At 36.7% G+C, this 144,179-nt stretch overlaps 3 protein-coding genes and 1 pseudogene across 6 annotated transcripts in view; 2 read left to right on the top strand and 2 right to left on the bottom strand.

Moving 5' to 3' along the window:
- The window catches only part of smad6 (SMAD family member 6), a 16,301-nt gene extending 3,567 nt beyond the window's left edge, over nucleotides 1-12,734 (top strand). Inside the window, 1 exon segment of the mRNA NM_001164977.1 lies at nucleotides 11,517-12,734. Within this exon segment, the coding sequence (NP_001158449.1) occupies nucleotides 11,517-12,058 (542 nt within the window). The 3' untranslated portion in view covers nucleotides 12,059-12,734.
- Nucleotides 12,735-82,004: 69,270 nt separating this feature from the next.
- On the bottom strand, nucleotides 82,005-115,475 carry LOC100374358 (dymeclin-like). 3 transcript variants are annotated; one of them, XM_085495227.1, is made up of 15 exons: nucleotides 115,384-115,475; nucleotides 110,263-110,465; nucleotides 107,801-107,894; nucleotides 106,062-106,304; nucleotides 105,074-105,199; nucleotides 104,154-104,284; nucleotides 100,780-100,965; nucleotides 98,127-98,308; nucleotides 95,863-95,988; nucleotides 94,973-95,086; nucleotides 93,874-93,968; nucleotides 92,494-92,605; nucleotides 91,402-91,584; nucleotides 86,670-86,786; nucleotides 82,005-85,401 (listed from the first exon to the last, which is right to left on the bottom strand). In XM_085495227.1, the coding sequence occupies exons 2-15, from the start codon at nucleotides 110,453-110,455 to the stop codon at nucleotides 85,258-85,260; spliced, it is 2,046 nt and encodes a 681-aa protein (XP_085351353.1). In that variant the 5' UTR covers nucleotides 110,456-110,465; nucleotides 115,384-115,475; the 3' UTR covers nucleotides 82,005-85,257. The 3 variants fall into 3 exon arrangements, with proteins under 3 accessions (XP_085351353.1, XP_002731175.1, XP_085351354.1); XM_002731129.4 differs by having other exon boundaries at nucleotides 106,062-106,262; XM_085495228.1 differs by having other exon boundaries at nucleotides 115,397-115,475.
- A 203-nt stretch (nucleotides 115,476-115,678) lies between these two features.
- Nucleotides 115,679-143,530, top strand: LOC102802873 (CBP80/20-dependent translation initiation factor-like). 2 transcript variants are annotated; one of them, XM_006811979.3, is made up of 4 exons: nucleotides 115,679-115,827; nucleotides 122,690-123,121; nucleotides 131,368-131,421; nucleotides 140,905-143,530. In XM_006811979.3, exons 1-4 carry the CDS (start codon nucleotides 115,690-115,692, stop codon nucleotides 141,109-141,111), a joined length of 831 nt encoding a protein of 276 aa, XP_006812042.1. In that variant the 5' UTR covers nucleotides 115,679-115,689; the 3' UTR covers nucleotides 141,112-143,530. The 2 variants fall into 2 exon arrangements, with proteins under 2 accessions (XP_006812042.1, XP_077867475.1); XM_078011349.2 differs by lacking the exon at nucleotides 140,905-143,530 and adding an exon at nucleotides 131,588-131,704.
- LOC144357781 (uncharacterized) lies at nucleotides 117,101-120,441 on the bottom strand (annotated as a pseudogene).
- Nucleotides 143,531-144,179: the final 649 nt, after the last annotated feature.

Below are 144,179 nucleotides of genomic sequence, written 5' to 3'. Positions count from 1 at the left end.
AATTTCAATGCTTAGAGTGAGTTGGTCATTGTATAATGTGTATTACCTTTTCAGTTTGTGTGTTTCCAGGCCACTTAGCTGTACTTAGTGCATTTGTACCTTTTTTATGCTAAAATGTGTGTGCCGCAGTGAAAACTGACAGAGTTAGCCTGTGTCAATAGTGAAGGGTTGAGTACAAGTCAAACCATATAGTGATCAGGCATGACCCAGTTTGACCACTGACAAATTTTACCAGATCTTTTGACATGACTATGGTTTGGGTAATTTATCATTAACTTAGGTAAGGTCAGTGTTTCTGTTAAATGTCAAAGCTGTGATGTATATCTTTTTCAGAGAAAAATCAGAAACATGTTTAAAAACACTATTTATAAATGAGAAGGCGACAGGTCAGGTTTACAACTGTTTATTATCTAATGAGTTCATTAAAAATAACTATTTTTCCTAGTTCACGATTGCTTCTTTTTCCTCTTCATTTGTATAACATTTTTAAAAATTCCAGGATAAAAATATTATGGTATTCAATAATACTAAAATAAAACTGTGACCTCATTAATGCTAAGTATTATTATCATTTAAATTAACACTGCTTCTGCAGGATGTCCGCATTATATGTTAACATTTTCACCACCAGACTCTCTCACCTAAATTATTCTGCATTTTTTTCTTATATTCTTCAATATTTCTGAAAATGAACCCTAATTTTGGAGCCAACAGACAAATTCTCATCAATTTTAATATTTGACTCAACAAATTTGGCTAATTTTGGCCCAATTTATAAATAGGACTATTTTGTGAATTTGTAATAAATAGAGGGAACTGGTGGTGAAAAAGTAGATAATTGCAACCTTTATGGAAACCAGACTGTATTTTCAAATTTAATTTAAGAAAAAAAAGGGGGGGGGCCTGTCTTTCAGATGTTATTTTTCTCTGTGGTAAAACTAACTTGCTTTTATGTCAACACTATAATATTCTGCTTGGAGCTATGTCCAAATTGACCCAGTAAACGAATTTGTGTATGGTAAATCACTTAATGTCGACATACTTTTTTTTTTCTCTCCCATCTCAGAGTGATTCGATCAAGCTCCGTCCCAGTTTTCGGTTCAATTTTATAATCAAGTTTAAAAAGAAACTCCAACTGATCGCATTTTTTGTTAAGCTCCTCTGGGGTTGAATGTCGTCTCCACAAAGGGAATCGTAAATGGTTGGGGGAGGGTGAATACCGTACACAGCGTGGGCTTGGCGAGTGGTTTGTAGATTAAGAATCTCAGCACACAGTCGTTGTGAAAAGCCATGTTGGCAAGACAGTGAATTGCTATTATATCCTATTCATACATACTTCACAACCCCTTTTCCCATTTACACATTTTCTAAATGGTGTCCAATCAGTTATTTGTTTTGAGGTCAAGGCATTCACAATGTTTCGCCAGATGACTACATACATATACCTGTAGTGTGGTTTAGAGGTGTTGCCCAATCGTGAGTGTCAATTTAACTCATATAAAACAGGAAATTTTAAACCATGCGTATTTACTTTAGGTATACAGGTTGCTGATCTTGATGGGCTGTGTAGTAACTTGTTTGTTTTTGTAACTGGTAAACCTTGCTTCATGGGAATATTAACTGTATACTGTAATGGCGTTGTGAAGACAATTTTTTTTTCATTTTTTAGGATCCTGTCCACAATGATTTCAGTGACTTGTCTCGCTAAAATTAAAGAATTCGTTTTGTACACAAAAAATGGTTGATATTTCGCCACTAAAAATCATTAATTTATTGAATTCTCGGGGCATTCAATCAGATGAAAATTTCACAAAAGTTAGAGCGACTTCCCAGCCAAATTTTCACTATGATTTTTCTAAATTTTGAAAATATGTCACTTGCCATATTAAATCGGCATTATTTTCCCAAAGCTCATAATTTCCTATAAAAATAATAACTCTTGTAGCTTAATAATCTGAATTGTTAGATTGTGTTCAATATTACAAGTCCCTGTTATTTCTGTGCAGAGATGAACAATCTGTATCTGTTGTGACAGCTTTTAGTGGTGCCGGTCTGTCTGTATCCACTGTCTCTCTGCTTCCACTATGGTGCCTGCTGCCTCATGTATATCAGTGGGTTGTATTTGCATAGTGTATAATGGTAGTCCATTATATGATATTAGCATTCTTAGAATCAACCTGTCAGTAGCTAGGAGTTAAATCCCTTCAAGGCTTTAGCATTGCACCTTATTTACTACTAGCTACATGCTTACCTAATTCTGTGTTTGGGTATTGCATATTCTTTAAAACTGTTTTAATTCCAGATTTTAATTTTAACGTATTTTAAAGTGTATGGCAGCGTAAATTTCACTGAGGCCTCTAAGACGTGAAAAACTTGCATGACTATTTGACTGTACTAACGCTATTAATTTCCTATTAAATTAAAACAACAATTTTTCACGATACTCTCTCTAAACCACAAATGCATGACCCAGTTTTTTTTTAAAACTTGCGTAATAATCACGTAATTCATGTAAATTTATGAATTGCACTGCTTTCGTAATTTTATTGCAGTTTTCACAACATTAAAGTCATTTCCCTCCAAAATCGCAAGGGAGCAATTTGTTCATGCGTCCAGGTAGAACGCTTCAAAATTTACATTTATTATATACCAGAATTGCAAAATATATATTTTGACTATAGGCACACCTCTGTCATGTATGTTAGAGCATGGGCTACTATTTTATCGCAAGGACGATACAAGTAAAACATTATGAAACTTTATTATCTATGTATAAATGATATGATGATCTCATTTCGTGTGAGTTGAATGAACTTGTTCTGACCGCAAAACTGTTGGCGCTTGCAAACGTTGGATTGTGGAATAAGCGATGTTATCGCTCTTTTTCAAAAACGGGTAAACACTGGTAATACATACACACACAGAGGACACTAAGACAAATGTCACTACCATTTCTAGAAATAAACATCTGTCTTGCAATGTGATTATTTCACGTGATTTCAGTTGGAATCTTCATCTGCATATCACACCTTAATCTGATCTTCTATATCTATGATACCGATAGTATATAAAGTACTTTTGAACTATTTACTTGAAGTTATACAGGAATGATAATAGCTGACATGTCATTATCTGTTGCATTAACGAGTGTAATTAGTTGACCTTGTGTGACCTCTCACCACTAATTGACCAGTCACACAACTGTGATTCCGGATATTGCTTGACTGGATTGTATTATTGAGTTATAGTAAAACTGAAAACCTGTGATCCAGGATTCCGAAATGTGCCATCCATCTGCCAATAGATCAATTTATTAATAAATAAATCTGGTTAAGTAGTTTATTGTATTACTTGTATATGTTAGGCCTGAATATCACCTAAATAGTGCCTTGATGACCAGTTTCCATAAAAGTTTCCATGTTTAGTGTTTTATAGAATTTTGAAGTATCAATATCAATCCATTGTACACGTGATCGCTCAAGATCATTAACAGTTTTACAAGTGCAGATGTAGTCGTACTTAAATTTAGCATTTAAACTTAATTGCTCGATTTCTTAGAATGATTGAAAGTAGCATTTACCAGCTGATTAATTAGTTGACTGTTTAAGGACTGAAATATTAGCTATGGACAGATACTGAAACTTGAAACCTGTAAACTATATTTTTTTTATCCAAAGCCGAGCTTATATGCAAGACTTCCATAGACTTAAATTACATCAAATAATTTTCCTTTTCCCCTTTGTGAAACTAATAATTGCAACACTAAACATTATCACAGTGACTATTTAAAATATTAATAATATCTTTCAGTTATCGTATATATATATTTGCAGCATATAGGTCAGATGCATGACCCTTAAAGGTCACACATCCTGGTACTTTTGGGGGTACATATTCACAATCAATAATAGTTTCTGGGTTATTTTTTTTTTAAATGCCTGTAATTGTCGAAAAAACTTAATACTTTTAGGTTTTCACATATTTCTTATTTTTGTGACAATTTTTAAATTCAATTTACGGTTAAGTTCGTGGATACAATCTGCATGCGTTTTACCACTTCCGCCTCGGTTTCACAGAAATTCATCTGTACTTTTGAGATACTGTCGTTAATGTATATTTGCATGATATATCTAACTGCTTTAAGTAAAAATCATGTAAATTTTGTAGCACCTAAATTTTCTCTCGGATACTGCAACATGAAACATCAGCGCGTTTGTGGAATATGGTTTTCAGTAATGCCATAATTCCTAGTAGTGGAAATTAAATAGATTCACAATAATATTGAACATTTAATTTGTTTGGTTTTCAGCATATGGGCGAGAAATATTCATTTGAGATATTTAAATTCGGGCAATTTTTCAGTCTTTCAAGGTTACTGGCAGGCTACCAACAAAGTAATGTCTGCATGGCTGAGTTGAATGTATTCTACATGCGTATGTATACATATACTATTTGGCAAATAAATAAACCTTATCCGTAGTCGTCACTACTACTCATAACCTGTTGTGTTATACAAAGTATTTTTTTCGGTGTTTTTTTTTTTTTGTCCATTTATGCCGGAAATGTGTAATAACACTTCAGGGATCCGCCGTTGAATTTTTCATGAAATGATGTGTAATTTTTCTGCTTGACAAACCACATTGTCATGAAAAATCAATAGTGAGGCCGCTGACAAAAAGTTCAGTGTCATGGCATTATGCTTATCCAGCTGGCTATATTGTAAAACATACAAATACTCAAACTAGTGTTCTGAGAGGGAAAAAAGCACTTTCCAGTGTACAGTTCAATTACCAGGCCAGTGACCTTATTTGCTGACAATCCCATAAAAACAACATTAAAAATTCCTTAATCTAAAAAAGTGTAAAATCGTAAAAAAATTAAATCGATGTCATGTAACATTCACATTATATATACATGTATATTACATTTTTGTACTGTGTATTTTGTGTGTGTGTGTGTCGTTAATTTTTTGAGAGTTCAGATTTTACTGCAATGTGATTGTAAATTATTTACAGTTGAAAATAGGCAATGGACAAACAAACATTGACGTTGCAGATAATTAGTCAGCGACAAACGTACAACAAAAATATGCCATAAACAGCCCTCTCACAGGTCTAATAATTTTTTTCATTTTTAAGGTCATTCTCCTCATTAAAATGCCTAAGTTGTAAAATATGAGATATTATTAATAACTGTCTGATGATGACTTCATATTTTGATGTGTTGTACTGTACTACTGTGTTAAAAATAGAAATTAATATAAAAGGGTTTAAAATTGTTTATGATCTCTCCAATATTGCCGAAGTTTTATTTATACTCAGTACGAAATGCCTTGCAAATATTTATCTGTTTTTGCTTGTCACAGTTCTCAAATTATTGACTTAAATTTACACAAAGTGGACCAAATTGTTGTCAGTGAATATGCCTGCAATCTTGAGAACTAAATTTGACCTGTTTGCCTATCTGCATTGACAAGATATAGCTGTCCTCAATACATACACACCATGTTTTGAATAATGTTTAAATAAACTGTAAAATTTTTACATAGTGCCATGGAAAATGCAAGTTTTTTTGTGTATAATCCACATTAGTTTATTATTAGAATTATAGTTGTGACTCGTGAATCATTCAAATTATCTACCATCTTTTGGAATTAAAATACAGATTTTTGTCTAGTTGACTGTGAGGTGTTCTCTTAACCAATCTGTTACACAGGCATGCTTTCATATGTGGCTTAGGAGGTTAAACTTTCAAGTCGTATCAGAAAAGCTTTCAAGTGCCAGGAATGTGTTCTGAAACATTTGCATTTTAAGTTTACCATGAATTTGAGTAATGTCCCAGATGTTTGTGTGATTTCATAGATGTTTGAGTGGGACATGCTATCACGTTTTCCCCTCTTCATGGGAAATAACGGCCTAGAGAGGGGGGTGAGGATAGGAGCCCTCAAAGATTTGTGTCTCAGTTTGCGTTTTGCGTAATTGAGTAGTTTGGAAGGCTCTGAACGACAATGTCCGAAGACCATATGCAGTTTTTTTCCAAACCACGCTGTTTACAACATAAATTTGTTAGGGTAGCACAAAGAACTTTCAGGGTTGAAAACTTGACCTTGATAGGGTTTCCCAGGCAACCACAATGATCCATCGACCTAGTTTTGTGAACAAAAGTTGGTAAATACCCTGTTAAAATAAAAAGTGTATGTATTTTTTTTTTTGGCAGAGCTAAGGAATGTCCTGTAATTGTGTTAGTGTTTATGGAATGATGTGCTAGATAGTGGCATGGGGCTCTGATGCACACATTAAACAAATGTTATGACATGCCACATAGCTTCTCTGTATTAATGACGACAGTGATACTCTGACTATTTTGGGGGCAAGGTTCAATTGTGTTTTTAAATCACATTTTGATTTTCTGACCACTTTTTTGTTCACTTGCTGTTTTTCTCAGTCTGATGTATTCTTAATAGGGTTTGGAAATGTACGAATGTCGAAATAATGGCTTGAAAGTCGGGCCACACATGGTCTGTTGATTCATATATAAGTTAGCTTGCAGGGCTGTGGTGACTCAGTGGTTGACAGATTAGTTCCAGTTATTTCAAAATTTTTTTTCTGTAATCAATTAGTATTGAAATGTAATATTAATGTAATTCACCCCTTTTTGGGGTACATGATCTCTTTCTCATCTCTGCAATACAGTTTGAGATGTTATGTTCATGGTGTCACACTTTCCCTGCTTTTATGTATATCAGTTCCATTTCTTCATACTTAGAAATAAATAAATAAAATAATGATAAATTATCTATTTCTTGGCATAAATAATGGTTTATCCTCTTGATTTCCGGTGAAATTCTAGGCAGGGCTACGTGACCCCATTTCTCATCACCATCTCATTCCCCGGTTTATGCTTATTAATACTAATTGAGGGTTTACATACGATACCCTTCACTTCAGCTCTCAGTAATATCAAGTGCACAATGTCCAATACTGAGGGTGGGAAGGGACCACCTTCAATTTGGTAGGGGTAATGCTGTACACCTACAATACTAGGGTAATACCATCTACAATACTGGGTTTGGGACAGACCACCCACAATTCTGGGTTTGGGGCAGACCACCCACAATTCGGGGTAGGGGCAGACCACCTAGAAATCTGGGATAGGGGCAGACTGCTATCTACAATACTGGAGTAGGGATGGACCACCTCCACTACTGGGCTTGGGGCAAACTACCTCCAAAATTGGGGTAGGGACTCTCCAATTCCGAGGTAGGAGCGGACCACTTATAATACTGAGGTAGGACCATCACCAATACTGGTTTTAGGGCAGACTACCTTTAATACTGGCGTAAGGGCCCTCCAATACTCACGTGGATTGGATCACCTCTATTACTGGGTTTGAGCAGACCACCTCTAAAACTGCAATAGGGGGCGGACCACCTCTAATACTAAGGTAGGGGCAGACCATCTCAAATACTGGGGGCAGACCATCTCCAATACTTGGGGCAGACTTTCTCCAATACTTGGGCAAACCTTCTCCAATACTAGGGCTTACCTTCTCCAATACTTGGGCAAACCTTTTCCAATACTTGGGCAAACCTTCTCCAATACTAGGGGTGCTAATCCGAGCTGCATTTGTCAAAGTAAGCTATTTAGTTTATTTACAAGTTACATTCCTTTACTACACATATAGTATACCCGGTGGTTATTCTAAACATTGCTGATCTTGTTAACAGAAAAGTCATCACATTAGTCCTCGACCTCAAAATGGTTACTTACTATAAACTTATGACTCTGTTGATTCATAAATATTACTGTTTGTGTATTTAAATCTGTGATTTATTCTTTGTTGTTTTTTGCTAAGAATGTTAAGTTGGTAATCAAGGCTGCTTTAAAGCATATGGTTAATTCCACAATTTAGAATTAGAAATTTCGAATTTGGCTAAAACGTTGCCTACATTTCTTACTGTTATTGAAAAGATTTTTGACCTTTTTTGGCTTAAAATGACAAGTTATTTGTTTGTATTTCATCTAGAGTGTGGCTAATGGAAGAATCATGTCAAAGCGTTTGAAGTATTTTGTTTGACTTGGCATTAAGGAACACTTTTAGACAATGCATCGTGGGTAAAAAGTTCATCCACCTTAATCTAGGTCAGATAATTCTGTGGAAAAATAGTAAAAAGTACAAAAAGATAATTTTTTTAAAAATCTGACGAACTGCAAAATTGTATGTTTTCTTGCCGTGATAATCTGTAGGAAATATGTTTTTGGGTATCGTCCAAAACTGGTGGTGCAGTTATTCCATATCACACAGAGACTCTATGTTTATAAACTTATAGATTATTTTGGTGTCTAGTGGTGACTTCTGCATATTCCAAGTACATGCAGCTGAAAAAAGTATTAACTTGTTCAGAACGAGGAATATGGGGCAGCCTATTTAAAAAACACTGAGAAAATTACTACTGTGATCGAAAAGTCTAGTTCCTTTTTCTGCATCGACAGTTTTGGATTTACTTAGGAGAGCCTGACTACTTAATACTACCAGTGCTTTCAACATTCCCCTTTTTGTGCCCCCTGTGCGTTAAGTGTTGATAGGTACAAGACACACTATATGCCAGTATAACCTTTGTATACTCAACGTTAGTACATTAAAGTGGGTAAGTTCTGTGGGACATGGTTCATAACTCCTTTTAACCGACTACACATACACTCCGTTTGGGTTAACCTTTTTCCCCTCCCCTAAAACCAAAGTTTGTATTCGAGCAACTTCTCTGATTGCAGCGTTACGTAAAAGTGTGTGAATACAAACACCTACCTACGTAGTACACTCAAGTCTAAATTAGGTTCGGCTAATATATTTTGGTTAATATTTAAACCAAAGTAGATAAGGTCAAATGTGATAGTTATTTTATAACTTTATTACTGAGCAGTCTGTAAACATATATCATCAATTTTACTCTATATTTTGATCGAAAACTATTGATAAAAAGTTTTTTATATGTTTAAACTAAAGTGGAAATGATTGAAAACAATTTGACAGATGTTTTAGTTGGCATGATTGTGTAGGCAAAGGACATACCAGTGTTCTATGATTAATATACTGTTAGATTTTCTTGTCATAAGCAAAGCTTTTGTGATGGAATTTCCCAGTGATTAGGGTCAGGGGATTGTTGGTTTAAGTCGGGTGTTTTATTGGTGTTTCTTCACTCTGTCTAAAAGGCTGTCAGTTCTCTGTGTTGACCTTAAAACAACAACAAGAAGCCTCCTGTGTTCATTTGCAATTATGTTAATATGTACCCGGTGACCCAGATTTAAATTTGTGAATTGAATTGTTAATTGTATTTGCTTGTAAAAGTTATTTTTAGCATTTATGCAAATTTATTTTACATTATAGCTTTGCTACTTAATCATATTATATTGTTGGTATGTTCTGATTAGTAGTTGTTTGGAAATGTTTGTCACCAAATACAAATATAAAAATGAAAAAAAATGACCTTCAATGAATGTGGTTGTACCATGATTTTTTTTAATGATTTATTTATTTATTAATTATGTTTATTTGTTTGAGAATGGTCAATGTGAGGTGATGAGTTTAGATTAATATTTGAAAAGAAAGGAACTTGAATTTATTTCGTCTCTCAGTTGAATTCTAATAACGTCTTTGGAGTCCACGGGGACACCAAGCAAAGTATACCCGTAATGGGTGAACTGTTGTGTGTGGGTTTTTATCAACCACCTGAATTCAACGACAACATAATTCATTTGTTTTATGCCACTTTGTTGAAAATTATAGAAAAAAAAAAAAAAAAATAGTTCCCTTCAGTTAATATATTTTTGCTTTGCTTTTGATCCACCAAACCCACCATGCAATTTTTAGATAATTATGCGATTTTTTTTAAATTTCAACTAAAGGTGAAAACTACCTGTCAAAATAGCCATTGAGGTGAAATGTTTACTGTAATTTTGTAAATATCTCTCTAAATATATATTAGGTGACATTAAAACATTATCAGTTTGGTGTGTTTGTATGCAAATGAGTAAACATATAACATGTAAAATACTAGTATTTATGAAAAACACTGATTTTTGACAAATTGAATGTAAAATGGATCATTCCTTCAGCGATAATAGCGAAAATTAATTCCAAGCAAAAACAAAGTTATTTTACAGTAATTATTTTGTAATGTGTCAAAAAAATGTAATGTGTTCATTTCTGTTATTTTTAAGTACAATTTAACTGACCTTACACATTCAAGTAAAAACTTTAAACTTGAAATACTGATTTCTGAGTTCAATGTAAAATATAGGAAAAATGTGTAATCGCTGGATTTTATTTACAATGAATCATTCCTTTAGCGAAAATAGCGAAAATTAGTTCCAAGCGAAAACAAAGTATTTTACCGTATATGATACATGCTTGATTAATAGCTATAAAAGGTTGCACTGTGTGTGAAACAGTTGATATCCGACTGTGCAATTTAAGATTACCTGAAGCAATTCACGCTGCAAGTGTGATGCTGCGAAATTTATGAGAGACAAATACTTGCAAATTTGATGAAAATTGTGCTGTCTTGTAGTTTTGCTAGTTTCACTCAGGGTCCTGAAGATGCAAATATGGTTTATTTTGTCTATAGACAATTTTTTTTACTATTACGCAACCACATGCATATACTAATAGAACAAATACTGTTTACTGTAAAATACTTAATTTTCACTATTTTCATTGAAGGGATGATCAATTGAAAATAAATTCCATACAAAACACCCCAAATGATCTTTTCAGCGAAAATTAATTCCAGCTAAAATAAAGTATTTCACAGTATTACAGACTGAACTAAAATAGGAGGAACGAAGCAAAAAACAAACATCCCTTTTTAATAATAATAAATTATTAATATAGCTTTTCATTTGTTTATGATGTTCTTTGAACCAAAATATTATGCATATTAATTTTCATATTTTGTCTATAAATGTTTTTGTCATTTGTGGATGTAATTATATCAACAAATTAGGATGTATTAGTATTTTTGTGTTCCAATCCTGAATCAAATTTATTGTTTGTGTCTTCATAATAACACAACTTTCACAATGTTATCATGTGTTTTTTCACAACATTCTAGTGGGTTTTTCACAACATTCTAGTGGGTTTTTCACAACATTCTAGTGGGTTTTTCACAACATTCTAGTGGGTTTTTCACAACATTCTAGTGGGTTTTTTCACAACATTCTAGTGGGTTTTTCACAACATTCTAGTGGGTTTTTCACAACATTCTAGTGGGTTTTTCACAACATTCTAGTGGGTTTTTCACAACATTCTAGTGGGTTTTTCACAACATTCTAGTGGGTTTTTCACAACATTCTAGTGTGGTTTTTCACAACATTCTAGTGGGTTTTTCTCAACATTCTAGTGGGTTTTTCACAACATTCTAGTGGGTTTTTCACAATGTTCTTGTATGTTGTTTCATGATGTTCTTGTGTGTAGCACTGTTTATGATTAACGTTCTTTTTGTCTCTTTGTGCTTATAGACCTCAAGGATTCACACTGTGCCTCCCAACCTATACATTGGTGCAACGTGGCATATTGGGAATTACGCTCACGGGTTGGACGGTTGTATCAAGTTAACCACCAGTCTGCAAACATTTTTCAGGAACTACCTCACGGCGATGGATTGTGCCTCGGACTTTTAGATCGTGAATGTCGGACAGAGTCTGTCATTAGAACTAGAACTAAAATAGGGTACGGAGTGACTATAAGCCGAGAACAAGACGGTGTTTGGGCGTATAACAGAAGCAACCACGCTATGTTTGTGAATTCACCGACACTGGACACGCCAAACTCTAGAACATTGTCCGTCTGGAAAGTCTCTCCTGGTTACTCGATCAGGATCTTTGATTATGAAAAATCTGAACTTCTACGAAGGACTAGAAACCCTGAACTTATGGACGGCCCGTACGATCCAAACTCTGTGAGGATCAGCTTTGTCAAAGGCTGGGGGCCGTGCTATTCTCGGCAGTTTGTTACCTCCTGTCCTTGTTGGATTGAAATTATTTTCAACTTGCCCCGATGACACCTCCAGAAACCTAGATTTAATATAATATTTTATTTTATATATATATTATATCATGTAAATAAGTCTCATTTTTACATCATAATAATTTATGGCGCCCTCTTTGCTAACCAACGAAACGATCCTCCTCAAAAAGTTTGACCTGTTTCCTACCGATAACTTTCTGGCAATTATAAATATACTGTATTTACTCTATTAGTAGCACATTTGCTTATGTAAATGACAGCTTTGTGTCTATGGTAAAACTAAGTCATATTAGCATATGTGCATTTCTATTGGAGATGTGCTACAAATAGAGAAAATATGATATATATAAAAAAAAAAGGAGTTTGAGCATATGTGAGAAATTCTCAAGTTATATTGACTGAGCCAATGTTAATAATTTATAGACAAGGATTCATATATATATCCGAGTCATTTGTAGACAAGGATTCATATATATCATCATCCTTTTGTTTAGATATCAAGAAGATATTCTATGTGAAGTTATACGATCTTTTTTTTCCAAATTTGGCAGAAAGTATTTGGTACAGAACAGCGTTGAATGTACGATATTACCCTGTACTGTACAGCTATATATTGCTCTGTACAAACTGAACTAAAAAAAGAGGAATGAAGCGAAAGACGAACAAACATCCTTATTGAATAAAATCGTTAATATCAATTTAAAAACTAACTATTTCTTCATTTGATTTTATTCGTTGAGCATGTGAAATGCATGCTGGGAGTTAATGCATGAAGGATGGGGTAAAAGCAGGCTGGGTAGTGAGGTTCATTTCATGAATGTGGTATGGTTTTCACTTAACCTATAAGGCAAGCACACTGTTCTGTCTTGCAAATTTGTTTTCAAACAAATGGTGATCAAGAGATCTAGCCAATGATAAATTATTTGCATTTGACTCAAGATTATTAGGATTTCTGCATTTTAGAAAAAAAACACATTAACGTGCAAGATGCTGTACCAAACTTTTGGTAGGAATCATGGGTTTGGAAGAGTTACAAATATCCAAAAATACAGTATCCCAAGATGCAATGCCAAATTAAGAAGATACTGAAGATGGATTTTTTGTTTGTTTGTTTGTTTTTTAGGGGGTTTTCAGTTTTATTTTTGGATGCTGGGTCCTCCATTTTTGTAAGTTCTAAGTCCTTGTAATTGGCACATTGAATTAATATGCAAATTGTCCGTGGAACTTAAAAGAACATGAAGTTATCTCTCTCCAAAGTAAACATTCCCTGAGGCATGCAAGTATTTTATGTGTATGTTATGAATGTAGTGTGTTTTTATAGTGTTGATGTTCCTCCGTTGTGTAAAACAGATTTGGGTTGAATTGGGGTCAGGGCCAAAATACAAAAAAGGTGGCTAAATCAATTGAGTTTTGCTAAATCCTGCCAGAAACTAACCACATTTACAAAAAAACAGCTTTCCTCAATATTCTGTAATTTACAGCTCTCGATATTCAATATTACACGTAGTGATCGTATCACTGCCCTTGTTAACTTTTCATGCTTTTTCGATTATTGGTGTTTGCATTTTAAAAACATAGTTAATCTGACGTCTGTAACGAACACAAAATTGGTACAGTGTCTTCAATACTGTAATTCTATTGAATTTTGAATTTAATACGGTACGGCAAATCAAAAAAACTTCATAGCATTGAAAATTTCAATACGTCCACAAATTCCATTAAATCATCAATTTGAAAAAATTATTCTGAAAATTAAACTATTTACAAATTGCATTTTTTCGCCATGAATGATAGTAAATTGTGAAATAGTAAAAACTCTCGGCAGCTGAAATTCAGCGTGTACAGATTGCGTTTTTTCTCTATTAATGATGAAATCATGTTTTTTTTTTATTTTGGTTTTTACCTCATTGGGTGGCTCGCTGATGGCCCAATTAGGGACTGTAAATGTCATGAGTGTATATTTTCCTCATTTCAAGTTTGCCAGTTTTAACACTATGTCAATTTGTTATTGTCACGTTTTGCATTCACAAAGCTCTAATACTATTTACAAGTTTTTCATTTTGGAAACTTTCAAATATTAATGAATTCAAGATATTATCTAAAACGAATATTACCATTTTGCGTTGAAATGACTAAAAAATCCTATTTTTTGGAAGTGTCGCGTACATCTACATCAAGCCGACGTATTCTCCAGTACTAATCGAATATCAAACCGAATATCTGTTTCTTACTCCCAGTGCAGTTGCTGTATTATTCCCAGAAGCCAGTACATGAACGACATTTGATCGATGTTTTGGCATCTTTTTAACCATTTACCTACTGTGTTGCGTCACACATTATGATATAGTTTAGAAACAAATATTAATAGAACAGATAGTTACGTTTAATCAGTCATTAGTTCATTCATGCAACTACAAGAAGATTTGGTCCATTCAATCTTAACGTGCGACCAAAGCAATGTCCGTTCGTAAACACCGAAAACAACTGTCTTTAACTGTATATTTAAAAATGCTCATAAAAATCTCCTCCGATGAATGGGCAAAAAGAGCGGCTTTTTATAAGCCGAGTTTTATGGAGTCAAATACAACACCGCAGCGATTACAGATTCTTCTGTTGTGAAGTAGGCTACGTGATCTATGACCCCCTAACCCCGTGTTTTATGACAACGTTTTATCTTTCTTCTACATGTAATAGAAGGGAGGGAACGACCACCGTGACCGAAGAGGATAACACGTTGTGCATACAATAGCTGTCCTGTTACCGACTCGCTCCCCGGTGTCGACTGTATTTGAATTTTAAAAAACTAAAACATATCTACTAGTCTGCTTTAAAAAAAAGCTTTAAACATCTAAAGAGCGATTATATTGATATTTAAGATTCAGAACACTAGCTCTGTAACTTTATTAAAAAATAATTATCTACAGTTGGGTCTACTATGGAACTATGGGTTTATAGTTCCATGGGTCTACTTTGGTCGTACGTATACGTAAAACTCGCTACTGCTCAAGATGACCGAGTAAGGCTTCGCCAACCATCTTCCACATGAGTGGACAATTTTGACTTTGACCTCAGATGTTGTGAGATCCAGTCAGCCATTTTGTGTGTATTCATTACACTCTGTTCTGTTCATAGCCTGGCTGACTATTTGCCTCGGGGATGCACTTCTGTTGTTTGTGCTTTGCCCTCTGATAACAATCAGCATACCATTCGGTCACGTGGTACCTGGCAATTATGTTGTCAGCGCTCTGATAATGGCCTCGGTAACGACCAATTTCAAGGGGGAGGGTGGCGCAATATCGTCGGATGGAGAGTTCTCATTGGGAATCTCAACTGTAAGTTGCTCTCTGTGAATTATATTATTTCCCCAAGTGAACCCCTATGTGCGCACGTGTCATCGAAGAACCAATCATTTTGTATCTCTCCGCCAGTTATCGTCTGCGTATTACCCCACATTTTGCAATCTTTTTCAAGTTGCCCCTGGCAGCTGCAGTGAAGGTTCTGAGGTATTGCTTCTCTGTGTCGTTTATCGTGGGATGGTCGCCAAACACTAATTGGCTGTCTGACAGTCGCCCTTTTCTCAACGAACCAAACTCACAGCCAACAGAAGTAGCCGTCCCCTTATGTTCCCACACATTTATATACCCTGTTTGAGATAACTCTCCCGCCAACGTTTCCGGTGCGTTTACCCCTGTATTACGAGTTCAGGGGCTGACCATTTACAAATCTGTGGGGGTAGCGGAAATAATTAAAATGATTTGAATCTTTTCCGTAATTTTCTGGAATTTTCTCTGCGAGAGTTTTATTCCCAGATTAGTTTCCAGTGGTCAACCGGGAACCACGTCGAGGAAATGACGGCCTTCATAATCGGCACGTAATTAGTGTTTGGGAACGCCCCTCCCCCCCCCCCCCGTAATCCAATATGCACATACCCCGTATTAACACGTGAAACCTTACAATCATTTTTCATTCCACGATATTTTGACTTTTAATAAATTGATGACAGTTATTAATTAAATAACGTCATAGTCAGAACATTTTGTTAAGGTCGTCTCAGCTATATGCTAGAACATTTAGCCTCGCTGCAAACCACGTCTTTAAAGTGCAAGTCCTCTGTAAACAAAACTGATATTGACTCGATGTTTGCACATTGTTAGTACAATACTTTCGGATCTTGTCAACTCTTTATCAGAATTTTAGCGGAAAGCCCTCCTTGTATCTAATTGTTAAATATGTAGTCTCTTACAATATTTTCGAACCATGTCAGCTCAAAATCTGATGTTTTAGATGAAAGTTCCCGTCAAGTCAAATTGCTGAATATATATCTTACAATAATTTCGGACCATGTCAGCTCAAAATTAGATGTTTTAGCTGAAAGTCTTTTGCAAGTGGAACAAGACGTGGAGTGTATAGTATCATATAATATATTTGGATCATCTCAGCTCGATGTCAGAACTTTTAGTTCGTCAAGTCAACTGTTGATTATATCCACTATGTTAAACTCGTTGGGTTACATGAGTAAGCCGATTTTATTGCGTACTAAATTCACGAGAAAAACCGGACAAGTTATATTTCTGGTCGGGTTACGAATGATTATTTATCTCTCTATTGGTTTATATTCAGTCGTGACATTGACCAATCAAAGAATCGAAAGAAATGAGACTCATGCAGACTATGAGTGCCGACGCCGATCAAGGGCTGCGACGTAGCCACGGCTAAAACCTGTCGGTGTCCAGCGAGGCCGAAACAGTTGTAATCACTGTCTGATGTTCAGTGTTGTATTACACGAAGTTGGAACAAAAAGTGGCATTTCTATGGTCAGCCATGCATGAATTCTGGTTAAGATGGTCGGTAAAATCAACACACATTGAAAATACAATGGTACTCAACGAATCGGGAGTGCTTAACCACCCTGACATTTGACCCGAAGGGTTGACGCCACACCGGTGGCGACGAAGCGATAATGACGTATGAATTACCCCTAATGGCCGCATAACGTTAGCATAAATAAACAAAACATTATGAGCAAAGACATTTGGGTAGGGCGACGAATCTCCCCCTTGTCAGTATAATATACCGACTCCAGGCACGAGTCATTCTAGTGCAATTTTGTTGTTTGTTCAAGTATGTATTACTTAAGTAAACATACACTGTTGCCATAGAAACCGCACTGAGCAGTTACCGTAGTAGACGTAATTGTGGCACACCGCCGATTGAACGAGAAGAGACATAGCAACATCATGTATAGACTTAGCAACATACTAGTAGTATGTTCAGCAGTTGGAGTTGCAGGGGACCGTAACCTTAATGTTCCACTGCAGAGCCGAGCTAGTTAAAAATAACAGCGATGCAGTCTCGTTGTGGCGAGAAAGTGCCACATATTCTCGTTACAAAACGTTATTATTCAGATAATTCTACTTCCGCGTTGATTGATGGGTTACCTGTTTGTAGAATATATTTCCCGCTAGCAATATATAATGTACTAGAAAAGTTTCAAACTAAAAATTATAATCATGTGCCGCCGAAAAATAAAAATACAGTCACGAACAGCTGTGTCATGTTGTTGTTAGCCGCCCTTTTCTACCTGGCATTGCCACCAATTTATATATTAGATTGTGTCGACGGCGTACCTTTTCACTTTCATTACTTCAAAACACGTAACTGCATTTCACATAATATGTGCATGTCTTCAACGCGCAGTGTGTACGTAGAGCGGATTCTCGGGTCCTTTTAAGTGGGAATTAGTCAGAACTACGAAAGTTCACATATTAACAATTGCGAATGGCATTTTTAAAAACTATTTAGTCGAACAACCCAAAATGGTCGACTCGACCTATCCACTGAACAACACATTTGTGCATATACAATCAAGGTTACAATTGGTCAGAGTATCTTCTTTGGCCATTTCACGGTTCACCTTCGTTCCGTGTCTTGTTATGATGACTGTACCACACGATATATCTAACATATGTAAAATACACTGTTTATTTAGCGTTGAACGACGATTATGGAGATGTAAGTTTTTGGAAAATATTTCCCAGGGATGGATGGAGGGAGGGAGGGACGGACTAAAGACTTTTTTCAGAAAACAGTTGTTACGCTTGTCAGTCCAAAATATTGGGCAACAATGATACAACTGTTTTGTACTGGTCTGTCAATTTATGATTTATTTTGCCAAGAACATCCGAATTGGGTTGTTTGATCAACAAGTGTTGTAATCCTATATTAGGATACTAGTATGTCAAATGTGGGACATTTTGGTTCATTTTACGTATCGTGTACACAGGATTGGTCAGGATATGTCAAAGGTGGCACATTTTGGTTCATTTTGCGCATCGTGTTCACAGGATTGGCCAGGATATGTCAAAGGTGGGACATTTTGGTTCATTTTGCGCATTGTGTACACAGGGTTGGTCAGACTATGTCAAAGGTGGGACATTTTGGTTCATTTTGCGCATCGTGTACACAGGATTGGTCAGGACATGTCAAAGGTGGGACATTTTGGTTCATTTTGCGCATCGTGTACACAGGATTGGTCAGGACATATCAAAGGTGGGACATTTTGGTTCTTTTTGCGCATCGTGTACACAGGATTGGTCAGGACATGTCAAAGGTGGGACATTTTGGTTCATTTTGCGTATCGTGTTCACAGGATTGGTCAGGACATGTCAAAGTTGGGACATTTTGGTTCATTTTGCGTATCGTGTTCACAGGCAATGATTGATGCAATTGGTATTTTAAATAGCTTGTATGATTACATCGGCTGGGCGTATCCAGTGTTTACAATAGATTGGATCATCTATTTTACCTCAATGACTGTCAGGTTTGACGCATGCGTACAAAGCGTATTCCCTAGTTGAAGTTTTAAAAAAAAGACTAAAATTCAGCCAAATTGTAGTATGTTGTTATAAGACGTTGGCGTAAAAAACGTTGGTTCATCACATTTTTCAAGAGAAAATTGTGGATAAAGACAGTTCCTTCAATATCAAAATTGTGTGACATAGTAGCTTATATATATATATTGAAATTGGCATTTTTTTTGTCTCCAATTATGTTGGGTATGTGAAAGTTCATTGTCACAAGAATACAACGTTTTTCATGAAATTTGTCATACGTCATTTATTGAATATCAATTCAAAATACATTCATGTTGAATTACTGGTACGTACTATTAATTCAAAATACATGCGCGTTGAATCACTGGTACGTACTAATTATCAAAATTACACGTTTGTTGAATTACTGGTACGTACTATTAATTCAAAATACATTCTTGTTGAATCACTGGTACGTACTAATTATCCAAAGTACACGTTTGTTGAATTACTGGTACTTACTATTAATTCAAAATACATGCTTGTTGAATCACTGGTACGTACTAATTATCCAAAGTACACGTTTGTTGAATTACTGGTACTTACTATTAATTCAAAATACATGCATGTTGAATCACTGATACGTACTGATTAGCCAAAGTACACGTTTGTTGAATTACTGGTACGTACTATTAATTCAAAATACATTCTTGTTGAATCACTGGTACATACTAATTGTCCAAATTATACGTTTGTTGAATTACTGGTACTTACTATTAATTCAAAATACATGCTTGTTGAATCACTGGTACCTACTAATTATCCAAAGTACACGTTTGTTGAATTACTGGTACGTACTATTAATTCAAAATACATTCTTGTTGAATCACTGGTACATACTAATTGTCCAAATTATACGTTTGTTGAATTACTGGTACTTACTATTAATTCAAAATACATGCTTGTTGAATCACTGGTACGTACTAATTATCCAAAGTACACGTTTGTTGAATTACTGGTACGTACTATTAATTCAAAATACATTCTTGTTGAATCACTGGTACGTACTAATTATCCAAAGTACACGTTTGTTGAATTACTGGTACTTACTATTAATTCAAAATACGTGCGCGTTGAATCACTGGTACGTACTAATTATCCAAAGTACACGTTTGTTGAATTACTGGTACGTACTATTAATTCAAAATACATTCTTGTTGAATCACTGATACGTACTGATTAGCCAAAGTACACGTTTGTTGAATTACTGGTACGTACTATTAATTCAAAATACATTCTTGTTGAATCACTGGTACATACTAATTGTCCAAATTATACGTTTGTTGAATTACTGGTACTTACTATTAATTCAAAATACATGCTTGTTGAATCACTGGTACGTACTAATTATCCAAAGTACACGTTTGTTGAATTACAGGTACGTACTATTAATTGAAATTACATGCTTGTGGAATCACTGATACGTACTAATTATCCAAATTACACGTTTGTTGATTTACTGGTACGTACTAATTATCCAAAGTACACGTTTGTTGAATTACTGGTACGTACTATTAATTCAAAATACATTCTTGTTGAATCACTGGTACGTACTAATTATCCAAAGTACACGTTTGTTGAATTACTGGTACTTACTATTAATTCAAAATACATGCTTGTTGAATCACTGGTACGTACTAATTATCCAAAGTACACGTTTGTTGAATTACTGGTACGTACTATTAATTCAAAATACATGCTTGTTGAATCACTGGTACGTACTAATTATCCAAAGTACACGTTTGTTGAATTACAGGTACGTACTATTAATTGAAATTACATGCTTGTGGAATCACTGATACGTACTAATTATCCAAATTACACGTTTGTTGATTTACTGGTACGTACTAATTATCCAAAGTACACGTTTGTTGAATTACTGGTACGTATTATTAATTCAAAATGCATGGGCATTTCCGTTGTTCATTATTATCTTAATTTACAAGAATCACAGTCTATAGTGTGCATGTACAACTTGCAGTATTAGACATGTATTTAAAATCACTCAAAGTTGTTTTTGGGTTGTCTCTTTAGGGTTTCATAATGTGTATTTTAAAAGCACACGCACCTTGTATGCTTATAACGCGAACAGCGTTTCTAATAATGTATAAACCATCAAATATTGCATTAATATCTGTCACGACAATGCTTTAGTAATGTATAATGTATCTGAGTATCATACATCGTTCAATACTTTCAATGAACTATAACATTTGCATTGAGCAGGTCACCGCCATTATCACCTACTACAAAGTACTAGTAATTATAATGCTTATTTCACCCCGTGTGCGTGTGTGGGGGGGGGGGGTCTATGGTAAGGGTGTTCGACCGGGAAGTAAAACCCCAGACCCCATCATAGACCATTTTCACCTCGAAAAACCATACCCCATTATGGATCAAATAGTGATCTTTTATATGCCATCAGAGACCATATTGCACACCTGATATTGGACCTAAAGGCAAGCATATCTATACCCCATTCTAGGCCAAACAGCTAACAAATTACGACCCTAAAGGGCGGCATTCATGAGCGGATTTAGAGGGGGCCGAGGGGGCCCCCTATTTTTAACAACCAACAGGGCTTCGCGCCATTGGCGCTCGCGAACTTGGCCATCGGCCAGCTTATCTCCCCCTCCCCCATTCCAGAATCCTAGATCCGCCCCTGGCAAGTCCCCATAATGTGATTTGTATTAAGTGCCCCCCCCCCCACATTTCACCCAACAATCGCGTTATCTTAATCAAAATATTCAAATAATTTCAAAACGACTTCCTTTACTTTGGTTTGATGGAAGTACCACAAGCATTCACTTTTTGCAACCATGCAATTCTGGCTTGAATTCACTGGGAGCGTCTCAATAATGACTTGTTTGTTACTTGTTGTTCAGTGAAGAAACTTTAAAGCGCGGTGGTCGTCGCGCAGCGCGTGTTCGAATTTCATGTAAATAAACAATGTATTTTACACGCGTTGTATACGTCGCTATGAGTCCCATATCGAACAGGACGCGGCACGACGACTGCCGCCCTTTAATCTATATATTCGTTTTACATTTCTCCCGATAAGAGTTGCGAATAAGAGTACATTTTATTGTAAAATTGTAGCACATGCTTCGTTCAAACCATGGAAGGTACCTTCCATGTTCAAACCGATTAGTCATGAGTCACGTGACAGCATTAAACAATACCAAGACCGGTTTTCGGCAGATTAGACCAGAAACATAGAACATCCTGATTCAGGAAAAGATTATTTTCAGTGGGACTTAGAGATGTAAGAAAGAACAATTTTATCACAGTCTACACACCTGGACGACTTACGTTGGAAAAAAGTGACAAAATGTGAATAATTCATTAGTTTTTAAAAAGCATTTGAGATCGTTTGAGACATAAACAAGAGTGAAACACGAGAACCCTCTTTCGACTTGTGGGCTTGTAGAGGCGTTAATATGACGTCATTGTAGTCTACTTCAAAGGCGGCGGCAAGACAGCGGAAACAGTCAGTCCCCCTAGTTTTGAATTCAGAAATCAGATATGGAAAACACTGAGAAAGATTTACAAATAACGCAGCTAGTCACGAATCTATTGGTGTTTTACCTTTTGCTGAAACATGAATATTAATTTAATAGAAATATTATACTTCCATTATCAGTGAACGACGTTTTAGAACATTGCTCCGCCCGTGGCGACGTCGCAGACAGGAATTATGATATTATCCAGTCGAAAAAAAATAATCGCCATTCTCGTTCAATAAATACTCACAAACAGCGAACAAACACACTTTACATGGTTTTCAAAGGACACGACTTGGATACACTCTCGCATCCTAGCTGATCCAACAAATTCTTCCCCGGGGGATTTCGTCAAAGTCGACACATCGTCGCGGTACTTAACAGGACACCAGATCAAACTACCCACGGATTAAAGATCAGAACCACATTAAACGACTTGTGGTAATTAATGATGGAGGTTTTTAATCCTAATCGTCCAATCGTTTTGGCGCCATATATACGAAGAAGATTGGCGGATAGTGATTCACGAGGACGGATTTCGTCGGGTTTCTCAGCTCACACCCGTGCAGCGTAGATTTCCGGATTACCTTTGTGGTGATTTGATATTCGCGCTCGTCGATTCTTTTGTTGAGATGCAACATGTATGTGTTTTATTTTTATTTTCATTGTGATAGACCTAACTGAAAACGAGAATACTGTAAAAGGGTTAATTATTCACTGGGTTTTAATTTTGCTCATTTCGCTGACTGGAAGATACGCTAAATTAAAACCCAGTGAATATGTGAAATTTAGCATAGAACACATTATCTAAATGATAAAACCGTGAATTTAAAACCCACTGAATATGCCTGAAATGATAAATCAGTGAAATTTAAACCCACTGAAAATTAGTCATTTTACAATATACGGAATGCATGGACATGTAATAAGTTGTGTGACTTCCGTGTGTAGTCGAAAAGAGTGTTACATTTTGAGTACTATTATTTCAGTTTGTCAACATCTTTTATAGCGTATTGAGAAATGGTTGCAACCTTGATAAGTAAAAATACACATATATATATATGTCAACGCGCGCGGGAATTGAGTCCAAGCGACGATAACAACACACGCTAAAAACGCAAAGGCTCATGGGTAGACGCTTGTTTGTAAACAATGACACGCTATGGCCATCTGACGCAAGCGCAGGTGACGACTCCTCCGCTTTAAGTAAAATAATACTCCTAAAGTTCAGTTTTGTAAATTTGATCTTGCATTCACGAATCGCCTTGATAATCATACTCAGAGAACAAAATATTAATGTTCCTTTCCACAGTTGGAAGTATCCTCGGGGGCAGAGCTACGTCACAGACGTTCTACGTTGCTAAGACGCGCACCACTGTACCACGCATTTTTATGGGCTCTGTGTGCGCTGCTGTGGAACGCCGGTCGAGCCGGTGAAAATTCGAGAAAACAACACAAACTCAACTTTGAAGTAATCCTGAACAGAATTTATATAATTACACAAGTAGGGTAATCTAGTTACACTGTTTAGGGGAGTCTCAACAACCATCCCAAAGTACCGTTTTCTGCGAGTTTTCTGCCTTTGTTTTCACCGCGATGGTTGCCAGGCGATGAAAATGCCCGGATGTCCGCCCGAGCATATGTGACGTTTTCACACGCGGACCTGCACAACTTGAATGTGACGTAATACACAATAGATAAAAATTGTATATTTCATTCATATTTCAAGGTAACCAAGAACTTTTTGTGATATATGTTTTTTTTTATATTTACCATCATTTAAAAAAAAAAAATAGAAAAAAGTACCAAAAAATACACAATGCCCAATGTCAAATATCAAACGGTGTTCCCAAGTACGTGTTATACTAGTGGCTTTTATTATGCTCGTGTTCTGCCAGTGGGATACTACAAAATTATAATATTGTCAGTACTTAAGTCATGAGAAATAGTACAACTGAGAGTAATTTACAAAAGGTCGTACGAATGAATGTAAATACAAACTCAACTACCGTATCACTCTTTGTCATAGTGTTCAAAGTAGAGTTTAGAACAATCGGTAAAAATCAAAATAAATCCTAGGGACTTGAGGTGGCTAGTTCATGTTTCACCACTCCGTCGTTTCACTTGTTTGGGCTGTGAAAATATGCATGCGATAAACATATAATCCTACAATATTTTCTCTCAGGTTGACGTCGGCAGACTTGAGTGATTACCTGGGGCTCGGACTAATGAATATTATAGAATCACATATGTCTGCCGTTTTCAACCGAAAGACAAAATATCGTGGGATTTTATACAAAAATCGCACTGCTTGCAGTGTATATTTCTGAATCACCGGATATTTCACAAGTTTAACTTAATATCTAAAAAACATGGCCTCCCTGCTCAACACCATGTGTTTGTTAAAGGGCGGTGGTCGTCGCGCAGCGCATGATCGAATTTCATGTAAATAAACAATGTATTTTACACGCGTTGTATACGTCGCTATGAGTCCCATATCGAACAAGACGCGGCGCGATGACAACCGCCCTTTAACTGCCAACATATGATTTTCTTTCAGTAATGTCCATAAGATATTTGTGCTGGATATTATTGATATTATGATCTATCACGATTTTTGTAACCGTGCCTCTATGTACAATATTTGTATTCATCATCATCGCATAAAGGATTGACCAACATGACTTATATGTCCAACATTATGAAATGCATGATGAACACCATGACCTCGTAGTACAACCCCCCTTCCCTCTACATGTATTTCCAGAATTGTGGCCTATATGCCCAACGCCATGACCTATATGTCAAACACCATGGCCTATATGTCCAACACCATGGCCTATATGTCCAACACCATAGCCTATATGCCCAAAACCATGACCTATAAGTCCAACAACATGACCTTTATGCCTAAGTCCAGTATGTCCAACTCTATGACCTATATGTCCTACATTATTTCATGTGTGTCCAAATCACGACCTGTATGTGCAGTATCATGGTAATTGCACTCACCACTATGACTTTTGTTTTGAACAGTATTACCTGTTCAAAAATGCAAAGTTTTTGTTGTTAGCCAAACACAGTATTGTATTTAGCCTAGCTTATTGTCGCCTAGCTCAACGCCATATCTTCTAAACTTAACCATCTCCACAAAAATAAAGCACCAAACACCATAACCATCTCCCATAACCAAACAGTTTCTCCTCCATGTAAAATACCAAGCCATATACCCTCTTTGATCCTCCTTGGATTAAAGTTATTATAAACACCAATCACCATCTTCTCTAAGCCTAACACCTTCTCCTGTAAGCATGAGGTCATGATCTCTAAGCTCAACACCATCTCTTCACATCATTACTAAGTTATTTAGCATAACATCATTTTCTCCAAGCCAACATCCAAGTCAAAGATAATGTAATGAACGCCCAACACCATTTCCCAAAAGCCAAAGTCAATCATCTTCTCTAACCAACTGCTATTATCGTATTTGTGTACCAGACCCATGTTGCTAGGTCCCAATCTCAAATTCCACTTAAAGTGGACATTTACCAATACCCTGATTAAGTGTGCCAAAGACTAATTTAGGAGGCCAAAACCAAACCGAGATTCAGTCACTAATGCACACAATTTCATCTTGGGGTCTTGGTTAAGGTTTGCTGGTGTTATATTTACCCAAGCTTTTTTGACATTGGCATTGGTATATTGTCGTTATTATGTCACACAGCCCTGTTATGTTGTCCCGATGCTTTACACATGATAAGGAATTGGAAGATAAGCTTAAGTTCACCACCTTTGCACTATTGCACTGGGCAAAGAATAATATGATGTGGGGGTTAGATGTCTTGTGCTCAGTGGATATAATGGAAAGTATGATATGTTTTTTGGGATTAGATAGGATAGTCTTTTTGGATATGCTGTTGAGAAAATATGTGTTGTTTGGGTTAGTTTGTGCTGGATTATTGGATATCATGTTAAGGGGAGAGGATCATTAATTATGATATGATTTTAAAAAACCCATGTTTGGCTCAGAGAAGATTGTTTTGGGTTCATAGGAGATGCTATTATGTAAACACGATGTTAGGCTTACAATAGATCATATTTAGCTAAGAGAAGACGATGTTGGGTTATATGAGATGGTAAAGAAGATGGGTTCTGTCATACCTTATCATCTCCTCTATACCCAACTTTATCTTCTCCAAGCCAACACCATCTTGTGAAAATTCAGCACCATCCTCATTGCATAACCATAACCAGACAACGTGTAAGCTAAAGGCAACTGTTATACTCAAACTGCTTGCCAGGTAGCTGTGGTCAACAATGGTAGTTCAATGATGATGGCGCCATTCATCTAGAAAGTTTGGTAGATCAACTTGATGCTTTCTTGTCAACCATACACTGGCATTACTAGAAATTGCGATTACGAACTTCGCCAGTTTGGGAAGATGAAATAGTGACCCCCTCACCAACACTGGACTGAAGGTGGGATTCATATGAATTAATAAGCAATATCCGTGTCTGGTGAATATATATCATAAGCTGGTCAATATACATAATTAGAACCCCAATCTTCTATCACAGAATCTTGTCAAAGTATCCTCAAATTGATCTAAAAGATTTTTCAACATACGTGGATCATCATTCTATTGGGTATGGAATCAAAAGGTAAACCAACACCAAGACGAGAACTGGGTCCTCGTCTTTGACACAATAATCCAATGATAAACAAACAAATTTGTTTGCTAATTTCTGATGCATCGCCCGACTCTGCTCCATGTGAATACAATGTACAAGTGGTGGGTCTTGTGTTGAACACATGATAAGTATACTGCTAATGTTTGTTATATAATGATAATGTTCTCATAGATGGTTAATTGTTTTCCAACAGAAAACATAACAAGCATTTAAATAAAAATGCATCCAGAAGGTTCGATCAAATGTATCCCTTCGTATACCACATCCTCTCTCCTGTCAGGCTCAGAGCTTCACATGCAACCCTTGTATGTATCAGCTGCGAATGAAATAAACAAGATGGGACTATGAATGAATGACTGAATGACTGAATGACAGAATGACTGACTGACTGACTGACTGACTGACTGACTGACTGACTGACTGACTGACTGACTGACTGACTGAATGAATGAATGAATGAATGAATGAATGAAACGGTTGTATTCGTATGCAGATTGTAAACTACTAGTATTGTAAATCTCACATAGAACCCAGAAAATAGAAGCCAAAGAAGCAGGATAAGAACTGGGGCAAACAACAAAAGAAATCAGAATGCTTACTGTGAAACTAAATTATTATTCCCTAAACAATTTTTTTTTTGTGGAAACAATAATCATCTCATAGTCACAATACTGAATAATATATCTATAAATGATTCCACTGAACACCCAAATAATACCCCTGCCCTTTCGGTTCTTGATTTATTTTTACAACTATGACAATCGCACTGATTCAAAGTATTGCCTTACTATGGAATAGATGATTTGATCCCAATTGTCCTGAGTATAACTTTTCCTATAACAGAGCTAATTTATTTATTATATTATCTCATTTGGTTTATGTATTGGCCATCCCTACGGATATAATATTATTTCGATGGTCCATGAACTGACCAACACTGGTGAGATTATATTGTCCAAAACATGGGACAAGTTGAATAATATTATATCCATAGAAAGGGTATATGTATCGTACAAGTAGGATTAAATTATCTCTCCAGTGATGACCGGTTCATGGGAAAAAGTATTATCCCTGAGTGGTCCCAACAACAAGGGAGATACTATTATCCCTGAGTGGTCCCATCAACAAGGGAGATAATATTATACCTGAGTGGTCCCATCAATAAAGGATATTGTTATCCCTGAGTGGTCCCAACAACAATGGAGATAATATTATCCCTGGGTGGTCCCAGCAAAGGAGATAATATTATCCCCCAGTGGTCCCAACAACAAGGGAGATAATATTATCCCCGAGTGGTCCCAATAACAAACGAGATAATATAATTTCTGATTGGCCCAGCAAGGGAGATAATATTATCTCCGATTTGTTCCAATAACAGAGATGGAAATACGTAGTTATACAGTGATTTTCAAAATGTTTCTTAATTTTGGGTTAAATTGTGCTATTTTGATTAGTATTGCATTTTCTGCTGGTGAAGTGAAATATCCATCATCATAATAATTCCATGTTGCTAGAAAACAGTGTTTAGCTTATAAATATATTTTTTGTAGTATGGTATATGATTTTCAGAAGTTTAAACTTCAGGAATAATTGCAAAATCACGCATTTTGTGTCTTTTTTTTAAAAAAAAACATTGTATATCATGGGATTAGTTGACCTAGTATCTGTGTCATTGAAAAACAAACAAACAACAATAACTTGCATTTAAAAATCGTTAACACCAGTTATGACTTAATTAGGGAATTTCTATCTTTCTCCCCAGGGTCTATGACTAACTTGAACCTATAATGCCGGGGTAATTGAAATGTGTTTGGTTCATCAACAACAAATGCTATACTGGAATTACTTTATTTTCAATAGGTGATTTTCCAAACAATTGCGAGACCTCGCGAGATGCATGAAAGACGCGCGTCGAACGTCTGCCGCAAAAATCGAACGATTTGATTTTGAACTAGAATTTCTTTATTTCGCAGCTTACATTGACCGGCCGATCTTCGACAGAGGAATATTGCTTCCGAATACCCTCACTTAATCGAAATTGCCTATCATCAAATGTGGACAGCACATTATTAAGCATGGAAATGTCCCCGAAATACTTTCGCGTTTGTCGAATCCCACGCGATGTTTGACGCGACTACGACGCTATGACCTTTGTTTGTCCTGTTTTTACGTTCGATTTCACGCATAACGCGTGATTCTCGCAGTGAACGGAAAATGGTCTATTGGAATTTAGTTTTGCTGGAAGGATAAATCAGTGAAAATAAAACCATTTTAATACATTTTTTTTCTATATATTATTAACATTAAAAATTCAGTAAAATAAGCTTCATGCAAAACAGCCAAAATTTCCTTTCATCGAATATTATTCCCAGCTAAAATCAAGTATTCTACAGTAGTTTATTCCTTCAAAAGTATTGAGTTATACATGAGCAAATAACCTTTCGTTTTTATGTGAACTAGCCTCATTTCAGCGCTATGCACGTTCCGTGTAACTGCCTGCTAAATATTACTTGATATTCATTTTATCGTTTCAGCATAAGGCCTTTGCTCTCTTGCCGTTACAACTTGTGGGATTAGTTATATTTGTTTGAAATGTCAGTTACAACGACTAGGAGAATAGAATACTATAGAATAGAATAGAATAGAATAGAATAGAATAGAATAGAATAGAATAGAATAGAATAGAATAGAATAGAATAGAATAGGAATAAGAATAAGAATAGAATAGAATAGAGTATATGACAGTTTCTGGTGGATCAACCACCTGTCAGTCAATGTGAGAGGAAACACACATTGTGTATAATAGGGATTTCGTCGCGTATGCTGTGATCGTCGCTGATGTGTGTTAGTCGTACCCCATACTGATACCAACAATACCTTGCACTGTACAGATATAGGGCTTCCACACACGGATGATGTTACCATAGCAATTATTTTTCTCGCTCTTCATTTTCAATACAGGCCTGAACTCATCATATTACTTACTCGCTTACCAGTAATTAATTTGTCGGATGTCTATTGTTTGGTCTGTCGCATCGAAGTGTTAAACTCTGTTGGTGGGCGTTCACAATATCTGGGAAAATACAATTATGAACGTTCTCAAAATGTTTTTTTTTTCCCCATCTCCCATAATTCCGGTATTCGCTTCTCTTACAGCATGTTACGGCATAGCACACAGTTTGTTTTTTTTTAGGTTCGAATACATATAATAAAACACGGGTAAAATTATCGTCTGCGGAAATTACGTGGAGCAAAGGTGTTTTAGCACAAAATATATATGTATTCGGTTCTAATGAGTCTCTAAGATATAACTGTTGTATACATTTATGTGTGTAGTGTCTAGTAGATCACGGCAAACCATTTTATCGAGTGCGTTATCGGAAAAGTGTCCGTTATATTTTGTCCACAGTGACAATTATTGGATTATTAACGTAACGTAACTATGACAAATACTATTTCCGGTAATGGATTTACTCCTACTAAAATCGTATTTGTGACAAACATCCAAAGACGTTTAGAAGGGAAATGCAAATGTCATATGATTAGCTCGGTCAGTAGCTAATTTGTTCGTCGCCTAGAACAGAAATGATTCAAATCTAAAACGACAAAGTCACGGGTAAATCTGTGGGTGAAATAGTGGGTCGGTAACGTAATTAAGGGAGAGGTAACAACTCTTGTCACTAAACACGACTCACTGTCTACAGTGGTTGCATTAATATTGATCTTTCCTAAAAGTTAATTGTTGTAAGTAATGTTTTCCGCCAGCTCAATCCCCCTGATGACAATTATCTTGTGAGATGTCGTCTCCTGGCAACTGTCTCCGACAACTCTCGTCTCAGAGTCTTCTATGTGAATCAATTAAGCCATGTCCACACACATGTACGTAGAAACACACGCACAAGCACATTTTCAATAAATATACGCAATTAACGTAGTCATAATCCACAATAGTTTTTTTTATGGAGTGCTTTGTAAATTTGATGCGAGCATGCGCAGATGAGTCCACTTTACTCTTTTTTCGCAATGGATATGTTAGCTCGAATACATACAAATGAAAATAAATCTCTAATTTTTACTTGTATTTCTATCAGTTATCGGGATTACATTTTATGGTGTTGCGCATTGGAGAAACGTAAACATTTAGAAATATTTATTTTTATTCTAATAGTGAATTCTGGAATACGCGTCGTGTCGAGTGACAAACACTGACGCCAGCCACAAGTGTGAATGTTGCTTCTCGAGGCTGCAAGTGGCATCATTTCTATCGGAAGGAGACAAAACGGCGTTTGTTTTTTTATGGACATGTTGCCGCGGTCTGGGTAAATCCGTACTAATGTGAGATGGCAGACGTAGGCACGGTACGCTGGCGTCACCCATCTACATTATAATCATCAGTAACCAAGTTAAAATTAATTAATCTCCTGAGGGGTCAGTTTTCACCGTACCGTTTTCATACAATATCGGCGTCTCCATCTCTCAATAACGGTATCCCGTTTGACTTATTGCTATCAGTTCGTTGGTGAATTCAGGACAACACAGAAGTGTGTAATACATGTACTATAGTAATAACAACACTAGTTGGTCAAAGGTCAACACCAAAGAGGGTTACGATACTCGATCATCTCAAAAAATGTATATTTGTCGACATACACAAATGAATATAATTTTGTAACAATAATATTCTATATCATAACGCATATGGGACTGAATTTATTTTATTTTCTGCTGTTTCTGTTAGCCAACATATTGTTCTTGGTTACACAGAAAGAGCTGGCCACTGACTGGAGTCAGCATGTGACATCCTGCCCACACTCGCCATAAAATATTGTCTATATGTTGGCAACAGGTTGACAACTGATACATAAAAATCGTATCGGCACGGGATGTAGGCGGCATTGCACAATTTATTGTTGTGTTTGTCAGTCTGGGTAACTCCTTTGTCTACCATCACGCACCCCGAGCAGTCACCTCTCCCCAGAACCGTATCTACTGCTCTCACACATCGCACAGCAATTTCGTGTAAATAAACGGCGTATTTCACAAGCGTCGCACGTACACGTCGTATGGGACCCACGTCGAGCACGACGCGTCGACTGTAACGGATTTTATCTTAACCTGTCAATTCTTACAGTGACAGTATATTTTATTACGGACGCAGATTTATCGTTGAAATAAACCTTGCATACTGCATAACAGTTTTCGCGAAATCGAATTTATTTTCGTATTATTAACTGAAGAAATGTGGGCGGTGAAAATTATAGCAAAGATTAAGTTACAATTCGAAAGTCATTTCAGTAGGAAAGGGGTAATTGATAAAAATTGTTTGTCCGCGACTCGTCGGCGCGTACACCGGCACTTTAACTGTACGATGCCGGCGCGAGGCTGTCCATAGAGTCGACAAATAAGTAAGCAATTTCGTTTTTATTAGCAATGTTATAATAAAGATCAGGTTATTATATAATGGAATTAGGAATTTGCATTATATATTGCTGCATGCCATTAAACATACATTTGTGATACGGATATACAATCCAACGGATACTGTAAAATACTTTATTTCAGCTGGAATTAATTTTCACTGAAAATACTTTTTGGGTGTTTTGTATGGATTTTATTTTCACTGATTTTTGACAAGTTGAATGTAAAATATTGGAAGAATCGCTGGATTTTATTTTCACTGAATTATTCCTTCAGCGAAAGTAGCGAAAATTTACTCCAAGCTAAAGTTGTTTGCAGTATATAAGAAGAAGGAAGGCGGTTGATGCTAAATAGAACACATGGCACATGGATGACTATATAAACAGTTAATAAAATTATAGACTTGTATAGATATTAATAATCCGTGACCAGATTAAAGTGCTATAATTATTTAAATCACGTATTCTCTAGTCAATATCACAACCAGTAACCGTGTCGCTGGTAAGCCTACCCAGTACAACATTTACAATACGTTCATGGTGACTACTACCCTTTCTCAAATCAACTGGAATAATCCACCACTGACAACGGGTTTTCGATGGCACAGCCGTGTTATTTGACTCGATGGCGATGATAAGTTGGCATTTTGTTTTCAGTGTGAGTACATAGGACTTATTGATAAGGCGTATTATAAAGTATGTCTTGCATGTAACTGCCCCCGGGGGTCAATCAACCATTAATTACGCCATATACGTAAAATCGAGAGAGGGAAAACAGAGTAGATTTTAATAAATACTTGTGTATTACATATTTCCATGCACTAATGAAATGGGATTTTGAAAAAGATAATAATATTTAACTATTGATTTATCGTTGGAACGCTGCAGTGAAACGAGGTTTGAAAATAAATTTTACGTACGGACAGTCACATCTCCACTCTGTTCATAGTTTGTGAATGCACGTCTGTTCAGGGCCAATATATTCATTTGGGTTTCTTGAAGAGCGACAATGAAGGAAATATTGTGATTTACAGAATTTTACTGCGTGTACCAACGATTTAGGAGCTACATCCACAAAGATGCCTTAGCCGTGACAACGCAACATTCGAGAGAGGGAATGTTTGAATAATTAGTAAGGTTCAACGGCGTTCTGCGCGTAGCATCGAGATTTCGCCGAAAGGTGTGCTACACTCAACCAGTTGGGGATGATTGCAGGCATGAAAGGTCACGTCGTTCAAAGTAATATCTGACGTCTTCGTTTCTCGTCAATAATGCATTTAAATGTATGATCTTTTTCAATGTGTTGCCTCTTGCCCGTGGGCGCTTCAAACTATTAATGGCAAGATGGCGCCAAAAAAACGTATACTTTAAATGCGGAAAACAAACTAACAGGAAACAATCTGGCGCGCTGCGGGTTTAATCGCTGGTGAAATATGGAATGCAAGTACATGTACTATTATAACTAATATTACAGACGTCTACAACTTGAGATGATGGATGGGCCAATCATACAAAAGAAAGTGGATAGAAATTCAAACCATAACTACAATAATTTTGATGTTATATATTATAAACCATGCGCACTTCTTATTCCAGCCTCTTGTACTGTCCTGACACCTGACAACCATAGTGTATGCCATAGAGCACAGGAGTTTACGAAAACGTGTCACAGCAAACCATAGATGAAAGTTTTTGGTACCATAATCGACGCGTACACCAACATGGAAAGTCAAGACGTCGTTCGTTAAATGAATAGGTTTCTCGCAGTATCATGTCGATACATTAACGCCGGGAACAATCTTCCGCACTGCTGACGCATCACGTGACCAATTTGATTCGCTGATGACGACATGTTTGCGCTAGGTATCAGTTCTCGACATTGAATGCCACTCCTGTCTTTCATCACTTTGTTATGTGTTATGTGTTAACTGAAAGCGCTGACAATACTTATAGTACATTTTGCCACCGTATTTCATGTTGGGATTACATCTTTCTATCCCGGCGTCAATCAGTACCGGTCAAACAAAATCACTCGATACTCTATATAAACACACTCTCGTTTGGTTACGAGGGATTCAATATTTTTGGGAACAGTGTATTAGTGCAACTGATGAAAATAGTAAAACCGAATGAACTATGGGTAACACGACCAAATATGGTATTGCGACCCAGCTAATGTCCTAATCAATATACTTTCACCAATCACTGATGGTGTATCAACGTGCATATACTTATGCATATATGCATATATGCATATACTTTGCAAGCCCCTCCCCATTATTACTTTCCGCGATTTCATTACTGAATCCGGCAGAAACGGTCGAAATACTCGTGAATTTTATGATTTTGAACAAAATAAACTGAGCGATTAGTAAGAATGGTTGTTATTGACGACATATGATTTCTTTTTTATTTCATTCTCTGCGTAGCAACGGTCCGTACAAATTGCAAATGCCTGGCTCCAGTGAATAATTCAAAGGACCGACGAGTACCAATTCCTATGTTCAATGGCGCGGCGGAATTCGCGCGCGCGTGACGTGAACTTCATCATTTTTGCTGCCCTTCGTACTTCGAATACTCAGCAATTCGAAATCCGCAACTAAACATTGGCATATTTATTGCAAATCGCATTGAAATAAATCCAGCTTCTTTCCCTGTTACGTAAAATTTCCCGAATATGCGCATTTCTATTGCATTTCTCAGTCGTATTACTTTGTATTATTTTTTGCTCGTATTTTTTGCTCAGCTTAAACAGACACGTGTTGCTCCATCTTCCCATCATGCGATGCGCGATAACATTATTTCAGTAGGTGGTAGGATTGGGATTGTTATTTGGAAAAAAATGAAAAATATGATGATCATCGCGTACTACCCCTGGCTATTATTTGATTGTTTTCTTTCAATACCTTTTAGGCGATATGAACGTGAGACCCGACTGAGCCGACCGCGACGCTTTCAACGATGATTAATACCTATAAACGAAGCCTGCCATCGGATGTTCACAAATTCGATTGACATTATTCTCATTAATTTTCAATCATACATGGCCTACTTAATGAGTTTGTGGAAGATAAAATATTGTACAGATTTTGGGGTGAAATTGTCTCAAATTAATAACGTAGCTTACGTGTAATAATAATGGTGGTCGGCATGTCGCCTGTTCGTGATTACTGTCGTACATAGTATTAAACTACCAATGTGAAGCCTAGTCAATTAAATAGTAAAAAATCAATTTTTTGTCAAATTACAGGTTTTTCCGATCATTGGCAATCAGTTGTCAAAAAGGTCAAATGGCGCGCGGAGCTGTTTTGAAATGTTTGGAAATAAGTAAAAAAATTATCGCATGACCTGTACTTGTTGTCATGGCAACGTGGCTAAACGACGATTCTCCTATTAGTGTGAACCTGTGGATAAACGAATTAATAGAACCACACAATGTCTTCTTTGAAACTACTAGGCTAATAATATAACGCAGTCTGATTTGTTGTCTTCCCTGAAACCGCTGGGCTACTGCGGGTTGCATAACTAGTGTGCGTTCAATAACTCACCGAGTTCAAAGAAAAAATATAAATATTATATAGAAATTGCCCTTCAGCGGCTTCTTTTTTGAATGCTGGTTTGAATGTACATCGCACACAGCATACATTTTGTACATGCCGATAACAACTTTAAAAAAATGACAACCCGCCATGACGAAACGGAATGCTTCTCCATATATCAACATAAAATGAAAAAATAAGTGTAGTTGTTAAAATAAATTGGTAAAATTATGTTTTATTCACAGTTTTTCGCACATTGTAATACGGAAGATAGTGTTCGAACTTTTTCAAGAAATTAATAACACTTTGACCTGTGATCGCGTGTACCATTTGACGTCGAGTGATAATGCATTAGTGAACTTTGACTTATAGCAGTCGGGCGTGACACAACATACAAACTCGACTTGAGGTAAAATCTCCATATAAAAATACTCTAAGACTTGAATTGTCAAAAAGTTGACAATTTTAAAATACATTTTCATATTCATACGGGAAAAAAATGACCAATACAACTGTTCTCGCGAGACTGACTACCGGGATTACGATATGTTTATTTCCTTCCAGTCTCGCTGTCCGAGATCTTTTAAAGATGAGAACGTAATTTCTGCCGAAGCAGCTTGACTGAGTCCAGAAACAAATTCTACAACTTATAAGCGAAAAACAAAACAAAAAAGTGGCTAAAAAAATCTCACACGACCAACCCCTCACTGTTGAAAAGAGTATTTTCTCTAGGTTTCGTATCGTTAATAATCTTCACCTCACTAGTATGTGCGGTAACCACCCACAATGGTGCAACAAATATTTTGCAAATATGTGAAACATCACTCCCAGAACGAGTTAAAATCATAAAATCTGTCAAAATTATGCTATTTCAGCTATAAAAATATAGATATTCGGCTTCTCATATTCTCTACTTAAGGGTATTATCTCTTAGACAAACACATCCACAATGTAACTGACAGACAAAGCCACTTCCCTCACTCAGTGAGTGAATATTATTAAGAAATCTAGTTTAAAGCGCGGTGGTCGTCGCGCAGCGCGTGTTTGAATTTCGTGTAAAAAAACAATGTATTTTACACGCGTTGTATACGTCGCTAGAGTCCCATATCGAACAGGACGCGGCACGACGACTGCCGCCCTTTAACTTAGAAGAGTCGTTTAAATTCAAATTCTGCAGTTAATTCAGTCTCCATCATCCGTTCACAATTGATAGTGTATTTATGGTTAGAGGATTGGACCTCTCAGATTTGCAAAATAGGGATGCAACTTCAACCCACCATGATATTCAATGTAGACGTGTCCACGATTTCAAAACCGGGTAACTTTTTCTGAAGTTATACCAGCACACATCAAGGGATATTGGTTATAATTGGATTTTTCCATATCTTTGTCTAATCCGGCCTTCAAAAATGTCTTTGGAGAAAATTATTTCTAAAAATTTCGAAATATCCTGATACATCCCCCAAAGTATATGTGGCTAATCTTTGTAGTTGCATGTTTGTTTGTTTTTTGCGTAAAATTAAAGTGTAAAAATATCAAAACATGAAGGTCACGTGTTTAATAAAGGAAACGCAAGTTAAAACAGAATGTAATTAATTTCGGGATTTGGTTTAAACAAGTTTCCTGGCCAATAAGCTACATGTCGATCACAATTCTCTTAAAGGGCGGTGGTCGTCGCACAGCGCGTGTTCGATTTTATGTAAATAAACAATGTATATCAAACGCGTTGTGTGCGTGAAAATGAAAACAAGATTTGAGTTTTCAACCGTACTAATATTTCCCCGAAACTGCCTTTTTCATTTTTGTAGTATTTTTGCAGAAATCTTTTGAACTGACGTGTACGCGGACCAGAAGCAAATCGTTTATTTGTCTTGACCCGAGATGGCATTTCACTAAAAAGACGAAATTTACATAAATTGATTTTTTCTAGTAGCGTTCTTTATTAAATATTTATATCAGATAAGGAAACATACCGGGAAAACTCCTCGATTTGTATGCAAAGAGACGCACTTCGATCAATGTTTTATGCAGTCAGCAGACGATTTAGATTTGAAATTCTCCTAACATAGTGTTGTGATGGCGGTATCGATTTCAGCAAGTGAACAAAGTCAGTCTTGATATTAAAAAACAGAATGATACTGAAAAAAGGTGTATCTCATCCTCCAGAACACGACTAAGCTTATTATCTTTTTGAATACTCCAATCCGCCCGACTGGACGAAGGTCATTCCAATACGGTGTAGATTTCATAAATGTAGACGGCAATAAGTCTGGGTGTACCGTCAAGGCCAATCTAATAATACTTCTTGTTTAGATATATTTTTCTCCTCGAAGGGCCACGCGATTTAAATTTTTTGTTTGAATTTTGAAAGAGTCGAATTCATATTTTGTACATCTGCGCATGTGTGCAGTGCATTTTCGAAGAAAACGTCTCATTGAATATAATCGGAAATTATTATCACCCGGAAACTCTCTAATTTAATTAAAAGTTATTTTTTGGGAAATTGTCAGACCATGTCACTGAATACAATTTCACCCTATAAACCAATGTAAAAAATAAGAAAAAATACAGATACGACATTTCAGATGTCTGCACCCTAATGGCATGAACATATGGTAATGAAAGCGTGAAGAAAATTAACACAAAATAGATAAAATGGCCGCCGAAATCTCACTGAGAGCGAGGGAACTACGAGACTTTATGCCCTTCATATTGTGTTCCATTCTTCCCCGTAATCGCGTCCACTGATTCACATACATCATGATGTAGAATGAAGAAAAATGAACTTACAATCGATCTCAGACGCAAATCGGCGCCAAGATATCACGGATTTTTTCAATTTTTTCCCAGTCTTATTTTTCAAAGGAATACAGGTTTCGGATTAGGCATTGATTGATATATTGTGGATAATCTAAGTCACAATTCTTGCTAAAGACATGAGATAAGTGGCCGAAACCAGTGCCGCGAACGAGGCTAACCCTTTTAAAAGGGCGGAAGCAGACAAACAACGTACCGAAAACTACATGGTGGTAGAGACTGAACTCTTATAGAAGGGCAGAAGTAGACAAACAACGTATCGTTACACGGTTCAAATTAAAAACGGAAACGAGTTGGAGTGCTCTCCACATTCTGAGGGCAATTAAACTATAGAGCACTTATCCCGGACTAGTATAGAACTAAGACTTTTATCTGCGACAGTCTCCTTCGACATATCGTCGGTTTATATCTGCCTGCGAGACACAGTACTGTACGGAGGCTTAAGATCGCAAGAATGACGGAGCCAGTGACGTGTTACCATCAGATAGGGATGGGAATCAGTCTGATCGATTTCGTCGTGATTTACCATTGTTTCCACGATTGAAGTATTATAATTGGGTGAGGGGTCCTTCACGATAAATGTCCTGCGCCAAAAAATCGAAATTGAAAACTGTACATATGTTTTTCCAAGAAATAAACAAAGGAGGAACGCGTATGGCGCACCCCCTCCTCCCAAAAGGAACAGAAGATGACATCGACTAAATTGAAAAGAAACGTGCTTCATTACAGAAAGACAGGATATGCGCAGATATTCACTTTGTTGTTTTACTAAAGGATAATGGACAAATGGTCATATCGAACTACGTAATACAAATAACATAACTCAACAGCCTACAATACATATGGACCATTGCTGTGGGCAATATACATGAATAACAACCTTAAATATGGACCCCTTGTTGGTGTATGGGAAACATACATGAATAAATACCTCGTAACTGAAAACATCATGTAATACCAAGTGCAAGATACAATGATTATGAATATAGTTATACTGTTCCAATATGAATGAAATTATGTACCTCCCCTACCGGTGGCAATATGCAATAATATAGACCAAGATGATACGGTCTACAGTTGAACTATTGGAAGCAGTATTCGTGAATATTGACCTTCCCAACAAATATGCACCCGCCACTCTGGAAATAACAAGAATGAATATAGACCTTCCCAGAGCCTAGTGCAATTGTACTCCGTATGGTGGAGACAGCATGAATGAGTAGAGAAACTTGTTACGGGCCCATATACATAAAGCCAAATGAGCGTTCCGGCAATATCTAAAAGGGCGGTGGTCGTCGCGCAGCGCGTGTTCGAATTTCATGTAAACAAACAATGTATTTTACACGCGTTGTGTACGTCGCTATGAGTCCCATATCGAACAGGACGCGGCGCGACGACCACCGCCCTTTAATAAACGAAGACAAAAGTAAGACAAAAATGGTAAGCATTATTAAATATTATGTTTCCAGATTCAGATATCATGTTCAGATACTCGGGTATTCTAATAACTGATTCGGGGTTGATCATAATCATGTATCTGATATGGAACTATCATAATTTCGTACGCCATCTGTTATTCATCAAATTGTTATTATCCCCTACAGTTGTGTTCCGTTTAATCGTGCACGCTGGTCTTTATATATTGTCAATGTTTGTTTTCAAACGCCGCTTATATGCTTAATTCCAAAGAAATCGTTTAAAAAATGTTTGCTTTATTTAACGGACCATACACCATATGCTGTAGAGGCCTTGAAATTATCTCAACAAAAGAGTGATATTTTACAAGTATTTAACACCCAAATAAAAAAAAAATTAAACGACTTTCTGCCTGGTTTTAGTTTGTTTTGTGTGTGTGCTTTGATCAACACGCCGTATGGGATCAGCGCTGTTTCGTTTGCTCGTGCATTGTGCCATTATTTTCTGTAGCGTTTAATTATAGCGTTTTAAAACGCCATTGTGAGCGTCTGGCAACAGAGAAAACACAATAAAATAAAACACAAATAATCGTTTTATTTTGGAGTTTGTATATAATCTAGCAGAAGGAAGAGAAATCACACATCGCACTGGCCTTGCTGTTATTATTCGCGGTGCATTTATAAATCGGGGTATTAGTTTCAACTATGCGTAAATGCGCGAATTTGAATTTATGATGTTTTATGTATTCTTTTGGCGGGCATGAAGATGAAATATACCGTCCTGCGACCCGAACACGTGACCATCTGCCACCTGTTCCAATGCCTTTCTATTCCACTGCACTTTGTAATCGTCAAGTCACTCGTGAAGCTGGGTTAAATTAAAAAAAATAATAATAATAACTATCTCATTAACAGTGGACGCGGGAGCACAATTTTTACACGAAGATCGCCCCAAATTATTAATCTTGGTGAACTATCTGAACTATTTAATTATGAATCATTTTTTTTCATAGGTTTTGTCACTTCTCATTCTATAATATTCTACCCATTTCGAAATTTCGGAAATATAAGTTTTTTGTTTTTTTCGAAAATAAAATGTGATTTCGAGGTTTAAAAGTCGAAATTATATGTTTTCGTATTGGAGCGATGGCGGTTACGATGACAATATTCATCTTGTGCTTGCTTACTGACGGAAACATATTCTACATGCTATTACAAAGTTGTAAAACCATGTTATTGACAAAGGCAGTTCAATCAACGTATTTTTTTTTATTTAACGGTAATAACAAATACATTCTCATTCAAATAATAACTATGGACTCTATTGTGCGCATTAAAAGGTATCGATGCTAACATATGCTACATACTATTAAAAAGTCGTAAAACGATTTTATAAACAAAAAGCGGTTCAATTTATGTAACTTGTGGTGAGAACATAATTCAATTTTAATTAGAAATAATAATAAATACATTTTATTGTTAGATGTAATGTGTACAATGATATGATTTCACTCGCTAGTTCAGTGGTTAGCCGTAGATATTAACGTTGTTGGATGGGTGGGGGTGTAAGCAAACACGTAGACTGGGGTAGGTGGCGCCACTCGATCCGGTACGATATCACCATTCTATGCTTATTACAATAATTATGCTGATTTTTAAAGGGTATTGAATTAACAGACTATTGTACTGATTAAACACAGTCGCGGTCAGCGTGGCGCCGAAATATGACAATTCATATCATAACGCGTTCATTAGTGTTATAAATAGAAGCCAATTTTACCCTTTCAAATCCCCTGACGAAATAGGCGTCTCCGATACTACCGACACGCCCACTCGTTCCAAGGCAACAGCAATTCTATATAATCTATCGAGGTTACCACGCAATAATACAAGTATAGTTAAAACAAAACTAGAATAAGCAGAGAGGAGAATTGGTGAATGAATAAATAAAAATGAACGAATAAATAAATAAATAAATAAATAAATAAATAAATAAATAAATAAATAAATAAATAAATACAACAAATGAATGAATGAACAAAAGAATGAATGACCAAATGAATGAACGAATAAATGAATGAAGTATACTAGTAGTGAAAAACATAGAATAAGCAGAGAATTGGTGGATGAATGAATAAAGAATGAACGAACGAATGAATGAATAAATGAAAAAGAATGAATGAATGAATGAATGAACGCATGAATAAATAAATGAATAATGAGTAAATAAATAAATAAATAAATAAATAAATAAATAAATAAATAAATAAATAAATAAATAAATAAATAAATAAATAAATAAATTAATAAATAAATAAATTCGGTACTATTGTATGTATGAAGAATCGTATACTCTGGGTCACTGACCCCATTTGCCATCACTTCATTCACAAAAACATGAATTTAACAGGACAATCAGATTTAGTGTTTCACTTAAGCGTATAGTTGTCACGAAGGTCCACACTTGGTGCGACTATTGACATATGTGGGTTGTGGTACTGGGCAATTCATTATAGTAAATAGGAATATGGTCTAATTCCAAGATACTGAGACGGCAAATCAACAAACATACCCCTATTAAATATCACAACAAGTACGCTCCCTGGTCAATTGACAATCGCGATCGTTTGAGGAGATATCAAATTTGGATGTATGTGAAAACAATGGTTAATGATCGACCGCAGTGCAATTTGAAATAGAGTCGAAGTACGGTCCCAGTACGAGTTGATGTTGTGTGACTAGAATTCAGGATCGAGTTGAATAGAATAAAACCGTAAAAATGCATATAACAATGTAGAAGCAACAAATAATGTGAAAGGCGATATGTATATATACGGGCATCACTATAGCCATGCCACGTATAATAATATATAACCTTTCCAAATCATGAGTTTTATTCTCGAAATTTCGACATACACTCTCAAAATCTCGACTTTCATACTACGAAGTCATGATTTTGAGATTCAGTATTGTTTAAAGGGCGCAGTCGTCGTGCCGCGTCCTGTTCCATATGGGACTCATAGCGACGTATACAACGCGTGTAAAATACATTCTTTATTTACATGAAATTCGAACACGGGCATGTACACAATTGACCCTGACAATTTTAAAAAAAAACATGGGTACTTGGAATAATTTTAACGTAAGTGTCGCATAACCCTTTTCGACTTCTGTGTTAGTTAGTAAAATATTTTCAGAATATAAGCTTTAATATTTTTGTTCCAAACTTATCTGCGACAAAGTGGCGACTCTTAGTGTTGCCGGACACACAAATTGCTTTCGGTTGCGTATGATACGTATCATTAAATTTGCAAATATAAATACAACTTTAATCTCACCAATCATGGGGTATGATGTGAGAACGTACAACTCAAAAAGGAAAAAAAAATACACAGTTCTTGAATCTCGGTCATGATGGAAGGCATCACCACATCCGCCTCTCACTGAACCGCATACGAGTATTAGAAATTTAGAATGCATCAACGTTCATGTAGTTACCACGCTTAGGCCTCGCCTTTCAATCTAGCGGTACTATATTGCTCACATCTCTATCTGATAGTTTATTGTCGTGATTGTTATGGAAATTTGTTTTAAAGGGCGGCAGTCGTCGTGCCGCGGCCTGTTCGATATGGGACTCATAGTGACGTATACAACGCGTGTAAAATACATTGTTTATTTACATGAAATTCGAACACGCGCTGCGCGACGACCACCGCGCTTTAAATCATTGGGTTTCTTTTCTAACTATATGACAATTTTACAACTGTAATCATTTCCTCAATTAGGAAGCGCAAATTGTGTTTCCAATTTTTTACAATGTTTTGCTTGGACACGGTGGTTCCCTCTGTTATAAAAGAAACGCATGTGTATGTTTTCTATTTCCCAGTTCCTTATATTTCTAATTAGTGTGTCAAATCTTCAGGCAATGTTTTTCCCGTAAGCCGTGAAAATCCCTTTCTCTGATCCGAGAACAGATAAAACCCCGCATGGTAAAGGGGTGGGCACCATACGGGTCCGAAATCCCGGTCATGTTTTCGCTCAATTCTGAGTAAATAAACTAAGAGTCGATGTCTCGCAAAAATTAAATATTAATCTGTGTGGAGACAGAATTCTACAGTGGCGAGTATGTCCACATACTGGTGTCTGCTTTGTAGCAATGCGGGCACTATGGCTAGTGGAAAGGATTTCAACGCATTTCGGCCATGCGCGTTTGAGTTTTAGATTAAAACCACAAAACTATAATTATATGAATCAGGGCGCATTGTCGTTGTTTGATATTATAAACGCGTTTCGGACGCTTACTTTGTTCCCCTTTTGTCACATATCAAACACATTTTCGAACACCAAATTAAATATTAATATTTTTCTGGCAATTTTAAATGTTCACCCCGACAGTCGGTTAAAAATATTTCCGAGTCATTGAGCCGAGTCTGCTGTGGATAATGCTGGAGTGGATTTGATATGTGTCTCCCGAGCTGAGAGCTGTCACACGCAGCTACAACACTCAATTCACCGACATACCCGCCCAGTAACACACACACACACAACCTCGGGATTACAGACATTGAACGGCGCCACGAGTCTGTACAACATTGTAGTCCAAGTTCAAATATCGGTCAAATATAATAAAAATCGCTTTGCCAATCTATAGGGCATACCCGGTTGACACACATAACAAAGATTAATATTGTCAGACACGAAAAAAAATAAATGACTGAAAATTAGATACAAAGTGGAAACTAAAACTCGCAAATGAGTGGCGCGATATAAAAAAATATCGGTGCCAAGGGGTCTCGATAATTACATCGTTGTCTTCGTCGCGTGATAGTCATCTCCCTGTAGTCTGCTTAACAACCTAAAGGTCAGAGTTCGTGACCTTAAATGTTATTGATGACCCTAAATGAATGACACACCGTAATTAAAATAGCCTGTTGTGCGACAGCATTGAATATTGACGACCTCACTCCCCACAGGTGTGAATATGTTCACATCCTACCACTTCAAGAAAATACGGCATATTCTAAAACTGGCGGTTTTTACGTTTTGAATTCAGTGCTATGCTACGATATAATATACAACAATTTGGCAGTTTATTATTATAAATATTTGTAAGTAAAAATAAATATTTAAATAAGAAACCAATTACCTGACGACATGCGTTCCTGTATTGGGAAGTAAGTCATCTTTAATAGCCGCATGTCAAAGAACAAGAGTTAGGTTTGTAAACATATTTTTTGATACAAAGTGTAAACCTGCAGATTTAGATTAAGATACGTTCGCGTTACTAACGCTAAAAAAAGTGTATTTAGGACGAACCTTGTGGTAGAAGAGAATTTCACTGGGTGTAGTGTAGTGTCGTGTAGTGTAGTGTAGTGTAGTGTAGTGTAGTGTAGTGTAGTGTAGTGTAGTGTAGTGTAGTGTAGTGTAGTGTAGTGTAGTTACAGTGTGATTTTATGTAACGTGGCGTAGGTAGTGTAGGTAAAACTCATTCAAATCTACAGTGGTAGGAGGAACTAATTGTTCATAAATCTTCCAATGATTTAAATATAAACGCAATACACTTGGATGTCATTGTATGAATTCAATTCCAGTATTACGGTATTTATTGCAGGACATCAGTTGAGTAAATATGAAAGGAAGAGCCAAAGAAGTCAGACAACGATCTGTAACGCACCCACGTTGCGCCAACAAGTAACTACATTTGTCGGTTAAAACGAACGCTTCATGCATTTCTTACTAACGATCTAATTTGTTCACATAATTCTATTTTTTTAGCAATTATCTTGTGTATCGGTGAATTCATGACACGAAGTAATATCGAAAATGAGACGGAGATATGGTTTGGGTAATCTTTTAGATGCAGTTGAAGACAGAGTACTCGTAACATTAAGTACGGTGCTATCAGCACTGAGATAATGACAGACGTCTGTCTCCAACTCTACCATCAACAACAACGGATATCATCTGTAGGCAGAACCACCGGAATTGGTGAAATACCATTACGGTTTGGAGTTCATTGCAAAATGTCGAGGAATTTAAAAATACATCCCAAATTGCCATTAGGGATGGCTTCAAAGTCGTTTGAAAAAGAGGACTCAACATTGATATTGAAATTCGGGAAATCATACTCCACAATCTTCACAAAAACCGCATGTACTATATAAATGTACACGCGCACCTGTACTATAAAATTTGCGCATTATACCCAATGAAGCGCGTCATAAAACAAGAATCTGAAGTTTTAATGTTGTGTAAATGACGTCATAACATGGCTACATTGCATTTGTTCACTAACAGTGGTTTGATGTATACGAAAACACATTTGTTTTCCACATTAAGCAAAGTCTCGATTGATTAAAGATCGACTATTTGGAAGATTTGAAAAAAAAAGAAGAATTTGCAAGCTAGAAACCAAGAGAAAACTATACAACCAAGTTAAAATATAAATTCACAGATAAGAAACCTCAAAAAATATTATTGGTCACACTTTTTCAGCCAACCCATGATTTCAAACGGGGGAGCCCTTAGGTTTAGAGCTGTTTCAATTCACATTATAGTCTGTATGATCCCTGATTTGCGTTTGACAACGTTTGATATGGAAACGAATTTCCACTGAGTCCCGTAAGTGGCCCTGACTGTCGCCCAACTAATGAGACGAAGTGTACTTGAAATCTTCGTCAGGAGGTCAAAATTGAGTTAGCTGCGATAGTGAAGGCGCCTTCCACAATTGGTAACACAAACATAACTTAAAACGCTCTCATTTGCACGTACCGGCCTAATACCATCAGTTCCGGCTCGCTGAGCAAAATGACGCTGCCCCTTGCGTCACAGTGGAGACTCGGATTTCGGCATGTGGTTTTAAGGGCTTTTGACATGATTACTGGTTACCCTAAGCATAGTTAAGCTGTGTCAAGACAGTATCCACATAGAGAATGGAATTTACGTTTCCTACATTTCCTGGAACATGAGTTTCACCCGCCATACTATGACGTCACGAGATATAATACATGTAGGGGCAAGGTTACGTCACTTCTTAGGTGGTGGTGGTGATGGGAAGAGGGGAGGGGTTAACATATACCCCTGGCTTCTATAAAAATGAGAGGAGCGCTTCCTTCTAAATGGCGTACAAGATATTATAATTGCGCTTTGACAGTAACCGACAAGAAAAATTCAATTCTAGTCGATAACCCAAATATGAGAATTCTGGGACATTACAAAGAGGGCGCTGTCTCGGGATTTGTGTTGCGCTTTGCCCGGCGAAACAATACTTCATTCGATACATTCGATGATGTCTGTATTTAAATATAAAAGCAATCGTGTAGTTATATCGCTATATATTTGTTGGCAATTAAAACAACTAATTGCCAAGAAAAATATATACCGATATGTATTGTTTCTCACTGCACCCTTGTTGTTTAGATGATCACATGCTGCCTTTTCCGACTTATTTATCATATTTGTGAAAAATTAACACTGTTGTATCGGCAATTAAACACAATATTGGATAACGTGACCAAATAAAATTAATTTGTGTTCGAACAAAAATTCTTCTTCCAGTTGTCTAAGTGAAATCTACATGCACCCAACCTGCTGTATAGGTGCTATCTAGAAGCGCATAACAAGCTACCAGTTGTACATAACCGGTATAACCAACGTTTCAACATGGATGCATTCGTTTTTGTACCAAACGGATAAATGCGAGCAGTCTGTGGGTTGATACATATAATATAACTGGTAACGAAAACTCAGCTAATGGACCTTCAAGTTCAAGAGCTACGACACTGCGATTCTTCTATGTTATGACACCCCCTCCAATTAAACCATCCGAACGACGTTCAGATAACGTAAACTTCATATGACCGTGATGTGAACACTATGGTTACTCTGTTGCTATGGGTCATAAGATTATGATTATGCGAATGTTTTCGTTCGTAATCCGATACGTTATGATATCGCACTAGAAAAATTCCTATATACTATTCCTGTATCAATTAAGATTGTTGTGAAAGCAAACATGCCACGTCAATATAAGGTGATATAGCTCTTAAATCTATGTATGATCGGTTTTATTGGTAGGACCAAATCTGCCAATTATTCTCTGAGACTATTACACGGGATTACAAGAAGGAATGTTTACGTGCGGTTAGTAGCATCGACGCCCATACGTACATTTTGTGATATATGGCATTTATACAGTATCTCTTAATGATTTAATGTTTTTACAAATAAACATAAAAGTTTTAAAACTTTGCTCAAGCGTTAGACAAAATGCTTGCGTAATACTCATAATAATAATGTAGATTCGTCACCCTGGCAACACCATTAAGCAGTATGCTTGCTCCGCGACGGAAGCAATATACAATAGGATACGCCAGGGGATATTACCAATACGTTGCTATAGAAACGATACGTGCTTCTCTGTAAGCAGTGCATGCATAAGAAAACGTCATGACGTCATAAACGTGGTCAATAACGGGTATATCGTACTGCGAAGATGTCAGCCCTAGAATATACGTGGTGATTCCTTTGTGACGGTAGTTTTAAACCGAAACCAGTTCGAATCGCTATACCCCTCCCAAGACATACACACACCCCTCCGTCTCCCTCGCGTGTCAATTTTTGCTGAAAACCACATAATATTTTTTCATCCCTAAATATAAATATGATTACTCGTAAATTGAGCTGAGCCTCTCCCCTACTGGTAAAACTAATTATTTAAAGTACTTAAAAATTGTTAAGTATCTGCCTCGACAGGACCCAGTCTTGCTGGAGTCGAAATGGTTCAACGCACGGATCGATTTCCGATCTGGTAGAGCTCGGCTCAGTACTAGTACTATCGGATATGGCAATTAAAGCGAGGACGAGTCCAAACAAGAAACAATGTCGCCAATTAAATTAGCATAATAATAGGATTTACATGGCGTGCCTAATAAGGCGGATTAGCGCTACAAGTTACCGCCCCAAGGGGCACTGCGCGATAACAAAATCATGGATCAAACCTCGTGAAAATATTTATAGCTGTGGGGCTTTGTTTGGACCGAAAGTGTACTGGGATTTCAGTAGATAATATCTTGTTCCGGACATTTTTTTTGCTGCATGATATATACCGCAGCTCAGATGGAACTATTGTGTCTCTTTCGTTACAGACAAGAATACCTAATACGTATGGATGCCTAATATGGCAATTGGACTTGGTTAATGATTTATAACACTCCGCGGCGTATGAACTTCATTCAAGACTTCGCGGTTAAAAAACTTATATCGCAGAAATGTTATTTGTATACATTTTCTATAATAAGCGCCTTCTAGCGATGAAGCCCTTTTATGACGTAGATGGTAGATGTTGTAAACAGTTGTAAATTTTGGGGAATTGCACCATAACTTATCATGAAAACAAAGGACAGGAATCACTCTTCAACCACTAAATTAACGCGTAAAACTATAATAGTACAACATTAATACTGCATTTAAGAATTTTCTATTGAAAATGATAGCTGTACAACCAATTCTTTATGAGTGAAACCCAATTTGTTTTGAAAAAGTGGACTGACATATTTTGAATGAGTGTTCAGTTGGGTTAACTATTGATAAGGTTATTCTACCAAAACAACCAGTGCGCATGCCTATTAAATAATTTCATTGAACGAAAACTCAGATGTGTATCACCGAACAGTTTCAGGTCAGGATAAATCCAACTCCAAAATATTCATCGAAATGCAGTATCAGACAACAGTATTAAAATTGTCATGTTCTCGTCCACATTGCATCTTTTAAAAAGTACATGCTGTCGTGTAGCTTGGTGTTTTAAAGCGGGGGGGGGGGGAGGGGGGCGTCACCTGCGAACGCAAAGGCTCATGGGTGGACGCTTGTTTGTAAACAATGCCACGTTATGGCCATCTGACGCATGCGCAGGTGACGGCACTCCCGCTTTAAAATCAATTTTAGGAGAGTCTGTCTTGGACGATCACTCAGCATCGGTTCGAATTAATTCAACTTTAAAGGATTATGCCGAAGATCACATATCACAGTACTCATTACACTAAGTACACGACCCATGAACTCCCGGGGAAATTGGGGACTTCTTCTTGAACTTGGGTTTCCAATTTCATCCCTGAAAATATTTGTTGAATGTGACGTAATAGTACATTTCACGTTAAGTTGTCATAAAATTGCACCAATAAATGATAAAATTAATGTGCGATCGTTCATGGAAGCTTTTCATACAAGATATGTATGACGTAGCAATTTGCATGCCGCCACGTTATTTAGCGTCCAGTTACCCAGAGTACATTGCGATAACGCGCATGGTCATTTTCTCGACATGGCAATGTTAAATTACAATACAATAAGTTTTGCTTTACCTGTTGGTAAAACTCACATTTTCACGTTATAAAGAAAACACCTTTTCTACAATGAATATTCGGTTTTTGAACGGTGAATTACTTCAAAATATGGATAAATGTCGGTGTCTTTTCTGAGAGAAAAGAAGAGAGAGACCAGACGAGAGAACAATGCCTTCAATTTGGCAAGGAGCTCTGGCTTTGACCCTGGCCATTTTAATTGGGGGTTGATGTCGATCTTAGACACGTTAGAGAAGCATCCTCATCTTTCTGTGAATTTTATTTAAAAGAGTCCTTGAAAAAACAAGCTACAATATAAGAATTATCTCTATATTCATTAAGCTCGCAGCCATATTGGTGGCACACACTCCCTAGGTAAGTACAATAAATTACGATAGTTTGAATATTAAAAGCAAATATTCATGATGTGTCATTTGTAATGTGGCAAGGTGGGATCATATAGTAATGACCTGAGGGGTCAAGATAGTCCCTACTGGATTAGTGGCGCCAGGTAGGTAAAACAGGCTGTATATATGGTACGATATCATGATGGTGTCCATCTCAACCAAAGCGGCACAGCACGGCTCATATGCAGTGTCTGTTTGCATGTACAAATCTTCAAAACGTATTCACATGTAAAGATAACAAAAAGAGAGAATTTGTCAATAAAATACATTGCAGAAAGCCATCACCAACATAGTAACAGCCATCACACTGTATAACCTCGATGATTCTTTTCTGTGGGTGAGGTATCATGGAAAAAAGAACAACTGTTCCAACTGCGATCAACAGCGTCATAAAGCAGTTGATAATTGCAAACTTGGTATTTTAAATATATTTAATGACTCGAGTGTAATGAATGATCCTGAGATTAAGTATAGTTCTCAAGTTCTCATCCAAGGTCAAAAACAGAAATTCAATTAGCTGCACGTCAGTCACAGTCACCAATTTCTACAAAAAGTAGCTAAAGGTCGGCAGTCATTGTGCAGCGCGTGTTCGAATTTCATGTACACTAACAATTTTTATTTTATTTTATTTTATTTTGATGATAGTTTTGGTAATTGCGAATGCCAAATAGTTAAAAATATACCGAATCGCAAAATACTAAATTATAAAAAAAATAGTAAAAGTAAAATAAATATATAAAATAAAATACACGCCGTACAATACATCAGATTTTAATCAGATTGACTTACAATATATTTTACACGCGTTGTGCACGTCGCTGTGAGTCCCATATCGAACAGGACGCGGCGCGACGACCATCTTTAAATCGAGAGGGTCGTCACTGATCTGCGCACGCTCGGGAATTGAGTCCCAAGCGATGATAACAACACACGCTAAGGACGCAAAGGCTCATGGGTAGACGCTTGTTTGTAAACACGCTATGGCCACCTGACGCATGACGACTCCTCGCGTTAAGGATGTTGCCGAGGTTTTCATGAAGTAAAATTCACGCTAATTATTTTCATAGAAGAATTATTTTGAACCAAATTAAACTGCATGTATATATTTTATGAAAGCTTATTTCACACTGATTAAACATCGATTATATGTGGTATTCAAACTTCGCGTGATCACGTGACTGCTAAATAAAGAAATCTTGTATTGAAGATCCAAACTTCTGTGCAGAAATTGAATTGGATACCAAGTTGTTTTCTTCTTCAAAAAATGTGGAATAAAAAAACGAGAAACATACATACTAGACACAGCGATTTTGCTTCACATTTTTTAAATGTCTATTTTTGTGTTTTCACCAAAATATGTTGTTCGTTTTTACATTTAGGTGTCCAAATTGCCAGAATGCTGTGGCCGCTATGTTCATATATATTACATCAACAATCTCTGAAAAAAATAAAGAAACCTGATGAACGCTAACTGAGTAGTAATCATTCGATTTTTGACCATTTTGATGCCAGAACTAGAACAAAGATGTACGCTAATTTGCATGTTGATAGATGAATAATGAAGTTTCTGCATGTGTGTAATGTTCTGACGTTCAGTAAAATGTAGATGACTGATAAGTAATTAAAGATATTCTAAAATTATTTCATACTTGGATTTGGGATTCATTAATTAAGATAAATATGCAAATTTTGTCATCTTAGGAACACAGGTTTGATTTTTTGAAACAGGTTTTTTACCACTGTTTAAAGTATGTTCCTGCTTTTTTGACATATATAATGATATTATAAACGCAATAACACTGTTACAAAAATGATCTCAGATGGCATCAATGGCACTTGTCTTATGACATCAGGTTTCAAACAGAACCCATTTGATTATGACTCAGAATGATGAATAGTGCATGCCACATATGGAGCAGGATGTGCTCACTCTTCTCGAAACACCTGATATCACTTCACATGTACCATGGTGTCATGATTTGGCTTGGACTTTCGTATAAACATGATTGGGCGATTTCTACTTTTACATATTACTAGAGGTTATTTAAATGGTAGAATTGAAAAAAAGGATGATGACATTTATAACAATAAATGATTTTTATATATTAATGCTTAATAACAGTGAAACAAACATGGAAAAATGCAAATAGTCTAGACATACCAAAAGAAACATTCCCGACTACGCATGCTGACTGACGACCAGCTCAGATGAAAAGTTAATGATTTTTTTCAATGAAGAGAAAATATTCATAATCATATACTAGGCTAAAATAATCCCTGACTAGAAATTAGTAGAACAATCTTTGACATGAGATAAATGAGATATAAAAAAGTGATATAGATTGCAATTCTTTTAACACGAAGTTAACAGAATTTATCACTTCAAAATCTGTCAAAAATAATAAGCAATTAGCATCTGATAAAGTCTAGAATTTTAGGTTGACCAGTGTTGTTTGAACGGGTCATAAATTAGGTAATACACGTCAACAAGCACCACTATCCCCTAGTTTGATAAAGAATTTCAAAACTGCAATAACCGAAAGAAAACAGTCGAATAAAAGACACAGACAGTGCTTAAAAGAAAGTGAGAGATCATCTGAAGACCCATCTTCGCTAGCCAAGGTCTAAGTTTATTCGGCCAAGCTTCTAAACAGACCTTGGCAGAACGACCATCAAATATGCGTATTCTAACAGCGCCCCCAGTAGTCAGTTGCGGCGAATCATTGTCCAATCAGTTTGCGTGTTACAAATCCCTCTTTGGCGTTTCATTTTATTAAACAAAATGGCGGCGCCCACGAATCGTGATATTTGTGATGATAAACTTGCGAAAGTTTTCGGTGTTCGTGCCCTCAAGTCTCATCAGGTACAGGCCATCGACGCAGTTTTGTGTGGGAAGGATGTCTTCATAGCGACAAAAACAAGAAGTGGAATTTTGTTTTATAATTTGGTACGTCCAAGATGATTGGGCGCCTTGTTTCGAGGCGCGCCCAATCAGATCTCACTGCTTAAGATACGCAATTAGCCTATGCGATCCTGCACGGTATCGTGTAGAGGCCTATAGGTCGAAGACACGGGGCCGTGCGATTCGGACGATGCTAAAGACCGGGAATTAATGGCACACATACTTAGTAGTGTATAGATAATAAGTTGATACTTAAAATAAACAATGTGTTGATATGAAATCGGGAGTTAATATTTGACCTCTTCAGAAAGGTGGTAAAAAACGAAAAACGTATTCAACTGTAATCCTAAACTAAGAAAATAAGCTAATATTCGAAAACTAATTTGGTAGCCTACTGGCAATATCCGTGTAAACAAATCAACAAAATACGGATGAAAATAATAACCTGTTTAAAATCGAGAGGTTTTAAAAGAAAAGTGATAAAATCTGCACAAAAATCGGATTTCGGATCGGATTCACAAAAACTTTGAAAATATAACTGTCACAAATAAATAAATTGATAAGTTATCTTCAAATCTCAATTATAATAAAGCTGCAGATGAAATTGCACATGAAGCAATGAAATGATGGGGGAGACGGTTAAGTTTTAAATGAATCATTCAGAAAATTTATTATAAAGTTATTGCATTGAATTCAGTTATAGGTAATTATACAATAGAATAACTAAAGAAGTTGAATATATTTGTTCAACCAAGAAGTATGCTTGGTTAAATTCAAATGGCATTCAGACAGAAAAAATGGGCACACAAATTTACACTTTACAAGGTGTAGCAACAAGTCGAAATTAAGCAAAAAAAGACATATCTTGCCTTCAGAAAATGTTATGAAAGTTTATGATTGTATATCCCCCCCCAAAAGAAATAAAAGGAAATTATGGCATGATATAAAACATACATATGACCACATTGAGAGCATGGTAACATTTGGTTAATTGAGCAGAATGAAGGCCTAGACAAATACGCTGGTGAAATTATAACACTCAGGCTTAGAAACGAACTTACGAAGAACAGTGGGGACATTTATTCTCAAAACTCAAAGAACACAGAAACACAGTGGAAAGTAGATTAGATACAATGAAATTAGAACATTTTTATATAATTAAAGCGCGGTGGTCGTCGCGCAGCGCATGTTCGAATTTCATGTAAATAAACAATGTATTTTACACGCGTTGTATACGTCGCTATGAGTCCCATATCGAACAGGACGCGGCACGACGACTGTCGCCCCTTAAGAATAAAGATGGCAAAACATGCGTATTAATGTATTTTATTGTCTCATCGAACGAATACTCAGATGTGTTCTACAAGAACAGTGTTTTCGATGACAAATTATAGTCCGAAGTAGTTATCAATATGATACAGTATCAAACAACCACTACCATAAATTGCATATTCTCATCCATATTTCATCTTTAAAACCCAATTAACCTAACAACATGAAATACCGAATATATTGAAATTATATGATTGCGCTATGCACACATTGTGAAGCACTGAGAATGCAATAGAAAACAAAAATACTTCATGCATTCTGATTGTCGATATGAGAGATATAATATAACTCCGGTGTCAGATGCATCACCATGGAGTGCAATTTGCATACTGAAATCTAACCGCCATCTTTCTTTTTTTATGCACTCGGAGTCGCGGTTTGACGTCGTATATATTAATTACCACACGGGTGGGTTTTGTAGAATCCTTCGTCAAAAGTTCTATCAAGTGATATGAAAACAAGCCTGAGAATAACTTCATGTTTTTTATTTTTAATAAAATTTTATTTTCTAATAATAATTACAATGGTTAACATAACAATAAAAACGTCATAGACACGACATACAAAACATTGCAAAAATAGTTTAGTACAGGGGATGATCATTCCAGCAAGGGTGCCAACACATCTCATTTTAAAACGTACTTTGTTTCGTTCAAGACATTTTTTTCAATACATTTCTTTTCTTTGACAATCTTTATGAAATAATCAAGAGAAGGCGTTACATTTGTAAAGCGGTATATATATAAGGTATATTTACCTATTAAAATAAGGTTTAATAGTGTACATTTTTGGTGGAATCCAAAGAGAATACGTTCACAGCTTAGAACAATATTATCACTTCCCGGTATAGCCCCAACCTCGTGTTGTTAAAGCCGGGGAGTCGTCACCTGCGCATGCGTCAGATGGCCATAGCGTGTCATTGTTTACAAACAAGCGTCTACCCATGAGCCTTTGCATTTTTAGCGTGTGTTGTTATCGTCACTTGGGTCTCAATTCCCGCGCGTGCGCAGGTGACGACACTCCCGCTTTAACATTGGACTACAAAACTGATTTTCGACCTCACGTGATGCGGGGAAGACGCGGTTCAAATGTCTGCCGCAAAATTGATTTTGATCTTGAATTTCTCTTTTTTATAGTTCTTTGTCGAAATTATATCTTTCAGAAAGGAATTGACCATCATCAAATGTGTACAACACATTCTTATGCGTAAAAAAACAAAAAACAAAATCATTTTCGCGTTTGTCGAAACCCACGATGTTTTGACGCCACCACGACGCAATGACCTTTCATTGTCCTGTTTTTACGTTCTATTTCAAACAGAACGCGGAATCTCGCAACGAACGGGAATAATCTGTTGTAGTGTAGTGGACATAATCACTATCTAATCTGTTGATTGAGGATAATGTCAAACGTTGTGAAAAAAGCAATAATGGTTACTAATACGTTATGATTGTGTTTGTTGGTTTGTTTGTTTCTACTTATGTTTTAGCATATATATAATAAATAACAAATTGTCGTAACTACGCATGCGCTTGTTTTCTGGTGCGCTGTTCTGTGACCAAGCTACTGACTGAAAGAATTATTTTCGACGCCAAGGCTTATTTGTCCATTGTTTAGTTTTAGCATGGTTTCGGTTTGCCAATAAATGGGCACCTGTGATATACCCATGTATTACCCATAATACACCCGTGTATTGTATCTCAGAAATTTTTCAGTATGTACGTACTAGTATATACGCCACTAACACACAAAGTAGCGTGCGTGAAAGATCACATTACTTCAGCTGGTTTTCGTGAACAGTGCGCTGCCCTACCTAGATCTAAGTATGCCTGTAGTAAAAAATATTCCTGCTGTAAATGTGACTCAGATTAATACTAATTTGTATAATCACTAATTAATTCGGCCAATACACATCATGTAGTGCTGAGTCGCTGTGTTATGTGAAATGTGACTATCAAACGCCTGTCTTGTGCGCATTTAAATCGTAAGAGAATTTGCACGAGATTTGATTGTTTTGTTTTTTATTTCTGATTGTTTTGTAGTTGTTATTGTTTTGGTTGTCGTCCATGGAGCTTGGAGTAAAGACTATAATATAGGCTCAATACATAAAAGAAAAACTTACAAGTCTCTAGTTTTATTGAAAACCCAGTACAATCAACGACTATAGAGAAGACTTTGGTCTAATTAACACGATCGGATTAAAACCCAATAAACATAAACTAAACATAGGATCACTTAATTCAGTGGAATAATAAAAAAAATATCAGTAAAATGAAAGAGACGTAGTTTTTGAAATTGCTATTAACGCCCGTAATATTCCCGGTAAAAGCAGCGACATACGTACTTACAGGCTGAGTCAACAAACACCGTAAAAGCGCGCCTCACAATCTCGCGGCAGTGTTGTTATAATTCACGTCAATACATAAATATTTTAAGTCGCCTCTCTTTGCTCGTTCCTCTATAACCTAGGGGCTAAGTACGACAGTAAAGCGGCATGGAGTACACTATGCTGGGCCGGTTGTCTGCGAAAGGTACTTAGGCTGGAGACGACGGCTCCCGGTAATAGAGAACGGACTAATTAATTCGCGACTGTGCAAACTGTATGTCAGTGGCAAACATGTAAAATTAAGGGGGGTCGCGACCATTGTACTTTCGTTCCTTACGTACTCGCAACACAGGAACATTTGTGTTCACCTTTTTCGTCACTACGCATGACAATTTTAAACAATTTCACAAAACTATGTTTAATTTCTGGAGCTGCGGCGTCTACGCGAAAGACTCGTACGTTGTCAAGGATGGTCGTTTAATCAATTTCGTGGTTCCGTGTTTGGAGCCGTCCTCGGTCGCACTTTGCCGGTTTGAGGATTAACCAATATTGTTGATGGAATGACCTCGGTTTCCAGAAACCCTATACTTTCGTTTTTTTTACTGAAGAAATTGATTTTGTATCACTTAGTGGGCCATGTATAGATCACATGACTCTGTCAGTCAGTCTCTGTAGAATGTTTCCGAGACCCCAGCAAAAATAATGGGTCGCCCCTTAAAGTTCAGTCTGGCTGGGAATGGGATACATCCTGCCCTTCGGCTATGTACTTTGTTATGCGTGATCGTACGTAAACATTATCAACACAAGGTCTATTCTTGAAAGTTGACGACACCGCGTCGGCGCTCGCTGCTTGTTGCCAACATCGTGGTATTTTTGTAGTCCACATTTTATTAATGATTATTTTACGTGCACTATTTTGTTTTGTGGCAAAGTCACGACATACTTTGAAATAACGGGCAAATATTACTGTAGGTAGTGATTAATTATTGATGGTTACAATATTTCGGTGCTCGCAAAGTAAATATGAACTTAGTCATGGACTTCACAAACCGCCAATACGCACCAATGAACAAGGAGCTCTCTGATCATGGATCATGAATATTGCTAACGTTACGACGCCGTTAATTGGTTATTTGTAATATTTCATACAATGGCGCCGGCAACGCTATAATATTAAGTATTAATAAATCTAACGAGCCCAATCAAATTAATTTACTAATTGCAGTTCGGTTAATTGCCATACTGTTATTATATATTGAGATGAAATGTCACCGTACTAAATTGCTTAGTGAAATATTTAAAATTTCTACCGCCCTGGGGATATTCACTGCCCTTGAAAGCGTAGATCTCTACCGCATAGGTGGAAAGGGTAATTTGATTGAAGAGGTTACACCATTGTGGGTTATGATCATTTACAACAAGGTGACCGCGAGTATTTCAGCACTTCGTTTCCATAACCTGACGGTGACCGCAAATAAAGGAGGTTAGCATCACTCCGGGCTATATCATTTACAGACAAGGAATGATAATTTTTATTTGGACAGTTACAGGGCGGCGGTCGTCGCGCCGCGTCCTGTTCGATATGGGACTCATAGCGACGTATACAACTCGTGTAAAATGCATTGTTTATTTACATGAAATTCTAACACGCGCTGCGCGACGACCACCACGCTTTAAATAACGCCGTTTTTTGTACATAAATCAAAAAACCAAAAAAAAAAAAACGGTAATATTAACTTCGATGTACGTTTTATCTCCATAAACATACGCTGTACTCATAATCCCATGAACGCATTGAAAGTCCAAGCGTGTGGCATAAACAAAATTTGACACTGACCAAAGTTCGGTTTGTTGACCATTCTGCGAGAGTCTGATCTTTCCAAATACGGCGTTTTATACACATAAACTTTATATATATCTCATTTTTAGACATAAACTTACATCACATTATATATTAAAGTGAACGTTTTTTTGACAGTAAATTATCTCATTTTAAAATAGATTTTTTTCTGAGACCGTGTGTGACAGCCCCTAAGAAGTGTCTTTCCATCTCGTTGGGACTTAACTCATTGAAACGCCCTTCATGGCGACTTTCACACTATTGGCACTGAGAAAATAGAAACCAACCAAGTTTACGAGCGTCTGTGCACCACGGTGGCGATATTAAACACATTTGCTCATTAAGAACACAATATTCATGATAATCTATGCCAACAATATTTTTTAGTTCGCCCTGTATTATATTAAGTTAAGATATAGCTACAGAAAACAGTCATCGTCGTGAAATTTTCTAATGCCAAAATAATTTGCTCTTTTCGTTCAATTTAATCTCAGATACGCACGCGATGAATATCCTATAATATCGTTGCAGTTGTTTGTTTGTATCATCATTACTCATTATAGATCACTTTGTGGTTGATTCGCAGACACATTTCCTGGAGCCAGTGCCCTTATTTACATGGTGTCAGCTGGGCACCACTCAGCGGCTCGCCATCGTGCCGTCTAGTTTAGCGTTCGCCACGGAAATACTTGAATCTACCTCCTCTATTACATCGCCCAAGGGTCAAATAACTAATTATTCCTTTTGACTAGTGCACGCGTACAATTTGGCGAACAGTTAAATTCACTTCAATATGAAATTTTGCTCATTTTAAAAATGATATTCTTTTTAATGGCTTTCCTTAGTTTCCAACGCTTGTGGGGAAAACAACTTGAAGATCATATATAATGATAAATTGTCACGACAAAATATTTTCCCCCGATAACTATATGTGGATATTGTCATACAAATTTCTGTTTTCTTCATTTGACATCTACTGTACATTACACAGAATCTGATTCTAATGTGCTGATGTCAGGCTGATTGATTGCTGTAATAGATTATTTATACGAGTGAAACTGTAAAGAGAATTTGGAAATAAGTCAAATCAAATTAACGCTACTTTATAAATGAAATTTTCCATACATGGTGGTATTCTCGTGGTACAGTTTACTATCACGTGCACCAAAAGATCTTAGACGAAAATGGCCGCCAAGATCTCATTGAGAGTGAGAGAACCACGAGACTTGTATTTGTCCCCCAGATAGTGTTCTATTTTTTCCTGTCATCGCGTTCAGTGTTCTAAATACCAATGTTACATCATAGATCATAGGAGTCCATGGTTACATAGATTGGTGGGACAGTATACCTGGTGGTTGCCACTAGAAAACCATGGTAAAATACGCCTACTATATGTATCATTATACATCTGTCACCGTAACCTCATACCTTACAGCGTGCCGTAATTTTGCGGTATTTTACGGGATATTTTCATCCTACCATATTAGGAAATTCCAAATATGGAATGATTACGCGCGTAAGCGTCCTCTAATAATAAATACAAATATGGCTGCCACCAGGGTTTGACTGGACTCCACACAAAGAAGTTCGCTGATTCGGTTATAAACTTTTTGGATTTTCGTTTTCCTATGATGTATCATTGGGAGGAAAAGATATAATGATATGGTTATTCAGACAGTGCGCGTCGATCGATAATTCCGCTGTACTGTACTCGTGCATACTTTTCGGTATTTTCGTATTAACCTCATAGTATACAATAGCTTGCAAATGCACCAATCAGCGTGTCTTCCTTTCATTGCAGGGGATTAATCAATCCATGGAGCTCTATGATCAATCTACTTCCAGCAGCAGACTGTCATTCCGTTCAAAACGAGAGCTGATTGGTCATTTGTTCTCATGACGTTTATTAACAAGTATGTAAATAATATGTTTGGAGTGTGGCGGAAAACTACGACGGAACGAACTACCCGATGGGAAAAAATGAGTTTCGTGACTCTCTCGTTCTGAACGAGAACTCAGCGGCCATTTGGGTCTTAATGAATATTGTATAAGGACAAGAAAATGATGATCCCAGACACCGTTGTTTTTATTCTTTGGTCCCACTATGTATTGTTTCCATAACGTGAGACAGACTGCACAGTGAACGTAGGGTTTCATATAAGCTGCGCCCTCTTTCATTCCAAGACGCTCACACCATTCATTGCAATTTATCCCGTTGTTCCACTGAGCACATTCATAACTTTCATTCCAAGACGCTCACACCATTCATTGCAATTTATCCCGTTGTTCCACTGAACACATTCATAACTTTCATTCCAAGACGCTCACACCATTCATTGCAATGTATCCCGTTGTTCCACTGAGCACATTCATAACTTTCATTCCAAGACGCTCACACCATTCATTGCAATTTATCCCGTTGTTCCACTGAACACATTCATAACTTTCATTCCAAGACGCTCACACCATTCATTGCAATTTATCCCGTTGTTCCACTGAGCACATTCATAACTCTCATTCCAAGACGCTCACACCATTCATTGCAATTTATCCCGTTGTTCCACTGAGCACACTCATAACTTTCATTCCAAGACGCTCACACCATTCATTGCAATTTATCCCGTTGTTCCACTGAGCACATTCATAACTCTCATTCCAAGACGCTCACATCATTCATTGCAATTTATCCCGTTGTTCCACTGAGCACATTCATAACTTTCATTCCAAGATGCTCACATCATTCTCAGCAATTTATCCCGTAGTTCCAATGAGCTCATTCATAACTTTCATTTCAAGACGCTCACATCATTCTCAGCAATTTATCCCGTAGTTCCAATGAGCTCATTCATAACTTTCATTTCAAGACGCTCACATCAATCTCATCAATTTATCCCGTAGTATCACTGAGCTCATTCATAACTTTCATTCCAAGACGCTCACACCATTCATTGCAATTTATCCCGTAGTTCCAATGAGCTCATTCATAACTCTCATTCCAAGACGATCACACCATTCATTGCAATTTATCCCATAGTTCCAATGAGCTCATTCATAACTTTCATTCCAAGACGCTCACATCATTCTCAGCAATTTATCCCATAGCTCTAATGAGCTCATTCATAACCTTCATTCTAAGACGCTCACATCATTCTCAGCAATTTATCCCTTAGTTCCAATGAGCTCATTCATAACCTTCATTCCAAGACGCTCTCATCATTCTCAGCAATTTATCCCATAGTTCCAATGAGCTCATTCATAACTTTCATTCCAAGACGCTCTCATCATTCTCAGCAATTTATCCCATAGTTCCAATGAGTTCATTCATAACCTTCATTCCAAAACGCTCACATCATTCTCAGCAATTTATCCCTTAGTTCCAGTGAGCTCATTCATAACTTTCATTCCAAGACGCTCACATCATTCTCAGCAATTTATCCCATAGTTCCAATGAGCTCATTCATAACCTTCATTCCAAGACGCTCTCATCATTCTCAGCAATTTATCCCATAGTTCCAATGAGCACATTCATAATCTTCATTTCAAGACGCTCACATCATTCTCAGCAATTAATCCCATTGTTCCAATGAGCTCATTCATAACTTTCATTCCAAGACGCTCACGTCATTCTCAGCAATTAATCCCATTGTTCCAATGAGCTCATTCATAACTTTCATTCCAAGACGCTCACATCATTCATTGCAATTTATCCCTTAGTTCCAATGAGTTCATTCATAACCTTCATTCCAAAACGCTCACATCATTCTCAGCAATTTATCCCTTAGTTCCAGTGAGCTCATTCATAACTTTCATTCCAAGACGCTCACATCATTCTCAGCAATTTATCCCATAGTTCCAATGAGCTCATTCATAACCTTCATTCCAAGACGCTCTCATCATTCTCAGCAATTTATCCCATAGTTCCAATGAGCTCATTCATAACTTTCATTCCAAGACGCTCACATCATTCTCAGCAATTTATCCCATAGTTCCAATGAGCTCATTCATAACTTTCATTCCAAGACGCTCACATCATTCTCAGCAATTTATCCCTTAGTTCCAATGAGTTCATTCATAACCTTCATTCCAAAACGCTCACATCATTCTCAGCAATTTATCCCTTAGTTCCAGTGAGCTCATTCATAACTTTCATTCCAAGACGCTCACATCATTCTCAGCAATTTATCCCATAGTTCCAATGAGCTCATTCATAACCTTCATTCCAAGACGCTCTCATCATTCTCAGCAATTTATCCCATAGTTCCAATGAGCACATTCATAATCTTCATTTCAAGACGCTCACATCATTCTCAGCAATTAATCCCATTGTTCCAATGAGCTCATTCATAACTTTCATTCCAAGACGCTCACGTCATTCTCAGCAATTAATCCCATTGTTCCAATGAGCTCATTCATAACTTTCATTCCAAGACGCTCTCATCATTCTCAGCAATTTATCCCATAGTTCCAATGAGCTGATTAATAACTTTCATTCCAAGACGTTCACATCATTCTCGGCAATTTATCTCATAGTTTCAATGAACCATTCATTTTTAAATCATCAAATTAGAAACACTTTGATTGATGAACCTCTTGCATTCGACTGACCTTGCGCTCATCGGGAAAAAGCCATAACTCGGGCAAGCATAATACTTGCCTGACATGTAGGCGTTAGTGGCGCCCTCGCCGGCCGAACGGCATCAGGCCCCACTAACCAGTGTTGGGTTTGGAGCATCGCGTATCAGAGTTTACGCTACATGTGGCTGCAATACAAGCGCGACAATTCGTGAGCAGCGAAAAACAATCGGTTCAATATTATTCGTTTCAGCACTGGGGGGTTCGGGTGGGGGTGAGCAGATTAGAGCCAAATTTACAGGAAGACCATTGACTGTATAGAGAAAAATCACAGATCGGCGTAGTAAGCGTGATTGCGCCATACACCTGCTTTAAGACCATGGTTCCACGTGACTTCACATATCTCATGACACCCTTTGGATAAAGATGAAACATGTCTTAAAGGTAATATTAAATCGGATCAGTATGTCAAAAGATTTTGTAGGAAAACGTGGCGAAAGGTTGAAGTAAATCCCCATGTTCTCGCCAAGGAAATCACATCAAAAAGAGCTTACGTTACAGTTATCACCTAATTCAGGCTTTATCGACACGAACATACCCGACTACGCCCGTGGCTTTATCGCAAAGATACTGTGGATTCAATGATGGTTGACACACCGGAAGACGCGCTTATGTAGGCTTATACATGTAGTCTAACTGTCGGCTCGTCTTTTAAATTTGCGCTGAGCTTATTCATTATAGATAACAAATCCGATGTGAACGTCTTGTGTGTGAGTTTCATAAAAAAAATAGCCTTCTTATTTAGCTCGGCGGTTTCTACGCACGCACATTAAATTTTGGGGCACAATTGTACAGTTGAAAATGAATTACTAGTATGTTTGTGTCACGTTTGCAAACATTACATAACTGCAAATGTTTCAGCAAGTGTACTATTGTACGACTTATTTACCACTTCCGTGTCACTGAGAATGTTCTAGAACCGTACTGTGTCTGGGTGGAATATTCTAGATTTTGTTTAGAAAATGGTTGAATAGGTAATAGAACACTGTAGGAGGCAATAGAAGGTAATGGAACATTCTAGAAATTGGTAGTAAGTTCAAGATCATTATGTATGCTGATGTAATGGTCCATTTATAGACAGTGCGGGTATATATAGGGGAGTTGTTCAGCACTGAGATCAGATCGGAGATCTCGTTGAATTGTATTGGAGTTTAAGTATCTAGTTATTGGAGTAGTGGAGTTTTACCGCGTTGATGTACTTGATGTTTGCAGAGTATAATAATACCAGTACCAGTTGAAACCTCATCTGTTGGCTCCGTATTCGTATTTTATCATCGCCGCCAGGGAAGTCATTCTGTTACTGTTGCCATTTTGGTATTTGAACCATCACACCTGTACTATACCAATCACGGTAATATTACGTTGCGTGTGACAAAGTACTAGTAATTTAGTCTCACACCTCCCATATAATATATATAAAATGGTGAGTAAATAATCATAGTCCTCTGACAAAATGTCACGTGATACGACACCCACGTCGTCAACGCAAAGTTTTACAACACAATTAGATTAAATATTCACGCTATTTTATTCAATGATATACTATTATGTTCTCTGAATAACCAAGCCGTATATTGGACTGTGAGTAGAACTGATTTTAGTGATACCCAGTCGGTTTCATAGCAGCGAACTGATACCTTCAACGGTCCGATTCTCTGCCTGCGCACTTCAATCGAAATTCCCGTTATCAGTTAGCATAAACCTAGTATCTTAACACGGAATCCCAACGGAAAAAAAATTGCTTGAACAAATCTAACCGGCAATTCGCCAGTCATTTGCCAGGAATCCGAAGTACGTGCGTGTTACCTGTTAAAATGACACGTGAAATAACAAGGAAACTCATTTTATCGATCTAATTAGTATTTCATACAAATTTGAGTTATAATTGAGTGGGATAGTAAATCATAATTAACATGCAACGTGCCTGTTATATTTTACAATGACGCTATAGTGCAGGCATATAGCCTGGAGAAAATGTATATATATTTATCTACTAATGTCTCTACAGTGAGTATTAGGCTGGTCAACTTTTCCGATGTTGTCAGTTGCCACTGTGATTGTTTTTGCTTTATGTTTGAGACAAATAAATTCTGTGATGATACTCTTTTCCAGTTGATAAACAACCATTTCATCTTCATAAAATATTGAGAACAGGACTATTTGTCATTGTATGTCAATTGTTTACATTGTCGTCCACCTGTGAATTGAGGAGCATTATATACGTTGAGGGCGCCCGCTTAGTTAATCGTACATCTCGCGAGAAAATTGGTAATTTGTCCCAAGAGTAGCCTCAGATCTCATATCACTGATTGTTATAGTCGTTTATAGTGTTTTGGTAAATTTTTCCACAAAACTGGTTTCAATGTTCGGAATATTGTTTTAATCTGCTGGAACCAAATGCAATTCTCGTCAGAAATACACGTCTATTGTGTACTGAATAAAACTACTACAAAATGGATGTAAACACTATACTAGTAGGCTACAAACAAATAAGTGATATGAGAACTGATATAGCCACAGTTCATGTCTCAATATTGACTCACAGTAACTCGAAATATTTCAATTTATAAATTTATTTATTTTTGAATTTCATTTCAAACTGAAACGAGAGGTTTCTATTTTCTGATGGAACAACGTTTTTATTTTATTTTCATTTAATGCCCGCGTGACCCGAAGCCATTCGTACGATGATCCACCCTCACGAAATCATAGCGCCATTCATTCAAATTTAGAATATTTCTAAAAACAAGAGAGCGGGTTTGTGGTAGTGATAATAGTCAACCCCGAGGCCTATGTAACACGTGTGGAAATTGGAAAGAAATAATACATTTATTAATCAACACTACTCAAAATGTGACCGTTGGCTGCGAGAGCATAAGCTCGTTTTCCAATTGTTATTACCGCGAGGCGGAGGTATCAAAGCCAAGATTCTTCTAGACAAATTAACAATAATACGGCTCGAGGCGGGTGTTTGCCAGTGACGAGTTCCAATTTTTTTGAGAGCTCTACAACATAGAAACATAAAACTGAAAAAGCTACATGATACCTAGAAAAGGTTCTTTTTAAGGTGCCCAATCATTTTAGTTTTATATTCTGTGGAGTGATTTTAATTCCCACAAAGGTGAGGATATTTTAGTACGACTAGATTCAAGGATGGGCGCATCTAACAAGGTGTTGGTATGTGTATTTGACTACTTTTGAAAATTAGAAAAAAAGTTGGGGTGATTTTGAATTCTCAACCCTGGTACAGAGGATACAGTATAGACAAAAAACATTTGTTTTCAAATATTGTTTTTTTTTTAAATTAATGATAAAACAAATAGTACTAATCGATTTATTTAGCTTTTCAGCACTCAAATGACTATGGGAAGGACATGTCAACTTCTACTACTCTATAATCGATCTTTGTTGGACTCGGTATAAATCAGTATCTGTAATCAGGTATTAAAACCAATAAAGTATGCAGGGAAGCTAAATATTGTAAATTCCCAAAACTCACTTTATTGAAATAAATCACGTGACCCAGCTTGACAAGTCACATGATCTGATTGGGCAATGTTTCACTGTGACAGTAAAATAGTGTTATAATAATACAGTCATGACTTTGTTATGAAAAGTCATGCTACGTACAATGCCTGACGTTAAAGCCATGTAGCTTCATATATAGCACACCGGTGTTATAGAGAAAGAAATCATTTCTAAACATGGGGAACGTGTAACCGCCATTTCATGAACGTATTAATACATTGTACATGTATGTAGACGCGTCATTGCGAAGGTACTTGCAAGATTGTACCTGATTGGCTACCCAGCCCCAACGCTTAATAGCCAGACCAATAAGGGGGAAGCTTGTTTTTCGACAGGAATTTCACGACGTATCAAATTCTACCTTTTTACTTGATTGGCTACCCAACCACAACGCCTAACAGTCAGACCAATCAGGGGGCACCTTGTTTTTCGACAGATTGTTTTCGGCGTATCAAATTCTACTATTTTACTTGATTGGCTACCCAACCCCAACGCTTAACAGTCAGACCAATCAGGGGGAAGCCTGTTTTTCGACAGATTTTTCACGACGTATCAAATTCTACTTTTTTACTTGATTGGCTACCCAACCCCAACGCCTAACAGTCAGACCAATCAGAGGGCAGCTTCTTTTTCGACAGATTTTTCACGACGTATCAAATTCTACCTTTTTACTTGATTGGCTACCCAACCCCAACGGCTAACAGTTAGACCAATCAGGGGGCACCTTGTGTTTCGACAGATTGTTTTCGGCGTATCAAATTCTACCTTTTTACTTGATTGGCTACCCAACCCCAACGCTTAACAGTCAGACCAATCAGGGGGAAGCCTGTTTTTTGAAAGATTTTTCACGACGTGTCAAATTCTACTTTTTTACTTGATTGGCTACCCTACCACAACGCATAACAGTCAGACCAATCAGGGGGCAGCTTCTTTTTCGACAGGTTTTTCACGACGTATCAAATTCTACCATTTTACTTGATTGGCTACCCAACCCCAACGCCTAACAGTCAGACCAATCAGAGGGCAGCTTCTTTTTCGACAGGTTTTTCACGACGTATCAAATTCTACCTTTTTACTTGATTGGCTACCCAACCCCAACGGCTAACAGTTAGACCAATCAGGGGGCACCTTGTGTTTCGACAGATTGTTTTCGGCGTATCAAATTCTACCTTTTCACTTGATTGGCTCGCCAATCCCAACTCATAACAGTCAGACCAATCAGGGGGCAGCTTGTTTTTCGACATTTTTTTTTCAACGTATCAAATCCTACCTTTTATTTATGCTTCGACTCAGCTTCACAATTCGCACAAGGTGAAAACTTCATGAACTCAAGACGTGGCAATAACTAGAATGCATATTGTTAAATAATATATCTGTTACTTGTTAAAACAGTAGAGAAGTGAACACGTAATTCTAAAAATAGATTCGTTCGCCATGGGTCTTTGAAAATATTCTTCTTCATTTCCAGATATGGTCTTTGTTTGTAATCAGGTTAACTCAAACAATTAAGAACGATCTTCAGGAGTTTTCAGAAATAGTTGCCCTTGACACAAGGAGCAGTACAGTCGATTAGATTTTAGAGATAGTTAAGAATTCGGTTGCCGTGGAGACGCTTTTTGGAGGGATTCTTCATCAATACGTAAAATTAGGGGTAATTGCTTTGCTGATGGTAGTCGGTCAATCGTAGTCCTTTGTAATTATTCAATATAACAAAACGTAATTTCAAAATTTATTTCTGACAAGACGCTCAGGAGTTCTCACCTAAGGCGCATTATATCACCCATGCATTAGCATACGGTCAACTACTTAAAATACCATACTTTGCAAATAGGTTTGTACCCCTTTTTATTTAAAAAAAATGAATAGATACACATTGTTCATTATCTCCTGTAAAACAAATTTCAAAGAAACTTTCTAATTGAACAGGTCGTGTTTTACCTTTTCACCATAGGGTCGTTTTATGTACTATTAACTACGTAATCCGCATACATTTGATCGTCTGAATCGCACGGTTTCACTAAAGCCGGCCATTCATAACCCGCAAAGATGCATACAGTTATATCTCGTCTATTTCATAAGAATTTGTCCGTGACCCATTTTTTACTACATATAGCCACGTATAGCAACAAACAATCTATACGCATAATTTAACAGAATTCCAACGACTTGCATAACACTGTTTTAACCAACCTTAACTGAAATACACTAAACTATGGCGGATATAACAAATAGCGTAAAATTCCCCACTTAACATTTTGAGTTATAAAACAAATTACAATATGAGACGACGGAAAATACTCACCAGAGACAGTCGCCAAGTTCAACACGCAGGAAATTAATATACAATAGCTTTTATTAGAAATCGATGCCACCCAATCTGACGGAGGCTTGAATATTAACGCGATAATACCACGAGGCTAGACAATAAATTAATCTTTCATGGATTCAAGAATTATTTTGGAGCCAGTGTGTTCTTGAAAGAAAAAGCGAACAGACTGCAATAAATGTTGCTATTTGCAGAATTGTAAATGACACTCTCTCCGTCTACCAGCTCTATTATTTAAGACAATTTTTTTTATTCTCATATCGGGATACTTAATTGCAAAATTTACTTTTCCAATCATGAATTCATATATTTTTAAACAAAAGACCCCCCCCCCGACAAAACAGTTACGGTGGATCAAGGGAAGCTTGGTGCCAGATGTATCTTCAAATGCGATTCATCTTGCACAAAGCACATGCCATTCTTGTGTAACATTTTGTGTTGGTTAAGTATAAATAAATAAATAAATAAATAAATAAATAAATAAATAAATAAATAAATAAATAAATAAATAAATAAATAAATAAATAAATAAATAAATAAATAAATAAATAAATAAATAAATAAATAAATAAATAAATAAATAAATAAATAAATAAATAAATAAATAAATAAATAAATAAATAAATAAATAAATGAATGAATGAATAATTGAATTAATTAATGAATAAATAAATTAACGAATTCCATAGAGCATAATGTTAAAGAAAAATGGTAACATTTTAAAGTCAATATCCAATATTGCCTTTGATTACAATTTATTGTGAAATTTATAAATTCTGGGTATTTGAATTCATGAGTAGACTTCTACCTTAACTGCTAAAAACTCGTTATTAATAAACAAATATAAATATGTGATTAGTGCAAGAAAGTACTTACACTAGAAAGAACTTACATCAAAGTGTCGAATTGTTCAGGCAGTTCAGTGTGTTGATGACAGACTGCGTTAAAGATATAAATACATGGAAAGTACAAAACAGACCTAAACAACGGTCAACCGAAACGAGTGGGAATTATTCATTGTCCGCCATATTACACCCCTATAAACGTTACAATGTGCGCCATATTACGCCCCTGTAAACGTTACAATGTGCGCTATATTACACCCCTGTAAACGTTACAATGTGCGCCATATTACGCCCCTGCAAACGTTACAATGTGCGCCATATTACGCCCATGTAAACGTTACAATGTGCGCCATATTACGCCCATGTAAACGTTACAATGTGCGCTATATTACACCCCTGTAAACGTTACAATGTGCGCCATATTACGCCCATGTAAACGTTACAATGTGCACCATATTACGCCCCTGTAAACGTTACAATCTGCGCCATATTACGCCCCTGTAAACGTTACAATGTGCGCCATATTACGCCCTTGTAAACGTTACAATGGCCGCCATATTACGCCCCTGTAAACGTTACAATGGCCGCCATATTACGCCCCTGTAAACGTTGTAATGGCCGTCACATTATGCCTCTGTAAACGTTATAATGGCCGCCATATTACGCCCCTGTAAACGTTGCAATGGCCGCCATATTACGTCTCTGTAAACGTTACAATGTCCGCCATATTACGCCCCTGTAAACGTTACAATGGCCGCCATATTACGCCCCTGTAAACGTTACAATGGCCGCCATATTACGCTCATGTAAACGTTACAATGTCCGCCATATTACGCCCTTGTAAACGTTACAATGTCCGCCATATTACGCCTCTGTAAACTTACGATGTCCGCCATATTACGCCCTGTAAACGTTACAATGTCCGCCATATTGCGCATCTGTAGTGGTACCTGGATGATGGGCGTCTGCAGTGGTACCTTGATTGTGTGCGTCTGCAGCGGTACCTTGATGGTACGCGTTTACGGTGGTACCTTGATGGTACGCGTTTACGGTGGTACCTTGATGGTGCGGGTTTATAGTGGTACCTACATGGCGCATGTCTGGATGGTGTTCGTCCCGGATAGTACAATACTATATGTGGTCTGAGTGTTACCTGGATGGTACGCGCTGTCCATGGCGCCGCTGTGACGTGCGTGATGTACATACCAGGCTTTGTACGACCTACTCGTAGCTTGAGGCAAAAAAAAAACATGTCGTCACTTATTATCTGATAGCAGAATTGAAATCAGCCAAGGACAAGTTTTCTCATCTCGTGCAATAATTACAGTGGAAATTCGACTCTCGAGAGATTATACTACCCATTTGCGGTACACCCTTATACGATCAGTGATACTCTGCCGGCACAGACTGCACGGCACCCAATGTAACACGCTCGGCACGCCACTAACAATATCTCGACAACTTCTGCAAAAACTAACTACACAAAGACAATTTCCAGATTCTAAACTTCTTCAACACATCGTTCTCACGTCTGTATTGAAAATAGTTATTATTGGACGTGTCGATACACGTACAATCGGCGTTTCTAGTTTATTAAACTCGTCTAATGACCGGGTGTATAACATCATTCTACTTCGGCAACTAAAAGTAAAAACACAGGAACTGGGATAACAATAATGTATGCGTCGAAGAGAGCATTTACTATTAGTGCGATTGAAACATACGCACGCAAACCACATGTACCGTAATACAATAATACCTCCACAAAATTCGGTCTTTTAATGTTTCAGAATGGAAAAATCGCCGATCGCATATGCAGGTTGTTGTTTGAGTTGATTTCATGCCACAAATTGCTTCCCCAAGTTGAAAGAAAAAAAAAAGGAATTCTAATATCTGAAAAGCATTCAATGAATGTGTTCGATGCGAAATTACATGGACAGCGCACATCAATATGTTTCTTCAATTTGTCAGCAATATTTATTAGAAACCATACAAACTGCCTGTCGCTAATGACCCGTTTCATACGTCAAAGTCAACTATTGTAATCATTCAAAAAATACATCATTTTTTCCAGAAATTGTGACAAAGGCGTGTAGGCAATCGTAAAAGTAAGCCCTTTTGGTACAAAATTAAAGAAGAAATTATAGAAAACTACATACAAATTTGCAAAGTGTTATATCAAAATTACGGCGTGAATAAATCTAATCATTACAAATGTTGGAACGCGACAGGTGATGTGAAATGTTTCTGTCACACGCCGCAGGAAAACACATTTCTGCAGTCTACTGGTTTTTAATGATATCGGCTCCTGTCGGGGACGTTCAATAATTGCGACCTTTCGTTCGAGTAATGAATTAATAAGGAAGAATTGGATGGATTCACTGTACGCATATCGCGGTAAACAAGTAATATACATTAGAGGACACAGCACTCTGCCACCTCCCATTCTAAGCGTAGAAAGAAACATTTTACAAATAAAGGTATATTTTGCAGGGCGGCGGTCGTCGCGATATGAGCGCCATGCGAGTAAACAATGTACGTGTTTGTACGAAAATCGAACGTACTCTACAGTGAAGACCGTCACGGTGATACTTCGTTTTGATTACGAGAGAATATCGTTATAGATGAGACGAAAGTGGGAGAAAAAAACGTTATTTTTTCAATAATAACTTCGCCTAGCACAGCTGGGTAAATCACTGGTTTCAATTTCGACCTAAAATTACCTGTTTCTTTGTTCTTGTCATTGATTGATTGATTGATTTATTGATTTGATTGATAAGGCAATATTAAACGATCCCGCCATATCTGCATTGCTCTAAAGGGGAGAAATAAATCATTTTTTTACTATAAAATTCATACGCCACGAATTCAACACAAAGATCGACATCGATATCTTTGACGGAGACAGTGAGTCTGTTCTCCTTGAGCGAACATCAAGTCGCGTCATCCATTCGGACAGCGCCCTCTATAGCCTTTCTTATCTTACAGTCACGGGAAAGCAGAATTATCATGGAAACTGAATTTAACGGTCTGAATTTGTACAAATTATTGTGGAGATTTGAGAAAATTGTCACCCAATTCTCGCGTTAATAGCAAACTGTTGTCCATTTTATTAACCAATTATTGCATTTTTCAGTATATTTTCACAGAGACAATGTTTTAAATTTCACATTTATAGAGTATTAAAAAAGTATTTTTCATAAAAGACTGCGCAAAGCGCGTCTGAACATTAAAAGTGAAGCGACACGTGGTGTCGGCTGCATCAGATAGCCGCCCCCAAACCGGCGGTAGCCGTCTTCTAGACGACAATAAAAATGGAAATTACACATTTAGTTGATCTTTGAGACATAAATCGCTTCGTGATACGATCTTTTGACAGCTTTTGAAGCTTTTGGGAGATTATTTGATACTGGCGTGATTTCAAGTCGCCAAGCCTTCGCTTTGCCAGACATCGTGATGTCCACGTGATGTAAGCATGGCGCTTAAAACCACAGGTCTTATACATATACTTTTATTTTTAGGTCTATGCTTAAACAGAATTCATAATGTAAGCATGTTTTTTGTTGCATTTCCCAAAGACCGACAGGTTCAGCAAGTTATATTTTCCGTTATAATCAATATTATTCAGAATCTCATATGTTCAAGGTTGGAAAATGCGTGGTTGGTCATGCAATACAGACGACTCGTGAAATGTACATTTGTGATATCGTTTGTTTGATACTGCACGTTGTCGACCAAAATGGGATATGGTTAATCGTATACTAAACATATTTCTAATTGTTAGATGGTAAATCCAAAACACGTGTCCAGTGACTGTTATTGAATGTTACAACCAGCGTGCGTGAGTGTTATATTTTGTAATGTTTTATCAAACAAATCTTTATTGTGCTACAAGAACAATGCTTTTATTTCATTATAATCAAATGTACTAGTATTCATCGTCACACGTTATCACACAATGGTATTAAAAAATACATGTTCTCATCCATGTCCGATTTTCTGCGATTATAAGGCATAATATCTTTGATAAAACGCGCGGGTTTTACCCCGAAATGCACAAATCGGGTACCGTGCTTGGTGTAAGTTTTAACCGCGAGTCCACTGAGATATAATTAAATGATTATTATTTGTAAGTTATATTCTACAATAAAACGCATTAAATTTACGATCAATCATACACAATGCATAATGCTAAAACAGAACATTCAAACTGATTCCCAAATACACCCTTGACACGAATAGCTCGGTGATACATAATTCAACGTAAAATTAATAAACAAAATAGGATTTGTGTCTATTTGTGTGGGCAATACACGATGAAGTAATGGTCGCTTTTCACAAATGCATCAACACAAATTTTTTAAAAACAACAACAACAACAACGACATTTAATAACCGTTACGGCATTTGAAAAATCAAGTTTCTTAGCATTCGTAGTCCGGCCGGCCTGATTGCAAATTGTACAACGGCGTTGGTGGCGCTATAACAAGGTTTGTTTCTTGTGGAACCACAGAGCTGAAGATACTTGAAAACTGCGCACAAACTAAAACATTTGAAAACTAAAACATGAATAAAGGACGGCCTGGGCAGTCTCGTCATTCTGGAATATACATGCTTCGATTCATTCTCTGCAATTTGGAGTCATGAACACGTGGGACTCCCTGACTGCCTCCACAATAATGGGCTTCGACGCTGAGATACGCTTCCTGAAATCTCGAGGGATATCGCGAGACAGAGGTCTGGCTCTTGCAGGATGCTTGTCTCCACAAATTAAAACAAAAGAACGACAGCTGATGCTTATCGTCTGTATTTCAGGTTGACTTTTTGTCTTTTAACGGAAAGGTCATTGTTTTTACAATCACCTGGATTCGATTAATGTCTACGATCATATAATCGTATCATATTAAGAAGGAATTATTTTAAAAGTTCGAATTCTGCGCATGCTCAATACAAATTATTGTAAATCAGCTTGCAAAACGCTGTTTTCATTTATTGGGACTTGCGAGAATATGGGGGGTGAATTATACGATTTTAAACATTTCACACTATTAGAAAAATGTGTACTATCAATCGATCCAGACCAATTTCGTTATCCAATTGAACGTCATTTCCGGTGCATCATTTTGTACAATTTTATGTATATTTTCAATAATTTTTTTATTTTTTTATTTTTGGCTACCGATCATTTTTTTTAAATCTGGTTTTCGGATTTTGTTTGAAAACTTAAAAGGTGGACATACTTGGCTTCTTATGCATCAGGAAGAGACTGGAGACAAACTACGGTGACGTGGACCAACAACCGGGTCATATTATTCTACTTTAAAGGGCGGTGGTCGTCGCGCCGCGTCCTGTTCGATATGAGACTCATAGCGACGTATATATACAACGCGTGTAAAATACATTGTTTATTTACATGAAATTCGAACACGCGCTGCGCGACGACTACCGCGCTTTAAACACACTCATTTTCAATCAAATTCGAGTTGCCAATGGATCAACCAGGCAGAAATAGCAAGGTTTCGACATAAAACCAAAGACCGTGCCATTATAAAGAAGGATTATTATACTGGTAGCGGCCTAACATACTGAAATAAAGGTGAATTTCTCCACAATTGTAAACCCACAATCAGATTGCGTAATGAATAATGTCCACTCTTTAAACAAATCGTATATATTTGGTTAAATCTCCCAGTGGACACATTTGTAATACTATAAAGAAATATGAGTAATCGAGATTCTGGCTAATGAGCAGAGATGTTCACCCCAGAATAAAAGAAGGTCGAAATATCAATTCGTAAAATGCCACATTTCCCAAGATGTGACGAGAGACAACCCATGTCGGAGAAATGGAAAGGAAATCATCCATTACCGATGAGGAGTACAGATAAACTCTGAGCATTTTATGTAAATTACTGGCGCCATTACGATATTAAGATCGTCTTATCTTAAAAGCAAAGGCATATGGGCGTATAGCATGCATGTATACGTGCGTATATATATTTTCATATTCGACAATGATAACTGTTCGGCGCATGGAAAAAAAGCTAGGATTGAAACAGGGGTAAAACGTGGTGAAAATCTGTGACTTAGACATTCACTAAAAGTTACAAAGCATGCTACTATAAAAACACGTCATTCGAAAGACTCGATATAGACGAATACAGTAGTGCTTGTGTCGTCCAAATGTAGTCCCAGGAATTACCTGACGACCAAATTTGATATTGTACTTTTTCTTAACTATTTCGGGTATTGAAACACAGTTTTTTTTTTAAATTTTCAATCACGCGAATGTCATGAGAATTGCACAAGACGTATGTAGATTATCTAGGTACGACCAAATAACTGCAGACAGACTACCAACAATCCGATGTTCGTGTAGTATTTAAATCACGGCCGTATACACACACACACACACACACACACACACACACAGACGGGAAATGAATAAATACTCTGACTTGTTTTGCTTATTCTGTTTTGCACTGTACTTAGGCCACACCGACTTAATTTTATGGATGACATCCACGCGCGCATTAGTTTCGCCTGTTCTCAAAAAAAAAAAAAAAAAAAAAAAATCTCCTACGACGAGTCTCCACAGATCGGTTTTTAGTCTGGAACTTGCCAACTCATATTGTTGCAAAACTCGTTTTGGACTATCACAAAACGTGTCAGTTATGTCGTAAATGATCTTCTTTACATGCGTATTGCATTGCCAAGCAATTCCAGCATGGCGACCACGCCACCAAAATACGTGAGCATAAAATTTCAGAGGAAAAACAGAGGGATTGTTGTAGACTGGTACGCAATTGACGTCGGCCAGGGAGATGTAACGTTTACACAGCTATAAGGACATATTGTCCAGAGGTGGCTGTCCCGCGATGCAACGATGAGAGAAATTGGATAGGAGTGGAGGTGTATGGTGGCCGAGGGATGTGATAGCTGAGAAGGAATAAAAGACCTATTGTTGAAGAGATCGATGTGTAGAGGAGTGCCAGAGATCTTTTTTTTTTTTTGATGCTTGAGGTTGAGATCCCTAGACATGAGACACTAGACATACTTGCAGGGTTAACATGTAGGGCTTCATTTCACCTGACAACACAGTTAAAGCTAACCCCAGGTGTGTCGAGAGGAGCAAGCAAGGACATTTCTGTATCATTGCAATGTTTTGTTAATAGTTATTGTCATAAAGTAGTGATATGTACATTCCGCCTTGACTTGTACTGAAAATGGTGTTCATGCTGTACCTTGATTGCAGTGTTTCTGACTGAAGGTACTTCATCATGACTACATGTACTAGAGCTTGTCTGAAATGGTTATACCTGTTACAGTAATACAGTACGAGATGTGTACATCAACATGTGTCTCCTACAAATAAAGACTTGTTTTTTTGTTTTTTTTGATACACTGTGTTCTGTGGTTCAATTCGTAATACCAGCTCCGTAGTCCTATGGTTTTAGCAGCATTTTTTTTTTGGCAAGATTTTTTTTTTCGCCCTCTCGCATTAGTTTTGGGGTCTCCAGAGGATGTCATCCATAAAATTGAATCAGTGTGGCCTTATCATAGTACATGGTGCGAAAGACTGGCTTTACTCTTTTAACTCATCAGTTGGGAACCTGTCATATATATACAGCTCGTCGATGTCAAATAGAAATAAAAGTTACAAAGATGTCAGATTTTGTTGTTCATGTGCCAGTGTACGCCAACTCACGATTCAAACCACATCAAATCACCAGTTTAGCGAGCGTTCCACATAGTGACTTTTATTTGCCAATGATTCGCTTAGCATATTTATTGAAATTCCAAAGTCTATAATTCATATACCACCCCGGAATAAAGTTCAACATTTCGGTCCCCACGCCTTAAAATGAAGATATCAACAAGATTGGACTGTCCAGATTAAATTTAATATTGTCGTGTTCTTAATCTACCTTTTTCACTTTTTTAGTTTTCACATGAAAATATTGACCTTTTGTCATCTGTTAATACTTATTAGGTATACTGTCTTGGGACAGTTGATTCCAACATAATGACTGCCAATTGCTTTTTAAATTTGGTCGATTGGATTTACTGTAGGTAAATATTGTCGTCGTATTCTTGTATTGTGTTTTTTTTTTATATAGCTTTTGTTCAATTTTTATCACCCAAATAGTACATATTATTTACGACAGAAAAAGATACACAAGAAAATACAAATGAAAGAAAAGAAAAGAAAAACAAATTAACAAAATACAAGGTCATTTGGGGTTATTTATACAAATGGTAAATTACTGTTATGAAATCCACAGCATCACTGGTAGCAAAAACAGTTCATGCTGTTTCTATACACTAATGAAATTGTTCGTAAATAGAGAAATTCATTTTTAATTTAGCCCATTTGGGCCATCTCTTCAAAACATCGAGTTTGTTTGTTTGTTTGTTTGGTGATTTCTTCAAAATTTGTAAACACATATAGGTCATTGACACGCAGATCGCCGCAAACCAACTGTGCTGAATAGCGCCACCTGTGTTGACACAATGCAGATAGGTGGTTCTTCATATTAGATTGATACACATACCGTTTTCCAATAATCAGCAAGTCTTTTAATATTTAAGAAAAGTCTGTTAAGCATAAAATCAAAGATCGAAGAGTTGGAAGGTTCTTGTGTTCTTTAGTATAGCTCTGCCTAATAATCCCTGCCTGTGAATACATAAATGGAAGCAAATTAATACATAGCTGCAAATTTTTATTTTATGGTAGAAACCTATTCATATTTTTTTGAGAAAATTGGTAATAATTTGCATGACAATGTTCATTGATTTTTATGCAAAATAATTGAAATAGCATCATTTTGTGCGTTTGTCCTATTTTTCAAAAATCACTATTTTGAGAACAATTTCACAGAACGCATTGTTAGGCTTTTACATTATGCGATCATTGTGGAGCCGCACAATTAGCGATTTAAAGCAGGAGGGTCGTCACTAGCCTGAAAAATTGGCGTAGGTGGTGCTACGAACCCCAGCCAATCCAGGGCGCCCCTCACGCCAACTTGTCAGGCTAGGTCGTCACCTGCGCACGCGCGACAATTGAGTCCCAAGCGATGATATAGAGAACGCAATAAAGAACGCAAAGGCAGACGCTTGTTTGTAAACAATGACACGTTATGGCCATCTGACGCATGCGTAGGTGACGACTATCCCACTTTAAACAAAATGCTGTCTTTTAACGAAATGTGAAACACAAGAAAACCACTTTTGCCGAATTGCGCCCTCTACAGCCTGGATTACATTCGCACGAGACAATCTTCTGTACAACAAGCATACCGGTCACACTATAAAAAAATATTCGGGAGTACACTTATAAAACAACACAACGTATAAAACTATTTTGAAAATTTCAGAGACGATGAACGTTGCTAAATTACCCAAAATTATACTATTCTGCTTTCAAAAGTAAAGTCAACTTTACAAATGAAGATAATAGTATTTTATGACGCATGTTAAGCTAATGTGAACATAGAAAATACAAACCATTAGCAAATGATATTCGTCTTCTAGAGTATTTAAAGGGCGGCAGTCGTCACGCCGCGTTCTGTTCGATATGGGACTCATAGCGACGTATACAACGCGTGTAAAATACATTGTTTATTTACATGAAATTCGAAAGTCTCAGTTCCCTGCCTAACTGTTTCCTTGTGGAAACCTGAGACGGGCTTGGTCAAGACGTACTATTCTAGAGTGTGCGTGTTTTTAGATTTCCATATCTCAGTATCGTGGTTTAAATAAGTTGATATTAATTGTAACATCCCCCAACCCCTTTACCAAACATTCCCATTTCTGTCCTGACTATGTCACAAGACGTTCCACGTTGCTAAGACGCGCACCACTGTACCATGTATTTCTATGGGCTCTGTGCGCGCTGCTGTGAAACGCCGGTCGAGGAGCCGTGAAAATAGCTAAATTTGAGAAAACAACACAAACTCAACTTTGAAGTAATCTTGAACACCCGTGACCGAATTTATACATGTTGCACACGCAGGGGTAATCGTGTTACACTGTTCAGGGGAGTCTCAACAACCACCCCAAAGTACCGTTTTCTGATAGTTTTCGGCCTTTGTTTTTCACCGTGATGGTTGGCAGGCGGTGAAAATGCCCGGATGTCCGCCACCGAGAATACACCTCGCACCATTACCGGCACCTCAAACATGAATATACAGCACGTATCTGCAGTATAGCCAAGGGGCGTAAGCAGTACACGGTTTAACTCCGCAAGGGCGGATATTTCACCTCTCATTACACAGTTTAAATTTAATGCATCACTACTTACTCCCCGAACAAAATGGCAAGCCGCCAGATTCACCAAGCTACACAATTACAAAAATGTTATACATTCTCTTATTAGAGATCTCACGTTATAGCAACTCCACCTGTATTTAAACTTCTTTATCCACAATACTTCTTAATGTTCGAACCAAGCAGCTTTATTCTATTCTCAGATTAGTGACATGATTTTTTTGTTGAAAAAGGGCCCATTTTTAGTCATTGAAACCCCACACATAAAGGCTTCCATCTTAAACATTATTTTAGTCAGGCACATGCAAATCAGATGACAACGAAAATAATAGCGGTAGAACATTGCTTTTTGCACTGAACTGGGTGCTTCCAAATCAAATATGTTGCTGTTATAACATGAAGCCGAGAGGCAGCCTGTATTCTGTAATAACATCCATATTGGAGTTACAAAATGATCTGCACGTCAGGATGGCAATACTAAATAAATTAATGAAATTCATTGAATAGTTTGAATAATTTTAATCACCGTGTGGCTAAGAAAAAAAAATGCACATGTTTAAACAAAAACACATATGCAGAAGAAAACTGTTCAATTACACATCTGAATGTAGTTTTCCCTCCCACCCATCTACTTGACATACAAATAAAATTGTAACACACACTGTTACCCATGTAATCCTTCAGATATCCGTCTTTTGTCCATTTTCAAAAACTTTTTAGATTTTACAAATTATGTGAATACCAAGTACATAATCAGTGTAGAAACAAAGAAACATGACCAAACGAATTCATACTAGCCATATCATCAAACACACCTGCAGAATATTCGCTGATTGGTTTAAGCAGTCTGTTATTAGAGTAGCTAAGTCGGCAACAATTTTATAAATCAGTAATTATGGGTGATAAATCGTATTCGTACAACAGGCCACATGCACTTGCATTCACCCTCTTCACACACATATTGCATTTCTAAGCCTGTTCGAATTAAACATGAAAGCTTTATATATCATCCAATATACATCTACATACATTTCTCCTTTATTACATAAAACATTTGTTCCCGCAGATGAAAATCATCCACAATGCCAAATAAAATTAAATACAGCAAACAAACATGTCTATACAGTATAAAATCTCCCCCATTCCCAAATATTACACTTGTAATGCTCGGAGACTCCAGCCACAGTTAAAACAAAACTGGAAAATAATATACATCAGCTTATGAATATTTATAAAGCTAATAATAACTACCAGCCTATGAACAGTAATCAACTCATAAATATTCATCAGCTAATAATAATCAGCCAATGAACAGTAATCAACTCATGGATATTCATCAGCTAATAATAATCAGCCAATGAACAGTAATCAACTCATAAATATTCATCAGCTAATAATAATCAGCCAATGAACAGTAATCAACTAATAGTAATGAGCAGTAATCAGCTCATGAATATTTATCAGCTAATAATAATCGGCCAATGAACAGTAATCAGCTAATAATCAGCCAATGAGTAATCTAGATATCGATCAGCTAATAATAATCAGCCAACAGTAATAAGCACATGAATATTTATCAGCTAATAAAAATAATCAGCCAATTAACAGTAATCAGCTAATAATAGTAATGAACCAATGAACAGTAATCAGCTCATGAATATTCATCAACTAATAATAATAATGAGCCAATGGACAGTAATCATCTCATAAATATTTATAAGCTAATACTAGCTACCAGCTATATGTATGTATGTATGAATATGTATCAGCTAATAGTAATGAGCTAATGGGACAGTAATCAGCTCATAAATATTCATCAACTAATAATAGTAATGAACCAATGAACAGTAATCAGCTCATGAATATTCATCAACTAATAATAATGAGCCAATGGACAGTAATCACCTCATAAATATTTATAAGCTAATACTAGCTACCAGCTATATGTATGTATGCATGAACATGTATCAGCTAATAATAGTGAGCAAATGGGACAGTAATCAGCTCATGAATATTCATCAGCTAGTAATAGTAATCCAGCCAATGGGACAGTAATCAGCTCATGAATATTAATCAGCTCATGAAAATTTATCAGCTAGTAATAGTAATCCAGCCAATGGGACAGTAATCAGCTCATGAATATTAATCAACTCATGAATATTTATCAGCTACTAATAGTAATCCAGCCAATGGACAGTAATCAGCTCATGAATATTCATCAGCTCAAATATGTCAGCTAATGAAAATTGTAGAGCTAATGCATATTAATGAACTAATGAATAACATTTAGCAGTTAGCATTTGTTATATACATATAAATCCAGTTATCATGCACAAACTGGCATGCAAGAACAAATAAATCTACCAACGTACAACACTCAACTGTTCAAAATAAAAACCCCATGCAAAAAATATTTACAGTGCTGGTTTCACAATGAAGGATTAAATTCATATTGGTACAAATGTTAATTGATTGCCTATTTGTGTCGATAAACTTGCAAAACTGTTACCTGCTGTTGTATTGAATATATTGCCACAGTTTATAGCCCCCCCCCCCCCATCAGCGACACATATTCGCACATCATGCAATATTAAAATGGTTTAGAATAAACAATTCCACAACTTTAGATTACAAGATGTAGGTGTACAAGACAGTTGAGCAATATTGGGAAAGAAAGTCAGCAAAGCTGCTTGCAAAACATTGTTAGCCACAAGAACAAGAAATACTTTCGAATATTTCAACTGAAATTTTTTTTCGTTTTAATGCATGTTGTGATACATTTCAGTGACTCATGATGAGTTATATGCAGAACACAAGGGGGAGGAGTATTTTCACTCATTCAACCCTGCAGAAAGAGTGAAAATAACTTTCAAGTAAAACTAAATTATTCTATAGTAGTTTCTTCGACATGCTAAATGAAAAGTAATACATGAAAACCAAAGATTACTGAATTTTTACACCCTGGCATCGTTGGGTTGAATAATTCTACCAAACCAAGATTCACTGAGCTGCTTAATTAGGAAATTATAAATTTCACATCTTACTACAATGTATGCCAGTAATTTCAAATGCTTGTAAAAACAGTTTTTATACATGGACGTCCACAGAATAAAATAATATTGACGTTGTGAATGGCTTCCCTTACACCCATTTAACAACACAGAAACGCTTTGCTATCAGATGATGCAACATCACGTAGTGATACTGATTCACGCAGTGTCTAGGATAGTGTACGAAGCGTACAATAGTTTGAAGCAATTTGGGATAACTACCGGTACAGAGGGTTTTAACAGTGAAGAATAATGAAATGTAGGTCTAACATTACACCAGTCATTTATAACATCTGCTGTTCATATACATTGAAATTAAAGCCCAAATTTGCTTCCCCAAAACAAGTTTAATGCTAACAATCTTGGGACGAAAATGTGTGCAATATTACTTCAGAGGTTGGCACAGAGTTTATATAGATTTGTTTCACATTTTCTGGTCATTATTGGCGAGTAAATGATGGAGGATTGGCACCTTAATTTCTATTCCATACTATACAGCATTTCAAGTCTGCCCAAAGTAAACATCTATACATATTGCACAAAACAACTCAAGAATAAGATATTAGAAAGCTCAGGAACTATTTACTTCAGTACTGAGGTACTTATTTGAATGCCTGCACACAGGACCTGCTTCAAAGCACAGAAGGCTATCACTATATTTCAAGCACACCCTTGGAGGGTAGGTGGCACCCAACGAGGGGTTGATCCTAATTTGACTGTGAGTTGCATCTTCTCAGTGTAATTCAATTTAGACCTACTAGTTAATTTCCGGTAGTAACATAAGCTGGAGAAATTAGGTATACAGTTTGAATTCACCCAAAACAAGTTTTTGATATTAAATAATTAATAGCCATCAGATTGTGCTCTGGAAGAAAGCTTTTACCGCAAGCCTAGTTTTAATCTTTTCCATAAGCACATGCACTTTTAATTGTGGAAATACTGCTTGATAATAATTCCAATGCCATTCCACAACTTAGCTATTTATATGTATGTACTAAGAGAAGAAAAATCATCACAAGCTGCATATGAATTCACATAGTACAAAGCACACGTCTGTTGTCTTCTGGCACCAAATTAAAAACTAATACATCAAACCATCCATAATATTTGAAAAGACAAAACGTTGCTTCATGCACTGAAATGCGTTGAAAGTTTGCATGTTGAGATATGATATGCCTGTGTTATGAATTGAGAGTGAACAGTTCTATTTTGTCGCTATTCCAATAGAGATTGGAAGAATGAAACACTAAAGACCAGACGTAAGGAATAAAGAACTCTTCAGGTTGATCTTCTTCCACATACTTGAACTTCAACTCAGGAAATTTCTGGAGACAAATGAAAAACAAATCAGTGACAAAATCAACAAGCATTATGCAATGTATAGTTCGAGTTGTGTATTTAATGTTGAAATATAGAATAATGTTGTTTGTTATAAAGTGGGTGACCAATGCATATATTTAATAGTTTTGCTTTTAAGCAAGTTCGCACCAAATTGTCATCTGCTGTGCATACAGAACATAGTTGACACATTAGAATTATCATTTTGTATAATGGGAAAAATAACATTTCATTTAAAATTTTTTAAATTTATTCAAATCTACAACAATGTATGTACCATAACCAATACCTTAACATTTGGTGCATTTTTACAACTTAAATGGCCTCTAATCAGCTATCACCCCACATGCGCATGTATCAGATAAGGCATTAAGTATGTGTGAGGTTTGAAAAGAAATTGGTCAAGGGGTATCCGAGATAAATGCATGGATGCACACACAGAGACTAAACCTTAAGTCCCAGAGTTTAATATGACCTGCTGAAAGCCTTCACAAACAACTAGAATGAATGTGAAATACAGCGTCAACAGGTGTTGTGTAATCGCACCACAAACATGTTTTGGCTAACATGCACCTTTAATAGAGCAAATACAGTAGCAGAAAAAGTCTATCTTTAACAACTTCTTTAATTCAATCAATCAATCAATCAATCAATCAATCAATCAATCAATCAATCAAGTACCAGTCTCTGTAAAAATGTTATACTTAAAGAGGAACCGCTCAATCCCATGGACTGCACCAAAGAATCATGGGACGCTATTGTTGTGTGGCCATCTCCCTATCAAAATGGCAATTTTAATGCGCTATCCCGGCGTCAACCAGGCCCGGTCGAACACAAGCACCTGCGGAGCTTAACCAAGGTTCCCCCCCAAAGTCGCATTCGTTAGTGAATGAATCTCGGCCAGTGGAATTGGCCTTCCCATTGAGTGTGTGGCACACTCACTCAGGATAGGGGTCAAGCCTAAGGTAGGATTTGAACTCGGGTCTACCGATCATGAGTCTGATGCGACAAGCACTATGCTACCAGTGACCGGTCATGGGACACTATTGTTTATGTTGTTTACAAAGTTAATCTATCTTTTGTTATCCATTGTAATTTTAATCCAGAAAGTAAATTTGTTGTGAGATTTAACTAATTTGGAAGTGCCCCTTTAAAGGTGCCGTGGCAACTAATCAGCCATCACTCGACATGTGCATGTGTGAACTCTTGATAGTATAGTTTAACCCTGATGCAACACAAACCCTGCATAGTTTACCTTAAGCCTGTCTCTTGGCCACTGCAATATAGCTTGCTTGATAACATCTAAAACCTGATGAACCGAGAGATTACTTGTACCATGCTGCTCTAGCTTAGAAGTGAAATAATTCAACACCTGCAACAAAATTGAAAATTTGTTTTACAACCTTTTTTTATTACATACATATTATTTTATCTGTGTGATTATCAACATTTTACAAAGCTACCAGCAAATAAATGATAACAAGCAGCCTATCGGCTGAGATAGCTCTGCTGTTAGCAATGCACATTTCAATTAAAGAACTGAAGACATCATTAGAAAATGAACAATATGAATAGTATCAAAGCAATCGGACTTACAGTTTTTAACAAGAAGTCGAAAATATCACTTTTTACCAAAAATTACAAAAATATTCACCAAAATAAATTAATTAGAGAATTGAAGATATCATCACAAAACGAACAAATCTGAGAGAGGTCCACATGTAGTACCTATATATGTAATATCAAAGCAATCGGACTTACAGTTTTCAACAAGAAGTCGAAAATATCACTTTTTACCAAAAATGACAAAAATATTCACCAAAATTAGAGAATTGAAGATATCATCACAAAATGAACAAATCTGAGAGAGGTCCACATGTAGTACCTATATATGTAATATCAAAGCATTTGCACTTGCGGTTTTTAACAAGAAGTCGAAAATATCAGTTTTTACCAAAAATGACAAAAATATTCACCAAAATTAGAGAATTAAAGATATCATTACAAAATGAACAAATCTGAGAGAGGTCCACATGTAGTACCTATATATGTAATATCAAAGCAATTGGACTTGCGGTTTTTAACAAGAAGTCGAAAATATCAGTTTTTACCAAAAATGACAAAAATATTCACCAAAATTAGAGAATTAAAGATATCATTACAAAATGAACAAATCTGAGAGAGGTACACATGTAGTACCTATATATGTAATATCAAAGCAATTGCACTTGCGGTTTTTAACAAGAAGTCGAAAATATCAGTTTTTACCAAAAATGACAAAAATATTCACCAAAATTAGAGAATTGAAGATATCATCACGAAATGAACAAATCTGAGAGAGGTCCACATGTAGTACCTATATATGTAGTATCAAAGCAATTGGACTTGCGGTTTTTATCAAGAAGTCGAAAATATCAGTTTTTACCAAAAATGACAAAAATATTCACCAAAATTAAAGAATTAAAGATATCATTACATAATTAACAAATCTGAGAGAGGAGAGGTCCACATGTAGTACCTATAGATGTAATATCAAAGCAATTGCACTTGCGGTTTTTAACAAGAAGTCGAAAATATCAGTTTTTACCAAAAATGACAAAAATATTCACCAAAATTAGAGAATTAAAGATATCAACATGAAATGAACAAACCTAAGAGAGGTCTACCCAAGGTACATATATACCAAGTATCAAAGCATTTAGGCTTGTAGTTTTCAAGAAGAAGTCGAAAAAGTAAAACATTGACACGGACGACGACTCATATGATAAGCTCCGCTCGACAAAGTCGACAGCGGAGCTAAAAATATAATAATAATTATTTAAAAAAAATAAAAGGATTTTATTTTAATCAGATTGTAGTTAAAATAAGTAATATTGTAATGATTTAGTATATATGTACTTCCAAAAAAGCAAATGTGATATTGCATTTTCAAATATTAACAACTTCGGACACTGTCCATAAGGGCAGAGTAGGAAATCAAACGGGCGGTTCACCGCGGTAATCACCGCGGCTCTCCGCGGTACACCGGGGAGAGCCGCGGACTGCTTATAATTAGGGGTCTCTACCGCGGTGGCCACCGGTACCGGTTGGAACCGCGGTCCTGGGAAAGGTGTGAAATACGTACTTAACAGTTTCCTTTGTGATTTCATGAGTCTTTGTTTCAAATAGCTGTTTTTAAATCGAGCAGGTTACGAGCATCGCTGGCAAGGAAATACTAAGCATATGGTAATATTATCGACCCATGAATTTTATTAATATAAAAATCCATAAGTCCAATGCTGTATACGAATTGTTGTTGCGTAAAACAATGTTGTATTTTATGCATGTATTTATCACCAATTCCAAGAGTAAAAGTCGTAACTTTCGAAGGTACGAATATTACGACTTGTCCATACATTTCACTTACGTTTGTTACACTTGAATAAAGTCTACCACATGAAAAGAATGTTATTTACGAAGTTTTAAATAGCCGAGCCTTCCTGATTCGAGCCTCTTGTTGATTTGACAACGGTGGGTATCATTAATGTTTATTCTTTGCCTGTATCGCATTCCAGACAAAAAGTTCAAGATCGGTAAACAAGAAATGGACGAACTAAAATGTCTCCTGTGTTTCACGTGCGACATGATTATTAAACAAGCAGCCTGTCGGCTGAGATAGCTCCGCTGTTAGCAATGCACATGGCAATTAAAGAACAGAAGATATCATTAGAAAATGAACAAATCTGAGAGAGGTTCACATGTAGTACCTATATGTATAATATATCAAAGCAATTGGACTTGCAGTTTTCAACAAGAAGTCGAAAATATCACTTTTTACCAAAAATTACAAAAATATTCACCAAAATTAGAGAATTAAAGATATCATTACAAAATGAACAAATCTGAGAGAGGTCCACATGTAGTACCTATATATGTAACATCAAAGCAATTGGACTTGCAGTTTTCAACAAGAAGTCGAAAATATCACTTTTTACCAAAAATTACAAAAATATTCACCAAAATTAGAGAATTGAAGATATCATTACAAAATGAACAAATCTGAGAGAGGTCGACATGTAGTACCTATATATGTAATATCAAAGCAATTGGACTTGCGGTTTTCAACAAGAAGTCGAAAATATCACTTTTTACTAAAAATGACAAAAATATTCACCAAAATTAGAGAATTGAAGATATCATCATGAAATGAACAAATCTGAGAGAGCTCTACCCAAGGTACATATACACCAAGTATCAAAGCATTCAGGCTTGTAGTTTTCAAGAAGAAGTCGAAAAAGTAAAACATTGACACGGACGACGGAGACGGACGACGACGACGGACAATCACTCATATGATAAGCTCCGCTCGACAAAGTCGACAGCGGAGCTAAAAAAAAAACAGAGTTAAGCGGTCATGTACGTTCTATAAATCTAACCTCGCACACATAATCTTGTATTGACGTGGTTTTTTTTTTGGTCAAAAACGACGTTGCTTTTCAGTTAACTCTTCGCGAGAGTTTACCGATTTTTTGAACAAATGTTAAGTAACTATATATCGTTTTGCGTCAAACTGGGTGGCCCGAATTTAAATGTCAGTGCATGAACTCATTGAGGTCATTGCCCACTGCCGCACGTAATTCAAACACGTGGTTATTAGAGTTCAGTCGAAATGTACGTGAATAATGCGATCGAAGTACTCTGCGAGTTTATTATAGAAAAATTTAACATTACGCATGATATTGTATGTTATTGTATGGTTAATATTACATATTCACTTTATTTCGAATAAAATAATTCATCGATGACTCACAAGTATTTAAAATATTTTCTCGACTTTCGTTAGACACCTGACTCCGGGACCTGACTATCTTTTCCCCATGTTTATATTTGCGTAATAATTACGAATGCAACGCATTATCAAGTCGGTAATATTGAAATATTCACAGACCCGATAGCCCGGGTTAGTGTCCCAACAATAATAAAAATAACTTAGTTTGCGTAATTATTATAAAAGCAATACATTGCAAAGTTGAAATACTTAGAGCCCGTGCAATACTGTAAACATATTTGCGTTATTAGAAAAGCAGCACACTAAGTAAACGATGTTGAAATATTCAAAGCCAATACAGAGTTGGATACAAGTTGTGTTATTACAGTACCGCCGGACATACTAACAATTTTACAATCGCGCGGACCAAAAAAGAAAAAGGTTGCTAAGGTAACGCACCAGTTCAGTGCGTGACTTGGGGTCAAACTTCGGTCAACACACACTTGATGTCAGCATCGCCGCGTAGCAAGTTTCGCAACATACTTGAAGTTCAATTGTGCCCCAAAATGATGTCGACGACCACTCAATTGTCGCAGCGCATGTTGTACCAAGTCCATGATACACGCCGTTTCGACTTTGGCTTGCTTTTCCTTCTTAGTGCATGTTCTTGTTCACGTAAATGCGACCTCTCACCAATGTATTAAAACACTTTGAATTTATACTTATGCGTGATTATATTTGGTCTACGCGAAACATTAATCTTTCTAAACATTTTCTGAGACCATGCATGATATATATTCACAAAATAATGCGATCATATTTTATATTATGTTGATCTCTACGTCTTTCTGGATCGTTTTGTGATTTTGTGATCCAAGGCTCAGGCAAATAAAATAACGTCAACTATTATAGACTAGTTTCCTAGCTTTTGGCTCAGCCAAATTGGTTTAATTTTTCATTAGAACTTTGTGATCTTTTCAATTTCCCAGTTCTTTGTGTTCATTAATGGTCTTGACAATAAGTGTGAATTGCTGTGCAAGCCCATCGCGGAAGACCACGGTCAGCCGGCGTCATGGAATCTATGCATAAATTTGCATAAAATGCGGTCGACCGCGGTGCACCGCCCGTTTGATTTCCTACTCATCCGTAATATAAACTTCAAATTTTGAGGTATGTTGGGGAGTGAGGCGAGCTAAAAATCTAAAAACCCTACTGTTCAAAAAATTAAGATTTTACTCACAGTGTCAATATTCTGTATAATATCCTGGAATGTGGGATGAGTTCTGAACGGGACAAATAAATCCTTTTTATACAGTAATGTATAAATTAGATTAGGATTGTGATGTAACGTGTTAGTTAGGCATGAATTCACTATTTCCAATACCATCCGTATCACCTCTTCCAACACTGCTAGATCTGTAGCCTGAAGCAATAAAACAACAAACAAAATAAATTGGGTAACTTCACATACTACATATAACACAGACAAACAGACTTTGATTGTACGAGTTTTGATGGGTTGAAGTTTAATAGAAACATTTTGGACATACAGCAAACACATTCATATTCATTCAGCAGGTGGAAAAGAAGAATATGCCCTCTTGTGGTCAAAATTCAGAAACTTTTGTTTTTATTTTTAAAGAGATACTTCTATTTTCTATTTGCACTCATTCAAACTTTACCTATTTGGGGTAAGCAACATTATATATGATCGTCATACTGCCTTCGTGCACACTGCGGTATTACCACAATAGCCTCATATTACCAGCCACAATGTTAATTTGTTTTGCTTTCACTTGAGAAACATTTTCACAGATTTTCTGAAATTGTTACCGTTTCAGTGTCACGGGGATGCTATTAGAAGACAGTGGTCATCATGCCACATGTGTGAGTTTTTTGTTGATAATCGGTGAGTTTTTTCTATAACCTGATGCACGCTCCCAGTGGCAAGCATGAATGTATGCTTTGATCTGACTGCAATGTGCACTCAATACTGACTTTGACTCTTTGGAGTACTTTGATGCATTTTGATCATTCAAGAAATGTCGTGTTTGTATGCATTGACCTGCAACAACAAGCAAAGTCGCTACCTTTGTTCATACAAGACCAATATTTGCACATACACATCCTGACAACAACCTCCCTTCCAGGTCACAAATCTCAGTATCTTTGTGAAATTTTGTTTTTAACAAACGACATCAAATTATCAATTTACGAACATTCCGGCAAAAATTCATGAATACTGCTTTGAATGGCACTCATTAATAAAGAGCAAAGTCCAACTACAGGGGGTGCTCTTACATATTCTCATGAATGAACAATATATACTTACATAATCTGGAGTTGATGATCTGTCATCGTTTTGATTATTGTGTTCCATTTTTGGTGAATTTCGAAGATGTTCTAAGATTTTAGCATGTTTCTTTGATAATAATTCAAATAAACTGTATAAACAGAAAAGAGAAAATTATCTTGGTTCTTTAGTTCAAAGCGTAAACTCAAATCAATGGAACCAAATGGGCATATACTGAAGAATGTAACTAATAAACAAAATAAAAAGTTATCCATGGACATGGACACAAGCCCCACACCTTGCTTTCGAAGATATCCATAGATAGTTATAGATGTCTATTTTTAACATGTGATTTATAAACGCAAGATCAGGGTTATAGTTAGATAATTGAAAATGCCTGTCTGAAACTTCATCAAAATGAAAAATTCAGTCACTAGTCTGTAGCCATAGACTAATAGTTCATTTTTTGGTGATTATTTATTTTGGTGGTTATTTTGTAATTTACACAGAATTTTCAATGAGGATTGGACAAGTTTGTACAAATTTTGCCTGTCAAATTAAATTTTGTACTCATCTAAAATGTGGAGTGCTTGTAAAAAATGACAGACAGACAAGTGGCTGGCTAAAATGCCTTACGCTCACTCCCATTATGCCACAATTTAGAACCACATCTACTTATGTATGAATAACTGAATAAATGAGTCAGAGTTTAATATGACCTGCTGAAAGCCTTCACAAACAACTAGAAACAATGCGAAAAACCAGCGTCAACAGGTGTTGTGTAATCGCACCACAAACTCGTTTTGGCTAACAACTACTTGTTCATGCTAATTGCAAATTTGCATTTCAGTGAAACCAAACTTATTACGTTTGTTTGAATCAACATGAACTCTACAAGTGCCAAAGTCAACTTATATCACCATTCACAAATTGTAAACCTGTGTAATGTTTTCATAATTTTTCCAATATTGTGATCAAAACATAGAATAGGCAATAGGAAATTATGTCTATATGGTCCATAATTTTGCTGAAAATTAATGATGTTCAAGGTGTTAAACAAAATAAAGCAAATACAGTAGCAGAAAAAACTTTCAATGACCTCTGCAATTCAATTCAGTCTCTGTAACAATGTTATACTCAAAGGTGCAGTGGCTAAGCCACACTTCTGTAAAACAATTTATTTTAGCTGGAATTAATCTTTGCTGGAAGGACCTTTTGAATGTTTTGTATGGAATGCATTTTACTGATTTTTGAAAAGCTGAATATAAAATATAAGAAAAGGGTTATATTCGCTGGATTTTATTTTCACTGACACATCCCTTCAGCCAAAATAGCAATATTCAAGTATTTTAAAAGTTTCTTCTTAAAAATACTTGGTAGAATGTTTCAGAGTTGGCTAGTAGTCTCACTTGTACTCACCTGACTATCCTCTGTGTGACATACGGATGTAGTGAATGAAACTGTGATGACATGTTGGCTAATGCTGCTAAACAATTCGTATGAAGATATTTATCCTGAAATAATGATTTAAATCAAATTATTACTCACACCATGGCAGCAATCTTATCCATCCAGAGAAAATTTTAAATATGAATACATCAGTGTAATTTATTATTCATTTATTTATCACTCATATCAATGAGCAAACCCTGTAACAGATTTTCAGTTGAGTAGAAGCAAACATACAAGGTAGAATTTGATGCGTTGAAAAACCTGTTAAGAAACTAGCAGATCACTGATTGGTCTGACTGTCAGGTGTTAGGGTTGGGTAGCCAATCAAGCACAATCTTGTAAGTAGATTTGCATCCTGCTACTTGCTGTGACATGTGACCAAGAAGTCAGGTCATAGGTCAAATTGAGTACAGGGATTTTTTTTAAACAAAGGGAACAGGGACGCAGCGCCCTCATACCATGGCCATGCGCCCCCTTACCCTGGGAAGCAGATCCTCTGGCAACCATAAAATTCTGATTGACCAGGGATCACATGTGGCCACAGTCTTCAACTGTGACCTGTCTGATAGTAATTTTGGCCCCAAGGAAGCCATAGAATGCTCCATTTTAACTTAGAATTATCAAAAACTCCACACCCTGGTAGAGAGAACACTATCTCCCCACTTATTGGCGCTGCTGAATTGCTGTGCTCCCTCTTGCAGTTTTTTTCTAGAAAAATCCCCTGCAGTACATACAATTTCATTTGAGTGAAGAGACAAAACTGAGCATGTGACAACAAAATCAACCTGAGTAATTGGGTCAGTATCACTTGGATCAAGACTGAGCTCAGTAGGAATAAGATATAAAATGAATACCGTAAAATCTGTATTAGAAGCCGCATCCCTAATAGAAGTCGCACCCATTCTTTTTAAACAATTGGGAGCCAAAAAATCATCATTTCTCATATGTGTAGATGCTCTGATAGAAGCCGCACCCCCTCTATTGGATTGTACCATTTTAATAGAAGCCGCGGTTTCTAATACAGATTTTACAGTACTGCTGATTGCAACACTACATATATACATACCCTCATTCTTGTCATATTATATTGTATCGTTCTGATCACTACCAAGACAATTAAACCACCTAGTGTAATCTCTGTTATACTTCTTTCAGTATACCACGTAATATTCCGGACAATCTAAACCAGGATACACAAGACTACAAGTTAACATTGGTTTTCACAATAAACAACACCACAATGTACTGTAGAAAACTTTATTTTTGCTTGGAATTTATTTTCGCTATTTTCGCTGAAGAGATGAGTCCGTGAAAATAAAATCCAGCGAATATACTTTTTTTCCTATATTTCACATTAAACTCATGAAAAATCAGTGAAAATAAATTCCAAGCAAAACGCCCAAAAAGCCTTTTCAGCGAAAATTAATTCCAGCGAAAATAAAGTATTCCACAGTATTATGTAAAACGACCACATACAGATCTGTCTCATTTATCACTGAGCAACCAGTATTAATTTTTGTTTGATATCTCACATAATGAAATTAATCTTGCTGATATGATTGGTTCTTGCACATTCATCAGACATTGAGGCACTTCCATGTTCTCATTATTCCAATCAAAAGTTGTATTACACATATTTAGTGTGCTTTTGTTTCCTTGATTTCAAGCACAAAAACAATGTACCGTAAAATCTGTATTAGAAGTCGCACCCATTCTTTTTGAATAATTGGGAATCAAAAATTCATCATTTCTCATATGTGTGGTTGCTCTAATAGAAGCTGCATCCCTTCTGTTGCATTGTACCATTTTAATATAAGCCGCGGTTTCTAATACAGATTTTACAGTAATATGCATTGTATACACAGCCTGGGCCGCATAGCAAGCATGATACAGTGTCTCAACTCTGTTGTTTAATTCTAGCATATACACGCTGTCAATATGCGACAGAAAACTTACTAATTCATGAACTGATTTATTAAAAGCATCGTCTTCACTCATAATAAGGAGAATTATCAACGCCATGTAGATATGATGAGAGTTGCGCTCCTGTGCACTGTATAGAATCTTTAGAATTGGTACAACCTTCAAATAAAACAAGGGTAGTGATATAAAAAGTAATTTCAACATAAGGTGCTTACATGTGTGCAAGAAGTACATCAGTTTACATCAAGACCACCTAAGTGACCCAACAATCTAAGTTAAAATTATTTAAAGATGACGTAGAAATATTTAATAAGTAATTATTAAGAAACATAAATTCCCAGACTTACTTAGGTAAGTTATACGTTTTGAAAGACCACCTAAATAAGATATCAAAGAAAGCTTAGAAAGAACTCCCGTGTGCTGAGAGTATTGAAGACAAATTAAAAATTAATTCAAAATTACTTGTACACGAGATATTGATGGAAAAGCTGAAAACTAATTATGTAAATCAGGTAACTAATATGAACAGAACCAAAAAATTATGAATTATTATGCTAATTAGAGAATTAACATGAACAAATTTTAACCTAAAATTAATCAGGCCTGTCTATTGTTCTAGAGCATTTATGTACCAAATTTAATTCTAATGTGATGATCAGTAATTGAGATATATCAGTGTTAATTAATTATGTTAATTAGGTGATTAATAAGCATAAATATTTACTAAAAACTAATGGGGTCTCTGCATAGTTCTCTTTAAAATTTTCATTAAAATCCAATTCGTGGTTCTTTATATATCAGTGGAACATTATGCAAATTAGGTAATTAATATCCAATTAAAACTATTCAGGTCTCTGCATAGTCCTAGAAGATCTATGTAGCAAGTCTCATTGAAATATGATAATCAGTACTTGAGATATCAGGCAAAAAGCTGAAAATTTACCCCAAAACTAATCAGGGGTCTGCACAGTCCTTAAGTAACTATGTACCAAGTGTCATTGAAATGTGATGATTACTACTTGAAATATCAAGAGCTGAAAATTAATTAATTATGCAAATTAGGTAATTAATATGTACTGATATTACCCTAAAAACTATCAGGTCTGTGCAGTGTCATATGACATTTATGTACCAAATTTTATTGAAATGTGATGATTACTACTTGAAATATCAAGGGCTGAAAATTAATTAATTATGCAAATTAGGTAATTAATAGGCACAATTATTTATCCCAAAATTAATCAGGTCTCTGCATAGTCCTAGAATATCTATGTCGCAAGTCTCATTGAAATGTGATGATTAGTACTTGAGATATCAGGTGAAAAGCTGAAAATTAACTAATTATGCTAATAAAGGTGATTAATATGCACAAATATTTACCAAAAAAACTAATTAGGTCTCTGCACAGTCCTCAAGTAACTATGTACCAAGTTTCATTGAAACGTGATCATTACTACTCGAAATATCAAAAGCTGAAAATTAATTAATTATGCAAATTAGGGAATTAATATGTACTGATATTACCCTAAAAACTATCAGATATGTGCAGTGTCATATGACACCTATGTACCAAGTTTCATTGAAATGTTATGATTAGTATTTGAGATATCAGTGGAAAAGCCGAAAATTGATTAATCATTATGTAAATTAGGTAATTAATAATATTAACAGATTTTTACCCAAAACTAATCAAACCTGTGCATTAGTTCAGAGCATCCATGTGCCAAGTTTCATTGGAATACAATGAGTGGTTCTTCAAAAATCAGTGGAACAGTCATAGAACAGCTTAAAATCAGTTAATTATCATGTAAATTAGGTAATTAATATTCATAGATTTTTACCCAAAACTAATCAAATCTGCGCACTAGTTCAGAGCATCCATGTGACAAATTTCATCAAAATCCAATGAGTGCTTCTTCAGATATCAGTGGAACAGTCTTGGAACAGCTAAAAATCAGCTAATTATCATGCAAATTAGGTAATTAATATTCATAGATTATTACCAAAACCTAATCAACTCTGCGCATTATCCCAGAGCATCTATGTACCAAGTTTCACCAAAATTTGATTAGTGGTTCTTGAGATAACGGTGGAACAAAAAAGTGACATACATACATACATACATACATACAGACAGACATACAGACAGACAGGGTAACTGCAAAGACTCCCATTTGTGCTTCGCACACGGGAGTAAAAAAAAAACAACTAAATCGATAAAGTCATTCAAAAGACTATCTGTATACACAAGACCACCTAACTCAACAATTATTCAAAAGACCACCTAAGTGACTTACCAGTTGTTCAATATTTGTCCTGGATAATATATATGCTCTGATATTACTGTTTCTATGTAATAATAAATACAGTAACAATGTCATCTGATCACTCTTCATGTGTTTACAAAAGGCGTCATATAAACCTGTTAGGTTCATACGAAACACTGGCATAGGTGATGTCGGACTGGAAGGAGCCGAATCTGAGACAGAAAATAAGATGGGGGTTTATCACACATGTGATGATGTCTTGCTGAGCAAGATAAGAAGACATGGCATTTTCGCCATATAGTAATCACATTAGGTTAATGCCATCTAGAAACAGAAAATGAAACATTTGGGTTACTAGCCATGTTTTCAAGTCTGAATTGTTTTTTTGCGTTATTTCTTTATATCTCAAAGTTTTGTAAGGGACGACGTCAAAAGATCGATGTCGGATAAAAAACTTATTTGCTTTAGTTTGGGGGTGGGAGGGTTTTGACCTCAAAAAGTTTCCATCCTACAAAAACGATTTTATTTTTTAATGAAGTCAAAAAAATCTTGGAGTATCTGTATTCGTTTTTTTTCCCATCCAATCATGGACAAAAATAACAGAAAATGAAAAAACAAGCAGCCTGTCGGCTGAGATAGCTCCGCTGTTAGCAATGCACATGGCAATTAAAGAACAGAAGATATCATTAGAAAATGAACAAATCTGAGAGAGGTCCACATGTAGTACCTATATGTATAATATATCAAAGCAATTGGACTTGCGGTTTTCAACAAGAAGTCGAAAATATCACTTTTTACCAAAAATTACAAAAATATTCATCAAAATTAAAGAATTAAAGATATCATTATGAAATGAACAAATCTGAGAGAGGTCCACATGTAGTACCTATATATGTAATATCAAAGCAATTGGACTTGCGGTTTTCAACAAGAAGTCGAAAATATCACTTTTTACCAAAAATTACAAAAATATTCTTCGAAATTAGAGAATTAAAGATATCATTACAAAATGAACAAATCTGAGAGAGGTCCACATGTAGTACCTATATATGTAATATCAAAGCAATTGGACTTGCGGTTTTCAACAAGAAGTCGAAAATATCACTTTTTACCAAAAATTACAAAAATATTCACCAAAATTAGAGAATTAAAGATATCATTACAAAATGAACAAATCTGAGAGAGGTCGACATGTAGTACCTATATATGTAATATCAAAGCAATTGGACTTGCGGTTTTCAACAAGAAGTCGAAAATATCACTTTATACCAAAAATTACAAAAATATTCACCAAAATTAGAGAATTAAAGATATCATTACAAAATGAACAAATCAGAGAGAGAGCCACATGTAGTACCTATATATGTAATATCAAAGCAATTGGACTTGCGGTTTTCAACAAGAAGTCGAAAATATCACTTTTTACCAAAAATTACAAAAATATTCACCAAAATTAGAGAATTGAAGATATCATTACAAAATGAACAAATCTGAGAGAGGTCGACATGTAGTACCTATATATGTAATATCAAAGCAATTGGACTTGCGGTTTTCAACAAGAAGTCGAAAATATCACTTTTTACCAAAAATGACAAAAATATTCACCAAAATTAGAGAATTAAAGATATCATTACAAAATGAACAAATCTGAGAGAGGTCCACATGTAGTACCTATATATGTAATATCAAAGCAATTGGACTTGCGGTTTTCAACAAGAAGTCGAAAATATCACTTTTTACCAAAAATTACAAAAATATTCACCAAAATTAGAGAATTGAAGATATCATTACAAAATGAACAAATCTGAGAGAGGTCGACATGTAGTACCTATATATGTAATATCAAAGCAATTGGACTTGCGGTTTTCAACAAGAAGTCGAAAATATCACTTTTTACCAAAAATGACAAAAATATTCACCAAAATTAGAGAATTAAAGATATCATTACAAAATGAACAAATCTGAGAGAGGTCCACATGTAGTACCTATATATGTAATATCAAAGCAATTGCACTTGCGGTTTTCAACAAGAAGTCGAAAATATCACTTTTTACTAAAAATGACAATAATATTCACCAAAATTAGAGAATTGAAGATATCATCATGAACTGAACAAATCTGAGAGAGGTCTACCCAAGGTACATATACACCAAGTATCAAAGCATTCAGGCTTGTAGTTTTCAAGAAGAAGTCGAAAAAGTAAAACATTGACACGGACGACGACGACGGAGACGGACAATCACTCATATGATAAGCTCCGCTCGACAAAGTCGACAGCGGAGCTAAAAAAAAAGAAACATCCAAGACAAGAAAATGGTGCGAGTGTAATATATGTTTTTCTTTGTTATTAGCGCATTTGTAAAGTCTTAACACTCACCTGACAACAAACTGCTATGCCATACTACTGTCCAATTATCAATTTGTATTTAATGGTGAATGTAGTCTGACTCCATGATCAATATTTATCAATTAAGTTTCAGTGGGGGGTAGGGGGGGGGGAAACTAAAGGAATTAAGTTTTTTATTCTACATTGAACTTTTGATGTTGTCTCTAACATTGCATCTTCTTAGAAGTGCATCACCGAAAGAAGTACACATCAACCAAAGAACTGTATTTATTGTATACTGAATCCTTAGAATCTATCTTTTACTTGAGTGCTGAATATGTTTTTGACGAGTCTTACCTTGCAAATTACCAAATGTACACAATGCCTGTCTATAAGGATTATGCATTCCCTTCTCATGTGTATAATGATTGGCTAACACCAATAATAACAACAGACTTTGATTGGCTAATATGGCTCTGTCCTCGTCATCTGGTGGTGCACTACGTCCACCATAACCCAATGTCACCATGGACCACAGACCAGCTAAAAATAGATCACCAAAATATTTATAATAGACTGAAAAAGTGAGCCTGTCCTTGTTTCAGTAAAACCAAATTTATCTATGTTCACCAAAATGGTTTTGCTTAACGTTTTGAGTGTCATCATTTTTTTCAACAAAAGTTTGGTACATCATTAATCCTATTTTTATGTATTTTATCAAATAGATATTGGCTACCGTTAAAGTCCTATTATAAACCGCGGTTTATATTACAATGTATCAATTTAAAAATTGGGATCAAAAGCTCAAGTTCGGGGTGCAGTTTCTATTACGTACATATTGCAATCACTAAATGGGCGTGGTCATTTTTTGTCCACAACACATGCACAAAACAAACAATACACCGTACAATCTCTTGAATAGGCGTCGGGGAAGAGTGAAAGGCCTTATTTTGGTTCTAAAATAGGCGTTACGAAATGTTGAAAAATTACGATCAAAAAAAAATTCTACATGATACAAAAAATACTCAGTATTTTTAATGTAATATGCATTTATTTTTTTTAATTTTCTTGGTAACGAAAAGTATATTCTAACAGAAGTTTCAAATAAAAACACGAATGCACTGCTTAGTAGCAAATGATCACATAACGGTAGCGCGATCCGGCCATGCTGCTGGTCTCAAGTGAATAACTTACTTGTTTTCGAAGTGTTGATATTGGTGATTACAATAACGCACGAAAAATAAATTCGTTGAATTGTTATAAAATGCAAGTAAAATTCAACTTAGTTTCCCCGTAAGCGAATGATTTCAGTCACATGTAAACAGCCGATACGATATCCGCCATGCTTTTGAATGCTCACGTGACGTATTATTGACCGGATAGGTCAAGTCGCTAATTAACCAATCAAAATGCTGGATGGTGCCCACGTGTCTAAATTACATAGCTCATTTAAATATGTTAATGACAATTCAGCGACCTCATGGTGAACGCAACACGGAAGAGATTTACCGATAATGTAGTGCGATCTTTTGCCTTTGATTTCCATGGGAAAACGGCATGATTTTTTTTTTAAATCAAGAAATTATATGTTTTCGAAAGATAAATTATTCTTCAATGCTCAGTTTAACACTTTTACGGTGATAAAAGCTCATTGTCTAAAACTTACGAAACACAGACGTATTCAGAAAGAGTATTGACAGAGGTCGCCGCCAGAACAAAAGCAGTTTCATTGCCTGTCTGACATCTTATCACCGCTGAACAATAAATAGGTGTGAATATTTTTAGGCATGTTGTCGAAACAAAGAATAGGATTAGGAACAATGCCGTTTTGGAACAGCTGGTTGAAACAATGAAGACAGTCACGGTCTTGATGAATTGGGGGTGCGGTTAGTAATAGGTACTTTTCAAGTTTTCAATTTTTGTTAAGAACTCTTTAACCCCGAAGCCGGGAATTGGGGGTGCGGTTACTATTACGTATGCGGTTTATATTATGACTTTAACGGTACATGTTCGGATCAAAATTTTGGAAACATTATTGAAACATAATATATGTTTAAAACTTGTGAATGGTGCTATAAGTTGACTTTGGCGCTTAAAGAGATAATGTTGATTCAAACAAACGTAATAAGTTTTGACGAACTCAACTGCAATTTCATTAGCATGAACAAGTTATTGAACTTATTGAACAAGATATCTGATGAGTTATGAGCAGAAAGACTACATTTTATTCAATACAAGTAAGCATTAGATTCTTTAGTTGCAGTGTACAACCCTTCCCCATACATATGCTTACACAGAGGTCCTCAACACACTCACATCTATAAACTGAACAATGTCTAAACTGAAAACCTTTTCCAACCCTTCCCCATACATATGCATACACAGAGGTCGTCCACACACTCACCTCTATAAACTGAACAATGTCTAAACTTAAAACCTTTTCCAACCCTCCCCATAGATATGCTTACAGAGGTCCTCCACACACTCACCTCTATAAACTGAACAATGTCTAAACTGAAAACCTTTTCCAACCTTTCTCTATAGATATGCTTACAGAGGTCCTCAACACACTCACCTCTATAAACTGAACAATGTCTAAACTGAAAACCTTTTCCAACCTTTCTCTATAGATATGCTTACAGAGGTCCTCAACACACTCACCTCTATAAACTGAACAATGTCTAAACTTAAAACCTTTTCCAACCCTCCCCCATACATATGCTTACACAGAGGTCCTCCACACACTCACCTCTATAAACTGAACAATGTCTAAACTTAAAACCTTTTCCAACCCTCCCCATAGATATGCTTACAGAGGTCCTCCACACACTCACCTCTATAAACTGAACAATGTCTAAACGGAAAACCTTTTCCAACCTTTCTCTATAGATATGCTTACAGAGGTCCTCAACACACTCACATCTATAAACTGAACATTGTCTAAACTGAAAACCTTTTCCAACCCTTCCCCATACATATGCATACACAGAGGTCATCAACACACTCACCTCTATAAACTGAACAATGTCTAAACTGAAAACCTTTTCCAACCCTTCCCCATAGATATGCATACACAGAGGTCGTCCACACACTCACCTCTATAAACTGAACAATGTCTAAACTTAAAACCTTTTCCAACCCTTCCCCATAGATATGCTTATACAGTAGTCCTCCACACACTCACCTCTATAAACTGAACAATGTCTAAACTTAAAACCTTTTCCAACCCTTCCCCATAGATATGCTTACACAGAGGTCGTCCACACACTCACCTCTATAAACTGAACAATGTCTAAACTTAAAACCTTTTCCAACCCTCCCCATATATATGCTTACAGAGGTCCTCCACACACTCACCTCTATAAACTGAACAATGTCTAAACTGAAAACCTTTTCCAACCTTTCTCTATAGATATGCTTACAGAGGTCCTCAACACACTCACCTCTATAAACTGAACAATGTCTAAACTGAAAACCTTTTCCAACCTTTCTCTATAGATATGCTTACAGAGGTCCTCAACACACTCACATCTATAAACTGAACAATGTCTAAACTTAAAACCTTTTCAACCTTTCTCTATAGATATGCTTACACAGAGGTCCTCCACACACTCACCTTTATAAACTGAACAATGTTTGAAACATTCGGTGCTGATATGATTCACTACACAACAAATTGAATGCAGGGGCGATATTCAGTCTAGAAAACAAAGCAGAATTTCTGTACTTACATGCTACAGCAGCACCAAAACCATACAACATACTACCAGCGTGGGATCCACCAAGAGCTTCTGGCGGACATGGTTCGTGTTTAATAATGTGATCTAATAACGTTTTCACCAATGGACAGGCATCTTTTGAGCTGAGGAAAGAAACAGAATTTTTGTTTTTGATTTGCTTTGTTCAACAAACCTGTTTATAGGGCATTATTTGTCAGCATAGTTGTGACTGAACAGATAGAAAACAGTGCATTCAGATTGGCAATGTCTGATTGATGGCCATATGGCAACTCTTGGGGGCGCTGTGTCCCAAAATGATGTCATAGTTAAATAGCAAACTATCAGCATAAGACTGACTCAGTGAGCTACTCTAAACTCAAACACAAGCATAGTAGTGTTGTGTTCACACTGTTGAGCAAAAACAGTACTTTGTTCACTGATGTCATGTTTAGGAACAGCGCCCTCTGTGTTAATTCTGCAAAGAAATGTTTGTCGGTCCTGTGTACTGTTCCTATCATCAGTGTATGTAAAAGATCCAGTTGTTCCTGTGCATGGGACAATTGACGTATTCTTCTCAGTACATGTAGGAGTGTGCTTTCTCTCATTTCCGAGTCAGTAAACTGGCCTGTCTTTTGACAGGACATGATAGTATGAGTGGTTAATATATTTTCAATCCGATAAATACCAGCTAAATAAATCATTCAAATATCAAAGATCGAGTTTCAGTATAATATCATATGCTTTCAACTGGCTTTCATTAAATTTGTCAAGTTTACAACTTCGCGTTTTTATATGCCAACAACTTAGGTCATATATACAAATACATCTACCAACTTTGCAATCACTTTGAACAACTTTGCACGGTGTGTTACAAAACAATAAATATTAACCCTTCACTACAGCATAGCATAGTGATTGATATTTTTACTCACCATTTTCCCTGCATGAGGTATTGAAAAAAGATAGATTTATGAGCTATCCTGGGTATGAACAGCTGAACTGATAACAATGTCAGCAATAAATTGGTAGCTTCTAAATGGATCACGTATGTGAAGTTACTGTAATGAAAGAAATAATGATAAATCCTAAAATGTGACGTAATACATGCTTCTAGCATCATATGCAAGGATTTTAAATGAGTGAAAAATTGCACCAAACAAAATTTGTCTAATGTTTGTTTTGAAAAAGACAACACTAAATATATGTGTGTATATATTGGTAAGTGAAGGAATTCAAATTTGTTCATTTTGTAAATAATACAAGCAGCCTGTCGGCTGAGATAGCTCCGCTGTTAGCAATGCACATGGCAATTAAAGAACAGAAGATATCATTAGAAAATGAACAAATCTGAGAGAGGTCCACATGTAGTACCTATATGTATAATATATCAAAGCAATTGGACTTGCGGTTTTCAACAAGAAGTTGAAAATATCACTTTTTACCAAAAATGACAAAAATATTCACCAAAATTAGAGAATTTAAGATATCATCATGAAATGAACAAATCTGAGAGAGATCTACCCAAGGTACATATACACCAAGTATCAAAGCATTCAGGCTTGTAGTTTTCAAAAAGAAGTCGAAAAAGTAAAACATTGACACGGACGACGATGGACAATCACTCATATGATAAGCTCCGCTCGACAAAGTCGACAGAGGAGCTAATAAAAATGGCACTATTAACATAATAGTTCATTTTTATTCCAACACTGAACTTTGAGAAAATTGGTCAAGATTAAAAAGAATACAGGAATTACTTGCACACATAACTTCACAAAAAAAGAAAATGATCAATCTCAAGACAAAACTAATTTCTATATAGCAATCTAATAAAAGAAAGTAATTCTTTTTGATTAGGCATTAGCATAATGCATGTCAACAGACACAGGAAATGTTATTTTGAATGATAATTTTACTTACACTACCGGAACTTCAATGAGTAAGTGAATCAGAGCATCGATAAACTTCTCTAGCAGAGGCTCTCCAGTCTGGTTGCCTTGTTGTATGTCCTTGACAGCAAACTCTCGTAATAAACCACCCTCTGACATGTTTTCAATAAAATAACTTATCAGACATCGTATGATGAACAGTGCATTGTGTGTCTGCCACGTGAAGATGTCACTGAAGGAGAAAAAGACATTCTTTTTTGTTTGACTTCCAACGCTGCATGTGAATAGACAGAGACAGAGACGTGTTATTCGGTGCACTTGTGGTCAAAGAGTTACTCCTAGACCAGACTAACACACTGACAGCTATAACTCCCGATATGTTTTGACTTATTGGTCTCAATGGGTGGCGAGATACTAACTTTGACATTTAAAATGCCAAAATATGGCAAGCCACTTGTAAGAATAATGACAGCTAAATTAGCTTAATCTGTTTAATAATTGATAACAGAAATATTGGTTACAAAAGGACGGGGCATTCTCATTATTAATGAATGTGTGACATAAGAAATTACCAGGATGTGTAAAGATACAAAGGATTACAAAGAAGGCTAACACACAGAGATGAAAAAGCTCATCAAATGCAGGAGAATGAAAATTACATTATTACCGGTAAATATATTTTTATATAGCTTTTCTCTAGACGTTCATTTCATCAATATTACGTATACCATCTTGATTCTCCAGCAAAAGATTATGGGTATAGTATAAAACGATTTGCATATTGCGTTCAATAATCTTTTCTAGTCTTCACGTCCTTGGAAATAAAAATGGGCTAACTTAACAAAATAATAGCTGGCTCATTTATATTTAATTTTTTCTGCCTATCATATACCAGCAAAAAGAGAACACAGTTAAAGAATCAAAACCATGTCTTGTAAATTAACACCCAAGTCATTTAGCGAATAAAATTTGGGATAGACACAAATTTTAAATTAAATCTTGGCTTCACAGAATATTCATTTATGTTTTTAATTCAGATAAGTACGGTAGATCATAAAGCCAGGAACACAGGAATCCTATAAGCTGCCAGTGTGTAGGTGTTTACTGGTGTAGACGTAACCAAGTATACATATATACACTGTTGGTATTTTCAGATCATAAAACCATCACCAACAAACCAAAATAGGCCAAATATAAGTAACATACCTTCAACCCAGCAGTGCACCAAACTACAAATAAACTATAAATAAATTTAAACTATTTATTTATATATACAATGCATTGCATGCAATCTATATAACAGTTAAAACAGAGATATAATCAGTCTTATCTAGAATGCACTACTATATGATACATTCTCATTTCTGGAAATTCCCTAATAATTCTTGGTGTGAGCATGTTTTTCAAGCACCTCTGCCCTCATAATTTGGTAATTTTATGAAAGCCTGAACCACATAGTAATTTCAACCATTCTCAAGAGCTGAGCATTCTCAAACATGTGCTTATACATTTGTCTACATGACTGACAATAACAAAGAAATTGTTTGACATGATTTATACATGTTTTCATTCATACATTTTAATTCTGAATAAGCAGCATAATGAAGTTTGATATCATTAAAATAATTAGAGTTGCCACCAACATATCAAAGTCTACGCTGCATAGACAATTCCTGTGTTACTCTCACCCTAATCAGACAACTACTGGCATGACACAAATAGAACAACTAAAACCAGAAAAGAGATATTGATGAGACATGTTGTACTTACTTTTCACACTGGGTGGATGCCTTGAGTTCAACACATCGCATCAAAAAGACATTCACTAAAGCACAAAAGTTACCTGTTTGTAAGTTGTTCTCAGCTGAAGATAAAGAAAATAGAAAAATCGATAACTATTCTGCCTCTGACACTAGAGGGCTTGGTCATCCGTAGTAGGACTCTTCAACACTAGAGGGCCTCTTTATCAGGGACTACCAGTATGTCACTTGAGAGCTTCTACAACACTAGAGGGACTCTTTATCACTAAAGGACTACGACACGAGACGTTTTTTTTTTTTTCGATTAAAGAGTTTTTCTATAACACTGGAGGGCCTTTTTATGACTAAAGGTCTCATGCCACCTTGTTTTATCTTAAACGCGATGTATAAGAGTGTATTACCGTAAAATACCTCATATAAGCGCCACTTTGATACATTTTCATTTCTGTCTGGCGCTAATTTGAGGTCACATTTTGGCCACTTTGTTGCAAATGGCGCTTAATTGAGGTCAGTAATTTTTTCACACACTCAGAACTACGGTAACGTTACCTTACAATCAGAGGAATCCTGTCTATACAATGTGCCGGATTCTGCCGTAAATTCGCCTCTGGCCGTTAAATGGCAGTTTGGTTTTTAAAATATAATGAGACCAAGAAATCGCGTTTTTTTTTAAAATATTTCGGCTTCTATTTACAGACATTTAAATAATTCTGGACACCTATTCAAGAGAATGATTTTTATCGTGACTAACGTGAATGGGTAAGCTTCGTTTCGACAATGAGCTGTTATCACTGTAAACAATGTTAAATTATTCTTCAAATGCTCAGTTTATCTTTCCAAAACAAATAATTTCTTGATTTAAAAAAAAATCATGCAGTTTTCCCATGGAAATCGAAGCCAAAAGATCGCACTACATTATCGGTAAATCTCTTCCACGTTGCGTTTACCATGAGGTCGCTGAACTGTCATAACATATTAAATGAGCTGTGGTAATTCAGACACGTGGGCACCATCCAGCATTTTGATTGGTTAATTAGCGACTTGACCTATCTGGTTAATAAACAAGTCTCGTGTGCATTCAAAGACATGGCGGATATGGTATCGGCCGTTTACATGTGACTGAAATCATTCGCTTATGGTGAAACTAAGTTGAATTTTACCTTCATTTCATAAAATTTCAACGAATTTATTTTTTGTGCGTTACTATAATCACCACTGAATAATAATCACCAATTTCAACACTTTGAAAACAAGTAAGTTATTCACTTGTGAACCGCAGCATGGCTGGATTGCGCTACCGTACCGTGATCATTTGCTACTAAGCAGTGCATTCATGTTTGTTTTTATTTGAAACTTCTATTAGAATATACTATTCGTTACCAAGAAAATTAAAAAAATAAATGCATATTACATTAAATATACTGAGTATTTTTTTTATCATGTGAACAGTTTTTTTTTGGAAGGACCATTTCGTAACGCCTATTTTAGAACCAAAGTAAGGCATTTCACTCTTCTCTGACGCCTATTCAAGAGATTGTACGGTGTATTGTTAGTTTTGTGCATGTGTTGTGGAAAAAAAAAGATTAGCTCAAGTGTTAGGCGGACATCGGCCAGATGGGGAATTCATGGTTTTACACAAACATTCAACTTTGACTGGCACCTAATTGGTGTGAAAATTATCACCTTTTCTATTGTACTGGCACCTAATCTAGGGTGGCGCTTATATGAGGTATTATACGATACAATTACGTCAGCTGTTAGACTTGCGTGTGCAGCTTTGTTTATTGACAAGTACCGATGACCTGTGGATCTGGGCAACTCTCAATTAGACACTTCCAAACTGGCTGCGTTTCTGAGAATATTGAATGCAGAAAGACTGACAAATCTTTGTGTTTTGTTTACATTTTTGTAGAAGTTTGAGCTGGCCAACATGTGTTTTACTGGACAGATTTCACATACACATACATGTGGTTTCAACAAATTAAAACAATATTTTGATCTTTGTAACCCTTTTCCTTGAAGAAATTTACCCAAACGCTAACATTGTCATCTTCGGAGTTCTAATTAGTGGTATGAGACCTGAAGGGACTATGACACTAGAGGGCTTCTTTAACACTAGAGCACTTTTTCAGCACTAGAGGGCCTCTTTATCACTTGAGTGAGACTATATTATATTACTATATCAACACAAGACCACCTTGACAGGAGAGGGATTTATTAGACACTAATATATATATATATTATCTCAAAGGAAGTGGCTCAAAAAATTGGTAAAATTGCTTGTCCATGTTGGGAAATAAATGAAATATAATTTCCATTTTTAGTTCACCATATTAATTTCATGCGTACAGCGTTAGCATCTTTTATGTTTTGCATTGGTCAAATAGTAAAAACCTGATATCTTTATTTACAAGTCCATAGGGCAGCCAATTTCTTTATTTACCCGTACCAGCTAAAATCTACTTGACTTACCAAATACTTTACATATTGGGCTGATTTGTTCCATCAACAGTCGATTATCAGCACTGGTCTGTGGTGGACAGAATGAAAAAGACAAAAGCTGATTCCAAAAAGGATCATTTTCGGAAAGAACATCTTTGCCAGCAAGTCTTTTCAAATGTTCATTTTTTGAGAGCTCACTTATGCTGCTGCTATTGGCACCCATACTTCAAGATCTGAAAGAAAAAGACGAAAGTTGAGAACACATTTATCATAAAATCTCACTTTCAAAACACATGCAGTTTAGCAACATATAATCCACGTGTTATTTCAAGTTTGTCTACGAGATGGGACATTTTGAATAAAATATAGACACATGCTATATAAATTGATAAAGAGATTTACAAATTTTAATTTAGAAATGTGCTCGGTATGAAGAAGTGCACATTGCTAGCTGACAGTTTTTACCCCATTCATTTCTGCTATCTGTGGTGCTTTCAAGCAGGTAATAATATTTTTTGGTAATTGACATCAGTACTTTTTCACTGGGTTTAAAATTCAAAATTTGTTCAAGAACAATGAGTTCGATTGAAAATATCCATGTGAAGGTCATTTTAATAGCGAAATTCACTTCATATTAAGGTCAATATTATCCTATTTTCTAGACTTGTGGTTTTAACTGTAGTTCCCATAAGAACAAATAATTTAAACTGTATCTTTATTTTTCGTGATTTTTAAATTTGCGTATTTAGCGAAAATAAGTAAATTGATTATAAGCCAAATAAAGGTTTATAATACATTTAGTAAACATATGAACGAACCAAGTGATGGATGAATGAATGAATGAATGAACTAACGAACAAAATAGATAGTATCTTCATGACCGTATGAAACATGTATGACATATGGTTATTAATAGGTAATATTCATAAACTGAAATAACATGAGAGCTAACAGCTGACACCAAAAAAATGGATCAATCACGACTGAATAATCAATTACATGTATGAACAGCGATATGTTTTAAACCTTCAAAAATATGACTATTCTATTACCTGATTTTTTATGTTATTTTGTATAAAAGCAAGAAAAAAAAAACCCAACAGCATTATATCTATATTTCTCAATTTTAGTGGCATTCGTACCTGCTGCCTGTACCATGCACAACCCAAAACACACAAACAATATTTAATAAGCATAAAAACTGGGACTACTATTCACACTACGGTTTCTTGGAATAAAACCAACTGTCATAATTAGCTTTATTTTTAACGAGTGAATAAATCTGTTGCGATTATAAAAACTGGTGTAACACATGTTGATTTCGATAGTCAATTATAGAATACTTTAAATTATTCTGTGAATTGTGTTTTGTGTTTTGAAGCTCTTGGATACAATTTTTTAAGAAAAAATACCACACATTCATTTTAAAATGATTTTGTAAAAGATTTGTTAAATAACTATTGCACTAATCTACATTACATTGTGCAATGTTCAACCTCTCAGTGGGAAAAATTGTCATGTTTCATCTCTTTATCTACATTTCAAGTGCTTATTTTTGTGTGGTACCTGTAGTATACATAATGTAAGTATTATTTTGTACAAATTATAACATGTTCCAAATAAATGATTTATCATTGTTGAAAAAACAGATTTAGCCCATATGCATACATCAACTATTAAAATCATACCCTCAAAACACAGGCCTTCGCATTGTATCTTGTCAGTCTATTTTATTTGGCAATAAAGTTGGAACATACATATGTATTTGCTCAAAAAAATATGAATGACCATTACTCAAGCACATACATACATTTTACTATAGTAATGTCACTCACATGTATTTTTTACAAGTATGTGTAGTACATGTATGGCATATTGAATATTACTACATGTAGCAGCCTCTCGGCTGAGATAGCTCATGGTTTATGTGTAATTTATGACAAATAAAATGTACATGTGCATATGCCAACCGAAGAAGTACTGTAGAATACTTTATTTTCACCTGGAATTTATTCTTGCTATTTTCGCTGAAGGAATGCTCAGTGAAAATAAAATCCAGTGAATATATTTTTTCCCCCTATATTTTACATGCAACTCATCAAAAATCAGTGAAAATAAATTCTGTACAAAACACCCAAAAAGCGAAAATTAATTCCAGCTAAAATAAAGTATTTTACAGTAGTCAATTTCCAGTATTAAAGTATAAAATGTAAAATAATAAACATTTTAAAACTTTTCTACAAGTTAACTCCAGAAAAAAAGGTGAACTAATTGTTTTTACTTGCATGTCAAGTTAAATATATACCGTACTCGACCGCGTTAGCGCCCATGCCCGGGCAAGCGCCTACCCCCCACTTTTGCGCAATTTTTATATTTGGGGTCACATTCGGCAAAGCGCCCACCCCTTCAAAATGCAACTAATTTAAAACTTGGTCTTGCCACGGTTACTAAAAAAGACTTCTTTTTTAGTAACCGTGGTCTTGCGTAACGAATCTTGGTAATCGTTTTTATATGATACAGCGTGGATATCTACCGCTGTGAACATGTTGTGAATGCGTAGAACACGCTAACTGTGCATAAACTACACTTCGACAATGACCTGTTAATACAAGTAAAAATAAAATGCGATAAATATTTCATGCCATATTCAGTTTACCTCTCAAAAATGGCTAGTTACTAGTTTTTTTGGAAAAACCATGTTGTTTATTCGCTGAAATCAATTCCAACAGATCGTACTTCGACATCGATTATTCACTTCCGCATTGCGTTACCGGAAAGTCTTCGGGAATTTCCGAAGAATTGGGTCAGTACAACACAGCATTCTGATTAGGTCAAAGGACGCTGCTGTAGGTCAAATCTGCAATTGCATCATGGCGGAAAGTGATTTTCATCGAGAGTTTGCGTACGATCCAACAACTTCGTCAGTGGAAATAATATGACAATTTTGACTTCGACTGTGTTCCAATAGACTCAAATGTTTTTAATTCCGTAAATTATGGTGGTACGTAATTAATATTGTAATAAAATGTGCGTATTTTTTGTGATCATTTCTGTTTCTTCATTGAGAAAATCAATGACGACGCAACTAATTTAGTAATTTGATTTTCCCTCAAAGACGTAATCTGTCACTTGATGAATAAAAATTTTCATTTGCACTCTTTTTCGAGGGGGGTGCTCGGGTAAGCGCCCACCCCTACAAAATCGTGATTTTCTGAGTTGAGGCCCCTGGGCGCTAATGCGGTCGAGTACGGTAGTTACCCATAAAACTTGTGTTGTGCACTGAACTACATGATGGTTCTAAGAGACTCCCTAGACTAGTTCAAAAGATTCTAGTAGAGACTCCCTAGACAAGCTGAAATAATTCCAGCAGTGATTGAGAAGAATCAAACCTGTTGTCCAGCAAGGTCAGTTGTCATGGAAGAAAACAGTGGTGGTCCAGATGTATTATTCTCAGAAAAAAAATGCATTTTAAATCATGTGTAATAGACATTTTGAATACTGTCAAGGTAACATTTTTAAATTTAAACATGAATAGAGACAATTTTTATCATAGAAATTTAACAGTTTACAGTCCTTTTGAAGCACTACAGTCATGCAGCGTGCCTTGAACTTAACACACATACATTGTAGTATACATCGCGTGGGAGCTATGTTGGACACGATGAGAGACGAAGGCAAAAACAGATCTGAATATTGCATAATTTCACAGCATTACTTCTAAAGAACATTTAGATGTTTAATAGTGGGTTTGGGTTTGGATTTGGCTTTCAGTAAATACACTACATTTTCAACGATGCTGAAGTTGACCTCAAATTTTTTTCAGATTTGGCTTAGGCTTTAAGTATTATAAACCAATAGCACATTTTTCAAAAATCTAACATATGTAGTATTCTAGATTAGAATGATTAAAGACCCAATGGAATAATTGGTATTGTTATAGTAAATCATATTACATGAAGTTTATGGAAACAAGATGTTAATTCTTTTAGCCACTCAAACTCAAAAATGACTATGAATCCAAACCAAATCTACTTGACACCTCATTCATAATTAACTATATTGTAGTATTACACTATTTTAAAAACTAATTAAGACAGGTGTGAAAAATAATTGCACTGATGCATAATTAAAGCCAAATTGATAATCTCTGGCAACACTACCATACTAACAAATTATGTTTAGTTCAAGTACATTTTCAACTGTAGAATATTAGTGATAAACATGTCATGAATAAAAATCAAGATGAATTTATTCTACTCTTTTTCTAGATGCTTCAAGGACCAGTCACAATAAATTGTACATATAAGCTTTATCGATTACTGTAAAATACTTTTTTTTAGCTAAAATTAATTGTTTTGTGTGGAATTTATTTTCACTGATTTTTGACAAATTTATTGTAATTTATAGGAAAAAAGATATATTCGCTGGATTTTATTTTCACTGAATCATTCCTTCAGCGAAAATAAATTCCAAGCGAAAATAAAGTATTCTACAGTAATATATTATTAGGCAAAATGTGACCAAAATGTTCCTAAGAATTAATCAAATATTTCAAATAAATGTTCAATCTCCTGGATGACTCCAGGTCTTGAACGTCAAGGCAAAACTTTATAAAAATTCCTTTGGTATATACATGTAGGAAAATCAGTATCTTTGATCAACTCCTTGGGTATGGAAGCAACTGTCTTTAATGACTCAGCCTGTATTTTGGTGTACACATAGTCATTATATTTGTTTGATATTGTTAGGTTATTTCGGATATGCTACTAGTACTGTATTTTCTTTCACTTTACCAACTGTGTATTGTTTTCATTTCTGATCCCATTCTGTATTAAACGTGGTGATTTTTAACACACGACAAAAGCACACAATACGTATTACGTATCACGGGTGACGCAGTACGACGGGAACGTAGTCCAGATACTGTCCAGACACATTAAAAGTTATAAATACACTGAAATTATGATGGTGGTGGTGATTTATCCAACACTATCATAATGTGATGCCTATGTCATGATTGATCATCTGTGCACAAAAATGCCATGATTTTGAAATATCGACGTGAAATAATCAAGATACACTATTTACAAAAACCTCTTATGTCGTAATTATTCACCAATGAACATTGTGCAAAATAAATTGACAACCTACCAAATTCTCTTACGTTTTCACACAAAAAATGATTTCGACGAGCGATGTTTTCACTGCGACTCCGCCATATTTAGTTACCACGTCGCACGCATGCGCCTGCTGTACTTCCGTGATAATCGGTAAATTTCGGAAATGCTTGTTTTTAATAAATTATAACAAAGTGTCAAGCTTTTATGTTTAGCCACTCGCTACTTATGACTGTTTCGTTAACAATGAAGTGTAAATGAATTATAAATTCATTGATTAACAGCTTTAAATTCTTCGGGTCTCTCCGGAAGAGTTAAAGCGTCAAGAGGGAAATTCAAGATGTCTGCTGATACAGCTACTGGGTCACCAGTCGCGAGTCTTCGTGTAATTGGACGTGGACGTGGTTTTAGAAATACGTCGGAAAGTATTCAAACGCCACTTAGGCGGCCAAATGTCGGACCTGTCGTTGAGCAATCGGTAAGGTTCTCCTCATTTTGTATGAACCACATTTCGAACTGAACCCTCTCTGTCGAGTCCCTGCGTCAACCATGACCTCCGGTTCTTAACAATAACATGTGTCACTTTGATTTCTATGTTCTTTTCTGCAAATGTGCTTTTATGGAAATTTACAAAAACTTTGTGGTGATTGTAAACATTCCCCATACAATACCTGCTTCCTGGGGATTGAATACAAGATGTACAGTGGCCCCTGGTTTTGCCCAAATTTTGTTTTCCGGTGTACATGTGTATTCAGGACTATCCCCCCCCCCGGAATTGTTTGTGTGGGTCAGCATTCTTGATTACATTCCAGTACAGACCGGGATGACTGCATTACAGTTCCGGGTCTGTGATCATAGAACAGTCCTGTTGATTTATACATCAATATTAACTTGCGACAAAGTAAGTCACAGAATTTGTTTTCTCATTCTGTTAAAGCGCGGCTCCGCAATCCCAGGAATTGCACCAGTGCATCATGGGAAATGTAATTTGCATGGTCCGCCCAGTTGTTTACTTGGTACACAGCTGTTATCATTTCAACTGAAGGCGTTAATTCCGTAAGCTAACATCATGCATTACGCTATTATCTGATTTGAAAGGACTTGCTGAATCCCGTTGTTCGACGTTCACTGGGCCTACGCACTCTTTTGAAAGCCATTTTCTGTGTTTTTTTTCGCTCGTGGTTGACTGTAAAGCACAATTTCTGTAAATGGCGTTACGGCATTGTAAGGTTCTCTCTGAATTGAGCTCATGCTTTCTTGCTATATTGTACTAATATGTTACAAGTGCGACCTTTCTATACAATGTATTCATTCATTCACAACCTGTACGTTACGAGCGTGATGTATTCATACTACGTGCTGTGCTATGTTGCCGTGGGTTTATTTATAAATATAATGAGTACGTAGTTGCAACAAGCCAGTTATTATTAAAAATCTAAATAGGCAAAGTTATGAGTAAATCAATATAGATACATCGAACATGCAACGTGCGGATCATGAATAAATAGTTATAAGTAAACTTTTGACAAAAATCCGTTGCTGAAAATTTGGGGTGGTAAATGGTGACCGAAACTTTTATTCACCACTTCTAACTTGAACAGATCAAAACAACATGGTAATTGTTGCCATTGCTTCCGCAAAATGGCTGGCACAATAAAATAATGGACTACTCTGTTATATTAACTGTACATGTATTTTTTATTTAAAATTATCTTTACATCGTTTATGTTTTACTTGTTTTGTCTAAAACATTACTGCATCAATCTGTTCCAAATATTCGCATGGCAAATATACGTCTTCGAAGTCAGGTTTCGTTTACCCGACCTCCTCCTTGGCGCTCTTGCATTCTGTCCCACAGTCACAGACGTAGCAGGGCGGTCAACATTTTCATTCTGTCGGAGAAAATAATTAAATTGTAACTATAAGATTTGTTAGCCAGTGTCAACAGAAAACGCAATAATTTAGAGTTGGCAACGATGCGGACGCAATTACATACCCAGTCAAGGCAGGTGAGATCACTTCGGAATTTGTAGGAATCCCTGAGCTGAAAGTTGATTCTCTTGTCGTGGTAAAGTAACGCAACAATGTTGAATGTCTCAACATAGTGAGTGTCTATACACTGGAAATAATAACAATATGAATCGCTTAGAAAATAAATTGTGGATTTTGTAAATAAATATTGTATTAATTATAATCGTGAAGTAAGCACAACTTACATCGACGTAACTCAACGGGTTTCTGTATATAGAAGTTTGTTTTATAAATTTCTGCAATAAATTAATAGCAACAGGACTTCTCATTATTGTAAATGACAGCTCGTAGTTCGCTTGTGTGTAAATGAAAAAAATATATGTAAAAAGTCAACATTTATTTTAGCTTCGACTTTTAAAGCAACGTTGAAAATCTGTAGATAAATTGTTGTACCTGGTAGTGGTTGACAATATTTTCGAGACTGGCTATCAGTGCGGCAGCTGCGGCATCCCTGTCCCTATTGTTGCCTGCAAGTGTTGTCTTAGCTTTTTTCATGGCCCAATAAAAATGCGTCTTTACGGAAGCAGCTTTTTAAAATAAAGAAAAAGAATTACATATCTATATATATATATATATACATTGCACATAAATCACAATGTTCTAACATCGATAACATTATTCAATATTGACAATACAAAACCACAAATCACGAGTAAGACATACCTTTATCCGACAGTTCTCTGTGCCATGTTTTGTTATGGTTCCTTGCAGCGCCCTTGGTTATGTTTTTTATTTTCTTTCCAATTTCTTTGGTAGCTAGGCAATGAACATATTTATTTGATTTAGTAATACAATATCTTAATATATAGCTAAGTGTTCGAAATTAAATCATGTATACGCAACTAATTGTAATGTAAGTAATATATTTACCATGCCATGTGTCGTTGCTACTGACTGTGTCTGGACGTTCCTCTCTCAGGAATTTATTTACGGACATGTTTTTGTCGTGGCCATGCACCAATATTGGTACTCCTGTAAAAGAGACAGCAATATGAATGACGTGGGTTTCGTTGCAGTCTGGTACAATAGATATGAATCGTGTTTTAAATCAGCATGTAAATATTACTGTACCTTCGTCATCTGCCCACTGGTAAAACCGTCTAACTCCAACCATTTCGTGTCTCTGGCTGCATGTATTGTCATGTTTAGTCATCAACTCTTTGTGGATGCATTTGTGTGTTCTAGATATTTTAATAACAAAATATACAAGCAATATATTGTAAATCACACTAAAGTTTGAGGATGTACTTATGTTTTAATAAATACTATTTTGAAAGAAGTCTATATTTCATAACATATAAAGAATATCACGCGAATACGTATTTCGAGTTGATATGCCAACAGAGGTAAGTGCAACAGTTTCATGTTCACAGCTAGCTAGCTGTTCACAGTTATTACTAATCTATCTTTCTTGTTATAAACAATACACAAAGCGTCCATGGATTAATACGTACATGTCTCCCAAGAACACTACATCACTGTGTTTTGAATTTTTTCTTGTGCCATGTCTGGCATCCGACACAATGTCAATACCTTGTCTTGTCTCACGGTTTTCCGAAGCATATTCCTGTAATAACATAAATTGATTTTTGCATAGATGAGAAATGTGGGTCACATCTGAATTACCTTATATTATCGATAACTGAATAATATAACTGTTGCATTATGAGATGGCGGTTTGTTATCAATAGCTGATGTAATAATATTGCACACAACGGGATGTACACATGAATATATAGTGGTCACGTTTTCCCTAATTTCATACCTCATGTAAAGCATCCTGCATTGATTCATTTGCGGCATCAGAAACATGTACTTGGCAATTCTGAAAAACTGTAGACATAAACAAAAAGTATACAGGTCAGTCTCAGATAATATAATGTTGTGTGGACGTGTTATAAAATATATCATTGTACAGGTGTATGCAATATTATAAACACAAATGTTTACGGTCATTATTTTAGAAAGTGGATATTTACATGATTTCCTGTACGATTTCTTTATAATTCCCATATTAGCGGCATCCACTATCACTTTGTACTCTTGCTCTCTCATGCCGGATGCATAGAATCCATGCAGCAGTCTGATTAGTAAATATGAAAGAATTGTTCTTTCGTTATTGTTGCGTGTAAACATGGAAACTAAAAATATCAACCGTGGTGTGTTTGTCAGTCATTGCTGCTTGATGTGAGTTACAAACGCGTACGAATTCTACATTTTTTTACAAATGGGATTCTAGTTGTCCTCGTGTTCATTTACTAATAACTGTACATGTACATAGCAAGCAATGCTCATTTATAAGTGTCAAGTCACGAAACAAATATAACAATACGCAGTGTGAGCAAATCACGAGTTATGAGTAAATATAAATACGCTGTTTCTACAACGTGATAAAATAATAATTATGACTCGAAAAAAGTACAATAAAAACACAAAGAACTGAAATACAAAAGAATAAATAAACGACTGCGAAAAACATGTTAGAGGAAATACTAGTAATTGTGAATACACTCACCTATAATTTACCAAGAGTCTACCATTTGGCAAGTATGGCGATGAGTTCCAAGTAAATGCATGCTTGCAACTGCACCGAAAATGGAGTCTCGCTGCGTGACCAAGCATACAAGTCCTGTCCGTTATCATTAGGTTATCTGAACAGGTACGACTATGATGCTCGATGGTACTCGTCAGATTACGCATGGATGTCACCGTACTCAGAAACATCATTTCATTCGTTTTGTTTTTGTGGCATAGCTGATATACATTGTACCGGTCCGTCAAAAATTGCACCATTTTTGCTACCGTTATCAGGGTGGCAATCCTCGGAGCTGACCTTGTGGTTCATTAGAAAGAAGTCGATAACTTCGCTCAGGATCGAGTAATTTGCATTTCTGACGATATCAACTCGAGACCGTAGAGTTGACAATTTGTTTAGCAGTAACCTCTTTTCTTATGCGGAAGGAGCGGAAAATTCTATCTGACCGCGAATAGTTGAGTCACGTTGCCTTCGTTGGTTGCGTGCCTTGATTGCTTCTTTAGTCATAGACGGCCTAACATCCATTTTTTTTTTATAAATGTGCATGTTATAAAATATATAAAATGTGTTTTAAAAAAATCGAAATAACAGTAAATATAAATACAAAATTTGTTGAAGTGTCAAAACTTTAAAAACTAATTATATTATAAAAAACGAAGTAAAAAGGATTAAAAAATGATGTAAGTAAAAAAACTGAATAATTGAAAGAGGTTTACGTATATGACGAGTGAGCAAGTGGCTATGAGCGTTGAATGTACCAACATAAATCTGTATCGTCAGTTTTATAATTTACATATGATAAGGTGATGTTGTCTCACACTTCTAACGTCCACTGTCATGAAATTGTATTGTCCAAAAAGGGAAACTATTGTTTATACCCATTTGCACTTGTTTCCGGAAGCATAGCAGAACTTCACGTACTTGAAGTCAAGTGTACGTGTTTGGCGGGACATTTGATTGCACCTTTACCGTGTAACAGCCAACATGCACACAATAACGATACATGTCTCGGAAGCACAAGAGGCCGCGATACACGCTCTATTCTCCCACTCTGATTGGGATTTAGTTTACGAGAACCAGGCGGAGGAAGAACTAGATTTAGATGATAGTGGATTGGAGCCTGATCTGGTTGTCGAGAGAGTCGTCGGGCAAAACGAGTGTGGGTTTTGTCTTAGTCAACCTTGTGTGACAACAAACAGGCAAGATTGGTTGGGAAATGGCCAGGGTCCGTGCTATTAGGCGTCGTTTATACAAAAAGTATTGAACGATGCTCGGACGACGAAATGCGTGGACTGACGAATAATACATCCAGCGCAAGTCACAACTTATGAGGGCTGATGACGTTGTGGTCACACAAAGAGAAGTGATGTCGGAGTGTGTTGTAAGACAGATACGCGGACTGTATCCCAATCTCCCAGGCGTGCCTTATATGGGTCATCTCTGGTACTGAAAAATATGTGTCTTTCATTGATACAAACGAACTAAACAGCCCTTTTCAGGGCCAACAAATATTCCAAAAAGAGAACCACCGTATTGTCAATTACTTGCATCATGAAATAACTAGTTTATTTGAATAACCTACACAATGTAGTTGTCGTACAACGTTTGCCATAATGTGTCTTGTCGGCTCGGCAATAATGACGTTATGCAACGTCAAAAAAACAAAAACAAAACAAAACTTTATTATACGTATACGGCTGTGCGGCACGGGTCCGACACCAAATATACATGAATATATGAAAGGGCTAAATATTTCACTACGGGTGAATGGCATGTTTCAGGGAACATAATTTTTTGTGAGACCTTTCAATTTATTTATTTCGAGAACGACGAGAAATTTGAGAAGCATACTCGACATATTGTAGGGGACGTATTTGGGACTCCCTCGACTCTTTTCATCGATATCAGAGTGAAAACCATTTTTTTTTTCCAGCCCTGTAACCGCGAATGTCTTTCTTTGCGCACACACACTACAGAAATTATTGGTACATTGTATGTTTACGCAAAGTCCCTCCCCTCTCGCGCACACCCCAGCTTGTGCGATTCGCACTCGCTCGGGTCGAACCGCTTTGTGGAGCGCCGACGATGTCCCCTGAGATGAACGGACGGACAAACAGCTCACAGCATATCATTTATTAGCTCCACGATATCACTTACATGATCAACTCCGTAATTACATAAACATATCTAGAGATTGAACAAATAACTCGGGATTTACACCTTACATTTGCATAAACCCATGACTGACAGCCAGTTTGAGCAGTCAAAACGACTGTTTGAATCATGCTTTTCCGTCGCTTTTACGCGGAAATCGTACTGACATCGCACCGAACTCGTAAATTAACATCGCAGTTGTATCGCGGACATATTCATGTTTGTGTACGACATGAAAATAAAGCACCACAGGCGTTAAGATTGCCGAAAAGAGTGATTTTGCGGAGCACCCCGAAGAGATGTTTCACGCTTGAGTGTCATTTGCATACTGGAAAGTGGCGGCCATCTTTCCTTTTATACACCCAGACCCGCGGTTTAAATCTGTGTGATGTCAATGCACAAAATTAAACAATGAATTTCATTTGTTTGGAAATTTATAAAATAGCTTGAAACATTCACCCTGGAAGACAGTCCAAAAACACCCATTCCCCAAGAGTCTTTTATACAATAATTGGCCAATTTACTGTCATATTAACAATATTATTATTGCGAAAAATCAAGTTGTTTTAACTACTGTCAGAATTTCCAACACATTACAATCATTTCTCTTATTTTGCAGAGGTTAAGTCTGGCTGACATCACTCTGAAGATGCAGTATTTAACTCTGGAAACTGTTGATGAAGATGGTAAACAAATTAAAGGACTGGTGGAAAGATTCTCAACTTCCAGTACCAAGCTACAAGCTGTGGTACAAAGTCTTTACGAGTTGGCATTAGAGAATTACCATTACGCCGCTGTAGCTGCTAGATTATGTCATCGCATGGCAAATGTTGAAGTTGGGGAGACCAAGTTTCGGAACCTCGTCTTGAAGCTTCTGCAGGCGGACTATGAAGGGCGGGATATACTGAGGGGAGAAGGGAATGATAGTTATGATGCGTGTAGTTTATTTGCATTTGTTACTTTTCTTGTGGAGTTGTATGCATTGCTGAGAACACAGAATGGTGAACCACTGAGAGCGCTGTTAACCCCGGTGTTTGTCTGCCTGAAGGAGGTAAGATAATCACAAGTAAAGTTACTATAATCAATCTACTGTAAAATGACTAATTTTCACTGGGTTTAAATTTCGCATATTTACCATTTCAGGCATATTCAGTGGGTTTTAAATTCACGGTTTTATCATTTAGATAATGTGTTCTATGCTAAATTTTACATATTCACTGGGTTTTAATTTAGTGCATTTTCCAGTCAGCGAAATAAGCAAAATTAAAACCCTGTGAATAATTAACCCCTTTACAGTAATACAAAAGCACTAAAATAAGACTTTTTTCACCTGTCATTATGCACTACTAATAGAGCATTACAGTGTGTCATTTTATTCATTTTAGGATTTAACTTTCCACAAAGATTATATATTTATAAGATAAGGCAGGGTTGTCACTAAGAAAATGAACAGGGGTAGAATTTGAAACAACAGAAGGAGAACTGCCATGGCTGAAGTCCATGCCCAGTCCGTAGGCCCGGCACATGCCTGCCCTGTAACCTCTTGCTTAGCTGCAAAATGCAGAATAAATGTTTTTGCCACAATAACAGTGACCACTGGCCATCTGGCAAAATATGTAAACCACGATCTGAAACGTTAAACAGTACACAAAATTAAATAAACAAATATAAATGCAGTGTAGGTTATTACCAAACGCTTCAGCGTGGTATTAAGATTTTGTTTTCAGGCTTGGGTGGTACCAAGGTGGAAAATGGTTGCACATATGGGGGGTAATTCCTGGAATTGCAATAGAGAGGGTTCAGGCCGAAATACATATATATAGTGTTTCCATGTTTCGTCTGATATTTCTGTGGTATTCTGCTGCTGTAAATAATGCAAGATTTGTTCCGAAATTCAGTGTGTTGTGTGCACTCCAGGGTTATTCGTTTTTTTGCTCAAAACACCCCTATTTTTTAATGGGAGAGTCGAATAGTTTCACTCCCACTGGGAAATCTGCATTTTTACTTGAATGAGAGCTAACTAAACACATTTTCCAGACCGGCGAAAGTGTATGCAACAGCCAATGTTAACAGCCTGTCACGTGATTTTAGTCTGATTGTCAACATCAAAAGAGGCTAATCCATTTACGCAGGTGAAACTGGGAATAGAATATGTGAGGGATTGTATCAACAGAGATGTGTATAATGAAAAGTAACATCTATCCTTCTTTTGCATCGCTGAGCATTTCTGTTTTAGTATACTGGTTTGAAAATGTTGAATTTGCATGATTTGCAATGTGTTTTTTTACTGAAACTCCCCTATTGATCGAATCCCGGGTTTGAAAGAGAACGGCACACCACGTGATTCGTTTGAATACAATGGTGAAGGCACGCAAGCATGACTTACGTTGTCAGCAGTAGTCGCTGAGCTTCACGCTACAACTTCACTTGTGATGTTGCTTGTTAGCCGTGGATTGAATTAATCTTGATTACCGGTTAAAATGTTGCTTATTTGGCGTTGGTGATCTTTATTTGGAACTGGGTAACGTCGCCAGCAGAAACCTCCTGCGATTTTGATGTTGATGGTTGCGCCTCCATGGCAATCGCTAATTTTACTGCGGGTGGATCTTCCAAGAGCCCTTCGGAGTTTATAAAACTCATTCAACATACATAAAGTTCTCTCAGTCGTAGTAGTCCATGTGATGTACACCTAATATGCCAAACATGTTGCTGAACGATTTTGCCAATGAAAACAAGCCGGTTGGCGATCCACTCCACTAAAAAAAAACTAGCAATATGTTTTCGGCTGTTGCCATGGTAGGACATGAACGTGAAGCTAACGTCGGTTTATAACTAAAACCGGGCACCGTATACAAAGTTCGCAAAAAAAACATTCAGTCCTTAGAAGTCATTTTATTTTATTGCTAGGACGTATGCTGTTGTTAGGGATTGGTCAGTTACTTCGGCCTGGGGGTGGATCAGTAGGGGGGTTACCCTGATTTTGATTTTGCGAATGGGGGGGGGGCACCCTGTTTTCCACAATTCACACACGCGCTTATGCATATATTTTTTAGTCCCCGTTTGGACGTAGTCCGAAAACGGGGACTTATGTTTTGCCCTGTGTGCGTCCGTCCGTGCGTCCGTGATCACCTGTATCTCGAACATGCATGGACCGATTAAGTTCAAACTTCACTCATACATCACACATTATATGGGACATATGCACATTCATTTTTTTCATGATCCGATTAACGATAGCCGAATAGCGGCCATTTTAAGGCCGAAAATGCATCAAAATCGCACATTTTCACCATTCCGGACCCGGATCTCAGTTATGCATGGACGGATTTTGTTCAAATTTGGTACATACATTAAATATAATAGGACCTTGATGCACGTCATTTTTTTTTGGATCGGGTTTGAAATGGCCGACTGGCGGCCATTTTGTTTTAAAGAATTCAGCTCTAGATCCGTATCTGAGACATGCTTGGATTGATCGAGTTCAAACTTCACACACACAAGGTACATCATGTCACAAATATGTATGTGCATTTGTTTCATGATCTCATTAATGATAGCCAAATGGCGGCCGCTTTAAGGCCGAAAATGCATTGAAATCGCACATTTTCACCATTCCGGACCCGGATCTCAGTTATGCATGGACGGATTTCGTTCAAATTTGGTACATACATTAAACATAATAGGACCTTGATGCACATCATTTTTTTTTTCGGATTAAGTTCGAAATGGCCGACTGGCGGCCATTTTATTAAAGAATTCAGTTCTGGATCAGTATCCAAGACATGTCTGGATTGATCAAGTTCAAACTTCACACACACATGGTACATCATGTCACAAATAGATATGTGCATTTGTTTCATGATCTGCTTAACAATAGCTGAATGATGGCCATTTTAAGGCCGAAAATGCATCAAAATCACGTATTTTCACAATTTCGGAACCGGATCTCAGTCATGCATGGATCGATTTTATTCAGATTTAGTACAATGTGTTGTACATATGCAGGTGCATTTCGGTCATGATCTGCTTTGAATGTATATGTCACTCAAATATGAATGGAACGGGGATGTGTCATTGACAATGACTTGTTTAAATTTTATTTCAGAACAATAGATTAAAATGTTAATCGTACAAATGTGTTCTTAATAATAACTATTACCCATATTGCCTATAAATTTGTTGATGCAAAAAATGTTATAGGCTAAATATTTTGGGGTTGAAGTTGACAAATAACTAACAGATTATGCAATGCGGCAGAGCTCCATGCAATTATACAGTTAAGTTTTGAACACATCCCAAGTCCATGTGATATCAGATTATTTTATTTAAAGTCTGAAGTCACCATTGTATAAGATATTTACTGGATTTATCCAATTGTAGCTGGAGACGGAAAAACACGGCAATTAGTACAAAGAGCAGTGACAGTTTTTGTTCAGCAAATCAAAAAAGTTAAATGGATTCATGTATATGAATAAATATTTTTTTTTTTTTTTTTTAACTTTTAAATATGCATATTTTGCTCTGTAAAATACCAAAATCCAACACAAATTTATACAAAAATCAAAGTGTCCCTTGTTTTCATAAGCACAGACTGTGCTTCAGGTGTAAAGCTTTCCTGGTCTATAAGATATGAAAGATATATTAAATCCAAATTAGTTTTCAAACCGCCTAGATTCAAATCCTCTTTTCCTATCTTATAAGGGCGTTTATCAAGTGAGTACTCCACAGCTTTGTTTTTATTTACTATCTTTAGCAGCATAGATTTCCCTACTTCCTGCAGCCTTTTCTGTAGTCGTTTTTTGGCTTTATGCCTCCCCTCCCCTCCTAAGGTGACTGGTCTATTAAATGCAAACACTAAAAATTACGGCAAACCACAATATTTTCAATGCACATCATACATTTTGTAATCATGTCAGAGCCAAAACTGTTAATGTTTCTTTGTTTTTCGGGGGGGGGGGGGGGGGGGGTCAGCATGTTTTAAAATATAATGTTAGGGGGTCGCCCACTTTTCTTTGTTGATAGGGGTGGGTCAACTGAGATTTACAGCTGACAAAATGGAATCTGCCGACCCCCCCCCCCCCCCCAGGCCAGAGTAACTGAACAATCCCTTAAATTTATTATTTCCAACCGATAGTATTTTCTAGATTGCAGGCAGCATTTACAGTTCATTCAAAATTCAAAGTTGCGTCGGGATTACGTTGATACAGTGTAACAATGTCGGCGTCGGTGATCTCTTACCGGTGTGCAACGTAGCCAAAATAAAAGGCATGAATACAAGACTAGTGGGAGGTAATAAATTTGGGGTCGAAAGTATTCAAAAAACAGTTTTTGGGTGTTGCCATGGTAGCTGTGGACCAGGATTGTTTTGCCAATTAGTGACGGTACGACCTGCCTGTCAATTATAAACAAAATTAGCCAAGCCAAAAAAAATCTCAGTAAATTGTTGCCCACACTCAAGCGGATTAGAATGAGCTACGTCCATGCTTTTTAATCATAGAAATGTAGGGTGTGATACATTTGGCGTGAAGGTATTAAAAAATTCAGTTGTTGGCTGTTTCCATGGAAACGGTGGTCAGAATTTGTTTTCAGATTTTACCAATAGTAACTTTGTGCCCACACTCAAGCTGAGCAAAATGAGCTATGTCTGAGGTGTTGTTTCCACAATTTGTAGGAGATACATTTCCTGATAACTAGGGTGAAGGTGTGACCTACATTTACCTGCTAAGTTTGAGCGAAATCAGCCAAGCCAAACAAATCACAGAAGAATTAATACGTGAAAACACTAGAAATCACACACACACACACACACACAGATACACAAAATTAAAGTGATTTTAAGGGCAATCCAAGTGGAGCGAATCGCCAATACCATGTTCATTTGCATATTGACCGTGAAAATACCAAAAACATCATTGCATGGGTGATATGCAAATTAGTTTTAGTCAAAATAAGTTACTGCTTAGAAGTACCATTACTGTTGTTCAAATTTCATTTCACTCGGCAAATATATTCATGTACCCAAACGTAAAGTATCGTACTTCTAAATATTGTTTATATCTGCTATGTTTCGAAAAACGCTACTCTTGAACGGACTACTTTATTCGCTCTCAGACCTCATTTGCATATGGGGTGTGGAAGTACCGATTTTGATTTCAGGGACGAATCAAAATAAACTGCAGTATATATGTAATAATGTGGAATACTTCCTTTCACTGTGAACATTTTTCCGCTAAAATAAATTCCAGTGAAAATGCCATTTCCCTCATACTCTATTGAGACTTAACACAGCACAGTGAAAATTTGATTCACATCGTATGCTTGAAATTCTGTGTGATTTCATGAGAGTTGAAAATGAAAAAATTATATGACACCCAACCCTACCACTCCATACACAATGTAACCACACCTCCAAAACATCCTTTCACCAGTGTATTCTATTTGAATTCATTAGAAATTTAAATAAACAAATTATATGACAACGAACTTAATTATAATTTCAACCTCTAGTTCAGCACTGATTAAATAAACTACCTCATCTTTATGCCAACTTGAAGTTATTCAATGCCTACACCAGTGACTTCAAAATCTATGTTTCAATTCCAGGAATTTCACTTGCTATTAATTGTATGGAAGTGCCAGTCTTTTATTTTCTATTGTAATGTCAATTTCTTGTGATTACTCGGAAAATGAAGCTGTAACCACAGACCACAGTGCTGCAACTAAATCCTGGTATAAGCACCGGTTAGGCAGTCTTGAACTATGCATGTGAAGCCAGCTGAGAGGTATATCCAATCCTATAGATTTCTCATTGTTTGGTAACTATTTGCTGCAAATGCAACAAAAATCAATATAAAAATATTACCCACACAGCATTCTACAGGTTACTTGTATATTTAGTGTTTGATTATCACCAAAAAAAATAAAAACTCTGAATTACTTCAAAAATCAGGAAATTAAATAAAAATATATAATTCCTAACAATGTATTATCATGGCTTGCATAAGTGTAATAGGAGATATCCACAGTCACTAATCTGACAACCATTACAAATCATGATCGTGCAGTCGGCACATGGCTACAGAAACTTTGATTGAAATTGAAGTATGACAACACAAAGAATGAGAAATTAAACTAAAAAAATATCTATTTGACAATTTATTTACTAGTATACACAGATCCCGGACACAGACGAACAGGATGGATAAACAATGTTTACATGCACTGACTGTGACAAAACTCTCGTCTTAATGTAGTCAGGCAATAGAAGAATGAATTACAAATACCATTATCAAAAATGGCAACAAGTCATGTTAATAGTCTTCGTCCGAACGGGAACTTATAATCCAGGTCTCCATGCGTTCGTCCGGAGTCGTATCTCAGAATCCCTTGGGCCGACATATGCACATGCAGTGGTTTAGCGATTCAATTCAAAATGGCCGACTGGCAGCCATCTTGTTTTTGAAAATGTTGTATTTTGGACATGCTTTGTCAGTTGTCATTTGAACTTGGTACATAGATTATTCATGTTAGAATACATGTCCATGACGATTTATTTCGCAATTGGATCAAAGATTCTATGCGGTATCTTGGACGTGCTCTGTTAGTTTTCATTCAAATTTGGCACATACATGTACTTTATACATGTTAGGATGCATGTCCATGACAATTTGTTTCAAAATCTAGTCAAGGATGGCCGATTGACAGCCATCTGACTTTTTGGCCTTACTACTATATTTCCACAATTTATGTACCATTTTCATTCGAATTTGGCTCATACATCATATACATATCAGTGTGTTTCATAATCAGATCAAAGATGGCCGAATAATGGCTGTTTTTATTTTTGGCCATATTACTACTACACGGAACACATGTTTTGATGTAAATAAACAATCTGTTGTATACGCCACTTGGAACTCAAGTTTCAAGGACACGCTCGCGACAACCCCTCCGCTTTAATATGACGAGCACAAAGAGAACTTTCAAACCTTTAAATGGGGACTGTGTCATTTTCAATGACTTGTTTTTTATTAATTTACCTTCATTCCATGGGTGTTTGATCATGCCACAATCAAAACATTGCTTGCAATTCAACTTTTGGTTTGGCGAATCACAGGGCACATTTCAATTAATCCACATGGTTAACTTCTTCTGTTCATATAATTTCACTATTTCAAGCCTTTTCACTGGGTCACTAATTTGGCATTAGAACAATGAGTTTTATTGTAATTTTTACATATTCATGTGGATTTAATTTAGCAGATTTTACTCATCAGTGAAAATGGAAATATTACAACACAGTGAATAATTAATGCATTTACAGTATGCTTCAAAACAGTATGAAAATGGTGAAATTACAACACAGTGAATAATTAATGCATTTACAGTATGCTCCAAAACAGTATGAAAATGGTGAAATTACAACACAGTGAATAATTAATGCATTTACAGTATGCTCCAAAACAGTATGAAAATGGTGAAATTACAACACAGTGAATAATTAATGCATTTACAGTATGCTCCAAAACAGTATGAAAATGTGAAATTAAAGGCCAATGAAAAATAGTTTTACAGTGTTCAAAAATCAACTAGCAAAGACACTGGAAAAAACCTCAGATGAACGTAAACCCTATTTGCATATATCACTGAGTTGTACATGTATATACTTGTCCTTTATAATATAGATCTTATAAAACTAATGTCTATGTTTTTACATATGGTGCATTTAATGTCAGTGATTATCAAACAAATTGGTACACTAGGTAAATTGCAAGTTGTGCAAGTTTTTAATCCTTTTTTATGTTTTAATTTTTTTGTCACAAATATTTACCGCGGAATGTTAGCAATGGTGAATTTTGTCCATTAGGTTCAAAATTAACAAAGAAATTATCCAAAAAATACCTAAAAGTTTGGCAGGTAAAAATGTGACGTTCAAAGTGTTAAAGAGCTAGTATCCATTAGCGTTTTTAGCGTGCATTTTTATCGTCGCTTAGGTATTAATTTTGTGTGTGTGCAGGTGACAATCCTTTCGCTTTAAATCAAATGTATTGATTGTTCCAATTCTTATTTAAATCAAATACATGTATACCGGTAAGATAAAAAAAACACCATGTTTCTCCCCTTTGTATTAATGTTAATATTACTGGTATACAAGTTTTAGTATCCGGTCATGTTTGACAATGATCGTGCTAAGATTTCCTTCTTTTACTATACATAACTTCCTATGGATCTATTTGTGAGTTTATGCCAAATATATCAGTGTATCCTGATATGTTGTGTTCTTGTATCATATTTCAGTTACTTACCGGGTTGGACAACACAGAGGAAGAGATGGAACATTGTGCTAGAGAGGTAAATTTACAATAAACATCTTTAAAAAATTACAAAATGCATTATATCATTATTATACAATAGAATTTGTTGTTAAAAGCTGTATTGCAACAGAAATAGAAAATATGCAAACAGTAGCTCAGTGCAAAATGTTTTTTTCTAATGATCTCTAATTAAACTATTACAGTACTACAAGCAAGAAAAAGATGTAGAATAAGAAGCTTTTCGTGGAAAATACCACAATGTATTAACTCTGGCTTCACGGCGACCTGGTTAATAAACAAATAATGTACTGCCTTTATGCATTCTTTGCAGTTTTTTTGTGCTAACCTTATATTAAATTGGTTTTAATAGTAAATATTAAAAGATTAATAGGGCTTGAACTTCAGTATTGGGAGGGCAGCCATTAACATGGGGGAATTGGCACATGGGAATGACATGGGAAATTAGCACATGGGAATAACATGGGGGAATTAGCACATGGGAATAACATGGGGAATTAGCACATGGGAATAACATGGGGAATTAGCACATGGGAATAACATGGGGAATTAGCACATGGGAATAACATGGGGGAATTAGCACATGGGAATGACATGGGGGAATTGGCACATGGGAATGACATGGGGAATTACCACATGGGAATGACATGGGGAATTAGCACATGCGAATAACATGGGGAATTAGCACATGGGAATAATATGGGGAATTAACACATGGGAATAACATGGGAAAATTAGCACATGGGAATAACATGGGGAATTAGCACATGGGAATAACATGGGGAATTAGCACATGCGAATAACATGGGGAATTAGCACATGGGAATAACATGGGAATTAGCACATGGGAATAACATGGGGAATTAGCACATGGGAATAACAGGGAATTAGCACATGGGAATAACAGGGAATTAGCACATGGGAATAACAGGGAATTAGCACATGGGAATAACAGGGAATTAGCACATGGGAATAACATGGGGAATTAGCGCATGGGAATAACATGGGGAATTAGCGCATGGGAATAACATGGGGGAATTAGCACATGGGAATAACATGGGGAATTAGCACATGGGAATAACATGGGGAATTAGCACATGGGAATAACATGGGGAATTAGCACATGGTAATAACATGGGGAATTAGCACATGGGAATAACAGGGAATTAGCACATGGGAATAACATTTGGAATTAGCACATGGGAATAACATTTGGAATTAGCGCATGGGAATAACATTTGGAATTAGCACATGGGAATAACATGGGAATTAGCACATGGGAATAACATGGGGAATTAGCACATGGGAATAACATGGGGAATTAGCACATGGGAATAACAGGGAATTAGCACATGGGAATAACAGGGAATTAGCACATGAGAATAACATGGGGAATTAGCGCATGGGAATAACATTTGGAATTAGCACATGGGAATAACATGGGGAATTAGCACATGGGAATAACAGGGAATTAGCACATGGGAATAACAGGGAATTAGCACATGCGAATAACATGGGGAATTAGCACATGGGAATAACATGGGGAATTAGCACATGGGAATAACATGGGGAATTAGCGCATGGGAATAACATGGGGAATTAGCGCATGGGAATAACATGCGGAATAACATGCGGAATTAGCACATGGGAATAACATGGGGGAATTAGCACATGGTAATAACAGGGAATTAGCACATGGGAATAACATGGGAATTAGCGCATGGGGAATTAGCACATGGGAAAAACATGGGGAATTAGCGCATGGGAATAACATGGGGAATTAGCACATGGGAATAACATGGGGAATTAGCACATGGGAATAACATGGGGAATTAGCACATGGGATTAACATGGGGAATTAGCACATGGGATTAACATGGGGAATTAGCACATGGGATTAACATGGGGAATTAGCACATGGGAATAACATGGGGAATTACCACATGGGATTAACATGGGGAATTAGCACATGGGAATAACAGGGGGAATTAGCGCATGGGAATAACATGGGGAATTAGCACATGGGATTAACATGGGGAATTAGCACATGGGATTAACATGGGGAATTAGCGCATGGGAATAACATGGGGAATTAGCACATGGGAATAACATGGGAATTAGCACATGGGATTAACATGGGGAATTAGCACATGGGATTAACATGGGGAATTAGCACATGGGAATAACATGGGGAATTAGCACATGGGAATAACATGGGGAATTACCACATGGGATTAACATGGGGAATTAGCACATGGGAATAACAGGGGGAATTAGCGCATGGGAATAACATGGGGAATTAGCACATGGGAATAACAGGGGGAATTAGCGCATGGGAATAACATGGGGAATTAGCACATGGGATTAACATGGGGAATTAGCACATGGGAATAACATGGGGAATTAGCACATGGGAATAACATGGGGAATTAGCACATGGGAATAACATGGGGGAATTAGCACATGGGAATAACATGGGGAATTAGCGCATGGGAATGACATGGGGAATTACCACATGGGATTAACATGGGGAATTAGCACATGGGAATAACAGGGGGAATTAGCGCATGGGAATAACATGGGGAATTACCACATGGGATTAACATGGGGAATTAGCACATGGGAATAACATGGGGAATTAGCACATGGGAATAACATGGGGAATTACCACATGGGATTAACATGGGGAATTAGCACATGGGAATAACATGGGGAATTAGCGCATGGGAATAACATGGGGAATTAGCACATGGGAATAACATGGGGAATTAGCGCATGGGAATAACAGGGAATTAGCACATGGGAATAACATGGGGAATTACCACATGGGAATAACATGGGGAATTAGCACATGGGAATAACATGGGGAATTACCACATGGGATTAACATGGGGAATTAGCACATGGGAATAACATGGGGAATTAGCACATGGGAATAACATGGGGAATTACCACATGGGAATAACATGGGGAATTACCACATGGGATTAACATGGGGAATTAGCACATGGGATTAACATGGGGAATTACCACATGGGATTAACATGGGGAATTAGCACATGGGAATAACATGGGGAATTAGCACATGGGAATAACATGGGGAATTACCACATGGGAATAACATGGGGAATTAGCACATGGGAATAACATGGGGAATTAGCACATGGGAATAACATGGGGAATTACCACATGGGAATAACATGGGGAATTACCACATGGGATTAACATGGGGAATTAGCACATGGGATTAACATGGGGAATTAGCACATGGGAATAACATGGGGAATTACCACATGGGAATAACATGGGGAATTAGCACATGGGAATAACATGGGGAATTAGCACATGGGAATAACATGGGGAATAACATGCGGAATTAGCACATGGGAATAACATGGGGAATTACCACATGGGATTAACATGGGGAATTAGCGCATGGGATTAACATGGGGAATTAGCACATGGGAATAACATGGGGAATTAGCACATGGGAATAACATGGGGAATTAGCACATGGGATTAACATGGGGAATTAGCACATGGGAATAACATGGGGAATTAGCGCATGTGATTAACATGGGGAATTAGCACATGGGAATGACATGGGGGAATTAGCACATGGGAATAACATGGGGAATTAGCACATGGGAATAACATGGGGAATTAGCACATGGGAATAACATGGGGAATTAGCACATGGGAATAACATGGGGAATTAGCACATGGGAATAACATGGGGAATTAGCACATGGGAATAACATGGGGAATTAGCACATGGGAATAACATGGGGAATTAGCACATGGGAATAACATGGGGGAATTGGCACATGGTAATAACATGGGGAATTAGCACATGGGAATAACAGGGAATTAGCACATGGGAATAACATGGGGGAATTGGCACATGGGAATAACATGGGGAATTAGCACATGGGAATAACATGGGGGAATTGGCACATGGTAATAACATGGGGAATTAGCACATGGGAATAACATGGGGAATTAGCACATGGGAATAACATGGGGGAATTGGCACATGGTAATAACATGGGGAATTAGCACATGGGAATAACAGGGAATTAGCACATGGGAATAACAGGGGGAATTAGCACATGGGAATAACATGGGGAATTACCACATGGGAATAACATGGGGAATTAGCACATGGGAATAACATGGGGAATTAGCACATGGGAATAACATGGGGAATTAGCACATGGGAATAACATGGGGAATTAGCACATGGGAATAACATGGGGAATTAGCACATGGGAATAACATGGGGGAATTGGCACATGGTAATAACATGGGGAATTAGCACATGGGAATAACAGGGAATTAGCACATGGGAATAACATGGGGGAATTGGCACATGGGAATAACATGGGGAATTAGCACATGGGAATAACATGGGGGAATTGGCACATGGTAATAACATGGGGAATTAGCACATGGGAATAACAGGGAATTAGCACATGGGAATAACAGGGAATTAGCACATGGGATTAACATGGGGAATTAGCACATGGGAATAACAGGGGGAATTAGCGCATGGGAATAACATGGGAATTACCACATGGGATTAACATGGGGAATTAGCACATGGGAATAACATGGGGAATTAGCGCATGGGATTAACATGGGGAATTAGCGCATGGGAATAACATGGGAATTAGCACATGGGAATAACATGGGGAATTAGCACATGGGAATAACATGGGGAATTAGCGCATGGGAATAACATGGGGAATTAGCACATGGGATTAACATGGGGAATTAGCGCATGGGATTAACATGGGGAATTAGCACATGGGAATAACATGGGGAATTAGCACATGGGAATAACATGGGGAATTAGCACATGGGAATAACATGGGGAATTAGCGCATGGGAATAACATGGGGAATTAGCACATGGGAATAACATGGGGAATTAGCACATGGGAATAACATGGGGGAATTGGCACATGGTAATAACATGGGGAATTAGCACATGGGAATAACATGGGGAATTAGCGCATGGGAATAACATGGGGAATTAGCACATGGGAATAACATGGGGAATTAGCGCATGGGAATAACATGGGGAATTAGCACATGGGAATAACATGGGGAATTAGCACATGGGAATAACATGGGGGAATTGGCACATGGTAATAACATGGGGAATTAGCACATGGGAATAACAGGGAATTAGCACATGGGAATAACAGGGAATTAGCACATGGGATTAACATGGGGAATTAGCGCATGGGATTAACATGGGGAATTAGCACATGGGATTAACATGGGGAATTAGCACATGGGAATAACATGGGGAATTAGCGCATGGGAATAACATGGGGAATTAGCACATGGGATTAACATGGGGAATTAGCGCATGGGATTAACATGGGGAATTAGCACATGGGAATAACATGGGGAATTAGCACATGGGAATAACATGGGGAATTAGCGCATGGGAATAACATGGGGAATTAGCACATGGGAATAACATGGGGAATTAGCACATGGGAATAACATGGGGGAATTGGCACATGGTAATAACATGGGGAATTAGCACATGGGAATAACAGGGAATTAGCACATGGGAATAACAGGGAATTAGCACATGGGAATAACAGGGGGAATTAGCGCATGGGAATAACATGGGGGAATTGGCACATGGTAATAACATGGGGAATTAGCACATGGGAATAACAGGGAATTAGCACATGGGAATAACAGGGGGAATTAGCACATGGGAATAACATGGGGAATTACCACATGGGAATGACATGGGGAATTACCACATGGGAATAACATGGGGAATTAGCACATGGGAATAACATGGGAATTAGCGCATGGGAATGACATGGGGAATTAGCACATGGGAATAACATGGGGAATTACCACATGGGAATGACATGGGGAATTACCACATGGGAATAACATGGGGAATTAGCACATGGGCTTAGCATGGGGAATTAGCACATGGGAATAACATGGGGAATTAGCACATGGGAATAACATGGGGAATTAGCACATGGGAATAACATGGGGAATTAGCACATGGGAATAACATGGGGAATTAGCACATAGGAATAACATGGGGAATTAGCACATGGGAATAACATGGGGAATTAGCACATGGGAATAACATGGGGAATTAGCACATGGGAATAACAGGGGGAATTAGCGCATGGGAATGACATGGGGAATTACCACATGGGAATGACATGGGGAATTAGCACATGGGAATAACAGGGGGAATTAGCACATGGGAATAACATGGGGAATTAGCACATGGGAATAACAGGGGGAATTAGCGCATGGGAATAACATGGGGAATTAGCGCATGGGATTAACATGGGGAATTAGCACATGGGAATAACATGGGGAATTAGCACATGGGAATGACATGGGGAATTACCACATGGGAATAACATGGGAATTAGCGCATGGGAATAACATGGGGAATTAGCACATGGGAATGACATGGGGAATTACCACATGGGATTAACATGGGGAATTAGCACATGGGAATGACATGGGGAATTAGCACATGGGATTAACATGGGGAATTAGCACATGGGAATAACATGGGGAATTGGCACATGGGAATAACATGGGGAATTAGCACATGGGAATAACATGGGGAATTACCACATGGGATTAACAGGGGGAATTAGCGCATGGGAATAACATGGGGAATTAGCGCATGGGATTAACATGGGGAATTAGCACATGGGAATAACATGGGGAATTAGCACATGGGAATGACATGGGGAATTACCACATGGGAATAACAGGGGGAATTAGCACATGGGAATAACATGGGGAATTAGCACATGGGAATAACATGGGGAATTAGCACATGGGAATAACAGGGGGAATTAGCGCATGGGAATAACATGGGGAATTAGCGCATGGGATTAACATGGGGAATTAGCACATGGGAATAACATGGGGAATTAGCACATGGGAATGACATGGGGAATTACCACATGGGAATAACATGGGAATTAGCGCATGGGAATAACATGGGGAATTAGCACATGGGAATGACATGGGGAATTACCACATGGGATTAACATGGGGAATTAGCACATGGGAATAACAGGGGGAATTAGCACATGGGATTAACATGGGGAATTAGCACATGGGAATAACATGGGGAATTAGCACATGGGAATAACATGGGGAATTACCACATGGGAATAACATGGGGAATTAGCACATGGGAATAACATGGGGAATTACCACATGGGATTAACATGGGGAATTAGCACATGGGAATAACATGGGGAATTAGCACATGGGATTAACATGGGGAATTAGCACATGGGAATAACATGGGGAATTAGCACATGGGATTAACATGGGGAATTAGCACATGGGAATGACATGGGGAATTAGCACATGGGATTAACATGGGGAATTAGCACATGGGAATAACATGGGGAATTGGCACATGGGAATGACATGGGGAATTAGCACATGGGAATAACATGGGGAATTAGCACATGCGAATAACATGGGGAATTAGCACATGGGAATAACATGGGAATTAGCACATGGGAATAACATGGGGAATTAGCACATGGGAATAACATGGGGAATTAGCACATGGGAATAACATGGGGAATTAGCACATGGGAATAACATGGGGAATTAGCACATGGGAATAACATGGGGAATTAGCACATGGGAATAACATGGGGAATTAGCACATGGGAATAACATGGGGAATTAGCACATGGGAATAACATGGGGAATTAGCGCATGGGAATGACATGGGGAATTAGCACATGGGAATAACATGGGGAATTAGCACATGGGAATAACATGGGGAATTAGCACATGGGAATAACAGGGGGAATTAGCACATGGGAATAACATGGGGAATTAGCACATGGGAATAACAGGGGGAATTAGCACATGGGAATAACATGGGGAATTAGCACATGGGAATAACATGGGGAATTAGCACATGGGAATAACATGGGGAATTAGCACATGGGAATAACATGGGGAATTACCACATGGGATTAACATGGGGAATTAGCACATGGGAATAACATGGGGAATTAGCACATGGGATTAACATGGGGAATTAGCACATGGGAATAACATGGGGAATTAGCACATGGGATTAACATGGGGAATTAGCACATGGGAATGACATGGGGAATTAGCACATGGGATTAACATGGGGAATTAGCACATGGGAATAACATGGGGAATTGGCACATGGGAATGACATGGGGAATTAGCACATGGGAATAACATGGGGAATTAGCACATGCGAATAACATGGGGAATTAGCACATGGGAATAACATGGGAATTAGCACATGGGAATAACATGGGGAATTAGCACATGGGAATAACATGGGGAATTAGCACATGGGAATAACATGGGGAATTAGCACATGGGAATAACATGGGGAATTAGCACATGGGAATAACATGGGGAATTAGCACATGGGAATAACATGGGGAATTAGCGCATGGGAATGACATGGGGAATTAGCACATGGGAATAACAGGGGGAATTAGCGCATGGGAATGACATGGGGAATTAGCACATGGGAATAACATGGGGAATTACCACATGGGAATGACATGGGGAATTACCACATGGGAATAACATGGGGAATTAGCACATGGGCTTAGCATGGGGAATTAGCACATGGGAATAACATGGGGAATTAGCACATGGGAATAACATGGGGAATTAGCACATGGGAATAACATGGGGAATTAGCACATGGGAATAACATGGGGAATTAGCACATAGGAATAACATGGGGAATTAGCACATGGGAATAACATGGGGAATTAGCACATGCGAATAACATGGGGAATTAGCACATGGGAATAACATGGGAATTAGCACATGGGAATAACATGGGGAATTAGCACATGGGAATAACATGGGGAATTAGCACATGGGAATAACATGGGGAATTAGCACATGCAAATAACATGGGGAATTAGCACATGGGAATAACATGGGAATTAGCACATGGGAATAACATGGGGAATTAGCACATGGGAATAACATGGGGAATTAGCACATGGGAATAACATGGGGAATTAGCACATGGGAATAACATGGGGAATTAGCACATGGGAATAACATGGGGAATTAGCACATGGGAATAACATGGGGAATTAGCACATGGGAATAACATGGGGAATTAGCACATGGGAATAACATGGGGAATTAGCACATGGGAATAACATGGGGGAAATGGTACCAAAACAAACTTATTGACTTTCAAGTCTGATATATTCTGGTTCATATCCATGATGCCTAAAGGTCACACATCCTGGTACTTGTCCAAACTTGTTTGGCATCAATTGTCATATTTGGTTTCATATTTAGTATCCAAGAACCTGAAGTATTTGGTATCATGTGACATTTTGTTTCACTTAACATGTATTTGGTGTCACATGATGTGTTTGGTGTCACATGATGTGTTTGGTGTCACATGACATATTTGCATTTATTTACAGCTGAAAAGAAGAGGAAAGTTCTTACATGAGCAAGATTCATCCCGTATGGAGGAGCTGTTACGGTCATTACGCGACAAGATAGTAGATTCCGAAACATCCGGCTATGCAAGGTGTTTACTGCTGGAAGTACTAGAAATGAATGCTAGAGGCTGGGCTCTCACTGATGAAACAAAGGAATATTATAAACATGCTATTGATAGAGTTTAACGGTCAACAAACCATGTGGAGAGATACTTTCTGAACAGACTTGAGTTACATGGATCCAAGGGGGTTGTCCAGTGGAGAGGAAATGGCTATCCTCTGACCAGACTGGGATAATCAGAGGTTAAAACGTAACTTAAGTTACACTGACCAATGTTTGTGGTCCAGTGGAGAGGAAATGGCTATCCTCTGACCAGACTGGGATAATAAGAGGTTAAAACGTAACTTAAGTTACACTGACCAATGTTTGTGGTCCAGTGAAGAGGAAATGGCTATCCTCTGACCAGACTGGGATAATCAGAGGTTAAAACGTAACTTAAGTTACACTGACCAATGTTTGTGGTCCAGTGGAGAGGCAGCTATAACAAGTTACAAGGTCTCCTCCGTGTTTGATTGCTATAGGAGGAGTTTCATTTCACTCAGGCAAAACGTTTATCTATATTTTTATTTACATTTTACATTATGGGGACAGTAACATTTCATCTATTTTACTTGCCTGAAAACAACACTGTTGTCAGAAACTAAACATGTGCATATTCTGTGGTTATTATTCTTTTATTATCATGCAGTTTGTTTAAAAACAATACAACAGCAAGTGATTCGTTAACTGTCCAGTGCCTTATCACAAAAAGCTGAACTGTGTTGAAGTCTGATGTGTAATTTGGTATTTTGTCAAATTGTGTTTTTCACTAGCTTGTCCAAAAATTGTGCTTTTAGGTTTTTTTTAGCTTCGCTGTTGACATTGTCGATCGAAACATATCATATGAGTGTTGTCCGTCGTCGTCCGTGTCAATGTTTTACTTTTTTGACTTCTACTTGAAAACTACAAGCCTGAATGCTTTGATACTTTGTGTATATGTTCCTTGGGTAGACCTTTCTTTGATTTGTTCATTTCATGATGATATCTTCAATTCTCTAATTTTGGTGAATATTTTTGTCATTTTTGGTAAAAAGTGATATTTTCGACTTCTTGTTGAAAACCGCAAGTCCAATTGCTTTGATATTACATATATAGGTACTACATGTGGTCCTCCCTCAGATTTGTTCATTTTGTGATGATATCTTCAATTATCTAATTTTGATGAATATTATTGGTAAAAAGTGATATATTTGACTTCTTGTTAAAAACCGCAAGTCCAATTGCTTTGGTATTATACATATAAGTACTACCGTAAAATCTGCATTATAAGCCGCATAGAAGTCGCACCAATTCTTTTTGAATAATTGAGAACCAAAAATTCATCATTTCTCTTATATGTAGATGCTCTAATAGAAGCCGCATCTCCTGTTTCATTATACCATTTTAATAGAAGCCACTGCTTTTAATGCAGATTTTACAGTACATGTGGACCTCTCTCAGATTTGTTCATTTTGTGATATCTTCAATTTTCCAATTTTGATGAATATTTTTGTCATTTTTGGTGAAAAGTGATATTTTTGAATTCTTGTTAAAAACAGCAAGTATTCATATTGTTTATTTTCTAATGATATTTTCAGTTCTTTAATTGAAATGTGCATTGCTAACAGCGGAACTATCTCAGCCGACAGGCTGCTTGTTTATTTTAACAGCTCTCTAAAAACAGATCATCATGTAAACATTTGTGAGCACTGAGCACTTTACTGTATGCACACCTGTGTAATTACAACAACAGTGTTACCTATGGCGTAGTCAACCCTAATTGTGTTACCTCATGTAAGCATGTATAGGAAGAAATAGATTATATTTAGATCCTCAGTAATTGCTACTTTAATGAATGTATTTTTTCGTATGGCTTGCTTAATATTTAAATTTTCACTCTGTATCGATATTCTCGGGAGCAGACTTCTAGGCATTTTCACCGCCTGGCAACCATCACAGTGAAAACAAAGGTAGAAAACTACTTTGGGATAGTTGAGACTCTCCTGAACAGCGTAACTAGATTATCCCTACATGTGTAACATATAACAAATTCGGTTGCTCAATATTATCGGTACTTTAAAGTTCCACAGCAGCTCACGCAGACCCCATAGAAATGCATGGTAGAGTGATGCCTGTCTTCAAAACCTATAGCTTTTTGTGACGTGGCTCCGCATCTGAGAATATCTCTGCTTACAAAGATGATGCTCTTTTCTTCATTCTTCACGCAGATAATAAACGAGACGCACCATATCATAAAAAGTAGTAGCATGATAATGAGATCTAGATATAATTTCAATTTTTTCTTCAATTATACATACCGGTACTTGCAATCAACATACATGTACCAACAGCATTAACTGCCACCATAACCACACAAAGTTTTCGTGTTGAAAGTAGTGCAACAGATGAAAGTACTACACCATATATATTTTTACAGATACTGCCATGATTGTTTTATTACTTACTGTTCCATTCATAGTTGTATTCTATTTTTGAATTTTTTATTAAAGTATTTCAAACCAATTATATTTAACTGTGATCCTGCGACTCGTACAGTGGAAGACAACCGAGATAAATGTGTTATCTACAGATAGTTGCCTGTACAAGTCTGACAACCCGATTCAGACAGATAAGACTTCTTCCTACGTGAAGGAAATTTAAACTACCACTACATGTAAATGTGGTTTGTAGGAAATTGTGTTAGAGCAATAAATTAATGAACCAATGAATTGTTTCTATAAAAGTTGACAAAGATTGTGGTCGCATGCAGCACATGTTCAAATTTTGTGTAAATGTTCATTGGACAAATATTGAATAAGACTTTGCAGGATTACCACAGACCTTTACAAGCAGGTATGGGGAGTTTGGAAAATCCCTACGAACATTACAATGCCGCTAGTGACTATTGGTGGTATCTAATGTTATGAAAACGATTTGCTACATTTTGTGACAATCTCGCTTTCCCTGGCGCCACTTAATATTGGACTAATCCAATATTGTCTTGGTTCGTACTGCAGCAAAGTTGTGCATCTTCATATTGTGTCTGTACAAAGAAAGTCTTTTTGCATTCACTTCAACTGTCTGGGGGAAGTTGATGGGGTTATTGGAACATTGATAAGAACTTTCCCAGGAAATCTGCCTGTATGAATCTTATTTGTGCTCACTGTAATACAAT

This window comes from Saccoglossus kowalevskii, chromosome 21 (genome assembly GCF_978046115.1).
Source record: "Saccoglossus kowalevskii chromosome 21, keSacKowa6.1, whole genome shotgun sequence".
Classification (NCBI taxonomy): domain Eukaryota; kingdom Metazoa; phylum Hemichordata; class Enteropneusta; family Harrimaniidae; genus Saccoglossus; species Saccoglossus kowalevskii.
Note: the sequence above shows the minus strand (reverse complement) of the source record. Positions and strands in the feature narration are given on the sequence as shown.

What these genes read in the sequence shown, in the direction of transcription:
- LOC100374358 (XM_085495227.1), bottom strand. Translation starts at nt 110,455, where the DNA reads ATGGGTGCCAATAGCAGCAGCATAAGTGAGCTCTCAAAAAATGAACAT. An exon ending in TACCTCATGCAGGGAAAATG is followed by an intron (nt 104,285 to 105,073) that starts GTGAGTAAAAAT and finishes TTCTTTCCTCAG; the next exon opens with CTCAAAAGATGCCTGTCCAT. An exon ending in TTATACAGAATATTGACACT is followed by an intron (nt 86,787 to 91,401) that starts GTGAGTAAAATC and finishes ATTTTGTTGCAG; the next exon opens with GTGTTGAATTATTTCACTTC.
- LOC102802873 (XM_006811979.3), top strand. Translation starts at nt 115,690, where the DNA reads ATGTCTGCTGATACAGCTACTGGGTCACCAGTCGCGAGTCTTCGTGTA. An exon ending in GACCTGTCGTTGAGCAATCG is followed by an intron (nt 115,828 to 122,689) that starts GTAAGGTTCTCC and finishes CTTATTTTGCAG; the next exon opens with AGGTTAAGTCTGGCTGACAT. An exon ending in TGTTTGTCTGCCTGAAGGAG is followed by an intron (nt 123,122 to 131,367) that starts GTAAGATAATCA and finishes ATCATATTTCAG; the next exon opens with TTACTTACCGGGTTGGACAA.